Consider the following 144,179-nt stretch of genomic DNA (forward strand, 5'->3'; position numbering starts at 1 on the left):
GCGTACCATATCAGAGAATCCTTTTATTACCGCCATTAATCGTCTCGGCTACTCCGTCTACCGAAAGCCTGTTCCTGCGCTCCCTCCTCCCTTACTGCGTCCGAATTCGCTCCGAGGAGCAGGTGCTCTACCGCGTAATGTCACCGCCACCCTTCCAGTGGTGCAACGGCGTTTTCAGGGGCTGCGGAAACAGTGGGCTACACACTTGAAAGAGCTAGTCATGAGCTTGGGTGGAGCAAAGTTTAGGTGCTTAAAAATAGAACCACTTGCGCAAACAGCTGCACAAATACCTCGTTGTTTACCTTTGCGGCGACTCGTCTCTCTCACTATACCTCCACCGCCGTACCATACATGCCGGGTGTTACAAGGTCACTGCAATCTGCGCCTCTGAATCAACCGAAAGCGCATACTTTCGTGGTTGTGGTGAACGCTAGCGCAATAAAAGTGCGTCAGTTACGCGGCCAGAAGCGCCTGCACTCTTTCGTATCAACTTAAAGCGCACATGTTGCCCTAAAGATATCTGGTCTCTCAGCTCTACCAGCCTTTATAGGTCCTTCTCCATTATCACAATCAAAACCAGATTAATAAAACATTTTCTTCGTGACAGCTGCTTGACGATGACTTGCTGCCGCTTATGTCCTTTATCGCGTTTAGTAGGCGACTCTATATAGATTTACGAACCACTCATATTTACGAATGCGGGCCGTGGTCTCCTTTAGCCTTGGCGGTTCACCTTGCTGTTTACCTAGCAGAAAAACAGGAATCTCAATATCATTTCATGTACTGTATATAGATCAAGCCAGTCAGCGACACCGAGACTCAAAGAAGAAAAAAAGTCACGCAGCATGATAAATACCTGCCTACTTATATTCTGGCTCTCAACAGTCCTGAGGAATTTTCCTCTGCACTTACGCTTACTTTTGATTTCGACTGGGCGTCAGTTTCAGTTGTAAAATATTCTGTGGTGGGCCCAATACCTGTACTTACACTTGCACTGTGTAGTTTATTACAATGACATCTCGTAAGCACTCTCATGCGTCATCTTTACACAATTTAGTCAAAACACCGTTGCGATTCCTATAAAAACTGCGGATGCATGTGAACGAACCTAAAATAGTGGTGCACGCCCAATAGTGTAAGCGCGCGCAATGATTGCCGCTAAATTTCTTTGTCCTTACCTTTGACCCCTTCTTTCATCCTTATAACGTAAAGTAGGAGACCGGATTAGGCTAATACACTTTAATCATTTGTTCACAAATAAATCTCTCTCTCCCACTCTTTAAGAGACCAACTGCAACCATCGGTGCAGCACTGGCTGACCTGCCTGCCTGTCCGTCTTGCTTTACTATCTGTCTCGAGAGCTTTTTATCGCATTCACAGGAAGTTTACACGAGTAACGAATGGGGCATTGATAAATAAACTAACCGCACACCGACGCACGTAAGATAAGAAGGGAACACATTGCTGCGACCAGTTACCCGCATACATACGCCTCCTCATTTGCAGCTTCCTCTCAAAGCTTTATAATAGCTCTGTCCACACGCTCATTGATAACCGGTGACGGTGGCGCTTCCTGCGATAGTGCAAATAAGTTCGTCTCTAGGTCGGTGTACACGCACGTTCGAAAGCGGTCAAAATGATTTGGTTGGTGCATTCTCTCGAGCTTCCTCGTCCGTTAAATATGACTATACGCAGCGCAAGAAAAAAATTGCACTTAGCTGCGCAACCCAGTTGGCCCTGAGAGATCGGTTCTATTTCAGTCTGTGCTTTACGAGGATGAGGCGTCACAGTAGGTGGATGAAGGAAGTTCCAGTACGCGAATGGAGCGGGTTCGTGCAATCAGCCTCATCGACGGCCGCCCGGCTTCCCCCACCCGGCTTCGTGAGAAGTAGAAAGACACGCATCAGATACGCTCCGCTCCGCAATGCCGTGCGGAGCGCCCACCGCTGCTGCCGAGACCCGTCCCCGTGTATCATTGCCCCTGCTCGCTCTCACCCTAAACGCATCGGCACGGCAGCGGTGCAACCCACCGCAGAGGGGGCACGTTTAAAAGTGCGGAAGTGAATGGCATCCACTGGCGCCAACTTGCTGCCGACGCTGCCATACTTGGCTCTGCAGTGCGCGCCCATAAGAGATATGTGGCTCCGGTAGAGTTCAGCTCGAGCTATATACAGTGGTTGTTGAGGGGTGGTCTATCGAGGAAGATTACGAGGACGCCTCTGATAATGGTTGGTGGTTGAGAAACAACCGTATGCTGCATGCGCCGAGAGATTAGTCACACAGCCGCAATATGGCGTGTGTGTGTGTGTGTCTGTGTGTGCGTGTGCGTGTGTGTTCGCCACTTCGGTTCGCTACTTCGGTTCTCCTCTTCCGTCAGCGAGATACAAGTTGGGTCAGTTTCGTTTGTCAACGCTTGCTCCTGTTTGCTATCCCCCGTGGTGGCGTAGTGGCTGCTAAGCTCGACGGCCCGAGATCAAATCCCGGCCACGGCGGCCGCATTTCTATGGGGATTGATATGCAAAAAACACCTTTGTACTGTTCATTGAGCACACGTTAAAGTACCCCAGGTGGCCAAAATTAATCCAGGATCCCTCTACGCAGGCCCATGCAGCGGCCACCAGGTACTCCCTGTCAGTCCCTGCGTGGGAGACACCCACTGTGCGCGGATGTGCGTCCCTGCAGGGCCTTTAATAAAGTTTATCCAATCCGATCCCACTACGGCGTGCTTCATAATCATGTCGTGGGATTGGCACGTAAAACCCCAGAATTTAACTTTCTTTTTCTGCTTGTTATAGTGCCGGAATTACAGCGGATCGGTGCCAGGTCGTTAAGTTAAGCTGCAAACCATTCGCGTCATTAAAAAACCAGTTCATGTCAACGAGCGTCACGTGAAAGCAGTAGCGTCTCTTATCGTTTGCACCGGAGTTATAGGTTTGTCGCTAACGATGTTGGTGCACGGTTGCGCTAGTCCACTGTTCGTGGAAGAGGGCACACGTGTAAGAAAAATGCAAACAACGTTTAAAAACTAGCGGTTACACATACGAGAGGCAATTAATACTGCTGTTTTGACATTGCTCCCTCATGAAAATGATTCGACAAAAAGAACATTATTTTTGTTTGTTGTTGTACATACACTTTGTGTATACCTGTATAAACACGAGTGGGTCGTTCAAAGCAAACCTACTTATATTCTTCGACAAATATAGTACAGTCTTGTCAACAGGTTTCCGTAGACAATCCGTATAGACTTTACAGAGTATAGCATCTTAGACTATCCTCTATGCAATATCGTTTTTCTTTCAGTGCCGTGCGCACATTCAACAATAACAAAGAGAAAGAGCGCTGGAACAGCGTTGTCTGAAACCGCCAAGGCGCTGCGAGAGGTCAGAGTCAGGGGCCACAAGCGCCGCGCGTAATGTCCGCCTTCTGGCAAAGCGTACGGCGCCTCGCGCTAGATGGCCGTTTTGTAATGGCCCGCCTAATTAGACAGCGGCCTCTGCAATTTCGCCGGGAGGAGTTTCCTTTTCTTTCCTTCCTTAGCAAGCTATCCACAGCCACGTTGAAGTTTTCCCAACTTCCTTCCACGTCGTATGGCCTTTGCTTACTTCTGCCCGCGCACGCTCTCTTTCCCATGCCGTCCCTATGCTCAACTTTGCTGAACAAGTTGCGTGCAGTGGCGGTGAACCTCCGTTTTTTGCGAAATGAGTAGCGGCCGCCTCAACATAAACAACAAATTATGCGTATAAATCTTTAAGGGACACCAAACAGAAACACTAAACCAGCTTAGGTAAGTAAAGTGCTCTGTACATATAGAACTGGCTGCACTTATTCGGCGAGGAAAGGCTGGTTACCATAACTCGGTCAAAACCTGAGAATTCAGTACAAGCTCCGCCCACAACACCGCATTGCACCTTGACCTTTGTTCCGCCGCGCTCGAAAACATAGTTCCGGGAAGACGCTGATATTGAGTGACGTTCGCCATGTCAGCGACAAGGTGTGTGACTGCGCTAGTTGGCAATCCATTGTAAAAACAGCGCACCAGCGCACGGAATACTTACAGGAGAGAGGGACACAAGTGCTTATGTCCGTCTCGCCTGCCTATCTACGGTCCGCTTTCGCGCTGTCTTTTACGGAGTTCTGTGACGTCACAGAAATGGGCGGACATAATTGACCGGTGGATCTATACGAACGTTTTTTTTTCTTTAACTGGGCAGCGGTGTATTTGCCACTGTGTTATTTGGCTGCGACCAACTGTACAGAATATTAGGTGCAGCGCCTGTACACATCAGTGCGACGTCACGAATATTAGTGTTATCGCGTATTTCAGCCGTTTCTGTGGAGGAAATGTTCACTAAACTCGTTTGATCTAGTCTTTAGTTCTTTCAGGAAGCAACGCAATCAATGCTTGTTCGCAAGCTGTTAACAGCGAGTGCAAGGACCTCAAGGCGGCCTCGCTGTAGGCATCTCTGGTTTCTGCCTCTTTTCTGTTTTATCGAGTCTCCGCTGAAGACAAGACTGGGCTTTTTGGTATTTCACAAGTGCAATTTTACCGATCAAGTTTTAAACTTTATAATCATCCTCAATGCATATGTAAGTTTAGAGTCGACTTTCTTCGCTGAGTGCATGTTAGCTTTATTAGACACTAGGCCTTCGATGACAGCCCTTACGACACCTATGCAAGCCAGACAGGAGTGTCTTCAATCATATAGAGCTTTCTACAACATTACTAGAGGGAATTATGGCGCTGCCATCGTTCAGATACCACTGAAATTACGGTTAGTAGAGATCAGTTTGTCTAATCTCCGTAGATAAACATGAGACATTCTTGAGGCGTTACTTATTGTGCTTTATCTTTTCCAAAGTTCTAAGAAACCATACTTCTTGTTCTAAACGCATGAATGGCACAAGTTTCAATGCACATGCATGATCATTGTGAATTATTGCATTTATAACGCATGCAATATTTTGTTGAACGTGATCCAATCGTTCGAAATAAAAAGGACAAAATTCAGTCGAGTCGACATACTACCCATTCTCGCCATGCTTGCTGAACCACCATATACTTGCAGCTCTAGTAGACACTATATATGGCGCCGAAGTTCCCCACAAACTTTTTTTTTGTAGGAAACTGCGATTTTAAGCCAGTGAAAGCTGGTCCTGACTGCACTGAACTTTAGCGTAGGCAGACGTTGGAAGCGAGAGAAAGGAAGAGGGAGAGAATGAGAGGAAGAGTGAGACCCGGCGCACTCCTTCGGGTTCTCATGCAAGGAGCGCGTCCTTCGAAGCAACGCGCGCGCGCTGTATATTACGACTCCCCCCCCCCCCCCCCTACCTTCCCCCTTGGGGAGAAAAGGCGGCCCATTAAATTGGCTTCATGGGTTAAGCCAAATGAGAGGACGCGGCGTCGGCAGCACGGGTTCGCGCCGGGCTTCTCCCCCCGCACGAACCCTCGGTCATGAGGGCTCGGCCCTTGCGCAGCAGAGTGTGTCGGCCTCGGCGTGGCTGCTGCATGCGAGCGACGCGGTGTGCGAGCCTGGCTGGGGTCGTAACGCGTCTGAAGCGCTCGACAGCGAAGTTGGGAGCGTTCAAGAGGTCGAGAAGGGCAGCATAGGGAAAAGTAGGGAAGGGAGAGGGGACGGCGACGAGTGGCTCAGAGGAGCGATGTGTGCAAACCTGGACAGTTATTGGCTTTGGAAGGGCCTCGGACGAGCATCGGCCAGCGTACTATACAGTATGTACGTATATACATATATATATATATATATATATATATACGAATAGTTCGTACGGCACGCGTTATGATGGCGGATACTACGCGCAGCACGTCCTCCCTAATGTGCACCGGCCGGCAACTTCGGATAGCTAAGGGGTCGTAACGTTAACGGCTGCAGTGGAGCTGTTTTCTATAACTATCTAACGCTTGAGATGCCAAGTTTTCTGTAGGGGTAGTTGGCGACGCAGGAGAAAAAAAACTTACACTGTGGTGTGCGAGGCTGGCTGAATGGCGATGTTGTACTCTCCTTTTTTTTTCTATTTTCTTCTTCCTACATTATGGCAGCCATAAAAATGATAAAACGGATGTTCGCTCGTTATGCTGAGGGCAGTAGCCCCGGGTGTCAAGAGTTCGCTGTTTTCAACATTTTGTTCTTCTGTTCTCAGGTACCTTTCGAAATATGTTCTTAGATACGTTCACGTTGGTTTCAGGTATGTTGTTGGGTATGTTTGGATCCGCTGCTTTGTTCAATCAGCTTTCCTTTTTCAACATCGACGGGACTTAAAATCGCACCGGAAGGCCGTGCAAGCGCTACTGCACTTCTTGAGATCCATCCGCCTGGGCGAACGCCTGGAATTGGAACGCCTTTTTTGTTATCTGTTCCTATTTTCTTTTTCTTTCTCTTCTTCTCTGTACTCGTCCGCTTTCCAACCCCTATTTTCCCCACTCCAGCGCAGGGTAGAAAACTGAAAACTCGATTCGCATTTGGTTAACCTTGCTGCCTTTACTCTCTCTCTCTCTCTCTGTCTCTCTCCTTTTTCACCAAAAGATTGCCTGCCTCTACCTGGGTTCTTTGATTATGAAGGATTATTTATCAAGATGTGTATGAATGTCTCATTGATAACGAGACAATATCAATTTTCCTCGCATTGGTTTGTGTCTATTCCCGTAAATTTATTTATTATTACTGGAATGCCCCTACCGTCGCTTCATTCCGACCAATAAAATTGTCCCGTTTTCACTTTTGAGACTTCCGCTCTACCTTATGTCATTAACCCAAACAAAATATACTTCTCTCATTGTTCTATGCTTCCGTACTATCATAGTTTAAGTTGCATTCGCAGACCTGCCAGCTTTAGCAGTTGAGAAATACTGCAGTTGAAGCCAAAAAGAAAACACTAAATCTTAGTGAAATGTACCAAGGAAATTGCAGCCTTTGTTATCTGGGACACTGTAAACAGGCAAACTGTTATATTAGTCAAAGGAAGAAAAGTGTGCGCCAAAGACAAGCGGATGAAAAGAAAAAAAAAAGTTCATGATATTTTCACAGAACGGATGCTGAAATTTCAGTTGCCGTTATCCATTTATTCATTTATTTACAGAATACTGCAGACCGGGTCGGTTCAAGCAGGAGAGGGTACATACATTTGTTAGTAAGCACTATGCCGATAGATCGACTACGTCGTGCAGTTCTTGTGGGGCCGTGGTTATACCAACGCGAGGAATGACACTGCGGTTCAAGACATCGCATCTCACGACCTCAACGGAGGCAGAACTAACGGCCCTACGTCGAGCAATGAAATTCATTGATTCTGAAAGACCTAGAAAATGGGCTGTGTTCTGTGATTCAAAACCGGCATTACAGTGCATGCAGTCAGTTCTCCGACACGGATGCCATGACCAATTAACATACGAAATCGCAAAACTTTACCATCACGTCCAACAAAAAGGCCACGAGGTTGTTTTTCAATGGGTACGTGGCCATTGTGGAATCAGTGGCAATGATTCCGCCGATAACGCTGCTCGCACAGCACATCAAGAAGAGCACAGCGTTCCAATTCCGTTTTCGAGGACAGACGCCGCAAGGCAGCTTCGACACCTGGCACGCAGTCTCCCACTGACCGAGTGGACCTCGCCAAACATACGACTTACACGACTGCATCGACTAAACCCCTCCCTGCAACTCCGATCTCCACTAGGACTTCCTCCACGTGAAGCTACGCTTCTCTGTCGCCTTTGGTTAGGAGTTGCCTTCACAAAGGCATATTCTACACTAACTGGAGTGACTGACAGTGCAGCATGCGAGCTCTGTGGCACCGAAGAAAAGATCGACCACCTGCTGTGCCACTGTCCACGATACACCCAGAGAGACAAGAACTTGCCAAAGCTTTCCAAAAACTGGACCAAATCGGCCGCTTTCCGTGCAGATAGTGCTGGAACACCACCCCCATCGCCCGTCGGCCCATAAAGCGGTGAATGCGATTTTGTGCTTCTTAAGGACGACGGGCTTGTGCGACCATCTGTGACTATTAATGCAATATCTGTAAGACCACACACGTCAGCGAACTCACCGCAATTTCCTTCTTTCCTTCCCTCCTCTCTCTCCTTGTTATCTTTGTTCTCCCCCTTTCCCATTCTCCCGGTGTAGGGTAGCCAACCGGACGTTATTCTGGTTAACCTCCCTGCCTTCTACGTATATCTTTCCCTCCTCCTCCTCCACTATGCCTTAGGATCAGCAACAATGGTGAAGTTACAGTTTACATCCATAAAATATAATAACAAAACTAAACAAGGTTACAAAACAAATACACTTTGTGAGAGTACATGCCCCAAACACAGGTACATAGACAAAGAAGCACACTATGCACAGTTAATAAGTAATCATCATTTCTAACCATACATATACATACATATATATACAGGCTCTCAAAAAGTTGAAGAAAGGAGAGGTGAGTCATGAGGGAGGGAATTCCAGTCGGATATTGTTTTCGGGAAAGGTGAATGTTTGAAGAAATTCGTGCGGGCAAATATTGGCTTGATGCTATCTATGTTGATTGTGGTGTGTGAGTCCCATACTATGCTGGCGTATTCAAGAGTAGGTCTAACAAATGATTTGTACGCTTGAAGTCTAAGTACGCTTGAAGAATTGCCTAATTTATGTTTTAAGAAACCTAGCTTTTTCCTTGCAGAGGAGCAGATGTTGGAGATATGGGATGACCATTTAAGACCAGATGTTAAAGTCACGCCCAGGTATCTGTATTCTTCCACTTGACTAATTATGTTGTCCCCAATGCCATACGTAAATTTCCTTTTGTTGATCTTATTCGTAGCACATAAATAAACGGTTTTGTCATAATTAATTGTCATATCCCACTTGTTACACCAGTCTGCAAGGAGCTGCAAGCTCGAATTTAGGGCAAGTTGATCGGATACAGAATGAATGCTTTTGAAGATAATGCAGTCATCGGCGAAGAACCTGGCCGACGTGCTTAGTTCCAGAACACCTAACAGGTAGTTAATATAAATGCTAAATAAAACAGGCCCCGAGACTGAGTCCTGAGGAACACCTGAGTGAACATCTAAGAAGCAGGAGCAGTTGCCATTAATTTCCACATATTGTTTCCTATTTTGTAAATATGACATAACCCAAGCGATGATATAGGAAGGGATACCAATTTCTTTCATTTTGGTTATTAATTTGCAGTGAGGAACCCTATCAAACGCCTTGGAGAAATCCATAAAAATTATATCTACCTGACCGCCACTGTCGAGAGTTTTTGTTAAATTATGTACGGTACCAATTAGTTGATGAGAGAATGTCACTGTTATTGCTACACGTCAGAATAAATTAGCGCATCAGAAAATGAGCCTCTGAAAAGCAGGGGTGCGACTGTATTTGAATTCCTCTAAGATGACCTTTGCCTTAAGCTGGCCGCAAGTGAAAAAAAAAGACCCCCTAAAATTATTGGTGTCAATACGACAATAGTAAACAAGCTCCACAAATGGAGCGTTTTACGACAAAATTAAGTGTACCTTGCACCGGTACACTTGGCCAGGGAATTTTACAGGGAGGGATATGCAACTCTCTTAACGGATATTTCTGTGCGCCCAAGGCTGTCAGAATGATTACACAGTTTTAAACTACGTCTAAGCAGGGGAGTAAATTTTTAACCCGACTGGTACGTAGTGTAAAAAAGAATGTAGAAACAGGAATGCGATACGGGACGAGCGGTTTACTCCCATTTCGCATTCTTTTTCTATACAGTGCATGAAAACTACCTCAGATCAAGCAGAAATTCCTGAAAGTAAGTACTCAAGAGTATAGCGCTTCTTACGTAGGAATACTAAGAATTATAAAAGTTATTGCTAGGTGACGAAAAACTGCCTTTCTATAACTATTTTCCTTCAAAGACTAGAAATGACATTGCGGCTCCTTTTTCTTCTACCTTCTCTTTCGCCGAATGCGTGCTTACAAATGTTTTAGAGATTCACAGAACTGCTGTTCTCCAAGCACAAAACCCGCGAAATTAGTTTTTTTTTTATAATCTTGGCAACCAGTTTTTGCAGTATGAAAAGGACATAAATAATACTTCTTCACGCATGGTCGCAATATATATATATATATATATATATATATATATATATATATATAATGCGAAGGTTACATGAGACTAACAATGACGTGGCTTGTACAACTTTTGTATGGTGACTAAGTATGCAAATCATAATTATATTAATTACCATATTAAAGCATAAAGCTCGAACATATCATGTCAGCTCATAGGCATCTATAAAGCATACGGATCTGTTAACCGAATAGTGAATCACATTCAAGGATCTCTTAAACTTACTTTATTTTCTTTGGTATATTCACTGTGTGTATGCCTCTTCTTGGTCAATCCTCTAGAATAGGCATGTCCTACAAAGATTTCTACACAAAACTTGACCATTTCATGCCTGCTCACAGATACCTCTAAATCGCATCGATTTGTTAATAGAATGGTGAATTACGTATCGTTAATTCTTTCATTTACTTCATTTTGTTTTATTTAGCCATTTGGTATGTGCCCTTGGCAATGTGCCCGTTCTTGGTCACTCCTCCAAAATGAGTATGCCCCACTGTGACACAAGAGTTGCAGAATCTCTGTGTGTTGCTTGATACGGGACGTACCTTTCTGTGCATATACCTGTTATCACCATTTTGCTCCCAACAAGCGTCATACACCACCTTCGTCCGTGTGACAGCACTGCTTGTATACGTCTCACACCGTACATCTGCCTCAATTGGAGTTTTCGTTCCGGCACGACTTGCGAACGATGCAGTGGCCATAAACAAAAGAATTGGATGTCAATAAACTTGTGTAATACCTTTGTGGTGGATAAAGAAAAAAAAACAGTCTAAGGTATCACTCGTTCCATAGGATGATAGTAAATGAAATTGCACGCCTTGTTATTAGCTGTAAATATTTCGTTAACCACTTTAATCTTTGTCTCGCATAGATGCCAAAATGTGCGTTAGATATGCATATCGTTGTTGTTGTTGTTTGCGTCTTTTTTTAGGCTGTCGTTAAAGTATACGTATCAGGTAATGTTTCTTTGTCAGTAGGGCGTTTCAGCAAAGCTTTGTCACTCTCCTTTTATTTACCAGACACGAAAAGCCACATATTCGATGTACACTATGTAAAATATTTGACACCAGGGCTCTAAAGCGCTGTTTTCACCAGGCTCAATTTGAACATATTACACTCCACAGACAACTAATTCACTACTGCACAATCAGGCCTTAATGCACACCGCTGAGAATAGCTAACCTACTCGGGATCGGTGCGGACAAAATACTTTCATGCTTTAGAAAAATTAACCAGGAACGATAATCTATTTGTCTGTAGTACACCATAAGCTAGATGCAGGTAGCTCTGTATGACACGCGTTTAATCATTTCGTTGCCTCCGGTCTTCGCAATGATTGATACGTGTCAGACGTACAGCTGCATCGTCACCGGCGGCAATATATAAATGTGTAGTACATTTCAAATTCCACCAGATGAAGTGGCAATGCAGGATGAAAAGTGAACGTGGAGCCACGGCGTGATGTTAAACAAGTAGGCATGTGTATAGGCAAAAAAAAAGGGGGGGGGGGGGAGGGATGGGGGGGGGGGCTTTTATCTGGACAAACCAGGAAAGTTGACTTTTTTGTCCACATTCATGAAGTTACTGATGTAATCACGTGTCCTGGCATCTGATCAAGTAAGTATTTTTTCAAGGTCGTGAGAGCCACTTGACAATATGAACTGACATTGAAATGTGCTGTGTGGCTAAGGTTTTGTTCAGCCTAAAGAAGTGAAGTTGCATTATCTCTGCAGTTCATAAATGTGCTTGCTGGTAATTGGTTGCTTATTTTAATTTGTCAGATTTGTATTAGTGTTCAATTGGGTATATCTGATGTGATTCATGACTAACGTTTATGATTTCACATATCTTCTGTAGTGAAGCGTTTCACCACATGGCTGCATATGTACATACATTTAGGGCAATAATCTCTAAGTGCCTACATAACAGCATGTCACGTGAAGTTAGTCGTAAAGCTGCTGTCCGTGAGCAAAAAACTGCGACCACCACCGCATCACGTTCCCGAGCTCTCCGACGGATGGAGCCACCTGACCCGCGCTCCTCTCTCTCACTTTTGTTCTCCTTCTCTAACCACCCTCTGCCATCCCTCCATTCGAAACCGCTGGTCACCTCCTCCACTCGTGTTTGCTCAACGCGACTGGTTTCAGCGAGCAAAATTTCAGCGAGCAAAAAACAAGCCTGCGGCGCGGCGTGTGCGTCGCCGGCCCATGTTGTCCGCGTCGTTCATTTAATAGTCCTGCCTCTCGTACCTTGCAGTGTCTGTGCCCCGTTTCGCTCTCGGTTCTCAGTTTTTCTCTTTCGGCATGTTCTTTAGCTCAGAGCAGTTGCTCTTAAGGTGGTTGGGAAACGCGGACAAGCGCTCATCCCACCTAATGCCGATGCTTTACCGAACGTATGCAGCTGCGCAACTCTGCACGGCAGGTCGAACGGATCGTCTCAAGAACCCAGACGCCCTCGGCACCGTAATAGGGAAAGCAGACGTGCATAAGACACAGACCACGCGTGCCCGACAGGAAAACGTAAAAGAAAGAACGAAAGAAAGGAAGAAGCTCCCGGACGAACGAAGGAGTAACAAGAGGTACGAATAGGGTTAGGCAATACGAAACACAAAGCGACCAGCGCGTATTGTGAAACAAGAGTACCACTCAAAAGAGGAGCGCTGCATCGAGAGAGAAAAGAACACGCGCACACCTTAAAAGTAAGAAAACTAGGCAAGAAAAGCAGGAAAGTGGCGGTGGCGACGGCACAGCTGGGGCGGCGATGCGAGGCGAGCACAGACGGTGATGATGAGGCAAGGGAGGGCGAGGGAGGGCAGACAGAGGGGGACACAAGAGAGGAGATAGGAGAGCGAGGAAAGAGGGGGGAGGGAGGAGGCAGAGATAGAGCAAGGAGGGCGATGATTATTAAGTACCGAGGAGATGACAGACCCAAAGGCTCCAAAACAAACGACCGGTGCCGCGCTGCTCCGCCTCGAGGCACGCGGGAGCCCCTCCTCCCCGGCGGCTGCCCAAAGCGGCAACGGACGGGGGCGAGAGAGGGCGACGCCGCGTCTGCATGGCCGACGACGCTAGCGAAGAAGGTGCGCTGCTGCGGCCTTTCCCCTCGTCGGCTTGGCTGGCTTCCCGGCCTCCTGGCCTCTAGCAGCGACGCCGGTGAAGCAGGCGGCGGCCTCTTCGTTCAGCTGGCCCGCCCGCTGGCGGCGGCGGCGGCTGCATGCGGACGCTTTCTGGATGAGGTCGTCTCTTCGTGGGCGTTCGACGTATGACGTGGGTTTTAATTATTTCTGGGTATGTTTGGTTGGCAAACAATACAGCACAAATACAAGCGGCGCTCCTTCGCTCAAAAGGTGACGCGAGCGGTGGCCCCACTATGGGCCGATGGCGCCACCCACCACTGCACACGCAACACAATGACGATAGTTTGTGACAACACTTCTTAACACCGTAGACGTAGGGCACAGGTCATCGGTAAAAAAAAAAAAAAGTTCACTTCGGATCCAACGCAATCGTTGGAGTCCACGTTAAGCAGAGCTTTCTTGAATCGTTTCGATTGACTGCTTTGCAATAAAGACACACGATACGTGCAACTGTGTACTATTTCCAATGTGCGCAATTGTTTTCCCGCTACGACGAGACACCGACACCAAACTCAGAGAAAGACGCAAAAAAACTAGGTCAGCATGCAACACCTGAGCAACTGTAACGCGATAGCGTTATCTTGACTATGCGGGTTACATGGTTTTCAGAATCGTATCGCATTCTTTTAGCCCTTCCCAGGACGCACAACGTGTGATGATGTCAGGATCGGCCCACTAAGTCACAACGAATGGGATAGCCGGCTCTTCGAGAGCCTACTTTTCCTGTCCATTATTTAACAAACAAGAGCCTTTAATTACGCATTAATTCACGGTCAGCCCAGTTTTCATGAATCTGTATCCAGGATCGGCCCAGTTTGCTACTGCACTGTCGCCGGGATTGGTCCATCTATTCGGCGAGGTTCCGAATATCCACGCAAAAACGTGAGGAAGTAGGAAAAAAAAAAAAGAAAGCATCGCTGTAATATGGTAATCTGGGCGAGTTGGTACTTGTTCACATTGCGATGGCGCACGCTAAACATGTGCCACAGGAAACTACAGGGCCAAGCATTTGGTGGATTGGCGACCACACGCTTATATCCTATAGTCGAGGTTAAGGGAGATAAATGTAGTTGGATAAACGTCACGCAATGCGTACAGCAAAGCGCAGTCAAATGCGGAGAGGGATTTAACGGAGGGATCAAAAAAAAAAAAAAAAAATTGCAGTCATACGGAAGCATCAGGCTGACCTAGTACACGGATTAGATAGAGATCGCCGGGAGAGGCCTCCGTCCTGCAGTAGAGATGACATAGGGTTGACGGTGATGATTAGAGACCGGAACTTTAGATAAAATGTCTTTTTTTCTTACGTCCTTATTGTGGCTATTTAACGTATAAGCACGAACTGTATGTCCATAAAACTATTTAGTTGCACTTTCATTGTGCCTATATGTTTATTTCGATGTTGGTGCTTATACATTATATTTTGAGAGCCCAAAAATGTATTTTTCGTTGTTTTGCTTTAGCCTTATTTTCTTTGTAATGTTATAATGCACAGGGAAGTTTGCCTCAAGGCAGCCGAATATTGCCACAAGGGCTTTGCCGGTTTACAGGCTGTTATTAAATGTACAAGCTTTTGTGCTAGTTGGTTTGATACAGTCATCAAAATCATAGCGCTTAGGGGGCGTGAACAAGGAAGAACGACAAGAACGTCTTCGTCGTTCTTCTTTGTCTGCGTCACCTAAACGCTATGGTTCCAATAATTCTTGTTATGAAGATGACAAGCGATTAGAGAAGATGACCGCTTTGAGAAGGCCTCAAACTGCGCTATGCGACGATAGAGTTGAACGTGACTTAGCGTAGTACTTGTGCGATCACTTCACGTTTTTAGCCGACATCGTCGAGAAACTTGAGTACTCGGCCGCAGCTCTGACCCGGAAGGGGGGGGGGGGGGGGGCTCATTCTGGACGTTCAGGAAAGGTTCGCCACCATCCTCAATGGACCTGTTGCAGATAGAGTCAGCTCGAGGCTTCGGTCTGTCTGGGTGAAAAATCCTGGGGTTTTCGTTACCAAAGTAACTGTCGAAGGTTCTGACCGGAAAACATTCTGGATTTTCGGACGGCGTTGGACCATTGAACCTTCCGAATTATCGTATTCTTCCATACTATAGCCCAGGGGCTATAGAATTTTAAAAGTTCAAATTTCGCAGGGCGCGGACTATACATAATCTTATTTCTTCACACCGGAGGCGCGCTTGAATATAGCGAGGCCAGAGGGAACCTGCGTATTTATTTTCCGGGGCTAAATCACACATAGCGAAGTTAGCTCCGAAATGATCGTCGCGGCGCACTAGCAACCCTTCCCAGCTGGTGGCTCGCGACACTTCATGCGGCTGCTTTTAAGTGTTTCGATTCGTGAGCGCATGGACAAAACCTCGTTGCAAGATACTAAGGGTATTTATAAGGGGCTTCACTTAAGCTTAAAACACAAAAGCACTTTTGACGGCACCGAAAAGACGATGAGCCTTGACGGCATTTTTCAAGCTCAGTGAAGTCGAGCGTGTGCAAGAAATGAAGATTCTGAAGGCAATGACGACATTGAGAAAGCGTTCGTTGAATCCAACATGCTTGATTTTTGTGCTGGCCGCCCCGACGAAAGTGATTTGTTTTACCGGTTGCAGACACTCTTAAAAACAGAAATAAGAAAGGAAAAAGAGAATACCTAGTTTCAGTCGAAGTTTTTCCCTGCGGTCTATATATCGGGTGATGACTATTAAGAAAACCGTTTTATTTTGAACCTCAATTAGCCCCTGTTGACTATACATATGGTGTGGAGTATAGTCCAGAAAATGCGGTACAAATATGTGCCCCTATAACTTCGATGAATGTGGAGCGTTCCCTTTCTGCATAGAAACAAACGCAAGCAAAAGAGGTCGTATACAAGAAACCCGAAAGACTTGAACTGGCACTTGTTTGTCACTGCTTTCACAACTTTGTTTTTCATTGTATCTAGTCCCATTATGTTTCAGATAACTCATGTAACCTACCCAACGTGGCCTCATTACATTTTATCTAGAAAATCAAGGTTATTTCACAAAACTGGGGTTCAGTGGGCTGCATTTCTTAAAAAATCGTAATTTATTCTCAGATGCACACACACCGGAAGTTCTTATTATTAAGCCTATACATGCCTAAAGGACAGTGTCTGGCGCATATTTATATCAGCTTTAGGTATAAATGATCGTATTAGCACCTGTTATAGGTGCCTAAAACCGCATTCCTTAGCACCTAAACTCAAGTGATGATAAGGTCTCAGTGATGATAATGCCGTATAACTGCGGCAGACTTAACAATAATAATATAAGTAAAAAGTAAGAAAAACGCTAATAATTCGTAGTTGTAGCTGGCTGCCTCGAAAGTTTAACGACGACATGTTATAACGGAATGTAACGGTCAAAGAATAACAACCGAAACAAATGTGCAGATCCAACAGACAGGTTGGAATATGTGTGAAACGAAGCTTTGGTAAAGAGGGTTAATTAAATGCTTTACGAATAACATCAATGCGTACAATTTTGTTTACTTTCATTCTGTGCAACGAGCAATCTCGTGGAATGTTTCAATTTGTCCATCACAAATGCCACAAGTTTATTGTCATCCAATGTCTATGTTTATGGCCCTGAATCGCTCAGAAGCTACGTCCAAACGCAAACTCCAATTTAGGCGGATACAGGCAGCGATGTCCGATGGACAAAGGCGACGCATGATGCTTGTTGAGGGCAAAATTGTGATGACAGGTGTATGCGTATCACAGGTGACAGGTGTCCCGTATCAAGCAACACACAGAGATTCTCCACCTCTTGTGTCCCAGTGGGGCATACTCCTTCCGTAGGAGTGTCCAAGAACGGACACATTCCCAGGGGCACATAGCCGCATGGCTAAATAAAACAAAATGAAGTAAATCAAAGAATCCACGACACATAATTTACCATTTTGTCGGTGTGCTTCAGAGAGATGTCTGTGAGCCTACATGAAATGTTTAGGTTTTGTGTAGAAATCTTTGTAGGACATACCCATTATAGAGGATTGGCCAAGAAGGGGCATACACACATATTATGTGAATAAACCAAGGAAACTAAAGTAAATCCGAGAATTCGTTGAATATAACTCACCATTCAGTTAACAGATCTGTGTGCTTTCAAGACGCATATGAACCGACATTATATGTTCAAGCTTTATACTTTAATATAATAATAATATAACTATTATCTACATACTTGGTCGTCATACAAGAGTTGTATAAGCCACGTCGCCTGTAATCTCATATAACATCCGCACCTGTATATCGATATCTATACTTACCGAGACAATGCCCGACCCACACAGATGTATCCGCCGAGATAGCGACAGACCCAAAAGCACCGAGCAGTCTGGCAGACACGCGAAACCCGGGAAGGTAGGCAAACAAAACTTAGCTTTAAAAGTGCGACCATGTGCTAAAATGGATTCCTTTGTCTTTCCTGACACTGCAAAAGCATGCCGTTGATGTTATATAAAAAAAAAAACACACACTTTCCAATATGTGGAACTCTCTACATGCCCTTCGGTGGTGCTATAGTATAAGCTTGATGCGAACAGAAGGCCGCCAACGGCACGTACCGCTTCCACTGTGTGGCAGATTCCGACAGCTGTTACAAACCTTCCCGCAATGCAACCTTTCTTAAGACTGCCAAGCTGGTCTTCCCGCAGTACACAAATTGGGTAAAAATATGGCGGCCAGCACGTGATTAAAACGGTAATTACTGGACAACTGGTTGCACTGGTATTGTTTTCGTACGTGGACATAACCGCGAAGAATGCTGGAAAGCAAATACAATGCGGAAGGCGCACAATTTCTCACTGTTGTAGCAACGTATTAACTGCAATACATTGCATTGCGGAAAAAGCAGCTACGCGCTTTCCTTTAAACATCCTTTCTATACTTCCTCACAATAACGCATAGCGCGAACTCCGCCTGAGCGTGAGACAGAAATCCATCTGCTACAATATCAAACGGCTCTTCAGCCAGCCTTCAGCATCATGTGGAACGCTCTTCCCCTCAGACTGACTGACTGATCGCAATTCAATCTAAAAAAGATCACGCAGACACTCCTCTGGAAGTTGTCTAAGTATGCGTAAGCATCTTGACACTTGCTAATTTTCACGCAGCCTGGTGTCATTATAAGTGTTATGAAACTGATCCGGCTAGTAGAAAAGACAATGCTGTGGCGACTCGAACTGCTGTGGATTGCGGCGCAAGGCGCATCGATAACGCAAGCGAAGTCGTGCAGGTGGCGGAGCCAAGTGCGCGGATGACGTTCCGATCATTATAAGCCGTTATCGGTGTTTAGCCCCTTATCCATCTACGTCGAACCATTATTGATTGTTATCATACGTACTCCGGCGGCGGCTGCGTATGGCACAGCCCCGCGGACCGTATCCTGAAAGCGATTTGCGATAGGGACGGAGTGCCGACTGCTGATAGCTCCGCGCGCTGTGTTTCGTGAGCTTGTGAGTGCTGTGCTCTCGCTGCTTCGTTGGCGTCGAAGCGACAGGCAGCACGAAGGTAAAGTCCCTCGTTTCTGCTGGCTCTCTCTGGAAAGTGACCGTCTTACGTGACGGACGGACGGTTTTTCTCGTTGGTTAAGCATAGAAAGGCGTGAGCATTAAAAAAAAAAAAAAAACATTTACCTATTCTTGCAACCACATATATCACATGAGCAAATAACAGGCACTCCCTTCGGAGAAGAACATAAGTCTATGGGAATACGATCAAAGCGGACAAGAACAGTAGTGTGAGGGTGCCTGATACACAAGGAAGCCCCACACAGGCAATTTCTTAAACTTGCTTCATTTTTTCGCTAAAAAGTGTTAAACATCTCATTTGTAAGAGAATACTATAGCGAGGAATTAACATAAGAAGGTTGCCGCCACAAGTCGCACGCTTTGCTGATGTTATGTATGCTGACTAGGAAGATCATATCTGCTGGTTTATGAACCAAGTCCACAATAATCAAAATAGAAAGTAAGCTCTACATTTGTTCATTCAGCAAGTTCCTATAGTGGAATATATGAGCAGAGGCCGATTATATTACACATACATGATTTTGGAACGCAGCATCCGTCCTTATACAAGAAGGCAAGCAAACCAGACGCAAGTTTGAAAGGCCACTTGCTCAAAGACAAAGTGAGGTGCTCAATCCGGTGTTGCAACGAAGTTCTCGAGTGTATCAAAATGTACAGTTTCTAACATATATATATATATATATATATATATTTAGTGCAGTTTAAGAAACCACTTCTTGTCGCGACATATTACTGACACGGAGTAACGAGGTTCACGGGAGGTTACAAGAAAAGTAATTACCCTTCTCGAATGCCGACACCAGTCCCAAATTTACCTTGAGAGAACTCAACAAGCTGGGCTGTACTACCGCCTGTGGCTACGCCACTCAGATCCAGCCACTGCATGGTCACGTAGTCGGAGACCGCCGAGCAATTTCTGACTCGTTTGCGCCGCAATTTGCTTCGGGCGGAGCAAAATCTTTGGGATAGAAAAAAAAGAAAGAAAGGAGGGGGCCCAGAAGACGTCGTTGCCCTAATCAACGTCACGATGAAAGTCACTGATGCGTGCACAGACTCGGAAAACACGCTGGCGTACGCTGGGCAAACATTGGCGTCTTGTAGGAGGCAAGAGGAGGCCGACGATGACAAGGGGCAGGACATTGTAACAAAAGAAAGATTAGTATACTTCTCCGCTTCCCTCCTCGCTATTCAGTTTCTAATTAGCGGGAGGTCGTTAATTAAACGAGGCACGCAAACTCTGAAGTTCAACGCAAACGAAGCACCGGACGAAAAGACAAGCACGCGCGCTAAAGAAAAAGAACACAGAAAATGGGCGAGCACAATTTTTGCTTAGTGTTGGTTCAAGTGAAGCCAGTACAAAGTCGAGCGAAGTCTCTTGGCGAGTCGAGTTTGTAATGATGTGAAGAGCGCTGGAGTGTGCGCGCGCGAGCGTGCGCTTTGATCACTCTTCAGAATCATCGCTCTTAGAATGCCCGACGTAGCCTTGTATAGCCTCAACATTTTTTAGCCTGTTTAGTATTGTATAGTTCCTGCGCAAGTCAACACGCACGTCAAATATTGCGACACTTGCAAGACGCGCCCTTACCTGATTCACAACGCATCAGTGGCTACTTTGTGGGGATTGTGGTCGGGAGGGGAGAAAATGTGCGTGCGTCCTTGGAAGGGGGGCAGGGTGAGGCGTCGGCCAGTTCTCCCACACTTCGGTATGTCTGCTACTGCAGATATTCAATCACGTAGCTCAGCGTCATCGGTGGTCTCTGATCTTGGGAATTCTAATTATGTGTGCTATAGTTGCCTTACGGTCATCAGGAGGAGACGGAACAAGAGGTATGGACAGCGCATTTATCCTGTTCATATACCAGTTGTACCGTCTTCTGCCCTGTTAGCTAACTGGTCTTGGGGCCTGCGAGAAACCAACGTCGAAAGTACCATCGGCCACCACGGGACGGCGCTGCTACTAACGAGCATTCGATGCTATTAAGCGTTGCGCGCAGCATCAGGCCGACACATTTACCATCTGCCACGAAGTTCGCCATCTCCTTAAAATCCGAACGTTCGATATCCTGTCGAAAACCCCGCCGCATCCCATCCGAGGATTTTCTCACTCGCTCTCCTTATTTTTTTTGTCATCCCCAACACACCCTGGATCTCGCCGTCGCTCCATGCATTCCCTCACGCGGGCTCTCTCTCTCTCTCTCTCTCTGGCTCTCGCACTGTACCGGTCTTGTGCACCTGCAGATAATTCGCCCGCGCAGACTCGGAATCCATTAATGGGCTCCATCCATTAGCGCTTCAATTTCACCCTCCGCGCCGAGAGAGGGGCGGCCCGTTAAGCGCGAACACGAGAGCGCGGATCGCGTCACTCCCCTCCCCTTCTCCACCCCGTCGTCGTCCCGCTACACCTTTCCCTTCCCTGCTTGCTCTAAACATTGGGACGCTCGATTGTACTGCGGACCATATAGGCATATTAGAAGAAGCAGCCGCTCTTACAGCACGGAACGGACCCATTCTCAAATGTGCTCACTTGCAATCGACGCCTGGTGCCATATAATAATCGCTTCTGCATTAGCAGGCACAAATTGGGCCTGCCACTAAACAGTATAAGCCGCCTGCAAGGAAGAGACGTACTTTTACATCTGAGTGAATGCATTCGCAGTCACGCTATGGCTATTGCCGCCCTGCACGATGTAGTCGCGTGAGTGCTCTCCAATATGGACGAGCAAACTCGAAACGGGAGCCGGGAGCTTCGTTGTCCAAGGATAACGGGAAATACAGGGAAAAGGATCGTAAGAACAATGACTTTTCGCATCAGCGCGCGTCTATGCGAGCGAGTTTTAGGGAATGGGCCGCGTGGTAATGGAGAACAATGACTTTAACGCGCAACGGCAACGGCTACCCGGAGAGGGTGTAATCCACCATGCTCCCGTAAGTGGATTCCACCGAAGCAGGCATTAGGCAGAGGCGACAGCTTGGGTTGCTTTACGTTTTGTTTCGTGAGAGAGCGCATACGTGGGCACATTCTTTTTTGCCGTCACCTTCTTGAACGAGCATCTGTAGCCATTTCTTTCGCACGCGAACACTTGCTTCCTCTGCAGCTGAAATTTTAAATCCGGAGACGACTTTGTGTATAATAAAATGAACAGATATATGAACCGGAGAAAGAAAGATGACGAACGTCCTATTACGCGTACGATAAAAGAAAGTTCTATGGACATGCAGGAAGCCTTTAAGGGCTCCTGGCCAGGCCCCGTCGCAATGGTTATTTTTTTTACACTGGAATTTGCCAAACGCTGTTTAAGGACCGTTTTACCGAAATAATTTTTCAAATCGATGTCAGTGACTACTTCCCATGCCCTGTAAACAGGGCATGTGATTGAAAAAAATACCGATTGGATTGCGTGAAAACAACATGAATCTGAGCCTCATATGCAAAGGCAATGTTGATAAGTATAAGTAGAGCTCGCACAGACCAGTATATAGCGTCGGTGATACATAAAATAGCAAAACAAGTTAGAAAATGAGGGTTATATATATGTATCAAGAAAGAAAGAAGGACGAACGCTATGGCATTTATTTTTAATGCCATGTCGGCCGTAGGACCGGCCTTCGTCGCCGACGGCATTATATAAAAGAAAGGAACCTGGGCCCGCATACTCAAAAGCGTTCTCACGCAGGAACTGTTCGAGAAGCATATGCTATAATCAATCGCGATGTCGTACATTAATGGTGAAGGCGGCTAGCCACTCACAAAGAGTGCTTAAGTAAAAAGAAAAGGCTTTATGAATTCGGTCACTGGTTTATTAATTGTAACTATGTAGAAAAAAAACGCACAAGTCGGGACATTTCGCCGTCCCGATTGCGTCGTGTCGGGACTCGATACATCTATGCTCAGATGTCGGAGCTGTCTCACTAAATATGGGACGATCAGCAAACCTACAATGGCGTCTGCATGCGCGCGTATTTCGGAGGCAATACACGTGAGACATTGTTGCAGTGGATGAAGACAATTCTACGCAGAGCTCATGAAAAAAAAATGACACTGTTTCCAGCTAGTCATTAGAGCACTTTCATGCTGCAGAAATTAAGTTTCGTGCCGGTGGAATAGTTGTAAGCATGCTGATTTTTCTCCCACGGTCTGGGATAGCCGCGGGCATTTTTGTTTTTCAGCGATGAGAGCGCTTAGGGAGAGTGAGACCCATTGAGAGGATTGATTAGAGCACCTGAAGATGCCCGTGCTTTATGGTGCTTGCCGATTCAGAATCCGTACATTTAGGATAGGTACTCACTTATCCTGCTTTGTTCCTGTTTTCTTACGCACACACCTGCACATACGCACGTAGGCGCACGTCTCTCTCTCTCTCTCACACACACACACACACGCGCGCACACGCACACGCACACACGCACGCACACGCACGCACGCACGCACACAAGCACACACGCGCGCGCGAAGGAAAAGACCGCAATAGGTTAGATGGGCTCACAAAAGGGTATTAACGGTGCGCGGTTGGCAGGCAACCACGAGTTCGTTTTTCTTTGCAAACGTAATAAAAAAAAGTCAGTGCTTTACATTTAAGCCCAGCTTTTTCACCACTAGCCCTGCCGAAGAAGGTTCTGCTACTCGTAGGTGTATATAAATTTCAGGTGTTTCAAACCGGAAGAAAGAATAGGGCAGATGGCGATTCCTATCTTTTCGCACGTTTTCTTCTTTTCTCTTCCAACAAGGTATAACGACGACGAATCACGCCATGCTGAGAATACCCTTTCATTCATGAAATACGACCCATGGTGAGCGGGGATAACCGTTGCACCATCGCGCCCTTGGCTCGGAGGCTGTATAACATCCGCCTTCCGCTTCGACCTTGGCGATCGTCCATTTACCGTTTCGGTCTTCGATGACGGTGTGGGCGCAAGGCATAACGGTCAACAACGAGCCTTCTCCTCTCGCCCTGCGAGCCTGCCATGGCGCCGCCGCTGCGGTGGGTGGTCGAGAGCCGCCAAAGGCGCAGCTATTCGACGCGCGGCCGCCTTAATCCCTCGCGGATTGATTGGCTTCGTGAACGATCACCGCGTTCGGTCGAGAACGCGGGAGAGAGGCCCGCGCGCGCTCTTCGAGCGGAGAGAGTCAACTCGTTCGGCCGTTTCCTGCACCACTCGCGGTTTGCGCGATGGATCACCTTGCGGTCGGAGAGAGCTCGCGGTGTGCCGTATCTACGCAAATTTAAGCGCTCGTCTCGCCAAGCGCATGATGGCGGCGCGCAACTCGCGCTTTATTTCACGCCGCTTCACTCGAGTGGCGCACGAGAGAGAGAGAGAGGGAGCGAAATGGATCCCTCTGCCTTTACGAGACGACCGTGGTGGAGCCTTCTCGTACTGCTCATAAGAGTTTATCTATATATACGCACAAAAGAACCTACTGTTGGCGACCCCCATTCAGGCCCTGTATCCGCAACAAAATTTTCTTTCACTTGAACTGTTCGTAAGAGCAGTTGCTAGCCATTCGTAACGTTGTACACATCGTAAGCAAATTTACAATGATAAACACGTCTTACGGCAAACAAGCTTCGTGAATTTGCAATTGTAGGGCGCGTTCCCTGCCCTGCGTCGTGCGTACGTACAAGTCAGAATGTTTCCTGCTTACCTTTGAAGCCACTCTCCAGCTCGATCTCGAGTGCCAACGTGAGCTTCCGCTGCATGTTCTACACCGAAGTTGTGGTACGAAGACAAGGACCGCGTCACGAAAACCTTCGCACGCTGCGTCACGATAAAGCAGAGCGACGAGAGCGCTTGGCAAATAATGAGTTATACAGGGTCCGACATGAAAGGCGCCGCATGCGGCGAAATCCTCCAGGTCAGTCTACAAATTTTGAAGGTCTTCACCACGCTATTTCGCATGCACCACGCATGAACACTACGCTATTTCGCCCCACGTGAAAGGTGGAGCCACTGCGGCTGCGACTCTTAACAAGAGACATCGTGCTCGGATTCAAGCATGTGTATAATATGTGGGGCCAGTAACGCAGGCCGAGATTCAGGTAGTTGCTGGAGCCGCGGTCCACGCCTGCGCGTTCCGCTATTGATAGAAGGCGTAACAAAGCAGGGATAACTTTAGGCGCTCGTTTACCGCTCGAAATAATGGTGACGAGTGTATGCAACCGACGAATTAGCGGACTGCTTATTCTCTCGTTCGTCTGTATTTGTTTTTCTTCTTGAATGCGCTTCGTTCTAGCATCATCCTTAGGCCGCACAGATTTTGTCCCACGCCATAGTGGTTAAAGTTAGCGTGAACATTAAGCTAAATTTCAAAAGCAACAAACTGGAGATCGCAAGGCCGATAAGAAAAAGGGACAACCACAGCTAGCTGGCTTTATTTTTCGTTCTCATTTCTCCGTTCGTCGTCCTTGCTCACGTTTCGAGCGAATCTAAAAATCCAGACCTCCCGAGAGAAAACATTGCACAGCCAGTGTTGCAAGCGTGGACGTGTTGCAAGCGTTTTCCTCCCAGAGTCACCGTCCGCGCTGCCGGTATACCTCCTTGCGAATCCCCCGCGGGAATCGTCCTGACGCTCGCGTATACACACGTACTCCTTACGTTCGCGTCGATGCGGCAAACGCGTATCCCTGGCTGCTCCCATATATGATGCCTGTTATTTAGCCTCTCGGGGGGCACCTCTGGCGGCCGCGTTTACCAGGGACGCCCGTGCGCACACTTGGCCTTGCGTGGCCACGCCGCCGAGGATCCCGACGCCGCGCCAGTGTGCGCGATTATCTTTGGCCGCATACGCGCCGCTTTCTCCCGCGCACGGAGACCCCACGAGGGAGCCATTATCGCCGAGCGCGAGATGCCCCTTGCCTCGTCCGCTGTGGAGGAAACTTTCTTCCCGGGCATCGGAGGTTGCCCTGCGTGGCACACAACGCGCACGCATCTTACACTCCAGCGCGTGTCAGATAAGGCCATGCAAAATAACCCTCGGCCACTCGCGCTCGCCGCGCCGAGCACTTCCGCGGCGGCGCTGGCCTCCTCTTCCTTTGCCGGCCCAGACGCTGTTCCTTGCGTGTGCTCCCCCCCCCCCCCCGATCTCCCCCCCTTGTGTACTGGGTCTGCCGCGCACACACACGCACTTGCCGGAAGATAAAGCAGCTCGCGCGCTCTATTTTTTTTTATTTGCCTCGCGAGAAGAATTCGAGGGGCCAATGCTGGCGAGTGCGTCATTAGGAGCAATTTTCGGCGTGGCGAACGTTGCGGTATATAAAAGGTCGAGAAACGAGAGTCGGGTAACCGCCAAGCAGCAGGAAAAGAACCGAGTAAAAGAGAAAATGGCGAGAACGCTTGCTCTCTGTGTGCCCCTTCGTATCTGTCTCGCGCGTGCTTCACTTGCGGGCTGCCTATGTCGTATGAAATTGCAGTTTTGAAGCGTAGGAAACGCGATGAAGATTCACTGCTCCGCAGATGCAGATAACAATTTTCGTGTGCAGATCGTTCTGCGATAACTCTCCGAGCAATGTTTGTGAACCTGACAACGGGGAGATAAAAAGGAAAGAAAAGGAGTCGTGATATATCGAGTCATCTATCACAGCTGTTCAGGTTGTTGAACAGTGAGTTGTCCGGATACGATCGCGATATTCTGCCGACTAGCGGGAGATAAAATCCCTGTCAATCAGTGGAGCTGCCACGGCAACTGTCATCCCTTTAATGGCTTTAACTATTCCTTGACCACATGTTCGCGAGTGCTACATGCTCAATTAAGCTACTTAATATGAGGAAAAACAGCAGTTACAGTCGCGCCGTGACAAGCTGGGTGCGTTTTCTGACACGTTGTATAGTTACCTACTGTGTTAGTTAACGAAAATGATTAAAGAGAGAAAGTAAGACGGGAAGGTTAGCCAACTTTGAGATCGCCTGGCTACCTCGTGCTGGGGAACATTGTGGGGAAATGATGTGATGGTTAAACGTAATGCGAGAACTATCAGAGCCGAAACGAGAACGTTTACTTTTCGTCACTTGCAGACACGTAACAAAGGAATGGGATCACCACGATAAAATTCACCGTGCTCCGAAGTGCAGCTGACGATGAACGTAAGAGCGGTGTATTGCTTTTACCAGCATTTGTTTATCTGCATTTTATTCTGCAAACTCCCTCCTCCGAAACTAGGGCTGCTCCACTCCGATAGCCACTCGCGACAAAGGGAGATAAAGTTTTGGTCATTACGTAAACTGCTTGTGCCGTTGGCAAGGAAAAAAAAAGAGAATAAATGAAGAAAAAAATAAGGAGGGGGTAGTGAGAGGGGGGGTACTTATTACCTGCATAGAGACTTCAATCCAGTGAAGTCCCTGACAGCTTGTCAACCATCGCGACATAGTTCCGATGTACGGGGTACACGTTATCCCTTTAGTATGACTCGTCCTTTGTTTCACAGAAGAAAAAAAAAGAAAGAAAGAAAGCTTGAAGTTAGCGGAAGTAAATCAACACCTTCTCCCTCCCCCATGTGCACCTAACAGTTTCTGCTGCGTAAATATGTCTTTTAAACAATTTGAATCATTATTAGCGTCTTCTATATGGTATATAACACTGCTTGATGCGCAAGCGAACAGACTTGTTACAAAGAGGAGCTTGCGAGAAGTACCTAAAACGAGTTATGTGCGGTGTGTGCGATTAACATGAGCTGCCGTTATCGTCTGGACCCGCAGTACACACACGGGGTTAGTTTTACATATTGAATAATTTTCAGATTTATTTAGCCAGACCTTTTAGTCGTGTTGCTGTGGTGAGGTGCAGGTAGAAAACCACGCGGCCATCCGATTTCCCTATATATTATACACCACATTTTAAAGAATTGATCATGGGATACCAATGCTAAATATTAGGCTCCCGGTAGGCAGAGTTCGACCACGATCTAACCGGTGTCCACGTGTGTTGGAAGCACATATAAAGATCGATGGGAAGAGCGCGTTCACTACCAGCAGCTTGCTCCCTACGCATTCGTCCGCCGCACACGTCCGAAAGGTTTGGGGCGAGCCGGGCGTCGTGTGACTCAGCACAAAAACTTGTTTATCTCCCGGAACGCGCCGCGGAAGCCCAGCTCCCGCCTCCATTCCTCCAATTCCTTCGCTCGCACACAAAGCGGCCGACAGCAGCAAAGCAGCAGCGTCCTCGCTTCCATAGCAGCGCTCGCGCTCCCGAGCCCAGCAGTTGGAAACCTTCGTCAGCCCTCCGAGCCGCTGTGCCGCGCTAACGGTACAACGTCAAAGCAATAGCGCCCCGGAGGAGGCCGTTCGGTCCAGCTGCGTAATTCTGTTCCTGCGTCTGGCATCCGGTGCGCGAGTTTCCGGTCCCTGCACCGGGTCCGGCCCCTTCGGAGGCGCGAAGTAACGAAGTGAAGCCCGCTGCTGCTGCTGCTGCTGGCTTTGTTGCGACTCGCTCCTGCCACGCAGGCAAGCAGGCAGGCAGGCGGGCGGGCTGGCGGGACCCCGAACAAGAGCAGGAGGGTGCGAGCACGATTTCGACGCCGCTTCGGCAACAACTGCGTGCCTGCTGCCCGTTGCTCTGAGCGCCCTGGCAATTCGCCTTGCACAGAGCGGCGTGTAATGCAGTTTGTTCGATATCGGGATTTGCACTGCGGGAAAACTCTACCCCCTCCCCACGCGTACCACGGGGCGCTCTCTTTCCGTGTACAGGGGGCGTTTCTGTCTCGTCAAAGTTGCACCAAGTGTAACGCGGAGTGTCCGAGGCACGTCTTGGAAACGCAACAGTTCCCTTTTCTTGGTCGGTCTTAAATCGCACTTTCTTTTTCCTTTTTCTTTTTTTTTACGCTTGAATTCTTGCTCCAGGGTTTTAGCACAGGTATCGTCTTTCTTCTGAGCCTGAGTCTTCTCCTCTTTCAATCCACTTTCCCCCCTTCGCCAGTGCAGGTTAGCCTACCGGACTCAGCCTGGTAGGCTAACCTGCTTAACCCCCTTGTCTTTCCGTTATGAGTTCTCTCCCTCTCTCTCTTGAGCCTCAGTCTTTTGTTACAGGGAAAGTTGGTGAACAGTGGACAGAGCTGTCAGTAGTTGGGAGTTTACTGATTTGTGCTCCAAAAAGTGGCGGCTTGAGCGAAAGAAAACTTTTGTGCGAGATTTTGGACACTTTCAAGTCAGTGGGAGTGAACAGACGTAAATGGAGAACAAACGGGCAGAGACTGGCGCATTTCTGCTTAACAAGGTTCGACTGGGGCCATAGTGTCGATCGGTAAAACTAACGGTGATACTTTTCTATGTTGAGTTTTCTTAGGTACGGAGCGATGCCTAGCTAAAGCGACGGGGCAATTTGACAAAGAGGTCGAAAATTACCAAGAAAAAATAACTCTCCTCTCGTTAAATTTCAATTGTGCTTGTCTGCACGGGCTTACGTATTTTATTCGAAGCTGAATGCACCACAATATTCTGCTGCCTAAACCAAAAAACACGTTCTAAAAGGGGCATGGCCAAAATTGACCGATCCACAATACAGCATCGTTTTATCTTAGCACGGCGTAAAGAAACAGATAAATGCTGTAATGAGAGCTATATAGATGGCTAGCCGTTGCTTGGAGGTGTCAGAGACGGCTATGTAAGCGCTGTCAAGAAAAACGGTTCCTGCAGTCCATTTGTAGAAACGTATCCCCTGTAAAAATTACGCATAACATTCAATTGAATTTTAACAGACATTTTATGCAATGAAACGGAAAGAATGGAAACTGAAAAGAATGGTGTAACTACTTTTGTAAATGTTGGCGCCAGCGACATTCCTTGTTCTACCATTCTTCATATCGTGTGCGTGCTACACTTGTTTTCGAATCTGTACAAGGGGCAGAAGCTTTGTCGAAGGAATTCGTTATTGATGCGAAACCATTATATGCCCCATGGAGCGCAATATCCGGCGTTGGTGTCATGACCAAAATATGGTAGAAAAAGGCTACGAACTCTCGACCTGTGGTGGGAGTCGAACCCACGACCTTTAGTGTTAATTAAGGCTACGAACCCTCGACCTTTGTTCGGGGTTGAACCCACGGCATTTGGTGTTAATGAAGACGAAGTTAATTAAGATATACTTAATTCGGGCACTCAAACCCACGACTGCTGGTGGAAGTCGAGCCCACGCCCTTTGGTATTAATGAAGGCGAAGTTAATTCAGGCGCAGTTAATTAATATATAGTTAATTAAAGTACTCCAACCCATGATTTTTGGTGTTAATTAAGGTACATATAATTAATGTAGAGTTAATTAAGACACACGAATTTACGACCGTTCGTAGGTTGCGGGCACTCGACCTTTGGTGGGAGTCGAACCCACGACCTTGCATCGTGTTGTGCGCACCTTGTGACAAACACTGTTGGTCATGTCGCGACGCTTCTGCTGACATGGGCGCTTGAGTTACGTGACTCCGTCAGCGGCACCACCAGACGTCACCGAGCTTCTGTCGACGTGGCTTCAATACTTTCGCATTCATCCATGTACGGATAACGCAGTGCTCCTTGAGTTTTTGTTTACATTGATTGATTGATTAGTGCATCGATCTATTCTAATCGCTTCAGTGATCGGGTGATTTGCCATCAAAGATCCCGAGGCTTCAGCTGCGAGTGAATTTCCCTTTCCAGGCGAACACAATGAGCATAGCGGTGCGACTGCATTATAACGGGACTCCAAATTAGAATGCGCAGTACTTAGAGTGAGTACCTCCCAGGACTCGCGAGGGCACAGAAGTAAATCTCCAACATTTCCTAATTGCGACAGCGAACGCGCATTATAACGATGAGCACGCTGATTAAAGCGATTAATCAAAGGAGACAATATATCTCTGTTAACTCGTATTTCCTTCGTTTAAGTTTCTCCTTTTAAGTTCTTCATTAAAGCAGTTTCTTTCCAGTTTACTGGAGCCACAGAGGGTGCCGTGCTTCAAATGGGATCTTTCTTTCCATCGATCTATCGTTTATGCTTTGAGCAGTGTCTCGTCTAGCGCTTCACTATGCGGAACAAAGATAATAATGAAATTTGTACAATTTCTGTGCAAAGCAACGCAGAGAAACACCCTTAGGATACCACGAAGCGCGTAAAGTAAGTATGTGAGGAGAGAGACGAAAAATTTATATAGCCTTGTGCAGCGTCATCCTTTGTTCCGTTGCAGCATATCTCCAGTTTCCAAAGGCGTGCGCGAGCATTGTTTTTTTTCCTTAGTACGGTCCTCAAGCTCAGCAGTTGCACACGGCTGAGCGAGATGCAACTTTTAACAATATAACTTGGAGGATGTTGCCTTTAGGAGTGGAGCGCGATAGCACTCAAAGTTCCCTGACTGCTTCTCACGGTTCCCGGAAACTGCAGCATGCAGCATATGTAACCGTAATATTTACCGGGAAACTCTGGTGGCGAACGCTATGGACGAAGGGGGGCTTTCTGGTAGAAACGCGGCCTCTTGCGTGGGCCGATGCTGGAGGTAGGGCACAGCGCATTTTACAATTACATCATATTCAAGATTCTGTTATTGTTTCGCACTTCGAATATTTAAGCCTGAGAAGAGAGTGATAGAGAGAGAGAAATAGAAGATAGGAAAGACAGGGAGGTTAACCAAACGAAGGTCCGTTTTCCCTGCACTGGGGGAAGGGGTATAAGGATTAACAGAGAGAGAGAAAGAGAGAGAGGGAGAGAGCACCAGTTTCGCGAACATTTGAAGGTTCACACAGTCTACACACCGCCGTCAAGATCTGTCGACTTGATGTACTGCAACAGCGCTTCCGTGGCTTTCTGTACCATCGACGCGCAGATTTAACATAAAAAGGCATGTGCTGTCGGTATTTTGTTTCATGACATTTCCTTATAGGCTGTCATTCTCAAAATTCCGAGGAATAGAGAGAGAGAGCAAATGATAAAGGAAAGGTAGGGAGGTTAACCAGGACTGAGCCCGGTTGGCTACCCTACACTGGGGAAAGGGAAAAGGGGACGGAAAGATTAAAAGAAGAAGAGAAAGTCTACTGGGTATATCGTTCGGTCACTCAGTTCGGATCACAAACGCTGACTCAAACCAGTAGCCTTCAAATATCGCAGCAGAGCTTTTGTGGCCTTTTGTAGCTGCGATATGCGAGGCCATGGTCCCAAGATCTTCTTCAAGGTGAACGGTGTTCTATCTAGCTGATTGAGAGCTGTGCAGAGGTCATGTCTTTCGTTTTGAAAACGACGAGGAATAACTTCGTCAACAATGTGCGACAAGGTATGAGCAACTTTTGTGATAGAATGGTGTGGCAACATTGCCTGCATATACCGCATGTCATATAGCAAGGTGTGGCATATACATATACCTAAATGTACGCGGCAATTTTCGCTCACGGACAACTCCGCCGACGCCGGTGCAGACACACGGTGCCCTTAACGGAATCGTGTTAAAAAACGATGTTTTTCTAGCCGAGCTTTTATTGGCCCACAAGTTTCGATGGTGATGTAGTCAAGCAAAAAAAGAAAAACCACTTGCTCCTAGAGCCGAGCCGCTGCTTGAAAGCGCACACAATAGAGCGGTTGCACGCTCAAACGACGCGCGACTAATCAGAGCCGTTTTTCTTCCGCCAAGGAGGGAAAGGGCAGGAAAGGGTCTCGCGTGAGCTGCGCCGGCATAGTTTTCGTCCAGTTTAGCCTCGGGAAACGTATGGGACGGCCACGCGTTGTGCGTTCGCCAGAGAAACGGGCAGCCTTCGACGAGCCACGACGAAAACTCGCCCGCGAAAGGGCTCGCCGTCGCTCCACTGATCCACCCGTTAAGGGCTAAATAGAGTCCGAAGCAGCGTGAGCGCGCGCACTCATTACATCATGTTAACGAGAACAACAGCGTCTATAGTTCGACCGATTCGACACACTGGTGCAGCCAACGTAACCGGACGCGGCCAACGCGCTCCAACGCGCTCCAACGCGCCCGGCGTCGAGAGACGCTCGCACGAGCCCCGATAACGTCGGACTATAAACGCGCCTTTAAGCCGCCCGAGCCGAGGTAATCCGACAGCAACGAGAAGATCTCGAAATCCGGCACCGTTACGTGTGGGTTGCTTAACCGTGACGAAGGTCAGGTGCACACAGGACAAGCTTCGCTTACCCCCATTTACCGGTAGGACAAGGGTTGGTAATTTTTTTTCCACCTGTTATGAAGAGTAATACATAAAGCTATTACCTCGAGTATGATTTTCTTCCAGGGGGCATCAACTCAACTAGGGTGACTCAAGCACCCTAGTTTCGCCTTCTGGAAGAGAACGGTAAATTAACGGTTAACGAAGACAATACAATGAGCAATTTGGTCTGCAGGTATATACCACCTTCGATCTGGCACCAGTTTTGCTACGCAGTCAGAACACTCGAGAAATGAATTGTACTGCTAAATATGCAATAAATAGACGCGTGAGCTCGACGTATGAGGCGCGTTCTTAAGATTCGAACGTGAATCAACAAGTGTAATTTTAGCAAACTATACGCACTCTTTTCTTGGCAAGCCTGGGTGATAAAAATGCGAGTTTTCCGGTATCATCAAGACACAGCCCTTGCAGAACACATGATGTCGACTACGCAAAGGGAAGTTTATTCAAACGATGCTTGCAAACGCTACAGGCGTTTGTGAAATAAATGTTTTGGGGAACTCCTGCTTGATTTCGACCACCAGGGGATCGTTAAAGTGCTCCCAATGCACAAGACGCGGGCGCTTTTGCATTTCGCCCCTACAGAAATGCAGCTGCCGCTGCCGGGATTCGATCCCGCAACCCCACGCTTAGCAGCGGAACACCATAGCCGCTAAGCTTATACTACGACGGGTTGGACGTAAATTCGCCAATGCGAAATGAGAAAATACAAAACCGTCAGACACACCTTCAATACCAATGAAGAGAAGTTTCACACATTGCTGCATGCACGCAATATTACATAGCACGCGCTGTCACTCTGGTTACAGCACGGATTTCATCTAAATTATTCAGGAGCATCAATCCGAGGTCCAGCGCATGAACAATACTGATGAAAAACTATTCTCCAGGAGTGCATCTTTTATTTTTCGTCTGTAATTTTTGGATGGACGGATGGATGGAAAAACCTTATTGACATTCCTAAGATACGCGATTATTGCGCAGCGGGCCGCTCCTACGTTAGGACGGGCTGGCTGAGCCTGGCCGCCGCATCGTGGGTTCTCTCGACGGCCCCGATTTGGTCCCCGTAGTCGGGGCTTCGCAGTCTGTGACTTCGGGAAGCAAAAAAAAAAAACATGCATGAACGATGACTGCATTTACCTGTCGAACGTAGCACCGCTTGCTGCAGCTGCCTAACATACACGGTGAGCAGCCAGGTCAATGGAGGTTTGGCAGTTTCACCCTAAAGGATTGAGCATTTACAGCGATATCAACATTCAGCGTTGCGCTAGAACTCCTCGCACGGTATTCTAAATATAAGCGTTTTCGACATATTCCTTCGACGCAGTACGCAAGGAAACTATACTGTGTTGCAGAAGGAACAGCGCCACGGCAGCTACCGGGCGTCTCACAACACTGGTGCGATTGTAGAACGCTGCCTGTGGCGTTCCAGGCGTCGCGTGTCGACGGTGCACCAGATGATACCGACCGAAAACCGTCGGCTTGAATCGTTACTACTCCGTGGTCAGTACACCAGAGAAAGTTTAGATAACGTTAGCCAGCACGTTCACTGTCCGTTCCGCGCTGACCATGTGGATACACACAACAGCAGCTCAGCAGGAACGCTTTAACATGCCTACGCGCAAAGGTCATGCCAGCAGGGGAAAGCAGAACGATGTCCTTGCTCCGCTATACCGAGGCGATTGGGCTCAGCGTTGACGGTGCGTCCTCTTCGCGTCTTCGTTTTCGTAGCCAACCGTACTCCTCCTCTCTGGAAACCCCTTTAAACCTACGCGCGCGAAGTTCGCGAGCGCCGACAACTAACAACGCGAGCATACACGCCAACGGCGAGATGGCTCCTCGGGTGTCCCTATAATTTGCTATCGCGATAAAACGACGAAGCCAAATATTGATGCACCCTCACGCTTCTCGCAGTCATGCTCTGCAGTGGAGCCATGACACCGGCGTGCCTTTCGCGGCTGTATGTGGCCGTTATGCGCGCGACGCATAGAAATGAATTTGTCTTTGTTATTTGTTATTTCCTTTTTATTTCTTGCATTAACTTTGCGTTAGTTTGTTCTATGCATTGACTAATGGAATCAGACTGTCTATTTACTCTGTTTTACTTGTCCTTTATATTGACCGTATAGTATACTTCCTTTGTATTAACGGTATACAACTTTTCCTTTTCTGCAGAATATGTGATGTCCATTTACCTTGTGTTTACGTACTTGCTCTTTGTATTGACCACAGTATATTAACTTTATATCTACAGCAGTATAAAACCATTCCTTTTCCTAGCGGAAATAGACTAGCTGTTTCCACCGTTCTTACTTTTATTATTGTTGACAAAGACATATTTACTCGGTATTTACTGCAGTATAGAACACTTCTACTTACTCGCAGAAGTAGACAGGTCATTTTCTCTAGTGTTACGTCATATGTTGTATTCTCCTAAGCTCATTAACTAATCTGTTAGAATTAGGAGTGTCAAAAGGGGGGCAAAGTGTATGTGAATTGTGGGAAGCTGGTCACGTGTACGCTTTATATGTAGGGTATTTTTTTCTTAGCTGCAACAATTTTTTTAAGAACTGCCTGTGACAAACAGCAAAATTCTAACCCATGATCTAAAGAACTCGACGAGGCAGGCAATGCTTATACAAGAAATGAGCGTGCTAAATTCAATAATTATCATATTTACACTAATTAGCTTTCTATGAAATTACTTCATGGCACATATTTCAATGTACGCATTGTAGCTAGTGAGTTTGCTAAGACATATCGACTTGGAATGACTTCTCATGGATGATACCGGTTTTACATATGCGCCGGTTTTCAGATAAGTCGCGCTAAATATGCCCTGTTGTGCCGCTTACATTTTTACGAAAACGCAGTTTTATGCATTGAAGCAGAAAAGTAACTGTAATGCCATTGCATTTAGTAGGACACCTTTAAAAAAATATATATTGACACTGGTGCTGCCTTGAGAATTCCTTCCAAGCGGATATGCCGCGAACTCTCCGGCTTCAATTCGTAATTGAAATATGTATGGTAAAGTAATCATTTAAAACCTAGTTAGCCCAATTATGTTAATTATCAATAAAGCATTTTCATTTTTTCATAGAAGTAATGGCCACCTCATTGAGTAATTCAGATATATGCTTAGAATTTTACTAACTGCCGCAAGAATTTTTTAAAAGATTTGGTGCAGTCAAACAAACAAACACCTACTAAAAATGCCCTCGATTACTTCGTGCAATAGTCACCAAAGCTAATCTTTTTTATCAGTGTAGTCAATCGTCAAGAATGTGTAGCTTGTAGAGGCAAGATAGCCCTTGCGTATATTCCCCGTAATCTGTGAGCACTCTTATATTGAAAAAGAAAGCTTTGTCGCTTCATTAAACCACCACGTTGAGCGGTATTCGTAACAAATTAGTCTTAAAGGAATGTATTTGCTAGCCAAGTAATTAACGTTATATGCTTCACAAGACTGCACAGTCAGGCAAGTGTATATAGTGCAGCTGATGGTGGTTTGCTATGGACCACTGTCAGTTGCACTTCGCTCTTCCAAGCGGCAGGACGTGTATCGAGTGAGCTCATGAACAGAACTTGCAATTTGGTGAATGTGGTTTAAGTCGCGCATCCGGGAACTCTAAATGTGCGACGTAATGCTAACAAATTTTTCTCGCATTTACAGCTAAATCACCGCTGAATTTTTTTTTTCTTATTTATTGCTCTACCGGAATTCCTTTCATCCGGGAAATTCAGATTCTCATTTTTTTTTTCGCTTGTTCGTTCTGAAGCCTAATGTGAATCGCTCAGTACCGCCGAACGCCAAGAATTGTATGCGCGAAGGAATTTCTCAGTTAGTGTGCCCGTGTAGCATGATGACGATGTTGTGTACTAAGTACGTGACCGTGAAACCAAACATACGGTTATGAAAGCGCACATTAGTTTCGCAAGGGAGGTACTAGTGAAAACGAAGAGCTAGCTTAAAATGTCCTGGAATAGACCCCGTCACGAACAAATAAGCTGTAAGTACGGCGCACCCATGCCCACCAAAGTGATGTCGCCGCACTCATCTTCCGCCCGGTGATACAAACAATAGAAGACAGATGTGATTGAGAAAGCGACCGCGCTCCTTTCCCATGTGACGTCATCGGGCATTCTTTAAATTCGACCTGCGGCAAGTTGTTTCTTCTTCCACTTTTATTTCCCTTTAGCGTGTTATTTTTGCACTTTAATAAAACAGTCGTCACATAAGTTCCCATACACATTTCTCCAATTCCTTATTCATACCGTACCCTAGCGTAGGGCAGCCAACAAGACGCTCTTCTGGTTAACAACCCTGTTTTCTCCTTTTCCTTCCTCCTCCTCTTCCCATTATCTGTTTGCATCATATGGCTGTAATACACATACGTATTCAAGAAGTTTACGCCTCGGTACCAGGTTTTTTGTCTTTTCCTTCCTTTCTTTCTTTCTCTCTTTCTTGCTTTCTTGTGCGTGGTTTTGTTTTTGTGAGCATCATACAAACGCGTGGAGACACCTCTCGCCCGATGTAAAGCGAGTGTAAATATCTGTGGGCTACACAAAGTTCAGAAAGTCTCCGTCTAAAGTTCAGTGCCCTTCCACTCTATGAAGAAGGATGACCAGCGAAGCTGTGAATGTGGGACCCTCAATGGCGAACAGAACCTCCGCCGCGGGTCGGCCCGGCATTGCACTATCTTCGGGATCAGTCCACGTATAAAAAAAATTTTAGTCTATGTCCACTGAGATGAGATCCACGAGAACCTAGCCATAGACAGCTTCCCGGTAAAATGTCTATGAAACCTTTTGCCTACACGCGCAACGACGTCAACAATATTGAATTTAGCGCCGAAAGCAAGATCACAGAGAAAGGAAGACGTAAAGGCACGACGAGCGTGAAAGGTATTTCTTGACATCTTCCTTCATTCTGTGTCCGCGCTTTTGAGGTGCAGATATTTGTGCACTCTAGCCGCTCGTTTACTTCATTCATATCTCTGAGTTTTTCTGCAAAACCAATTTTGCTCTGTGCTTCTCTGAATTCAAGAAGAGGCCCGACCCATGTCTCCCTGCCCTACCTTATTTTTTATTTTTACCGTGGGCACCCAAGGCCAATTGCCCTACCAACCTTTGGTTAACTTTCGAACCCGACAAGGTGTCTGGTTTTAAGCACAGAATGGCATTTACGAACCCTAACGCTGGCACAATTACTCCTTTCCAGATTCCTATGCTTCATTACTGCTGCATTCCGCTTCCCCTTCGTTCTTAGATTATATTGGTGGATCTTTGAGTATCCGTTTCCTTCTTCAATGTATACACCGAGGTATTTATATTGCTTGACTATAGGTATGACTTCCTGTTGAACTGACACCTCGTAATTACTCGTCTCTTCATTAAAGATCATAATTCTCGACTTCTCTGTGCTAAACTTAAAGCCTAGATTTGTCGCTGCATTGCAAGATATATTCGCAAGTGTCTGCAAATCTTTTGCGTTGTCCGCTAGTAGCACTATGTCGTCCGCATACGTCAGTCCGGTGGCATTCTGTTGCACCATTTGTCCATTACGCTTGTAGGATAAATGAAACCCAAACTAATTATTTTCTAGTCATCTTTCTATGCCCTTAACATAAAGTGCCAACAACAATGGAGACAAAGGACATCTTTGCTTCAATCCTTGGTGAATTTCAACCACTTCATTACCTTTTGGACCTTCCCATACAACTTGTACTTGGTCGTCTCTACATACCTCCCTCAGCAGCTACACGAAATCGTCATCTATGCCCTCGTGCTTGAGAACATCAGCAATTCTCTGTTCATGTTCCATCTCCCTTAATATGTAGAAATGCTATCCACAATGGTCTATTCTGAGCTATTGAAACATCTATGCACTCAGTACAAAAATGTTATCCTCTAAGCGCCTTGCCTGGCCGAAACCCATGTGGTAGTGAGTGAGTGAAGAAACTTTATTGCAGGTCCGGCGAGGACGCGAACTCGTCGCGCTCCCGGCTAGTCTCACGTCGGGACCGGCAGGTATAGCCCACCGGCCCGGTCGCGGAAATGCCGGACAGCCAAGATTTGCTTTTCTAGAGCGCGGCTACGCAGAAGCGAGTCCCACTCCTCCTTGGTGAACTTGGGGTATGTCGACCCGCACTCCCAGAGCATGTGCGCTAGAGTGGAGGTCTGCCTGTAGGACGGGCAGGCGTCGTCGCGATACACGTCGGGGTAAGCCTCGCAGAGAACGGAGAGACACGGATATGTGCTGGTCTGTAGAAGTCTAAGCGAAATGGCTTGAGCCCTATTCAGCTTGGGGTGAGGGGGTGGAAAGACCCTTCTAGACATGTAGAAGAATTTAATAACCTCCTTGTCAGTAGCGGGAACGCCCCTGTGGCCGTAGGGCGGAGGAGAGTCGGCGCTCCTTACAGAGGAAGCGTGGTCGGTGAGGTCACTCGCAGCCTCGTGAGCTGTGAGGTCATTGAGGTTCGAGGGAGCACCCTCGACCGACCCTACGTGAGCGGGAAACCAGTGGATTGAATGATGCGTGAGAGCATGTGGACTCGAGCTGCTAAGACGAGCAGCCTGATTGGCGATGCAACCCTTCTGACAAGCCCTATAACTACCGTTTTCGAATCGCTATAGATCTCGGACCCACGACCATCTAGCAGGGCGAGGGCGAGGGCGATGGCGGCTTGCTCGGCGACTCCGGGGTCTGAAGCGCGAATGGAGGTGCTATTGGAAATCTTGCCGGTGCAGTCGACCACAACGACAGCAAAGGTCTTCCCATCGCTGTACTCCGCGGCGTTGACGAAGCTTGCTCTAATGTCTCGTTGCTTGATCTGTTTGTGGATGGCGCGGCTCAGGCCTTGCGTCTGCCCTCGTTGTGGACGGGATGGACGTTTCGGGGCACAGGGGCCGCTTCGAACTTGTCTCGAATGCACCTGGGGATCGGGGTACTTACCATAGGGAATCCCGCAGGGTGTTAACCCAGCTCTTCGAGGATGCATTTACCTGCCGCTGTGGTGCTCAGGCCAGTGAGCTGCGCGCGTTCTTGGGCTTGGGCAATCTCCTCGGCGGTGTTATGGTATGGGTCCTGATGGGTAGCCCGAGAGCCCTCTTGACTACTTTGCGGATGAGAGCGTTGAGCTTGTGTCGCTCCGTTCTGAGCCAGTTGTGCGTGGAAACCGTGTACGTGAAGTGGCATAGTACGAATGCATTGATCAGCCTGAGGAGATTGTTTTCCTTCATGCCTCGGTGCCGGTTTGCAATTCTGCGAACGAGGTGGAAAGCGTTGTCCGTCTTTGCGTCCGTTCCCGCCGCTGAATTCCACACACGCACACGCACACGCACACGCACACATACACATACGCACACGCACACACACGCACACACACACACGCACACACACACGCACATTTGCAGTAAGCGGAAAAAAACTAAGGCCTAACAAATAGAAAGTCAGAAACTGTTTAATCGGACGTTTTGCAAAGGGCTCTACAGCTTCCTAATTGGAATTCTTTGCCTAACTTCGTTGCATCATAAGTTGGTTAATTTATCTTGACTAATTATACAATTAAGCAGGACACAAAAATAATGCGGCTTACTGATATAACTGTCAGCAGCATGCATTTGGTCGCGTCGTCTTAGAGTGCATCGGCATATTGCGCTTGTCCTTGTCTCCTTTTCAGTGCCCCGTGTCCACTCTTGCGCTAGTCACCAGCATATTTTTAAACTCTGGCTAAAGTTAGGTGGGACACCCTGCGTCATCATCATCATCATCATCATCATCATCATCATAGTTACGCCCACTGCAGGGCAAAGGCCTCTCCCATACTTCTCCAACTACCCCGGTCATGCACTAATTGTGGCCATGTTGTCCCTGCAAACTTAATCTCATCCGCCCACCTAACTTTCTGCCGCCGCCTGCTACGCTTCCCTTCCCTTGAAATCTAGTCCGTAACCCTTAATGATCATCGGTTTGCTTCCCTCCTCATTACATGTCCTGCTCATTCCCATTTCTTTTTCTCGATTTCAACTAAGATGTCATTAAGTCGAGTTTGTTCCCCCATCCAATCTGCTCTTTTCTTATCCCTTAACGTTGCACCCATCATTCTTCTTTCCATAGCTGGTTGCGTCGTCCTCAATTTAAATAGAACCCTTTTCGTAAGCCTCCAGGTTTCTGCTCCGTAGGTGAGTACTGGTAAGACGCAACTGTTATACACTTTTCTTTTCAGGGATAATGGCAACCTGCTGTTCATGATCTGAGAATGCATGATCTGAGATTATATATATATATATATATATATATATATATATATATATATATATATATATATATATATATATGCAACTTTGTTCGACATAGACAGACTGGCGGCTCGTGGTGGGCGGTAGTCGCAGTGCATCGGTCAATCCATGTCGATCAGCCGTCGCAGTTAGATTTATTCTCACTTGAGACGTGATAAGAAAGAAAGAAAGACAAAGAAAGAAAGGAAGAAAACACTGGCCAATCTGCCATTCGACAAAGAAAGCGCATCAGACTGTGCTTGCCGATGAACTGCTATACTTAAATATGCGACGCTCTGCTTCGGTAACATACGTATTGTTACGTTTCGCCTACGACGCGCGGTATAGCCGGCGCGGATGCAACGGACGCCGGGGCTTCGTTCAAAGCGGCGGATATTTTGGCCCGTTCAGCGCCGCCGATACGCCTCCCCGCCAAGCGCGTCCAGGCGTGTTTCAGTGCCACGTGTCTTCGTGTGTGCGTGTGTGTGTGTGTGCCACGCTTGTCAAAGCGCGGCAGCCGGGGAGAGGAGCTCCCCAAGTGTGAAGCGAGGAGGTCTGTCCGGCGCCCGGCCGGCGGTTGAGTCACTACACTCGTCTTAACATGTATCTCAGCTCGTCCGTACCCGCCGTCACGTGGTCTCGTCACGAGGTCTTCCTTCTTGCCCTCAACTGCGAAAGTATAAGAGCAGCTGCCCCCGGACGCCAAGAGAGAGGCTCCGATTTCTTCTGTCGAGTTACGTGCTCTCCCGTCTCTCACTTCGGTCGACCTGACCGCCCGCTCTTTTGCGATGTTAGAATAAACCAGTTGTTCTGTTACCAGTCGACTCATGCTTTGCCGAGACCTTCGGATGCTTCCAGTGCCCCAGGCCGCCAGGCCAACGCTACCCTTGGGGCTTGCGACCCGATTGCAACAACGGGTGTCAGCGCTGAGTTTGCAACAACTCGTGCCAGCGGTGCGATTCCAACAACCGGTGGCAGCGGTGCGATTCTAACAGCTGGTTGCCAGCGGTGAGATCGCGACAACGGAGGCCAGCAGCGAAGAGATGCGGTTGACTGTATGCTGAGCAGCACAACGACCATCCGGGAGCAGTGCAACGAGCCCTGTGTGATGACTGGTTGCCTGCAGCGGAACGACTGCGCTGAATTCTTGGCTGCGAGGTTTGGTGAGTGCGGGACTTTCTTCTTCTGAGTTTTGCCAGGCTTTTGTTAGTGTCAGAAACAGAGCTGGTAATTGTGGTTGTCGTTGCTGCCGGGTTAGTTTGCGGCAAGACAATAGTAGGCAGTAGAGAAAGCAGCATTCAGAGCAGCCATGGATTTGAAGTCGTTGCGCAAACCGAAATTGCTGGAGCTTGCAAGAGAGTTGGGTCTGGATGTCTCAGACAAACTCAGAAAACCAGAACTGCTAAGGGCTATTCTTGAGTTAGAAGCTGAGGATGACGAGCTGTCGGATTGCCTTGAGACCATTGAGGAGCGGGCAAAAAGACAGGAGCGCGAACTTAAAGAACAGAAAGAGAAAGATGAGCGCGAACGAAAAGAACAAAGAAAAAGAAGAGCGTGAACGTAAAGAACAGATAGAGCGAGAGCAACAAGAAAAAGAGCGCGACCGTCAACACGCTTTGGAAATGAAGCGTCTCGAGGTAGAGATGGAACGCGCTCGTAATGGAAGTCAGGCACACGGTGCAGGAGAACGAGTATTGTTCAAAATGACTGACCTGATGCGGCCGTTTAAGCTTGGAGAGGACATTGGTTTGTTCCTGGTTAACTTTGAGCGAACGTGCGAGAAGCAGGGGTTCTCTCGGGAAACGTGGCCACAGCGCTTGCTCACTTTGCTACCCGGCGAGGCGGCCGACGTAGTCGCTCGCTTGAATAGAGAAGAGGCAGAGGATTTCGACAAAGTGAAATCGAGTCTGCTAAAAAAGTACAGGCTGTCAGCGGAGGCGTTCCGTCGGAAGTTTCGGGAAAATGAGAAAGGTAAAAGTGAGTCATATACAGAGTTTGCCTACAGGCTTATGTCAAACATGCAGGAGTGGCTCAAAGAAGAGAAAGCGTTGGGTGATCACGAGAAAGTTCTGCAGTGTTTCGGGCTGGAACAGTTTTATAGTCGGTTACCTGGGAACGTGCGGTACTGGGTCTTGGATAGGCCAGACGTTAGTACGGTGGCTAGAGCCGCTGAGCTAGCCGAGGAGTTTGTGACGCGTCGGGCTCGCGGAGCTAAGGACGGTCAAAAGGGTGAATTTGGCTCCAAGTTTGAGAGGCCAAAGTTCACGCCCATGAGAGCAAAGGGGGACACACGTAGTGCGGATGCGAGTGAAAGCAGTCCGACCGAACGTAAGGAGACGGCGGCAACCGAAGGCGAACGCAGAAAGCGGTTCGAGACGAGGCAAGCGCGCGTTTGTTATACGTGCCAGAAGCCGGGTCACTTTTCGGCGCAGTGTCCAGAAACAAAAACAAAAGTCGTGTTTTTGTCATTATGCAGCACTGACGAGAACATGAAGCTTCTCGAGCCTTACATGCGAGACCTCCTCGTGAACGGGAAAGAGTGCCGAGTGCTTCGCGATTCCGCAGCTACGATGGATGTAGTTCACCCCTCTTACGTAGAACCCGATATGTTCACGGGCGAGTGCGCATGGATCAAGCAAGCCGTGGAAGCTCATAGCGTGTGTCTGCCCGTAGCAAAAGTGCTTATTGAAGGACCTTTCGGAGCGCTTGAGACGGAGGCCGCAGTGTCATCTATGCTGCCCCCCCAGTACCCGTACCTATTTTCGAACAGGTCCGATCACCTCCTGCGCGAGAAGGGGCTTTTGTTTGGTGAGGCTAGCGTTCAGGCCTTAACCAGATCGAAGGTTCGGGAGCTCGCTGCAAAGGCAGTAGTTGCGGGGCCGACGTTGTCGAACAATGAGAAAGAGTCAGAAGCGCAGCAAGCTGGTATTCAGAGCACGCCCGAACTGAATAAAATTGAGCCTGTAGCGTTGAAGGCACCAGATACTGGAGAGGAAATTCCCGATGCGGGAAAGTTAGAAGAGCTATCTGCAGATTTGCTCATCGCGCCTACGTCAGACGGACTTAATAGGTTGCTAAAAGTCAGCCGGTCGGCTTTGATAGCCGAGCAAAAGAAGGATGGCAGCCTAGAAAACATACGCTGCATTGTCAAGGAAGGTGTCGCCAAGAAAAATGCTCGCTTTGTGGAAAGAGGTGGGGTCCTGTACCGAAAGTATCTAGACCGCAGAGGAGTGGAGTTCGATCAGCTGATCGTGCCTCAGTGCTACCGTCAGGATCTGTTGCGCTTGTCGCATGGGGGTTCGTGGTCCGGACACCTAGGAGTTAAGAAAACTAAGGACCGTCTCTTGCAAGAGTACTATTGGCCAGGGTGTTTTCGGGACGCAGACCACTTTGTGAGGACATGTGACACCTGTCAGCGGGTGGGCAAACCAGGGGACAAATCGAGGGCGCCGTTGAAGTTGGTACCTATCATTACGGAGCCTTTTAGACGGCTCGTTATTGATACAGTGGGACCTCTGCCGGTAACAGCCACGGGGTACAGACACATTTTGACTGTGATCTGCCCAGCGACAAAGTTCCCTGAAGCAGTGCCGCTTAAGGAACTCAGCTCAGTTGAGATAGTCAATGCACTACTGTCCATATTTGCGCGAGTTGGTTTTCCTGCGGAAATCCAATCAGATCAGGGCACAGTGTTTACTAGCGCTTTGACGACAGCTTTTCTCGAAAGGTGCGGGGTAAAGCTGTTACACAGCTCAGTGCACCACCCCCAGTCGAATTCCGTTGAGAATCTCCACTCCGTCATGAAGCGCGTGTTGAGAGCATTGTGGTTTCAACATCAAACTGACTGGGAGCTGTGTCTGCCTGGGGTGACGTTGGCATTAAAGACCGCGCCGCATGCAGTTACGGGGTTTTCGCCAGCTGAGCTAGTGTACGGTCGCTCGCTGCGTTCTCCGCTTCGCATGCTTCGAGACGGATCACTGCCCTCTCCAATGGCTGCAGACTATCTCTTCCACAAATGGCCGCCTCCTGCGCTGGAGCCTCGCTTTGCAACAATATTCCTTTGAGGTGCGTTACAAAAAGGGGAGTCTCAACGGTAACGCCGATGGCTTAAGTCGAAGCCCCTAACGTGGGAATCAGCCTCAAAATTGTTTGTTACTGATGTTTTTCTTCCTGAGGCAGGATTTTTAACATATTGCTTTTGTGTAGTGTTTCAAAGTGATGATGTGCTTTCTAGTGCAATTTTCCGATTTGTGGACGCGTTCTGAGTGCTGCTAAACTACTGTAAGGAACTAGGCAGTAGTATAATAGGGGAAAGAGCCTGGCAGGGCTTAGTGAGGGTTGTGCCGTGCTTGCTGACTGAGCGGTTGAGTTTCGGCGTAGTTCTAACGCTTGCCGGGAACGAGAACAAAAATGTCAACTCTCCCTAAGTCACTTTGCAGTGTCCTGTATGAACCTGAACGAGAGAACGAGGCCTTCTCTGTGCGCTGCGCTCAAGAAACGCCGAAGGACGACCGTCTTCGGTTATGAGCATCATCAAGCGACATCCCTCCGGACAGCGGATGCAGTCCCCTGACCATCGGGATCTCCTTCCCCCGGCGGGGCGGTCTGTTACGTTTCGCCTACGACGCGCGGTATAGCCGGCGCGGATGCAACGGACGCCGGGGCTTCGTTCAAAGCGGCGGACATTTTGGCCCGTTCAGCGCCGCCGATACGCCTCCCCGCCAAGCGCGTCCAGGCGTGTTTCAGTGCCACGTGTCTTCGTGTGTGCGTGTGTGTGTGTGTGCCACGCTTGTCAAAGCGCGGTAGCCGGGGAGAGGAGCTCCCCAAGTGTGAAGCGAGGAGGTCTGTCCGGCGCCCGGCCGGCGGTTGAGTCACTACACTCGTCTTAACATGTATCTCAGCTCGTCCGTACCCGCCGTCACGTGGTCTCGTCACGAGGTCTTCCTTCTTGCCCTCAACTGCGAAAGTATAAGAGCAGCTGCCCCCGGACGCCAAGAGAGAGGCTCCGATTTCTTCTGTCGAGTTACGTGCTCTCCCGTCTCTCACTTCGGTCGACCTGACCGCCCGCTCTTTTGCGATGTTAGAATAAACCAGTTGTTCTGTTACCAGTCGACTCATGCTTTGCCGAGACCTTCGGATGCTTCCAGTGCCCCAGGCCGCCAGGCCAACGCTACCCTTGGGGCTTGCGACCCGATTGCAACAACGGGTGTCAGCGCTGAGTTTGCAACAACTCGTGCCAGCGGTGCGATTCCAACAACCGGTGGCAGCGGTGCGATTCTAACAGCTGGTTGCCAGCGGTGAGATCGCGACAACGGAGGCCAGCAGCGAAGAGATGCGGTTGACTGTATGCTGAGCAGCACAACGACCATCCGGGAGCAGTGCAACGAGCCCTGTGTGATGACTGGTTGCCTGCAGCGGAACGACTGCGCTGAATTCTTGGCTGCGAGGTTTGGTGAGTGCGGGACTTTCTTCTTCTGAGTTTTGCCAGGCTTTTGTTAGTGTCAGAAACAGAGCTGGTAATTGTGGTTGTCGTTGCTGCCGGGTTAGTTTGCGGCAAGACAATAGTAGGCAGTAGAGAAAGCAGCATTCAGAGCAGCCATGGATTTGAAGTCGTTGCGCAAACCGAAATTGCTGGAGCTTGCAAGAGAGTTGGGTCTGGATGTCTCAGACAAACTCAGAAAACCAGAACTGCTAAGGGCTATTCTTGAGTTAGAAGCTGAGGATGACGAGCTGTCGGATTGCCTTGAGACCATTGAGGAGCGGGCAAAAAGACAGGAGCGCGAACTTAAAGAACAGAAAGAGAAAGATGAGCGCGAACGAAAAGAACAAAGAAAAAGAAGAGCGTGAACGTAAAGAACAGATAGAGCGAGAGCAACAAGAAAAAGAGCGCGACCGTCAACACGCTTTGGAAATGAAGCGTCTCGAGGTAGAGATGGAACGCGCTCGTAATGGAAGTCAGGCACACGGTGCAGGAGAACGAGTATTGTTCAAAATGACTGACCTGATGCGGCCGTTTAAGCTTGGAGAGGACATTGGTTTGTTCCTGGTTAACTTTGAGCGAACGTGCGAGAAGCAGGGGTTCTCTCGGGAAACGTGGCCACAGCGCTTGCTCACTTTGCTACCCGGCGAGGCGGCCGACGTAGTCGCTCGCTTGAATAGAGAAGAGGCAGAGGATTTCGACAAAGTGAAATCGAGTCTGCTAAAAAAGTACAGGCTGTCAGCGGAGGCGTTCCGTCGGAAGTTTCGGGAAAATGAGAAAGGTAAAAGTGAGTCATATACAGAGTTTGCCTACAGGCTTATGTCAAACATGCAGGAGTGGCTCAAAGAAGAGAAAGCGTTGGGTGATCACGAGAAAGTTCTGCAGTGTTTCGGGCTGGAACAGTTTTATAGTCGGTTACCTGGGAACGTGCGGTACTGGGTCTTGGATAGGCCAGACGTTAGTACGGTGGCTAGAGCCGCTGAGCTAGCCGAGGAGTTTGTGACGCGTCGGGCTCGCGGAGCTAAGGACGGTCAAAAGGGTGAATTTGGCTCCAAGTTTGAGAGGCCAAAGTTCACGCCCATGAGAGCAAAGGGGGACACACGTAGTGCGGATGCGAGTGAAAGCAGTCCGACCGAACGTAAGGAGACGGCGGCAACCGAAGGCGAACGCAGAAAGCGGTTCGAGACGAGGCAAGCGCGCGTTTGTTATACGTGCCAGAAGCCGGGTCACTTTTCGGCGCAGTGTCCAGAAACAAAAACAAAAGTCGTGTTTTTGTCATTATGCAGCACTGACGAGAACATGAAGCTTCTCGAGCCTTACATGCGAGACCTCCTCGTGAACGGGAAAGAGTGCCGAGTGCTTCGCGATTCCGCAGCTACGATGGATGTAGTTCACCCCTCTTACGTAGAACCCGATATGTTCACGGGCGAGTGCGCATGGATCAAGCAAGCCGTGGAAGCTCATAGCGTGTGTCTGCCCGTAGCAAAAGTGCTTATTGAAGGACCTTTCGGAGCGCTTGAGACGGAGGCCGCAGTGTCATCTATGCTGCCCCCCCAGTACCCGTACCTATTTTCGAACAGGTCCGATCACCTCCTGCGCGAGAAGGGGCTTTTGTTTGGTGAGGCTAGCGTTCAGGCCTTAACCAGATCGAAGGTTCGGGAGCTCGCTGCAAAGGCAGTAGTTGCGGGGCCGACGTTGTCGAACAATGAGAAAGAGTCAGAAGCGCAGCAAGCTGGTATTCAGAGCACGCCCGAACTGAATAAAATTGAGCCTGTAGCGTTGAAGGCACCAGATACTGGAGAGGAAATTCCCGATGCGGGAAAGTTAGAAGAGCTATCTGCAGATTTGCTCATCGCGCCTACGTCAGACGGACTTAATAGGTTGCTAAAAGTCAGCCGGTCGGCTTTGATAGCCGAGCAAAAGAAGGATGGCAGCCTAGAAAACATACGCTGCATTGTCAAGGAAGGTGTCGCCAAGAAAAATGCTCGCTTTGTGGAAAGAGGTGGGGTCCTGTACCGAAAGTATCTAGACCGCAGAGGAGTGGAGTTCGATCAGCTGATCGTGCCTCAGTGCTACCGTCAGGATCTGTTGCGCTTGTCGCATGGGGGTTCGTGGTCCGGACACCTAGGAGTTAAGAAAACTAAGGACCGTCTCTTGCAAGAGTACTATTGGCCAGGGTGTTTTCGGGACGCAGACCACTTTGTGAGGACATGTGACACCTGTCAGCGGGTGGGCAAACCAGGGGACAAATCGAGGGCGCCGTTGAAGTTGGTACCTATCATTACGGAGCCTTTTAGACGGCTCGTTATTGATACAGTGGGACCTCTGCCGGTAACAGCCACGGGGTACAGACACATTTTGACTGTGATCTGCCCAGCGACAAAGTTCCCTGAAGCAGTGCCGCTTAAGGAACTCAGCTCAGTTGAGATAGTCAATGCACTACTGTCCATATTTGCGCGAGTTGGTTTTCCTGCGGAAATCCAATCAGATCAGGGCACAGTGTTTACTAGCGCTTTGACGACAGCTTTTCTCGAAAGGTGCGGGGTAAAGCTGTTACACAGCTCAGTGCACCACCCCCAGTCGAATTCCGTTGAGAATCTCCACTCCGTCATGAAGCGCGTGTTGAGAGCATTGTGGTTTCAACATCAAACTGACTGGGAGCTGTGTCTGCCTGGGGTGACGTTGGCATTAAAGACCGCGCCGCATGCAGTTACGGGGTTTTCGCCAGCTGAGCTAGTGTACGGTCGCTCGCTGCGTTCTCCGCTTCGCATGCTTCGAGACGGATCACTGCCCTCTCCAATGGCTGCAGACTATCTCTTCCACAAATGGCCGCCTCCTGCGCTGGAGCCTCGCTTTGCAACAATATTCCTTTGAGGTGCGTTACAAAAAGGGGAGTCTCAACGGTAACGCCGATGGCTTAAGTCGAAGCCCCTAACGTGGGAATCAGCCTCAAAATTGTTTGTTACTGATGTTTTTCTTCCTGAGGCAGGATTTTTAACATATTGCTTTTGTGTAGTGTTTCAAAGTGATGATGTGCTTTCTAGTGCAATTTTCCGATTTGTGGACGCGTTCTGAGTGCTGCTAAACTACTGTAAGGAACTAGGCAGTAGTATAATAGGGGAAAGAGCCTGGCAGGGCTTAGTGAGGGTTGTGCCGTGCTTGCTGACTGAGCGGTTGAGTTTCGGCGTAGTTCTAACGCTTGCCGGGAACGAGAACAAAAATGTCAACTCTCCCTAAGTCACTTTGCAGTGTCCTGTATGAACCTGAACGAGAGAACGAGGCCTTCTCTGTGCGCTGCGCTCAAGAAACGCCGAAGGACGACCGTCTTCGGTTATGAGCATCATCAAGCGACATCCCTCCGGACAGCGGATGCAGTCCCCTGACCATCGGGATCTCCTTCCCCCGGCGGGGCGGTCTGTTACGTTTCGCCTACGACGCGCGGTATAGCCGGCGCGGATGCAACGGACGCCGGGGCTTCGTTCAAAGCGGCGGACATTTTGGCCCGTTCAGCGCCGCCGATACGCCTCCCCGCCAAGCGCGTCCAGGCGTGTTTCAGTGCCACGTGTCTTCGTGTGTGCGTGTGTGTGTGTGTGCCACGCTTGTCAAAGCGCGGTAGCCGGGGAGAGGAGCTCCCCAAGTGTGAAGCGAGGAGGTCTGTCCGGCGCCCGGCCGGCGGTTGAGTCACTACACTCGTCTTAACATGTATCTCAGCTCGTCCGTACCCGCCGTCACGTGGTCTCGTCACGAGGTCTTCCTTCTTGCCCTCAACTGCGAAAGTATAAGAGCAGCTGCCCCCGGACGCCAAGAGAGAGGCTCCGATTTCTTCTGTCGAGTTACGTGCTCTCCCGTCTCTCACTTCGGTCGACCTGACCGCCCGCTCTTTTGCGATGTTAGAATAAACCAGTTGTTCTGTTACCAGTCGACTCATGCTTTGCCGAGACCTTCGGATGCTTCCAGTGCCCCAGGCCGCCAGGCCAACGCTACCCTTGGGGCTTGCGACCCGATTGCAACAACGGGTGTCAGCGCTGAGTTTGCAACAACTCGTGCCAGCGGTGCGATTCCAACAGTATACAGTGAAATGGGTATATAAGTCTTCCTGTAGCCTAAAGATGTGCGATTTACAAGGGCGCACGAACACGAGCACACACTCTATACGAGGACTCAGTGGCCATATGGCGTTCTGCTTCCGAGTACGAGGTAGCTGGTTGCATTCCTTGTTCCGGCAGCTGCGTTCCATTGGGGAGTGAACGAAAAAAAAAAAACGCTGGGGTTCTTAAACTTTGGTGCAATGTAAAGAAATCCGCGTAATATCAGGAGTTCCTCTCTATGGCATCTCATTACCAGTGAATTGCTCTGCGACGTTAGCCAGGTTAAACTGCATAATTTGATTTTGGTATGCCCCCAACTTTCGTGCGGGGCTCTGGCCCGACGGACGAGATGGTGTTGTTCGTAAGTAGTAGTTCACAAAAAGATATATTTCATCCAGGAGACGTGTCCATCCCACGGAGTCAACCTTTTGGGCTCGAGAAGCAGCCGGTCACGTTATGCGCGACGTTCCGTCGACGACGCTTCACTGCAAAGCCGGGAGAGAGACTTCGATGCTGTAACGGGCAGCTCCACTCCAAGCACGTCGAGGTCTGAGCGAGATCGGGGCGACAGCGACGACAACGACGGACTGGTCGTAATTTAATTTGGCCCGCGCGCTCGCACAGTGAAGGGCAATACAGAAAAGAGGGCAGTGTGAGTGGGAAGGGTCCGGAGGGGTGGAGGGGGGACCCGGCCGGACCTATAGGTGTACACTCCCGCCAGGAAGAGGAGACGGGATGCCCCCGGTGACGCGTTCACTCGCGCGCACGCACGTACAGACACACACAAAGCGGACGCCTCGCGCGTTCTCTAATGGATCGCGAGGTGGGCTGCCGCCTCCCCCGCTCTCTGTTCAGGCAGGCAGGGCACGCGTCGCCCATCGATCCGTTGGTTGCACCGGCAGACGCAAACTGCACGGAGTGTCTCGAGAACTGCCCCGCCGTGCGGCGGAGCTGTGCAGTGGAGACGCCTTCACACGGTGTAGGCCGCAATCCGTTTCTACGTGCGTGCGACTCACCGCAGAGCACGCGCAACGTGCCAGGCGCACGGGGGCGAAGGTTACGCACGCGAGGCCAGGTCGGTGGCAAGCTGCATTGATATCAGTGATCCGGGTGTGTCCGCGTACCTCCGTCGTGTGGCGCCCCAGTGCCCTTTTGTGCGCAGCTACACGTAGCTCCACTGGCTCCACTTTCCCGCGCGCAGTCTGGACCAGTGCGTGATGTCTTCGCGCAGGCGTTGTGCGCCTGCGCGAAGACATCGCGAATAATTCCAGTCCTTCAGCCTGTATTATTCGGAAAAGCGGACTTGCACGACAAATTGAAACACACATACAAATTATTAACAAAAATTCACTAAATATCTTCTGAATTAATTGATTTGCGGCACGTATTGCAATTTGCGAATTGTAGCCGGTGAGATCGCATGGCGTAACACCACTGGGAACCAATTTCCAGAATGGCACCAGTTCAGAGATATGCGCGATAATATTGCCGTAACAATCCGCTGTCGTTCCACTTACGTTTTTTACAAAACGTGTGTTTATGCATTGAAGTACAAAAGTAACTGGAATGCCCACGTATCTCGTGAGGCACTTTAGGAAATCATACATATCTTGAGACTGGCGTCATCCTGGAAATACATTTCAAGTGGATACGTCTTGCAAACAAACCGGCTACATTCAGTAAATTAATTAATTAAATTATTTAGTATATTCTCGTGCATTATTTGAACGCGCTTCGATTTGTCGGGCTAATAATGTGCGCTTCTTCAAATAATTCAGCTCAAGAACAAGAATTATGCTATCTGCCACAGGCTATATTTCAAGATTCCATAATGCTCAAAATGATCGCCCCCTGTTTACCTATTTAGTACGTTCGGCTCCATAATTTCTTATTTTTAATATTCTATAGCATTTGCGGATTGCATATCTCTAGAAAACGAAATTCATTGTGTTTGTTCATGTGTCATGTGTTCCTACACATGCGCCTGCACAGATAAAGACTGCAGGGTGGACGAAGGTGACGAGTGGGGCGGGAGATGTGGGGGAAGAAACAGTTATTTGGTCAACACTCCATTGTTTTGTTCAGAAAGGTGTTGTTATGTTCGGTCTGTGCAAATGTAAAGGAAAAAAGTAAAAATAGAAGGTGCTGTACACGTTACGCAACATGACCTTTGCGACAAGCGTCGACACATCACTCGCCTGGCCTTAGTTACTCAAGTTGCTGAGATCTAGACTTTCCAAACAGGAAGTTAACTTAGTCGAAAGTACTATAGCTTGCATATGCTTCGAGCAGTTTGTTGGTGAGCGGCCATGTTTTTCATTCGCGGATTGATAGACATAATGAGCATTTTGCTTTGTTGGTTGTGGGAGCAGCCCGTCTTCTAGTCCAAAGCAGATGACGGCCGATGAGGGTTAAATTCTCGACTCGGGTTACTTCCACCGACAAAATGTCGCTGCAAGCGTTCGTTAGCACTGGCGATGGGAGATCAGCTTCCGCAATGCTTTGCCCTTTGCGAAGAACTCCCGCTAATTCAGGGCAGCAAGTAGGCTGTTTTTGTGGTTGCTGATGCGCATGTTGCCCAGGCATATATACTTAGCACAGCCATGACGAGCGGCGTCATTGCTAGAATAGCCTCTTTCGTTTTTGTTCTTTTTTGTTTCTGCAAGCAAGCATGTACCCCAAACAACTGTGGATCTGAGGGCGCACGGCTTGACGTGCACATTATGTGCTCTATCAAGTCACCAAAGCATGCAGGGAGTCATTAGGGAGGTACGTAGCAATGACGGGGGTCCCTGGGAGGCCTTCTTTCAGAAAGTTGCTATACATCCATGGACCATAAGCCTGCCATAGCCCGTTACCGAATCCACAGACCCACGTTGGACGCCAGATGTAGGGGGTGCCATGGCTCCGTGAGTACGTGCCAGCTGCCTGCCTCTCTACCTGTGACGTCCTTCTACTTATGTTGCCGCAATGCCCCTTGCAATTGTTACTTCAGTAGATTCTAGGCTTACAGCTGACGGTGCCCATTTTCCAAACTATTCGGAAGAAATGAAGGCTACTTAAAAAACTCCGGTGCAAAGGAGCTTGAGGAATCCTAAACGTCTGTGACGTTAGATAAGAAGGACATAGCAATATACAGAAGCGTGAATGTGCACCATATGCATCGTTAAATAAATTTAAAGAAAGACAAATTATATGCCACTTGTGCGTCAGAAGATGCAATGAAATATCTAAAAGTAACTTAGAAAAAATGTAATGGATAGAAAGAGCTATCAAAAACTGAACGCTGAACCCGAAGGCGGAATTTTCAAAACGCCATGGCTTGATGGATCGTTGTTAGGTCGCGTGATGCTAACTTTTGCTCGTCTTAACAATGGAATAAGATTTTAACGCTGCTCCTCCAGGACGAGCAAACAGCATCGGATCCTTAAAGGTAACAAATTTGAACGCCGATGTACTGCTTTGGTCCATTGTGAACAATTTGTGATCCTCTGCTGCGATCGTGTGCGGTGATCGTAAACGGCTATGATCGTGCGCCTTCTTTCTTTCTCTCTTACTCTCTCCTTATTTTACCATATTTCTACTCGCGCTCTCCCGTCCCCCGTTGTATGGTAGTGGAGCAGATTTTCAGTTCTCGTTAGCTATATCTGTCTTTCTCCTTTCCTTTATTTCGTCTCTCTCTCTCTCTCTCTCACTCGAAAGGTAGAGGGAAAAAAAGAACGATGCAGTTCGGCTGAGAGTACGAACTCTGTTTTGAGCAGAGTGGCCGTGACTAAGAACCGAACAAGGCAGTCGTTTACGGGCGCTGCGGGAGAGAACAGCGGCCGCACGCGTTCCCCCACTAAGTGCCCGACCAATGGAGCGAAGCAGCGCACGCACGTGCGACCGGGTCCGTTGTATATTTAACGCGACGCGGCAAGAACGAGGACGTCGTAGCCGGCTGCAGGGGCCGTACACTCTCGGGGCGAGCCTCTTCTCGGCCGGCGCCGATACAGCGGCCGGCGCTGAAAGCCTCCCTCGAGACCGATCAGGGCGCTGCGGCACGAAGCGAGCCAGGTCCTGAAGTAGAGCCGTGCCTTCGAGTTTTTCTATTTTATTTTTGGCTTCGGTATACGTGACTCTATGTTGCGTATAGCCGGGTGATAACGCGAGGCATCGTTTTTCGTGGCATATGTACGTACGTCCGGTGCTAAAGGACTCCGCCATGTGTTATGCCGGTGCACCAACACCTAACTTAACCAACATTCCTACACTTTGTTTCATGCTCGTACGTTGAGTTACGCTTGCATTAAAGTTCAGCTTCCGTCTGTGTTTTCTTTCAGCCGCCATTGCAGTACGAAATCAGTGACTGTTTGGGACTGCCAGCACGACTAGCAGACGGTAGAGCATTGGTTGGTTTAGCAAATAGCCCAGCCAGAGAAAGGAGTTGCCGAAAGGGACTCAGACACTGGAGAGGGCTGTTGAATGTGGGACGAGTTCTGCTGTGCCACTGAAAGCTCGCGGATTTTTCAGAGCTAACGGGGCACAAATACATTGTGTTCGCTTGTCTGTTAATGAAATCAACGCGGAATATCTCAGTTCGCACCGCTCAAAGCGATGTTATTAGGCGTAAATCTAAATGCATGTGCAAAGATAATTGCAGCCAATGCGTTCTTTTTGGCTGGTATAATTACAAAGTAAGTAAGTCGGAGGAGTTTGTTGACATATGTGAACAAACACGAACAAAGAAAACGGGACTATAGTAGCGTTGTCATGTAAGAAAAATTAAAAGCACGGCTGGAGAATAACTTATTGGTAGCGGAAACAGAAATGAATAGATTGTCCAAAAGCCCTGAAGTGCAGGTGAAATTTTCAGCCCATCAAAACAACGGAACAGCCCATACGAAGGTCTCTGCCATGGGAAAGTAAGCATGAAGTCGTCACCTTGTAGTGACAAAACAAAAATTTAATCAAGCTAAATGCATAGCACTCTTGAACTGGAAAGCAAGGAAGAAAGAGAAGAGACACAGAGATGGAGAGTGTGTGGGGATGTCGCCTTTAAATGAGGCTGTCTCACTGCATGACGTTATGGATATCTTACAGCTCCTAATCGGGGTAAGTTAATAGGTGAATGATTGCATTTAGTTAGAAAAGTATAAAAGAAAAGACTCAAGAAGGAATGTTTCCATAAACTTCTCGACATCGAATGACCATCCCCAGAGACACCGAAATGCAGCAAAATTCGCAATGTTACGCTGATGTCGTCATCGCCGCGCTTAAGACCCGAACTTTTACGGATGATACATCCACCCATTCTCGGCTGATAACCAATGTCAAAGTGAAAAACAGAATTTCGAAAAAATACTCCAACATTGTGCAATATAATTTTACGCGACTCTTTATTGTAGTTCATGTGAGTACGCGAATCACGGATGTCGTCGTTCTTTAAGGGCGCGACGGATACCCATTCACGACTTCGGACTTGCTATGCGAGCGCCACCTCCCACCGATGCAAACTATCGCCACGCACTCCGCGCATCGTGATTCTTTTCTCCTTTCTCAGTATTTGCGCGTAGGCCACGCACACGGTTGGCCGCTGATCTCTTCTCGCCACCGTACTCAGGAGCAATTCTGGGTCAAGAAGGAACGCGAAGCGAAGAGGTTTCTTCCTCCGAGCGTGCGTACCGGAAAGCTCTGGAAACGAGCCCAAGCTGCCGCCACTAAGGAGGCGGGGGAGGGACGGGTCCGAGCCGGTGGCAAGACGCCCGCACCTGTCGTCGCTTGCTGATGCAGGTCGCGGCGAAGGACAAGCTCTGCACTGCAGCTGTAGCGTGCATGCCTGCGCCGCAGCCTGAATAAACAGGCGCGTGAGAGAGAGAGAGAGAGCGCGCGTGTGCGTTTTATAGTATGCGGGTACACCTGAACAACCCCGTCGTCTCCAAGGTTGCCAGCGCGGAGAGAGCAGTGCAGTCTGGGGCCGCGCGACAATGAAGGAGAAGAGGGCGAGGAGACAATGAAGGAGGGGAAGGGCGATCTTCTTCTCGGGCACGCCGGCGCACTCGTCGACTAATTAGGCAATAAATCAAGCGTAAAGTGACGCTAATTACAGGACGGTTCCGAGATCGCTAGGCGGCTCCTCTGCCCCTCTTTCGACTCTGTCGCTACTCTCCTCGCCCGTTTTCTTCTCTCTCTCTCTTCCTCAGCTCGTTGCAACCGCCGTCGTCGAGAGCGAGTTACAAGCGTCGTCGATGCCGCGCCGCCGACGTTGCTGACGTCGCGATGACGGGGTGGCCACACAATTTGGACGCACGTGACCGCGAGCTGAGAACACACTGCGTCGTGCTTGGCTATGCTTCTGGTGCACATCGCTGCGGCACGCGTTCAGTCGACGCCTCCGAGATAGCAGGCCTGCGCATTGTGCTTCACGGCGTCATGCTACTTGGACCGCGATTTACACTGCCAAGCCCGGCGTGACGAAAGCGGTGACGTCAAAATCACCGTGGCTTGAAGTGTTCAGTGTCTCCTGTCTCGTCGCATGTCCTAGAGTTCGGGGAATTGATACGCCGCGTCTTAAATAACCATGCTGGTGAACTGGAAGATATTGTCCTTATTCGGTACAGAAGTGAGGCTTCCTCCCGACGATATCTCTTGGTTACGCATGGCATGTGTGGTGGAAACCAAAGTGACCCAAAGGGGGGGGGGGGATTTCGAATGTGAGATTTCTTAACTTGATTACTCTTTGGGCCCTTGACTTTGGGAAGATGATTGAGCGCTGCGTATGCAAGAGCATCAGCTTTTTAGTTGCCAGCAATGTCAATGTAGAAGGGAATTCCCTGAAACTTTACTGTGAAGCCTTTGTTGACGAGTTCTTTCATGAGTGCTAAATTCAAGAATAGGGCTGACAGATGGAATAGCACACTGTGCTCTAAAGGTTATAAACAGGAATAAGGTGCCTCAGAATAACGACCAGCCTTTCTGAGGCACCTTATCCCTGTTTATAACCTTTATGCCACAGTTTTTCATGAGGGATAGTGATTTGTGCGGGAACTTACTAAGCATTTTTAGATTCTGTGGTAGTTGGGCAAGGTAGCATGACGTCATGGATCGAGGCGCACATGCCTTGTGCTGCCTCGGAAACGTTCGTTCGGTTCAGTACCCGCTCCATCGAGACCGCACATGAGAAAGCGCGTACCCACCAGCCCAACCACTCGCCAACGCACTTCCCCCTCTCCCCCCAAACACACACAAAGGGGCAGGCTCCCACAGTTCGAGATAGTCACCTTTGTTCGCGGCGACATATATAGTTGCATGGACATTATCGAGGGTTGCAAAAGACCGAGCAGCCAAGCTTTCTCTAAAAAGCTTTTGCTTGATCCTGTTCGCACGAAGCAGCACCGAAGCCTTCTGTGGGTCGTGGTGCAGCCATTAATACAGGGTGATAATTATGGATCAGTAGGACATATCTACTATACCTGGCGCCGAGCTCTCAGTCCGAAATCGAGGGCCGGCACTGAGCTTCAGACTGCAGTACTACAGAGGCTTCGCGCTAAGAGAGAAAGAGAGAGAAAAAAAAAGGCATTTAGAGCTGCGCGTATATGTACAGGGAGCCTTCACATGTCCTCTGCCATTTTGCTAAAAGGAATGGCGCTATACTCAAGAAAACACAAGCAAGACCAAAAAGAATAGCTCGAACCTAAATGAGAAGTCCACATCCTTGTTGCGAGAAAGAAAACAAAACAACAACATAACGTCGACACGCTGAAATTAAGTTGCCAGAGATCTCGCTTTCAACGGGCGCCAGCCAGACAGCCTACGCATTGAAGACGGAACTTGGCCAGAGAAGAAACGTGCTAGAGCAGTAAGACTCCTTGGAGAGAAGAACGCGCCAAGAAGAGCACTAATCGCTGCCTTCGCCTCCGTCCACGGGAATCCCTTTAAGCAAACGCCATCGAGCTCCGTAATGAGGCCCGCCACGCGGGCCCTATTCATCAGCTGCTGCTATAACGAATGCCAGGCTACAACGAACACTCCCTTTCGAGCCCAAGTAATCGCTAGTCAAGAAGGGCCGTCAGCGTAATCTCTTTCAGACCATGTTTACGACCTCTGCGCACACTGACAGGGAGCGTTTGCTGAGCGCACTTCGAATCGACACGATATTTTCGTAGCTCGCTGATGTCTCCAGACCGACGAATATCCTGTCCAACTGCGCGAGTCCGCAATAACGTTATTCTCCCTGTTGCGCGGGAGCGCTTACGCGTTCCAGATACAGTATACACATTGCTCATTTGCGTGCGTGGATTTTAGCAGCTAGAGACTGATGTCAAACAAATAAACGATTAAAAAGACGGCGGGGATGTTGACAAAGAAATACAATTACAAGTATAGCGCCCCACCAGGGTCAGACTACTTCCGTTCCATATCCCTCCTCCCAGTCTGTCGAAATTTGTGCGCGTGACTTCCTTTTCTTTCTATTCAAAGCAGGAGAAATCCACGGGCAGAAGCACTCGCGATCCCCTCTCCACGCTCCTTATAATGCCGCTGCTCTTTCATAAACGCATACGAACAAGCGCACTCTTACCCCTGTGCACGCGTGCATGTAGGAGAAAAAGCCGGCTGTGTGTATAACTTGTTCGTGCAGTATACAAACAGGGCACGGTCTCCAGGGCTACCCTGGGGTCCACGCAACGTGCAGTAAGTCTCCCGCCGTTTTTCAATGTTCCGCGAGCGCGCGCTCGCATGCACGCACGCACAGCACGTTGCTGCGCAGTCGAAGCGTTCTTGAAGCGCCGTGACCTTTGGTGGGGAGCGTTTACCTTGCTAGCTGTGCTGCTCATTAATTTAGGAGGGGGCGAACGTCTCTGCGGCGCGCGCGATGAAGCCCATTCCTCCCTCCTCTCCACATATCCAGCCTTGCTCGCGTGTGCGCGGTTTGCCAAACTCGCAGCGTGCGGAGCACTGCTGGCATTGGCCTCGCAACCTCCACCCCCCCCCCCCCCGCCCCCTCCCTAAGTCCTTCACTCTGCCCACAGCGCCCTCTTTCGTCTGCGCACTGAACTTGCCTGACCAAAGACCGTCTGGTGCCCTGCATTATATGCTTTCTTTTTTTCTCTTTTTCTTACTCTTCTTGCTCATCGTGCACCTAATTCTTACCCTTCGGTGGTTCCGAAGGGCGCCTGTGTACACTTGCCCGAGCTACTCTCTTTCTTTCTTTTGCGCGTTGATCATTACCCTCTTTTGTTTTAGCACAGTAGTTCACCTCTCCTGGCTCAACGGCGTTCTTGGCTGCTTTGCCTCGGCTCATTAATTTCTCGGCGACTCGTTCTAAATGGCGGCTGAGCGTGGACTGTGGCAAAACGTGGGAGCGCGTCCGCGAACGCGGTTGCCGATTGGTTCTTTTTTTCTTTTTTTTTTCTTGTCTGACTTCAGAGTCTCCGAAAGAAAGAAGACATGCTGTCGATCGCGCAAGAAATCTATTACTTCGGAAGCACGAAGTCTTATGCAATCGGCCGAGCGCCGAAGATACACAGTCGTACGAAGAGGGACCCGGCGAAATAGACATGAGAGAAAATGAGGATAGAGAAATATGGCCGGGAAAGCGAAAGAAAGAGAAAGCAACTGTGGAAAGGAAAGCCTCCACTCGAAATAGAGGAGGCAGCGTTAAAGGACGCGTGCTGTTTGCGGCAAGCCCGGCTCCATGGATACTTAGCGTGTCATCGACACGTAGACGCAGACAACTCAACCAAGCGAACGAGCGCATAGTCGTCTCGTATATAAGCCTGAAAAAAAAAGTCAATAAAGAATAAAAGAGGCACGCGTGCGCTGGACCTATCTTAGATTACGTAACGAATAGCTTAGGCACGTTTACGTGTAAAGGCAAGTCGCGTTTAAATGCAAGATGGCGTTCTTTCTTGGCTTTGATAGATTTGAAAAAGGATAAATAGCCATGGAAGCCAATTATCCTTGCCTATACGCGCGGCCCCTATTCTGTTAACCAACGCGTTGCCTGAGACCCGCACACGAGCATAGGAGAAAAAAAAAAGTTTATACTTGTTTCGAGCGATAGCAATGAACTTCAAACCTGCAAATAAAAGCAAAGACATTCATCGGGCGACCCGAGATGCCTGCAAAGGTGGAACACACGTAACGTATACTTACATACGCTCACCGTTCTGTCAGTTTTGTTAAGCAAAAATGATTTAGCTTTTATGCAGAGACACGTGACAAAACAAGGGTGACATGGCTTGTCAGTATGCAATTTGTTGTTTCGATCGGGCATATGCAAGAACTATCACGGCAATGAAATTTTATGGTAGCCAGCCCTGCGATGCCTTTCTGTCTTGTCCTGTCTTTTCTCCTGGCGCTGTCTTTCTTCAACAGTAGAAGTAGCTAGACGGTTACATTGCGGTCAGAAATAAAATCAGTCGAAAAACGCGTTGCTCAGCTCATTCATTCGTCATGCACTTTACGACATCAGCGCTACGCCACTAAAATTGCAGTCCACCCTTCCAACACTCGATCTGCGTCGGCGGCTCGCTATAGCATCTGTCCTTACCAAATCCTTTACAATGCTACACGCTCCATCATGCATCTTCGACTGCACCCGCATTGAGCGGATTGAGCGCATTGAGGGAGCCATTTTATACCCGACAAGCCTGTTCCAGCAAGCTTCACGTACACGTACTCGAACAACCACATTCTTAGCTTCGTTTTTCTCTCCGCATGGCGGCATACTGAAACGGCCTCCCTCCTACTATTGTTGAGATCACCTGCCCATCCACATTTTTGCACCTGCAACTACGTTGTGCGTGAATTTTTACTTTTTACTCAATCTCATGATATCGAATTTTTTGCACCCTACCCCTTATGTAGTAACCCCGAAATCGGGTGTCCCTAAAAAAGATAAACTGAAGTGAACTCATCCGAACTTCCGGGCTGAATAGTGTGTTGGGTTGGTCGAGCGTTCTTGCAGATTTTGCTGGTCACAGTCATTGTATCTCAAACTGGCCAGCAACGCATATATGTCGCAGCGCACCGACTCAGTGTTCCGGACAGAAGTGTGGACGACTGTACTACCAACTCGAACAAACGGGACCATTAGTCACAACTGTACACCAGGTCAATTTTATAATGCACAATACATTCTCACAAACGTATTGAAAAGAACAAGCGCTTGTACTTTTTGTGGTGTGGGGTTGTACGCTCCGCAAATTCGACGTTTGGCGCGTGCAAGTTAAAGAGGCTCCGATTCGGCACCCGCCAGATTCGTGTTTCCGCTTGCAGCTTTTCTTTCGGCCGTTAGGTGTGCCACTACGCAAAATCGACAAATCTAACGTAGACAGTGTTATATTCTTAAGCCAAATCATAATTCACATCGTTTTTATCGTTCCTTTTATCGTTCCTTTTATCGTTATTATATTTAACAAATATACTATGTTTCTCTGTGCATTTGTGTGTGTGCACGCGTAAATGTAGTGGCGGCTAATCAGTCTTTACTACGGAATATTTTTCAATTCACCCAGCAGCTATTTCTCGTGTCGATTTGTCCATTTTTGTCTTTCCTCTCTAGTGTGTTCTTGTCTTATGTGGCCAATATGCTGACAAATGATTCCCGAACGGGCTCTTCTGGATGTTTCTTTTTTGCGAAGCTGGCAAGAATGTCAGATCACGGAAAACAACAACTTCTAGCCGTGCAATACATCATACCAGATGAAAATGAATAGAGAGAAACCTAAGCAGCATGCAAGCGCCTCTCCGGCAACAAAAAAAAAAAAAAAGAAAAGAACGAAGAAGGTTTCCAATGTTTACGGTGCACAACTCCTTGTTCATTAACTAAACGAATAATTACGCTTTTTTCCAAACAAATTTTCACTTCCTTTCCAGGCTGTGACGTCAGCCTAAAACGGGCACCGCGAGTTGCGGCTAAATGGGGAAACTTCACGCCAGGCCACAGCTTGTGACGTCAATCATTCAACTCGGCTCCAGCGTCACAGCGCGCTTTAAAAAGTGGCGCGCTCGTAAGACGCTTGATAGATGGAGCTTTTGACGAGAAAGTCGGACGAAACGGAGCGCTAACTTTGAGCTTTATGCAAAAAAAAAAGAAAGGAAAAAAAAGTGCGCGCAGAGAGTCGGAAGGAACTGAGGCGCATGAAGCAGGAACGAAGGTGAGTAGGGAAACTGGGGAGCTTTACTGAAGTGCGTGGCAGCGCTCGTAACTCGCACACAATAAAGGCGCCAACTTGAAGGTTGCCTGTACTCGCGAGTAATTCGCAATATCGCTCACGTGCGTACGGCGAAAGCAGCGAGCGCGGTGCTTTAGGTCCTATCAACCGTGTCAACTTGAGCGGGTCAACGTAGTTCTGATTTACGAGCGTTAATTAAGCTCTAAGTCACAGCGCCAGGACAAAGATCTTTGTTGGAAAAAAAATATGAAACTTAAAACAAGTCGTTTCTCAAGGAAGAAAAAGCGTGCGTGGTGACTTGGGTGACTTGCGTGTAATAAATAAGCTTGAGAGACAGCAATTAAGGTGCACGTTTGCGCCTCACAGGCATTGACGGCGAGCAAATAGCAAATGACAAAGTTGGCTTACATAAATACACAAATTCTTTTTATTGTGCGACTTCTTTCTTCTGCGCTAGTTTGTTTCTTTGGTTCCTGGCGTGTTTATAGATCTGGGAAGGAGCAGCTGGCGTCGCATTAAAGCTGCCAACATTTCCTAAATTTCAGCTTTTCTTTTTTTAGGAAACTGGCAACGTTCTGGCAGAATTCCGCCTTTCATGCAGGTTAGAATATTAAAGTGCCAAGTTATCACTAAATAATTTTTCGACCACACTGCCAACGCCAGAAGCGTCAGAGTGGACGCGACGATGCAGTATTCATATTCTTATACAATGTGCAGTTGCTGTTCGCGCTTCGCACGTTGAACAAACAAAATTAGCGAATGCCGTTGTACAAAATTAGTTTATTTCACCTAGCTGTACGACGTTCGTTGGTCGCACTTCAGCAGGACCATAAAATCAAGCAAAAGTTGATTTCAAATGGCTGCTGACCGTTTAGGATATGGTGCATCAAATGCATGAAGGGACAAAATTTTGGTGCGTCTGATTAGTTATGCAGTGACTCGCCCAAGATATTACTCTGACAAACTACATTTCTTCTATACAGTGGGCTCTTTATGCTATAGCGCTATTTCTTATTTCATTGGACTTTCATACTTGGGGCCACAATGCGTCAGAGAAAGGGTAATTTATTTTTTATGCAAACGGCGACAAGCGAGCTGATTCTCTTGTGGCACCGCAGGTTCCTTTATTTTCCCTCTGTACTGCTATAGTTGCTCCGAAGGCCTTGGGACCCATCAGTCCACTGCGTCGTCCTCTGTTCATATATACGTTTTATCTCCATCGTTTCAAAGCACGGAATAGTTTCACCATGCACTCCTCCTGTCTCCTCGTTTCCCCGTGCAACAGAGGTAACATACACTGAAGCTCCAAGTTACCGTAACAGCGCTGGACGAACTGTGATAATTTAAACATCTAGAAAACTGGCGCTGGCGTCTCCTCGCTGAGTAATCTCTGTCTACCATTCCCCTCCTCTTTCGTCCGCCCTTCTGTTGCAACACTGGACCGGCATTGTAAATACACAAGACTATATAGTTGTTTTCGCACTTTCGTCATTGCGTGCTTCGCGATCAGGAATATAAATCCAACTAGGTACTAGCGTCACGTCACGCCTCTGGGCTCTCGTGTCTGTTATACTGTATGTGTGAAGTTGGATCAAAATCACTTGGGACAATAAGGACAGAACAAAGTAAAGAAAAAAAAACCACATACGTTGTCAAAGGTGTTGTGGGAAAGTTATAAAGTCACCACATCTTTCGGAGGAGGAAGAAAGGGAAATAAGCATATTTCTTTTTTTTTGTCAAGCACATGTGCGTGTACACGCTTCACGGCTTACACAAAAGTGTGGGCGCCTTTGACAGCTTCTTTCAGTTATGTTCAGTACAAGCCGATGAGGTTATGTAGCCGTATGACGTAGCTATTCTCTTCGGTCGAAAGTTTCATTTGCTCGCATCCATGCTCGTCCGTATGATCCTCACCCATTGCGTGCTGTCTTCTGTTGTGATATTTTTTTTACTTCACTTTAGCTGTAATATAAACAAACACATAACTTTCGAGACTCCCTGAAATTAAACAACACGTCAGTTGCCCTATTCTGGCCTTGCGTTCAGAGGTGGTTGACCACCTTTGCAGCCTCACTTAAAGAGCCCGTCACGTCCCTGAGCTCCTCCCTCTAACACGACACACAACGATGACATCACGCACAGTATACCTAAGTGTTTCCACGCACGCTCCACGGTGGTCTTCGGCCTTATGCGAGATTTCTTCCATCGCCTTAGCAGCAATCGCCGTCGCCGCCTGCAGCGCGACAAAACGACCCGTGAGAATCTTCGTGCACGCCCAACACAAACTCGCGCGCGCGCGCGAGGAAGTGCATTCCGGGTAACGTGAGAATGAAAAATGCGTTCGCGACCGTCATGGTTGCTGCGCCGTCACGCAGTTCGCTTTAGTATACGTGTACACCTAAATAGGTGGCTTTCGCGGAGCGCCAGCGGAATATTCTTTCCGCTCGCGTACGTGACTGCCGCCGCAGGATAAAGCGAAACGGCGCGAGGTGGTCGCGTAAACGAGAAGGGCGTCACGCGTCTCGCTTGCACCGGCTTCCCTGCACGCCGTGTCGTCCTCGTAGGCCGGCGGATGCTTCTGCGAGGCCAATTCGCTCGTCGTCCGCCACTCCCCCCGCTCATTGCGCTCACCGCGTGGCGTCCAGTCCCCGTGTTGGTGCAGGAGGGCGGGCGGCGACGTGTGTGTGTTCGTGTGTGTGTGTGCGTATCTGTGCGTTGTCGCGCGCGCGATTACAGGGCGCCTCCGACAGCGTCTGAGTCGACGCCGCCCGTCGTATAAAACACACATTCAGAAAGCTATAGCGGGGGGGGGGGGGGGTTAGGGGGGGGGGGGAGGGCTGTTGCGGCACACGCGATCACGGCCCACCAAATTACAAACGACGCCGCCCGGCAGCCGTCATGGACGAGGCACGAGCAACCTCGACGCTTAGATATGTAGTTCAATGCAGCGAAGCAGATGCCCCGTAATAACCAGATCGGATGCAGAGATAAGGTGACACGGTATCGCTCCGCGCTGCTCGTTCAAAAGAATGTAGAGGTCTCTCTCCTGTCTCCTCTGGTGTTCTACAGAAACAATTAGCCTTCACATTTGAGTTGCTGTTTATAGGAAGCATAAGAAGGTAAGGCCAACAATAGGCCTGGCATGTTGCTCGAACTGCTGGCGACGGAAGGGGAAATATCAAAATGACACACATGCCACACACACCGAGCGAATTGAGCTCAGGCATGGTTTGCTTCGGTTCATGCTAAAGTTCAGACGTACGCCGAACAAATTTGCGTTTAACGCTGCTCGAGCATCGACTGTTCTGTTGAAGCCCTACTTTGCTGCCATGCCGTGCTGAACCACCCTGGATGTCCGCGCAGCTATATGTACAACCTATGGCAGTGCTGCGTAGAATTACTCGGAACTCGATATGACGCAGGAGCATCCGCTCGCTGCTTGCATCGTCGTGGGATCAAGCGAATTTTCCCTGCTTTCTGGTGAGCTGCCGAGTGTAGCGACCCATGGCGGACAGCGCAAACAAGGAAGCCAACAAGCGCAACGGTTGCACGTCTGCCCGAGGAAGAATCTACAGTATACACGGGGACCCGGCTCGCCACCCTGTATTTTTGTTGTCTCCAGGACAAAACCGGAATTGCTTGCGTTAACTACATATAGCCGAGCTGCTCTGCTGCTTGACGTAACAGGAGGGACGGACCTCGTTTTGCTGGCGGGCGAGTTTTGCTGTTTTTTGCCGCTTTTTCCATACATGGGCTACTCAGCCACAGCTCATTGGTGCAATAGGTTTGGTGCAATAGTCCGAAGGCGACGTTTTACTGCGGCTGCAGTTAAAACGCTCGAGTTGGATGTGCCCGTCAGTCTGTATTTTCCTTTAGCCTGCAAAGCCTTCGTCGTTGTGCTGCCGTCATCGTCGTCAGGCTACTTCCACATGGTCAGCCTCACTCTCGACGTGGGGCAAAGAAAACAGAGCTTTGCCGACCACCGCCGTTGGGATTCGAATTAGTGTCTCTGAGGCAATGTGCACGCAGCTAAGAACTGTACAAGCAATCAACGACATAGAAGCTGCGCTCCAATGATCGCCGTAGATGGCTAAAGAGACCGCGAAGCGGACAGCGGCCACCTCAAGTCTGGTTTTAATTCCGACGAAGCCCGCAAAAAAATTAACGATAACAAAGAAAAAGAGAAGCACAGCTTTTGCGAAGACAGCGTTGAAGTGAAAAATGGATGTGGGCTACATTTTATGTCCAGTTGAGATAACGGCTAAGCAGAGTGCTTGGAAACTCGACGGTAAGGTCGCCGGAGCATGAAGAAGAAGAAGAAGAAGTTTATTTACCACATAAGTACACTGATATATACAAAGCGGTAGGGATGGCAGGATAAAAGCTGCATAACGGCAGCTTGACTAGAAGGAAGCATGATTGTGCTAGCATTGTCTCGTTTGCGCTCCTAATGTAAGCGACATAGCGTTTTTCAAAGGCTTACCCAAGTTTTCAAACAGAGATATAATATGTGCTTTTCTTAACTATAATGGCGCGAGGTGGTGTGAAGTCGCAGAGACGTCTTCTACATGTGTTCCTTTATACTTTGGCTCGAAACTATCTTCGCAGAAGCCAGCTTAGACTACTTGCAAGGCTGGACAGAATTGTTACACACGCATTTTTTTTTTGTATTTTCCGTTAGTTTTCACCTGTGTGATACACCCGAAACTTTGAAACACTATTTTATAAGCTGAAGAGATGCTATATTATTTTGGGAGGTATACTTGGATGAACTCCTAATATATATATATCAGTGAAGTAGACGCGCGTATGAAGCGGTTTATTGACGTTTCGGCCGGGGTCCGGCCTTCATCAGAATACATTGCATAGTGTCAGTACAGTTAATATACATGTGCATATCAACCAAATGAAGATATGTTTACATGAAAAACGAATAAAATGGGCGAACAATATGCATCTGAATCGTTCAAAGGACAGCTGATACGTGTATAGACCGATGGCGATTGCAAACATATCATCTAAAATACAAAGCATAAAGACGCACCGAAATGAATTGCAAGAACCATATGCGCATATGTTCAAGTGTGCGCCCATTCACTCATTGAAACGTTGGTGTTAGAGTGGGCGTAAGTTTTCGTGCTATAGTTGGGGTAGATGTGTTTATACTATACGCGAAACTTATTGACAGGAAGCGGCGCTATTCCCTTTGTCATTGTTTAACGAGCGGTACTCACTCTTACCGACGTTCCGGAGCTGATGCACTTTTTTTTTTTTAAGGTTAGCTATGCAACGCTGACGGATGAGCAAATTTATGTATCCTTGAGGTGAGCGGTATATCGCTAAGTGCCAGCAACACGTACGGACAGTTGCAGCAGCGGTCCGCGAACTTGGCCACACAGATTCATTCCATTCCTTAACATGCCAGTCACCATTTTTGCAGCCAAATGGTGCACACGTCTTCAATCTACATGATTCAATCCAGCATGATTGAAGCACAGTGCGTTAGCGAAAACTCAGTTGCATTTCCGACAGCTGATCGCACAGAAGCAAAGTGGAAGCGGTAGTGGTTTCGTATCCGCGCGCTGTCACTGAGGCTACGCGCGGCGCGCCGCCGAAAGCGCCATCTCGTTTCGCTTGAACAAGCTGCTGCGCGAAAAGCGTCAACACCATGAGAATGTTTTGTCTGGAACGGTATCGGGTCAGCGAAAGGAGGCCGTACACTCAAGACGTTCACTTGTCGTGGTGTGAGCATAGACCTCTACTCGGCATCATGCCCGAACATATGTCCGGCACCGCGCTAATGAAACTGACGGCCACAGTTGGCGGCCACCATAGCATGCAGCTCCCCCAGTTCTACGACGCGTGTTGCCTTAAAACGCTGCTTGTGCGTAACGCCCAAAATTAAGCACGTATGCTGGTCAATGTGCCCAGCGCGCAAAGTTGAGGACAGGTAAGCGTATGTGCCTGTCTGACCATGAAAACAAGACTGAATCGCGATCAGTCTTGGTGGCGTGCAAAGATCCTGCTTGAGCCGACACGACATCCAGGTACTCGTAGTGATGTACAATTTGTGCGGCATATTTTTTATCCCGCTGTAACGTCATGATGACAAAATTGTGTCATTGACAGTGTGGGCTCTGGTATGATATTTGCTTGTAATCTCAACTTCATGCTACGATCACTCTCCGGCGTAAGTTTTTTTATGCATTTTCTAATGTTCCTTTTTTTATGCTCTGCATTAGAGACCTCTCATTAGAGACCACTTATGCTTCTCTCAGGTCATGCGCTATAGCTCTACGTTATGCATTGCATGTTTACATTTGCAACTTTGTGTCGTGTTCTCAGCATGCAGCGAGGATTTCTTTTTTTTTTTCGGGACCAATAGGTGCAGGTTTGGCTGGCATTGGCGAATTCAGCGTAATTCCACTGTTCCAATGTAGCACGACTAAAACGTAGTCGTACTTTCTACGATTACTTGAAGACCAACACCATACTAAAAGAAAAAAAAAAGCACTACCTCCTATACCACTTCTTCGCGATACAACGTGCTCAGTCACGGACAGTTACCGTCCGGAGCAAATACCTTAATAAATTGTGCGGGCTCATGCCTTCGTAAATTAACTCTAGACATGCAAAGAAATGTTATTTTTAATATCACTAACCTTTCTTTTTTTTCTGTTTGAATTATCAATTGTCCTAAAAAGAAAGAGATTGCAAGAAAGGAAAGCATGACGTGGTGTTATTTACACAGACACACTGACTCTCGCACGATAACAGTGCAACCGGGCAACAAATTTCCACAGTGCCGCTGCTTCCCAGCTCGGGCGTAATCAATTATCGGCGTCCTCTGCGAGCGATCGCCGCATTCCTGCACCCCACCAGAGCCCAGCTGTGAGCGCAATTTCTCCTCCCCTTCCCAGATGGCGGGATAGGCGCCATCGTCCGCCTTCCGATGCCCAAAAGTTATCGTCGGCAATCTGCAACAGGAGGACCCCCTGCTAGGCCTCGCCCAACGCATGAAACGCATGACTGACTGCGCGCACTCGCCCTGCATTTCTCGGCGCTCACTACACGCGCTCTCCTGCCCCTCGTGCAAACAACACAGTTTCCGTCTTTGCAGCGAAACAGCGCCGTCGATGGAAACACGATCACTTACGCGCCGGCAGCGGGGGGCGCAAGCCCAGGCTGGCCTGCTTCAAAAGTAATAATTCCGAACAAAATGACCGACTCACTGAACGGATGGTTGCGGAGCTAATGCTCTACTCTCTCTCTCTCACTTGCAGCTGTATACCAACCATAACGTAACACAAGGAAGAGGGAGAGAGAAAAGAAAATCAACAACGCAAACGAGCGAAATTCCGCGATAGCACAAATGGAGGATAAACGAGCATGATCCACGTATAAGTGCGCTCGGAGATAGCGGATGTCAGGAAGTGGAGGCGTGTTCCCATATACGCGGCGCTTTTGTGACGACGCGGTGATTAGCCGTAATGGCGGCGATCGCCCGCGTGCGCCCCACCGGCCGCGCGCACAGCGTTGGGCGGCGGCAAATGCGTTTCTCCTGCGACTATACGCACGTGCCTGCCTTGTGACGTGCGTCGTGTAGGCGCCACCGCAGGTAAAGATAGCCAGGAGGAGGGTATAGGGGGAGGGGGGGAGGGAAGGGGAGATGGAAGGACGAGGGCGGACGTTGCAACGCAGGCCGCTTGCGTGGGTGTATTGGGCGGCGCCGCGCGCGCGAGTTGGTCGAGTTAGGAGCCGAGCGAAGCATGCAACACACGCGTGCGCGCGACGTATACGGCTCAGTCTAGCCGAGTGTGGAAACACCCACCGAATTGTGGTCTCGCCGCCCCCGTGCTTAGGCTTCGCAGACAGGCGGCAAACGAGCCGTACATGCGAGAGTGCATGCAAGACCAAAGGGCAGAGGGGGCAGGGAGGGGGGGGGGGGGGGGGAGGAAGAGCGCTTAGTGATGACAGAATTCTTAGCGCAAGGCGCGCCCCCTGACCGGGAACGACTTAACGACACTGCGAGTCCATTCCTGCATCCATGTGTGTCTGAGACAGAGTATGAGAGAGGGAGAGAGTTATATCCTGCTCTGAATACGTATGGATCCTAAAACAAAATGGCGTCTGTGCAAAATTACTATGCAGCTCCAACGCACGTCTCAGAATCTCTGTGAAGTCCAGCTTTAATGAAGTGGTTAATATACGAAAATATGCAACGCGTAATCTCATGCGGTGTCCAAGTTTATGCACAACACTGCTCACAAGCGATGCCGATATGCAAACACCAGTTTAGGTGGATGCTCAGTATGTGACGTCACGTCGTCGCAGCGATGTTCGCGACGGCGATGCGTCATGCTTGTCGAGAAAAGAACGCTGAGGAGTGGTGTGCGCATGGAGAAGTACGGCACACGTCTAAATACATTTAAGGATTCTATATCCCTTCTTTCACAATGGCTGTTGTGTAGTGAAATGGCCCAACCCACTCTGAGGAAACGGTCGTGATTCGGGCCGAGGTACGAACAGGAAGTTTATCTTTAATAATTTGTTAATTGTGTGGGTCACTCGCTGGATCTCACCCCACGACTTTTCTTGCTTGCCACTGAAAAAAAGTTCACCTCCGACCAAGCCCGAGGAAACCATTGGCAAAAAGCTGCGGCATACCAATTCGTGGTAAGATCAATGATGGCAGAAACAGTGGTCAGAAACCACCACTTGCGTTGTAGCTGATCTTCAGCTCCATCAGCCGCCTGAACTCTAAGGCATGTGTCATAATGCTACCGCGAATTGTGGAGCAGTCTTGTCGGCCTTGCCATTCGACTGGGGAGGCTTCCTTCCTCGTGTCATCTTTTATTCTCCTCACTCCTCCCCTCTGCAGTGGCGTTGAGGTGTCCTCACAGCGAGAGACAGTTATGGAGCTGCACTTTTCTGTTCAATTTGCTTCCTTTAAAAGTCACAAACTTCTACTACATTGTGGAGCAGCTTACAACCATTCGAACAAACCGCATTCTAGAACCATTACACGGAGGCTCTTTCGACGGTACGTTTTTATAGAAAAGACGATTGCGTCTGTTGTGTTATACGGGTCACAGTGTATACCTGTACGATGGGTCTCACAGCCCTATCACGAGCCGGCGGCATACACTACACAGTGCACCGTATAATATAACCAGAATCGCTATTTCTGAATCCGGCAACTGTTCACGGCAATGTGTTCCACATTCTTTTGCACATTGCACCTATAGTATCCGCGCTGCTGGTAAAGATGGTTCAGAGTCATAAGCAAGCACAACACTAACTGGGACTAAAAACGGCCAGACCACCCGAACGCTTCCGGTCTCCTCTCGTAACATCCTTTTTCCTCTTTTTAAATGTTGCGCCTCGTGTGCCATAATTTCACGCCTACATGCGCAACCGGATGCGTTGTGACATCAAACATTACGTTTCTTCAAGTTAGTTGGGCCTTATCCCATACACATGTTTAAGCGTCTACGTAGCCGTTCTCCAGATCTCGCGTTTCAGGCAGGTTTTTTGTAGTAAGCTCACCCATACTGCTAACTTTTGATAGCGTCGTTGGCTCTCTCTTAATGTTCCTTCTTGCGTTTAATATGAAAAATAAGTGCATGACAGAAGTTAAGGACGCAGGTCTCTAACGACGTCTTGCCTCGTATGCCTACTGCAAATGCCGAAAGATTAGAATGTTGGTCTCTTTAGAGTCGGCTATCTCAAAATACCAAGTGCACTACTGATCAAATAGTACCAGATATACAAGTAAGCGCAACGGGCAGACTATAGTGCACGTACTACACATGTCTAAATTTATTTTGATTATGTTTTGTTTACGCGGGTTGCTGTGAAGACATTTGGGCATAGAGTACCCCCACTACTCCACTCTCTGTTGTGCAGCAAGAAAACAAAGAAATAATGGTGAAATAAATAAATTAAGATATATGTGAAAATTGTAGTCCACCCGACAGTAGCACAAAGGTAGAAAGGGAACCCCTACGGGTTTCTCAGAAAGAAAGCGCTGCAGTTGAGGAAATATTCCTCCTGCTCCTGGCCCGACTGTAGCTTCATGATTCAATGGAGTGGATGACAGTTTTTACTTCTCGTGGACTTTCCTCCACCGTGAAGTTCTCGGCGGAACAGATTTATTAAATGAAAAGACGACAATGGAACTAATAACGATAACGCCACAATGAAGAGCTCACTAGACGTCTCTACATGCCGTTAACCGAATTATATATATCATTCGTATAGTCATCACCCATTGGTGCGGAGTCCTCCGCTTTCTAAATCTACGGTAGGCCCAAACGCAGCTCAGTCCAGGTACTGTCCACAGTAAAGACCACAAGTGCGTCACTTGCTACATAACCGTAAAGTAATGCATAACACAAACGCTGATATAACTATGTCTTCACTAAAAAGTCTTAAGAAAATTTATGTTCCTCTTTTTGTCTCTAGCCGTTGCTTGATTTTCACACACCTCATTATACCGAAGTCTTGATAAGAAATATGTCGCGTTTTTATCTTGAACCTGACCTCACTTTTACTACATTTACACATTTAAGCTAAGCTTTTACATTATGTATCGCCAGTGTATTATTACTTTGGGCTGTTCTATTTGGTTATCGCCGCTGCTCTCTCAAATATTGCTTGCTGGGTCGGTCAGACATGCGTGAAGGGAAGGGAAAAAAACTGCAAAAATGACCAGTGAGCTGCAGTATGTCACATTCACAAAGCTTTTAGTACGTAATATATGTTTGCCATTGACCTGACGCCTTCGCTAATACTTGCCAACATCACGATTGTGTTTTGGATCTGCCATTACGAACAGTTTTGGCGTAAGAAATTTTTTTGTTAATACAGGCTAGCTTCCTATCGATGTTTCCCCCTCACTAGGTAACACATTGCTGAACACTCCACATGTTCGAATTCCGCTTTAGAAATCTGCAGCTACCCGCCGTGGTTGCTCAGTGGCTATCGTGTTGGGCTGCTGAGCACGAGGTCGCGGGATCACATCCCGGCCACGGCAGCCGCATTTCGATGGGGACGAAATGCGAAAACACCCGTGTACTTAGATTTATGTGCACGTTAAGGAACCACAGGTGGTCGAAATCTCCGGAGTCCTCCACTACGGCGTGCCTCATAATCAGAAAGTGGTTTTGGCACGTAAAACCCCATATTTCTTTAAAATCTGCAGCTAATGCAGGCGGCCTCCTCCACAAAGGGAATCTCCGCAGAATAATTCGTCATCGTCATCGTCTTCGTTGTCGTCATCGTCATCATCGCAATAACCAGCCTACTTTTATGTCTACTGCAGGACGAAGGCCTTCCCCATGTCTTGCGCTAGTTGATTCGAACTTGCACCTGCAAATTTCCTAATTTCATCACCCCCACCTAATTTTCTGCCGTCATCAGCTGCGCTTCTCTTCCCTTGGCACCAAATATGTAATTGTAATGGTCCACTGGTTATCGGCCCTATGCATTGCATGGCCTATCCAGCTCCATTTTTTTCTCTTAATGTTAGCTAGAATATCGGCTATCCCCGTTTGCTCTCTGATCGACACCGCTCTCTTCCTCTTTCTTTACGTTACGCCTAACATTTTTCGTTCTATCGCTGTTTGCGCGGTTGTTAACTTGTCCTCGAGCTTGTATTCTAACTGCCAAGTTTCTGCCCCATATGTTATCACAGGTAGAGCGCAGTGATTGTGCACATTTATTTTCAACGACTGTGGTAAGCTCCAAGTCAGGATTTCGTAATGTCTGCCGTGTGCACTCCAACCCATTTTTATTCCTCTGTAGATTTCCTTCTTATAATCAGGGTACCCTGTGAGTAATTGACCTAGATAAACGTACTTCTTTACAGACTTTAGAGCTTGAGTGGCGATCATTAATTCTTTTTTCCTTGCCAGGCTATTGAACATTACCTTTGTCTTCTGCATATTAATCTTTGACCCCACTCTTACACTTTCTCTGTTAAGGACCTCAATCATTTGATGCAATTCGCCCCCAGCGTTGCTGGACAGGACAATGTCATTTGAAAACCTAAGGTTGTTGAGGTATTTACCGTTGATTCTCATTCCTAAACCTTCCCATTCTGATAGCCTGAACTTCTTCCAAGAATGCAGTGAATAGAATTGGACGGATTGTGGCTATTTGCTTGACCCCTTTCTTCATAGGTATTTTTCTACTTTTCTTGTGGAGAAGCAAGACGGCTGTGGAATATTTGTAGATATTTCCCAAGATGCTCACGTATGCGTCCTGTACTCCTCCTTGATTACGCAATGCCTCCATGGCTGTATGCTGGTATCGCTGCAGAATCAAATGCCTTTTCATAACCTATGAAAGCCGTATAGATAGATTGGTTGTAATCCGCAGATTTCTTAATTACCTGATCGATTACGTGGACGTGATCCATCGTAGAATATTCCTTCATGAAGCCAGTCTGTTCTCTTGGGCGATTGCAGTAAAGTGTTGCTCTGATTCTATTAGAAATTATCTTGGTGAACATTTCACTCAATACTGAAAGCAGGCTAATGTGCCTATAACTTTTCAATTGTTTAACGTCTCCCTTTTCATGGATTAGTATAATGTTAGCATTCTTCTAACTGTCCGGTATTCTTGAAGTATTCAGGCAATGCATATAGAGAGAGGGTCACAAGCTTTTCAAGTATAATATCCCCTTGATTATTGAATAAATCTACTGTTATTTCATCTTCTCATGCTGCTCTCCCCTAGACATGTCTTGTAGAACTTGTATTTAGTCATAAACTGACAGTGATAACGGCGCAAGCTGGTAGCTTCTGTAACTAATATGACGCCCTCGGTCGCCCCACGTTTTCTTTTCTTTTCTTTTTTTTCATTTCTGTAGGCGTGATGGCTGAAAAAGGACCTAATTCACAAGGTGTTTCATTCATAAGTGCATTTTTGGCCCGTCGTCTTGTGTTCGCAAGAACAGACGCCAGTGAATTGTGATATTGGAAACATTCCAAGCGAAGGTGGTAGACCAATAGCAATTAGCCCTTGCGAAAGGGGAGTTTTGTGAATTCGGTCTCCCATAGTCACAAGAAGTTTCTGCGTTAGCATTGTTCGTAACAAATAAAATGCCAGACGTTCACGATGTTCGACATATTACTGGTTAAGGTGGCCGGCCAATGAGAACGAACACATATACGACAGAAAAGCTTCGCGAATTCGACCCCCCTCCCCCCCCCCCCCCCCCCCCCCCCCCCTATGTCAGATATTCACGATATTTGTTGTGCCACCAAGTGGCGAAGGCACTTGCGAAAGAAAAGCAGCGTGAAATTCGGCCCCAGATTGCAGGGGAGATGGAGATGCAGGGCTAGCCCAAAGTTTGTTCTGCAGCGGCGCGGGCATATAAGATCGGATCGGATGCTCTTTGTCTCTCGCATCACGTAGTCATCCCCCGCATTACCCGAACAACCGGATCCATCGGGAGGAGAACGCCGAGCGCTATAGAGCAGCAGCAAACACGAATCAATGCGCGACGAAGGGCGTACGCTGTATGAACCATACCATACGTACGGCAGCATTACCTGACGGAGAAGCCGGAAATGAGAACAAAGCGGCCGCTCGCCCGGCTCTATATATATGTTGTGTGTAGTCGATCCGCTCGGCGATCGTGCGGCCGTGTGCGGTATACAGTATACGTGCTTTGTGGCCGGTCAACCTCCGGCCGTTGAGCGATGGTTCGGGCCAAACGGCCGGACCCCGCACCCCTCCGCTGCGGCTGTGACGTGCAGCTCCGTCTGCGCGACTTTCTAATACGAGTCTAACGCGGTCAGCAGCGAACGGATGCCCGTGCAAGTTGCGCGCGCGAGACTGCACGCATCGACGCGAGGACAGGAATGCGGGCAAGGAATGGTGCTGGTGTGCGCGTTGCCGACTGTAGTCTGAAGAGAACGTTCGTGCAGCGCATGACCTATAGGAAAGAATCGCGGCGAATGAATCATTCCGGCCAGTTACTTGATATCATAGCAGTGTACTAACTTAGAGTGGCTACTAACCCAACGTGAATTCACAAAATAATTGCATCTGGCTCCCTTTTATCCTTGAATACACCAATACCGTTATCCATATTGCAATCATTCATTGCATGCTACAGCATACGCTGTGTGCCGCCCTAGCGTACGCCAATGTTCACGTCGTTCGAGCAAACACATTGCATCGCTTAAGAGAGAGTGCGTTTAAGATATTTGCAGGAAAGCGGTGCTCCCTGCCACTTACATATTGTAAATGGATACCTTTCTCCTTACGTGTTGATATTAATGTATTTCTTTTTTCATTTTTTTTTTCTATTGAGAAGGTCGGTCACTTGAGGAGAGATGGAGCCAGACCTCAAAAATAGTCTGTACAGGATTGACGATTTTGCTCGCTCTTTAAACCTCATTACCTTTGCGAAATTTATCATGCAGCGCGCGAACGACGCTTTGGTGCACTGGATGACTGTCTTGTGTGCATTGGTGAAAACCTTCCGTGGGATTGTGCCTCGGTGCATTGTGGGAACGCTGTTATGCGTGCACGACTGTCCATGATAAAGTGGTGTGCATTGTGTCAACAAGTTCTGTGTGGCTGTCCTCAATAAAGTGAACAGAGAAGATTGCTCGCGACTGCGTTCGCTCGCGTTGATGACAGAGCGTTGCTATAGAACAGGTCATTTTGGAGAACCCACTTCGCAATCTGTCGCAGCAGAAGGTGACGAATGCGTTCCCGCAATCCTTAAGGACGGTAGACATGTGTAAACGGCTTTTAGCGATAATCCATAGTAATTTTGATCATCTGCTGTGATAGTGTGCGGTGCCCGTGAAAGCATACGATCGTGTGCCCGTGCTCCCTCAATCGCTCTTCCTCTCTATTTACTTATCTTTCAACCTCTCCTGCCCTACTGTCCAAGGTAGGGTAGCAAACCGGATTTTCCGTTTCGGTTGGCGACCTTGCCTCTCTGCTTGCTCTTGTCTTTGGCAATCTCTCTCACTCTCTTAGTGCATTGATTTCAACCAGTGGCGAAGCGTCGGTATCGTCGCAGCTATTGCCTGTCTTTTTGCACACTCTGGCACGCACGTACGAGGCGGAATTCGCCAGATTTGGATGCGAAACGCGAACCGGTCCCGTTGACGCCTAACAACATTATAAAAGGAAGCATGGAGAAAAAGAAGACATGGATGAAAGAGAAGGATTGAGTGAATCACAAAAACAATAATAAAGGAGAATAATTAATCAGGTGCCGTCGTCATCCACTTGCTATTCGTCGACTTCTTTTTTTTTTTTTTTTTGCCCACCGTAGCACTGTTCTGTTCTTCTTGGATGTCGGTTGCGTTCATTTCGTCGTATTAGGCCATGAGAAAGAAGCAGTTATTTTTTTCGCGAGCGGTTCTTGATAGCGACCGATGTAACAATTTACGGGGCGCGCTGTCGCGACCGCGTTATATCACGCAGAAATGGTCACTGTTTGCTCATTGTAGCATGCCTCTAGCTGGCCTAGTGGTCGAGAAAATGACTCGAAACTGCGATGAGTGCGGTCGCGAATCTCTCACTCTGCCCCGTGTTCTTTTTGTCTCGGTACATTTAATTAATTTTCCCCTTCCTTTTAGAGCTCCATCTGAAGAGCAGTGGGAGGACCTGCTGACCAGTGCTGACCCGGAGGACCAGCGATGACTGGTGGACCGAGCAAGGCGGACCGCTGAGAGCCATGGCATCCGGAACTAAGGAAGCCACACGCCTGAGGGCGACATACACAAGGTCACCGTCGTATCTTTTAATAAAGTTTGTTTCAACGTCTCTTTTGTCCCAACTCCTCTTATAGGCAGCCGTTCCGGCCATTTTCACTGTTACTACGGTAATTTTTATCTAGAAGTCAAATGAAAACAAATATATTATATGTGCTGCACTAGGGCAATTCGCGGAGAGGACGACAGAGAAGGGAACATATACATCCACACAAATTAGCCTCGCTTCGTATGTATGCATGAAATGAGCGCACTGCTGTGAATTGGAAATAAAACGAAAAGAAAATGTACGCCATTGGCACATCCTCAGTGTCAGGAAAGCTGACTGGTAGATCCGCGCAACACGACGTCACAGCGGCGGCGGCGGCGGCGACACGTGCAGAAATATCGGACGCGTCCCTCCCCCACCATCGCCTGCGCCTACTGCGCATTAAAACTTCGCCGAAAGAACCGAGTATAAGAGAACCGGAGAGCAGTCTGAGGAAGGAATGAAACGCACACTTCCCTCCCGTCTCACGGCCTGATCGAGCTTTCATGAACTGCTGGCGCCCGCGATTCGGGCGCGATATGGTCCAGAACGCACGCACAGACTCCCACGCGAAGGCGAAGGCGGCGGTCGGTTTCGGAAGCGCAGACTTTGACAAGTGCGCTCCGAATCGGTTAATTAAGAGGAGTCCGCCGAGCGAGACGGCACCATATTGGCCCGGCAGCTGCCGCCATCCGGACTGGATGGGGGCTATGTGCGAGCGAACAAAAGCGCTCGCCAGGCTTCGGTTCGGCCGCGCCCGCCAGCCAGACTCAATGCCGGACGTTCGCTATTTAGCCGCGCTCGATAGTTACGCAGACGACGTCGGGCAAACTGCGCGCGGCGTCGTCGTCTGGCGCTCGCGCCGAAGAAGAGGCCACGCCGTTTTGTGCCTTGCCTCGCGGGGTCCCGAACAAAGCGTCGTGTAGGCTGTAGGCCATTGTAGATGCGAGCGTCAGGTTGCGCGGCGATCAACGCGAGCTCGTGGCACGCCCGGCGCGCTCTCTTCGCGGAACGCCTTTTGTCGGCTCGGTTCTAAAGAGGTTTCGCCTGTGTTTTTCTTGTTGCTGTTTCGCTTTCTCGTGCTTCTCGGCCGCGTTGCTGAGGCTTTGTTCGGGCCCCCCGACTGGAATGTATAGCTCGTGGTGCGCGCGATAAGCCTAAACGAGCGCTTCGTAATGAGCCGGAGGCGCTGCTACGCCGCGCACGCACTTCGCTTCCGGAAAGAACAACATTGAACCGCATCAATTTCGCGGTGAATGACAGAGGCGGGGAGCATATATGGTCCTCGCGTGTAGTATAGCCGTAACCGCCGGCATGCGCGGGTATGGTGAGCGTCTAATGTAGTTAGCCTTAGCACGTTAATTGCTATAGCTGTAATAACGACGTCGCGGCCTGCGCTGAGTCGTACAAATTAATGCGAGAGTTACGAACTTGCTTAGCTGCGCTGTCGTGTAGTGTATACACGTAACGGCGTAAGCTAACGGGGGCTCATTGTATAGATAAGGCTTTTTATACCTACGCCAACTGGCTCTCGGCTGATTTATGTTGCGTTTACAACGCAACAAATGCGTCTGTGCTGAGTGCGAGTTTATCACCCTTACTTAGTTTACATGCGGAAAAGTTTGACCATCCAGTTCTATAGTCCGAACATCTGCAAGGCCTAGCTTCTTGTCTCTTAATTATAAGGTGGCAGCCACTGTGCGAGGCGATGTCGAAGCTGTTCCTCTGCAATAAAAACACATTCACGGCAATTTTCTATTAAAAAAGGTCGCGGGATAACTTTCAAGAAAAGTGACGGCTGTGCGAAAACCGAAGTTTTTCTCGAATAGCATGGGTATATTCAAAAAGTGCAAACCTGTGGAATACACAATAAAATGCGACTATCGTCTGCTTTTAAAAATTAAGCAAAAGGAGCGCGATGAATGAAAACTTAATGACTTCTTTTTAAAAACTTCAGTACTCGCAAAGCTGTTTACACGACTGTTCTACAGGACAGCGTGTAATGCAGAATAAAGGGCGGTCACACTTCGGGGGGTTGACGATTATGACAGTAGTATAGAAAGGAACTGCACGCTGAACGTTACGATGGTTATACTGGCACGTGATGCAAGATAGCAAGCGGAAGTGCGCGCTAATTCGAGGAGCATTTTTTAACAAGTGTTCCACTCTGGCAGGTTGGGCGCTCGAGGAAGAGAGAGAAAAGTTTATTGACTGGAAAGGTGGACACATCGACCAGAGGAAATACGTTTCTTGTCAGCTACTCGACAACTAGGATAAAAGGGTGGGCAGAGACGATGAAAGGAAGAGGGGAATACGAGGGGACGATGGAATACTACAGTGACTGTTATTGATTCGTCCAGTGCCCGGTGTTATAAAGGAGAAAGGAAAGGCAGGGGTGTTTAACGGAAGAGGTACAGCGTGTTCGCCATCTTGTACACTGGGGGAGCGATACGGGAAGACGGAAAGATGGAAGGAAAATAATTAAAGGTTCCCCGAAACAAATAGTTCTTGTTTAGTTCGCTGCAGCCTGCTATGGGAACGAGCTGATGGCTCTTCGAGCTCGCTGATCAGCTAATGTCTTGCTTGGAAACATCAACCGCCCCAATGATATCACGGAGTACTCCTTGCTGAATATTGGTTTCGGCTCCCATGTATGTTCGGTTCCTACATGCAGCAACTTTATTAGTTCTACATTTCAGGAGACCATGACGATTAATTTCTCCTTTGCTTTCTCTGGATTCATCGTTGTCTGCTCCTTCGTACTGTTATCATTAACGAAGTGTCGAGCCTCTCGGATCCCGTTACTCCTCTCACACACGGCCTACCAAGCAGGTACTTGAAGCAGCCACTCTAGAAAGCTATACCGAATGCGCGGCCCTTCCCCCCTCCCCCCCCCCCCCCGCACAAAAAAAGGTACGCTTCAATATTCGCAGTGGCACCAGATGTCCGCAGTCACAACAAAACTATATTCGGAGAAATGAAGCGTCTAATTCAGGAGATCGTTTCTTCGGTTCCAAACAGTAGTATACTACAGTTATAGTTCTCGAAATAAAAAAACGTTCATATAGCATCAATAAAAAGGACATGGCACTATAACCGTATTCTTATTCCGCCGAGAACATGCTAATATTTGCAGCGACGACACGTCCACTTGTGCTTCGTGAACGATCTTTTGATTGCCATACAGACACCTTGAAGGTCACACTACACTTGCAGCAGTGCTCGAGCTTGGAGCTGCGGGACATTCTTGGACAGTGGAGAAGCACCGCCCGCGCAATGCGCACTACAAAAGCATTGCTGGTGTTTCTAAAGTCTACAGACCTTAACAAAAGCTTCATGAATAGTTTTCTTGTGTACGTGCGTGCGTGTGCGTCATTGTGCTCTTTAGGTGTTTGTGTGGGCGATCACCGTAAGTTTAACCCAGATCCCCACGAGATCAACATGTGAAGCATGCCAGGTCGTCACCCCGGCTAACGTCTCCAGCTCCTTATTAATGTCAGCGTCTCTCTCACTCGCTCGTCTGTCCGTCTAAAAGGAACCTGTGCAAATATTTCAATTCATTTTAGCCATCGCACATAGAACAACGTCGAAACAATGTAACCACCGGAAAGTAACGAATGACTGCATGGACTCGAAGACGGTAACACGAGATCCGCATTCATCTGCGATGAAAGCTATGTTCGCGCAATTCTTGCGCCCGCAGCCACTCGGGAGATATTTTATTCCGAGAAGGAGAGAGAAAGAAGTCTACAGCAAATGAGGAAGACGCGTATTGGATGGCGCACTTTCCGCTAATGGACCCGGCTCTCTCTCGTCGAAGAGCGTACAGGCACTGACACTCAACAAGTTCCGAGACAAAACGTGAACGCCTAATGAAAACGAGAAATAAGCGGTGGCAACAGCAGCACCAGCTACAACGCCAGCTTGAAGTTGCGGCAGCTGTTCTGCGGAGCTGCATCACCACGGTGGTGGCGACTCCATCCATCAGCAGAAATAAACAGGCGCTCGGCTGTGGAGAGAAACTTTACTCGACTCCGCCTCGCGCGCGCTGGAGACATGACGCGCTGGGGCGCGCTTGCTAAAGGCCTTCATTAATTTCCCATCATGCATCCCACACACTCTGTTGTCCCCCGTGGCGCCGCAGTTGTCGAATACGAAAAAGAAAAAAAGCCGCTTGTTTGCTCCTCGGTTCTGCCCTTGCATGCGCAATCGAGGACCACCTTGAAATTGCCCTTCTTTTTCTTGCCGGCTGCCGGGTAACACACACCGGCAAGCTACGGCTGCATTTTGCTTTAAGCCCATCGTCGCTAAATTACACGGCCCTGCCGGCAACCTACGCCACCTTTTATATCCCCCCCCCCCCCCCCCCCTTGGCTCAGTCCGTGGGCGAGGGATCGCGTGCGCGGGCGACACAAGAGGGCGCGCGAGTCAGGGACGGACCAAGAGGTTACGCCGACGTTACGGCGTCAGCAGCGGTGACAACGCCCATATGCATATGAGACGAGCGACAGTCGCCAGATGGCGTTCTCGCGAACGCGCGCGTGCGCACAACGCCGCCCAAGTACGCCGTCGTAGTGACGCGCTGACACCGAGCGAATGGAGTTCACGGGCTTGTCTCTCGCCGTGAAAGGAACGCAGTATTGTCCTACGCAGCGAGAGGGGGCGTCAGTCGCGCACTCGTTGCAGTACGAGCCACGTACTGGCGTGCGCCGCAAGCGCCAAAAATAACGTGGAATGCGACGACTGTCGCGTCGCGTTGGGCGACAGGTTAAGGAGACGACTGTCTTTGGGATGGAAAAGAATGGAGAAAAGGGGCCGAAAATTAGTGAACGTGCTGGAAGGGGGGGGGGGGGGGGGAGAGGGGTAGTTGTCGGAGAAAAGTCTTCCGCCGGAGTCAGACGCCTCGGCCAATCAGATGCCGACAGCCGGCATCCTCGGCGGCCGCTGAGAAATTGGCCAATGGCGAGAGAGGGAGGAACAATTATTACCGCCGGTCTCGGCTGGACGGCGCTAATAAGAAACTCGAGGGGAGAGAAAAAAAAAGCGGGAAAATGAAGGAGAGGGTTGAAGAGGCGGAGGAGGGCAATAAGCGGGCGAGGTATGCATATTGTATTATGCGACGTGTGCGATCGGCAACGCCCAGACAGTTTAACACCCTTTCCACACTTCTCCAGCATATTGTTCTTGCTAATTTCATTTTATTTGTTGCGCGTCCGGCGAATCATTTACACTTCTCGTTCTTCGTTTATCGCGTTGCTCCTATAACTGGTTTGTTCCTATCTCGTCCTGCTCATCGGCAGGGAGGAGGAGCCGACACTCCTTTCATAGTCCACACCGGGGCCGCATTAATGAGCTGAGAGAATTAATAGCGACTCAATTAACAATCACGTCCCGGAGTTAATTAATATTCCTAGACGTCACGTCGTAATTAAGAAGAGCGCGGGAAGGTCAGATGGCATATTGGAAAAACCCTTCGTTACGCCATTCCGCGCGCGCCGAGTAAACAATGGAAGATGAGAAGATAGGGCGGGGGGGGGGGTTAAAAAGGGGGGAAAGAAAGAAGAGCTAGAGGGATGAGAAAGGGAGGAGGGCAGAAAATAGAACCATTAAGGGGCATCAACTATGGCTTCGAAGACGGCAGCGATTCCCTCTGTAGAGACTCGGCACCATTTTTAAAATTGTTTGCTTTGTCGCGTGTAATAAGACAGTGATTAGAATGTATCAGAGGATCTCCCTCGAGTGTCTCTGTCCCTGGTCTTTGTTTGCGAATCATGTGAACCGGAAATGAAGGTTCGCTTGATTCCCTTCGGCATTTGTTCCATAATGGTAATTCTTTTCCCCCCTTTCGTATATGCAGTGCCAAGTCGCTACGCTCTGTTATTTGCGTCTCCTGCTACTAGCAGAAGTCGTTTCATTATATGGAGGGGGCGAGGGGGGCGTAGCGTCGAAAGAGCGCTTGGTGTAACCGCGATGATTATTAGTCTTGGAAATGAATTACGTCTGCATGTACTCGAACTCAGAAGACATATGGTTGCAGTATCTGCAAGAGGCAACAAGGCCAGTGTATACGGTGTATAAAGCCAGTGAAGCACTCGTACCATCACAACGTGCGTTAAAACAGGCGCAATAAACTGCATGCAGATATAATACGTTTCGTTCTGCTGCTGAATATTGTGTGTTTATAATGTGTAAAGCCTCGTATCTTTTGGTTAACTTCAACAAGATGAATATTATTTCCGCAAAAGATGATGGCTATAAGGATACGGAAATGTGTACAATGTATGCGGGAGATAATAGGTTGCATGAAAGAAATTCTGGGCAATAAGTGACCAACTAAAATTGAGGGTTAGAAGGGGCGTGATTTCGGCTTAAAGACTTATAGTCAGGACTTCTGGCCCGCTGATGAGGACGATCACACCCATATACTTATACCCTTTTGCGGACGACCACGTTGTGGTGTGGCCTATATCGAATAGTTTGACAAGTAACGAACTTATTTTAAGTCTATCCGCTTGCACGTCAAAAATCATCAGTTACCCCTAAAACGACCACAGCCGCAGCCTAAATTTCACGGAGCAAGTCGTCGGCGAAGAATTCTCATTTTCTAACTGCCTCTGTGCATACACAGCCCGCCATCCTTGTATATCGGGCGCTTGCGCATGTAAATGCATGTGCTCTCTCTCTGTTTCGGCCTGTTCACTTACACCCTTTTCCCAAAATTTTGGCCAAGGGCATGGATATACGTTGAACCCAAGGCTTAAAAAAGAAACCTGCTGCCAAATTCGAAGTATCCAAGTATTTTTCTTTTTTGAAGCTGTCGGCTATCGTTGGAAACGGCGACAAAAGTGTCCCTCAGCTGAGTCTCATAATGCGCGTACCTTTGGCAAGCGGCATTTCTCAGGGTGTACTAGTTTAGAAGCCGAGTTCGATATATCTCGCGAAAGGCGTTCCTCGGGGCGCCACAATCAATCGCACAGTTTATGATACACAGGAGACAAATGCCCGTTTCTCTCTCGTCGGAGCCATTAATTCCGATTGAGCGGCGGCGCTCTCTATATATCGGCAAATTGATTCGTTCGCTCGGGAGAGCGCGTGGGCACACGGGCAGACGCACGCGCACACACATCGATAACTGCGGCCAGCCAGCCGTACCCGTAAGCTGAATGCCGATGATCCGCCCTCGGATTACGCGAGGTATTCGGCAGTGACCAAACGCGCCCGGGGGTTTATCCCTTCTCTTGCGCCTTCTCATTGCGCGAGCCCCACGGGCCGTGTTATTGCTTCCGATGCATCGCCGGCACGCCAACAGGCGGATTAAGACTCGCGGCGGACCATCGACGAGATTGCTGTGGGGCGAGTGATAAGCCGCACGGTCCGGAGCCAATTGCCAAACAGGGCCCGCGGGGGCTCGCGGCGGGCGGGTTTATAAGGCTGTACAGGGTGTCTGCTACCAAGTATGGGATAAACCACCCACTGTGGGCGCGCCACTCGCCTTCCTCTTCGTTGGCTGTTTTGTCTTTTCCCCCCGCAAGTATGCACGCGAGTGGCCAAAGCTCAGCGACAACTGTCACTGCGTTTATCTAATCGCAAAGCTACTATTTAGGGAGATACACGGTAAAATCGGTTCTACCGAGATCCGCGAGGTGGCGAAAGTTTCAAGAAAGGGAGAAGTTGTCATCCACGAGAGAGAGATAAATGATATGCGAAAGGCGGGAAGGTTAACCGGAGGATAGATATGCAGTTTACTACCCTGCCCTGGGGAAGGGGAGTAATCGACGAGAGAGGGGCATAAAGCTGCGACGGAAAACCTCCCGGCTTCCTCAGAAAAAAAGGCTTCGCAGTTGAAGAAGAATTCGGCCTGGTCTGGTCGAGCCCCGCACGAGCGCCTTTGAGGAGATGTAGCTCCATCTGAGCTAACGAGGAGGCAAGCAGGCCACCAGATCGAGACCGAATTATTCGGAAACTCGAAGCAGAGGGACACTGACCATGCCAAATGAGGTCTGCAATAAGATAAGAATTCTACTTCAATGCTTTCCTTTTTTTGTTTAATTTTGACTACATGCATAGGTTATTTTTTTTTTCAACTTGCACCCAATGCACGGTACGCGAGCATTTCTTAATTCCAGCCCCATCGAAATGAGGCTGCGTCTCATTCATTAAAACGTGTAAGAAGGAGATGTGGCATCCGAGGCGATGCCATCCACAGCTCTTTAACAATTCGCTTTACCAGGGGGCGGTCACACTGCGGCTCTCCTTGAGGATGTATTCCGGCTCAAGGCCAGCCTGTTTGGTCAGACAGTCACTGTCCTTGTATAAATATACATCATACTGTACATAGCTGTTTGCGTACTACTAATAGTTTTCACGAAATAATGCAGCTGTCGTTTTTGAAAACGAGATCAACGTTTCTTTAGCAGAAATGGCAAGTACTTGAAAAGCAGTATTTAATTTTAAGATTTGAGGATCTGTGTTCTACTGCGTCTCCAGAACAATATAAACCAATATAATCAATATAATCAATATAATAAATATAATATAATCAATTGGGCTCTAAGCCTCATGGTTGTATAGGACACAAGCCTTGCTCTAGCGATGATGTATTATAGTGAGTGTAACCTGAGGTCACGCTTGTGCAGTGGTCGTTATACCTAGCGGCTGTTTCTCGTAATTATGACGTCCCGTCTCAATTCGGCGTCATGATGTTGGACGACGCAGGAGGAGTCCCTATTTTACGCCGCGCAAATGCCACGCCGTCGTCATGACCGAATGCGTATATACCACGTGGTGCTCTTCAAGTTTACGGAATAGAGAAAGATGCACTCCTGGATTCAGGCACAGTGAGGACGTGGCGTCAAAAATAACTTCACATCCACAATTAAAAGGAACAAGAGAGAAAGATAATGATAAAGCTTTTGGCACATCGCAGATATTACTCTGAAGGTGTCATTATTTTGTGAATCCGTCTGCTGGAAAACGTTTTGCAGGGCTCAGAACAACAAGAACACCGATGTTTCACGTCGTATTACAGATCACAGCGCGCAACTGCACAGGAACGAGGACCAGGGACGAAGCCCAGCCCTGAAAATCGCGCTGGTTAATCGCACCTACTGCAAAGGACACGTTAGTTTCGTAGGACCTGCTTACCGTTAGTTAGCCTTCTATAGCTCTTTCACACGAAGAATTATATAGTTTTTGAGATGCGTGGGAAGGGATATACATGTAGCCAACGCCTCTTCGATAGCAGGCCTCTGCACTCTACTCTGTGACGTCGTGCTACTTGGACCGAAATTTCCACTGACAAGCCCGGCATAACGAAAGCGATGGCGCCAAGATAACCGCGACTTACTCGGGAACATCTCCATTAGATTTTTTGGCAGTCGGGCTAGGCAGCAAGACGTCATGGATTAAAGCGCACATGCCTTGTGCTATCTAGAATGCGTTGGCGTAGCTCAGTTCTTGATAACAGGGTGCTGCTACATTTTCTTCGTGGTTTTGAATGATGTGCCAGCCTTAGTCCCGTCTCATCCCTTGTCCATGTTTGCGCTCTGATTTGTAACTTTGTGATACCATGGAACGCTAACAGCCCGGTCCCATACCTTGTTCGACGTAAACTGCACAAGCTAGCGTAGTAAATTTGTCCGGTTTACAAATGTTCTATATACATCACTTGCTGTGCAGCGAACTCGCGGTATCTGTTCACGCGCGTTCCTTCTTATAACCATTGCAATCGTAGTGCTTCAACGACCTTGACAGAACGTGGGTCTGCAGTCAACCTCGGTCTGCAGGAAGTGAACCGCATTGCCCACGCCTAATTGTGCGCGTAACTCCTGTTTTGTGACGCGAAACCGGAAAAGAGCTATATAGCCGACCCCGCAGAGGACAACGCGACATCGCCACCGCGACATCGTCATACATCTTCTGCGCGGGTCCTTTCGAAAGCCGCCGCATAATAACGGTTGCGTCCTCTCGGACACCATAACCTGCTTCCGTCCCCGCGGGAACGTGTTTCCGTCAGACTCGAAAGGGTCGCCGAATGAGAGCTTGGGACAACCAGGGGCGGGGTGAGGGAGGAAGCGACGGCGGCGAATTCTACTGTGAGGCCTTTTTCCGTGGGCAGCCACGCAGTGCATGCACACGGCATCAGCTGCTGCGTCCCATTTCGCGTACGCGGGACACTGTGCCACGTGGGAGGCACAGAACAAAACGCGACAAAACACGTTCGTCGCTGGGACCATTACAACCGAGTTGTTGCTCTGTCCGCCTGATGGTCGGGCGCGAGCAGCCGGGCAGCTGGACATGGGAAAGGGGGAAAGCGCTTTGTGCTTTGAGCGTGAGAAGAGAGGCGGCGAGAAGGAGAGAGGCACCGATCCCGGTTGCATCGAGGGCGCCAGCTGAGTGCGACACAAACAGCAAATGTAAGGGACACTGCCGGATGTATCGACGTATACAGACTATAGCTTCCAATTCGGAGAACACGACGTTGTAGCAGTTACCAGTAAATGCACAGCGTGCGTTGTAAGACGAAAGCATATACAAGTAAGCGGAACCGGAAAATGTTCCCGTAGATTGTGTTTAAATAAATTTATCTTTCTGTCCACAAGACGCTATTGAGGAATATCTACTGTTTATAATCAGCATACCTTTTTTTTTTCGACTGTTTGGAGTGTTTGTACCAAATTAGGTGATGTTTTAGGCCACTCCGTCTGGAGGACGGTCCTAGGTAGTGCGAGCTGGCGCCAAAGTAAAGGTATTGGTTTATCTGCATAAGACATGGCGACCTATGTTCACGCACGCTTAAGCAGTCAATGCTAAACGTGTCAGTAAAAACCTGCGTGAAACGAGCGGTGTATTTAAAAACACATTGGCCCTCAAAGGAAACGTAAAGTGGAATTGCACGAGTGCATCTAAAGGCAGAAGAGTACTTATGGTGGATGTAAGAAGCAAGTGTTTACGATCTATTCTGATTCGTGCTACTCACCCAAAAAATAAAACAGAGAATTGGGGAAGGAGAGGCGAATACACTGCGTTATTTATAACTACACCTCAATGAAATTTGCCTGCGCAACTGTTTCAGCTGCGACGTTCTCTTTCTTTTCTTTTCTTTTGAATAGGCAAAGAAGGTAAGGCATTTTGATCTCCTGAGCTCGCGGTCGCTAAAGGCTTCGAGATTAGTTTAACAATATTGAAGGGAAGATATGGAAAAGCGCCATTCAGTCACTTCGTGTACATATTTTTTTTTTTCGAATTTGGTTCATCTATATGGAGACAGTGAAGTAAAAAAAAAAAAAACAGTAGAACGACGAGGCGTGCACGCAATAGGAATGTCCAGAGCTTAGTTACATCAGAGGTGCGAGTATGGCCTCTTAGTAAATGCAGCTGCGTGCATTCGACCTGGCTCGCGTCAGCGATGACACGCGGCGTCGTTCGTGACAAAAGCCACAGGGCGAGCACGCGCGTTACAGGCGGTGAAACGTGGCATTTATAGCGGCAGCGCTCGCAACGCCGAAGACGCGTGGTTAGCGGCGCGAGGACAAAACATAAGAGAAAGTGTGGGGCGAGAGGAAAGAAAGCAAAAGAAAAGGGGACTTCTAGGGGACAGCGGAGGGGAAAGAGGGAAGGGCCGCGTCCTGGGGACAAGCCCAATCCATTGTGACAAATGGGCAGCGAGTGGCACCCGAGAGACGCGTGCACCAAATGGACCGAGGATGACAAATCGCGAGTGGACACCTTTCTTGCTGGCTGCCAGCGCTCGGTCGTCCGCGCGTGGGAGGTCGAGGAAGAGGGGAAGGAAGCAGGCCTCCCTAGGAGAGGGACCGCCGCCATATTACCCCCGCTCCTCTCCTCCCGAACTCGCTTCCTTTCTCGGCCTTGTTTCTCGCTCCGATTGCCTCTCACGACGCGGGCTGCTGCTGCCGCGCTTCGTCCACGGGCAAGCTTTGACCCCCTCCGGAATCCAAGCTCACGCGCCAAGCAACTAAAACGATGCATCACTGCGGAAAGCTACCAGAAACTCCGACGGTGGTCAATAGCACTGATACGAAAATGGTACCGTGCTTTTACTGCTTTTGCACTGCACATTAGCTGATACTTAAACGACATGCTCGCCCAAGCAGATGTTAGTGGGACTAGGTCACGTCTCGAAGATTGTCGACTGATGTTCACCGAGGGCAAACGGTGCGACGCCGCGAATGTGTTAGCTGCGGAGGAATACAGCGCACCTCGGCGCACGCTGGTTCATCGAATTGGCCGACCTGACACCTATAGCTCTCGCTGTGCTGTACGGTTTTAATAAGACAACTTGTAGGTACAGCCAGATCCGTCCCTTCCCGAACCATATTCGCTTTTTCAGCCAGGTTACCTCTTCCTTCTTTCCCGTATCCCCCTCCCTCTATTCTCCCCGCCGACACCTCGCAACACATCCCTAAAGAGAAATTACGTCGCGTCGTTTTTGGTTACGTCGGCCGCCTCCAAGCCAGGTTCATTTCGGTGTGCTTGCCTCCATTGGCACGACTTCTCCTGCAAACCCCCCTCCCCCCCCCCCCCCCCCCCCGCTCTCCTGCCTTCTCAGTTTATGGTTATTTCTTGCTCACTCTGTCGGTCGGGATTCACGTGGCCATTGCATCATCGTCCAGTAAGTGCGACGGCCGGGCTATAGGTGCCCGAGCTTGGGTGTGCGCAACGTGTGTCTGTACGTATGTATATATATGTGGCGACACTTTTGATCTCGATGCACGACGTGGGCCTCATTCGTCGTCGACACGGGCGGGCGACCGACTGGCCGGCCGGCCGGTTTTCGATTAGTCCGCGCCACCATTTTATTGCGTGCTGCCGCTGCGGACCCATCTCCTCGTCTTTCGTGGCGAACGCCTGACCGCTGCAGGAGCCGGGGTTATGGCGGCGGACGTGATTGATTGATGTATTAATCAGACCACATCCCCCCACCGTGCGAAAGATCCCCGGCCATCTTGCGTCAACCCCGAGTGACCACCGAAGGGTCACGCCATCGCGCTCCGATGCGTCCCGCCCTGGCCGGCCTATAGCTCATGACGATTCGGGCGCGCGACCTGGAGAGATTGCACCGTCATTCGGCGCGCGTTATATGTAACTGATCGATCAATGCTTGGAGTCAGTGACGCGCGTGTCTTGGGATTACCGTTTAGGAAGAAGACAGCTCCAGGTTCGCGCCCATCGAGAGGGCGCGTAGCTGCAATAAGCAAAACAGGCTCATATGTTCGGCGAGGTGTTACACCCTGCTAGAGCGTCGCAGGTTGCGTCCCCAGGAATGAGCGTATTGGCGGGGACTTGCATAGGTTGTTAACGAACGGGAACTTCTGGACCCGTATTCATCAAAACTTCTTACTGTAGAATTGTTCGTGAGCGAAATTTCCAGCCGATCCTTATATGCTGGAGATGTCGTTAGCGAATGCGGCTGGCCAATTGCAAAAAGCGATTACGAAATAAAAGCTTTGCGAATTAAGCCCATGAAGATGGGCGACTACGGTGATTCGGAAGTAACCATCATCATCATCACCACCATGGTCGTCGTCATCATAATCATCATGCTTATGCGCACAGCAGGCCGAACTATACTCTCTCAGCGAATTCCAATAACCCCTGTCTTGGCCTGCTGACCCAATCTTATACCCGAAAATTTCCTCATTACTTTATTATCCCACCACCACGTTCACTGCTGTGCTCGAGTGCCCTTCTGTTGGCACTTATTCTGTAAGTCTAACAGACCATCGTGCGCATCACATGCGTGACCTTCAAACTCAATTTCTTCCTGTGATGTCAACTAGACTAGCGGCTACCACTGCTTGCTCTGTTTGCTCTGCCCACCGCTGTTTTCTCGTCACTCAACGTTAAGCCTATCATGGTGGCCAGTGAAAGTGCTTGCGGTCCCGAGTGGGGGAAGGAAGAAGAGGACGACGCTCAGTTGATCAACCAGCTGGCCGCTCTTGCGCTCACCTTCGCGACCTAAAGTAAACGGTCCCCTTCATCCCTAAGGGTTATAAACGGTCTCCTTCGCGCGTAACAAAATGGTGGAGGTGCAGGGTACCGCTCACAACAACAGAACCGTCACTGCCGCAGCTTCGTCGAAGCCGTCGACTTGCCGGCCTCCCGCCATCAGCCGTGACCGTATTCGAGATGCCAGAAGTAGTAGCCGCTCCGAGGGCAGCGCTTAGCAGTCCACTGCCATACTACCGAGTTCCACCACCTTCGGAGGCAAAGCGGGGGAAGATGCCGACGAGAGGCTCGTCCACTACAAACGAGTGAGCAAGTCCGACGGGTGGGATGCAACCGCTCAGCTCACCAATGTGGTATTCTCCTTGACCGATACCGCCCTCGTGTAGTACGAGAACCACGAGGACGCGCGTACGACGAGGGACCATCTTATTGACGAGTTAAAGGCGTGTTTTGGGGACTCAGTCGCCAAAAAGAAGCGTGCGGAGCAGACACTGTGGCAACGGGCGCAGGTACCAGGTGAGACATGCACAACATATATCGAAGAAGTGTTAAAGCTGTGCAAGGTGGTCAGTGTTCGCATGTCGGAAGAAGATAAAGTTGGAGATTTGCTGAAAGGAGTGGCTGAGGATGTGTACAATTTTCTAATTGGAAAGGAGAGCCTCAGTTCTGTGTCCGACGTCATCCGGCACTGCAGAACTTTTGAAACGCTCAAGATGCGCCGGATTACGCCATAGTTTGGTCGGCTGGCAAACGTTACGACGGTTGCCAGTGTGGACACGAGTCCTTGCCTCGACCTTCATTCGACGATCCGACAGATTGTCCGCGAGAAACTTTCCCGCCACGAAGAGTTGTTGCATTCAACTGCTGACCACCATGGTGTGTACGCGCCACTTGAGGCTATCACGGCGCCGCATTCGGCCCCTTGGCAACCGATGGTTACCGCAGTTGCCGTAGAGTACAGCGCAGCCCCACAGTCGAGGATGACAACACGCCCTCCGACTCCACGCTATGACCAACGCGCTCAGCGCACGCCTTCTCGACGCCCGATGTATCGTCGTGACACACGCCACAAATCAACCCACTACACGCGGGAAAATGATAATATCCGCTTCATTGACGAACAACCAAGGTTTCGACCTCTCCCGGTGCGTTATTCCTGTGGTGTCCCGGGTCATATATCGCGGTTTTGTAACCAGCGTATACGACCACGTGGTATGGCCAGCCCTCAGAGTTTTCTCGGCCCTCCGAACGGCCACACGGTGCCCCGTGGCCAGCACACGTATCATCTGGCGACGAGTATTGGCCGAGAAGCTCCCAGAATCGCTCCCCAGCATCTGACAGGAGTTTGACACCCCCACCGCAACGTCGTGCTCCCAGTTCTCCCTCACCACTGCGTCGCACCACGTCCCCTTCGTCACCGGAAAACTAGCTAGCGCGGCCGATGGAGGTGAGGTCGCTGGAGACGTGCTACTGACAGAAATACCTCCTGTGTTGTTGCTGAAAAACAAAGTGCGCGTTCTTGTAGATAATGTCCCTGCGATGGCTCTGGTGGACACAGGCGAAACAATTTCGGTCATGAGTGTCTCTTTTAATCACATGTTAGGATGAAAGGTTTTGTTTAAATGGCACGAATATTCAAAGTTCTGTGGAGTGAGTGGCGAGCCGTTGCGACCTATTGGTGTGTGTAGTGGTGGCGTGTTTTTGAGAGGCCATGTTATTACAATAGAGTTTGTAATTATTCCTCGGTCGACCCATGATGTTATTCTCGGCATGGACGTCTTGCGGGAGTGTGGTACTACTGTCACTGCCGCACAGGGAAGGTATCTATAAGTGGTAGAATTCTATCAGGACTCCTGGAGAACCCTGTAGATCGCGAAGCTACACTGTGTTTGTGGTGATACGGTCATACCTGCATCATCTACCGTTTGCGTTCCCGTTGTCTGTTGCGGCGCCGATTCAGACAGCTTCGAAGCTACCGTAGAACCGATACACTTTAACTGTGTGAAGAAGAATGTGTTGGTGCCACATTGTGTGGTGTCGATCAAAGCCGGACGCACTGGCTTATGGACCGTAAACTGTTCTAAGGAGCCTGTTATACTACCAGACGGCATGAAATTAGCCTTCGCCAGGGAACACGCATCCTTATCAGTGGCTGAACTTACAGATGTGCCGGAAGAACCTGATGGCCACAGTTCGGAAACGGCCCTTTTGTCGATGGTAAACAAATAGCTCAGACGAGTGAACGCCGAACGTTAGTGGGTGTGCTTTCGAAGCAAACTTCGGTTTTCGACTTTGTGCAGAAGGACAACATACCTGCAATCCCTGCGTCTCGAACGCGCCATACCATCAACACGGGTTCGGCAAATCCGATTAGACAAAAGCCATATCGTGTTTCACCATCAGAGCGCCAGATTATCAACGAACAAGTGCACGAAATGATGAAAAAGGGAGTCGTACAAGAGTCAGCGAGTCCGTGGGCAGCTCCAGTGATTCTTGTTAAAAAAAAAAGATAGATCTTGGAGATTTTGCGTCGACTATCGCCGTTTGAATGCTGTAACAAAAAAGGGCGTGTACCCACTCCTACGTATTGATGACGCAATAGACTACCTTCATTCCGCCTCTTACTTTTCCTCAGTAGATTTACGATCCGGCTATTGGCAAATTCCGATGCCTCCTGACGACAAGGAGAAGACTGCCTTTGTAACCCCTGACGGGCTCTTCGAATTTAATGTGATGCCATTTGGATTGTGCGACGCTCCGACAACTTTCGAGAGATTTATGGACACTGTTTTGCGTGGCTTGAAGTAGAACATCTGCATGTGCTACCTCGACGACGTCGTCATCTTTGGCCTCACCTTCAGCGAACACAACTCGCGTCTGGATATTGTCCTGAACTGCATCAGAAACTCTGGTCTAGTTTTAAGCTCTAAGAAATACCACTTCGGAGGCCGCCAAACCCTTGTGCTTGGGCACCTCGTCGACAAGGATGGCATCCGCCCTGATCCCCAGAAAACAGCAGCCGTTGAAGCGTTCAGTGCACCGCGCTCTGTCAAGGAGCTCCGTAGTTTTCCGGGGCTTTGTTCCTATTTCCGCCGATTTATTCCCAAATTCGCCGACGTCGCGTATCCTCTGACATGCCTGCTACGAAAGGACACCCCCTTTGAGTGGACTCCGGAGTGCGACTCTTCTTTTCGTCAGTTGAAGTTCCTGCTGACGTCACGACCGGTTCTTTAACACTTCAGTCCTTCAGCTCCGACGGAACTCCATACGGATGCCAGTGGCATAGATATTGGTGCCGTCCTAGTTCAACGCTACGGTGACCGCGAACACGTAATCGCATATGCAAGCCGCTCATTAAGTAGGTCTGAGCAGAATTACACTGTCACGGAACAAGAATGCCTCGCGGTAATATTTGCGGTTCAGCGGTTTCGTTCTTACCTGTATGGACGCCCCTTTACAGTGACGCTGATGCGGACTGCCTCTCGCGTATGCCACTTAGCACTACGGACTGTGACGCCGACGACTTCGATCACCTCGTGGCTTCTGTGTCGCCGCGTTTTCCAGACTTCGACTGCTTCAAAGCCGAACAGCGAAAAGACGATAAACTAACACCGCTCTTCACCGCTACTACCGCCTCGACGACAGCAAACCATTCCTGTGTACGTGATGGACTCTTGTATAAGAAGAACTTTTCCGGCACTGGCGCACGTTTTCTCCTAGTGGTACCGGAGAGCCTTCGCACAGCGATTCTGAGTGCTATGCACGACGACCCTACGTCTGACCATTTAGGTACGGCGAGGACGCTCTACCGGATTCAGGAACGCTTTTATTGGCCTGGAATGCGACAGTCTGTTGAGACGTATGTGGCCAGCTGCATGCAGTGTCAGCGCCACAAACGGCCATCTATTGCTCCAGCTGGTCTCCTGCATCCGATCCCGCCTCCAAGCACGCCTTTCCAACAAGTGGGCATTGACTTCGTAGGCCCATTTCCAAAATCAGCCAAGGGAAACCGTTGGATAGTTGTTTGCGTCTACTACCTCACACGCTACTGTGAGACGGCGGCCGTGCCCTCCGCAACTGCCACTGACGTTTCAACATTCCTGCTGCAATATGTGATCCTGCACATGGTCCGCCTCGCGTGATCATCAGCGACCGTGGACGACAATTCACAGCGGACGTTGTAGAGGAGCTGCTTCGTTTGTGCGAATCCAACTTGCGTCACTCGACACCATACCATCCACAAGCGAATGGGCTTACGGATCGCACCAACCGAACAATTGTAAGTATGCTATCTATGTATGTTTCATCCGACCACAAGAACTGGGATGACGTACTGCCTTTTATCACGTGCGCGTTCAACACCGCCAAGCACGAGACTACCGGCTATAGCCCTTTCTTCCTGCTGTACGCACGGCCCCCCCGGTACACAATCGACACTGTTTTCCCCTTCTGTAGTCACGAAAATTCCACTGTCGCCGAGACTCTCTGCCTCGCCGAAGAAGCTCGTCGTATTGCTCGTTTGCGCACTTTGGCATCGCAGGCCAGATCAAAAGCACGCTACGACATTCGCCACCGCCCGGTAACCTATCGCCCTGGTGATTTAGTCTGGCTGTGGACTCCAGCACGGAAACGCGGGTTATGCCAAAAGCTTTTGGCCACCTACGATGGACCGTTTATTATTAACAGACTCACGGAAGTCACGTATAACATAGCTCCCCTCACGGCGAGTGGTAGAAGAGCTGCCAAGACACAAGTGGTCCATGTCGCCCGCTTGAAATTGTTCACGTCAAGACAAATGGATTGACTCGCCCGGCGGGTTTCGTCTGCGACGAGAGGAATGTTACGCATGAAGAAAACGAAGACCAGTGCTTGCGGACATACATCACACCAACAACACTAAGCAGGATCAATCCTGACCTTCCTACTGAATACCCACACTGGGGCCACGAATACAACTTCGAACACGGGCTCTGGCTGTGCCCTGCCAACGCGAGCACGGACTTCCCCGACCAGTCTTCCTGGGACTCAGCGCTCAGAAGCACAGAGCTCATGGCTCAGCTCAAGGCTGTCCAGAGGGCCCGGGCAGTCGCCGAAGGACTCTGTCGACCGGCCCCGACCTGGGTGGAGCCACCGGATTGATTTCCCCTCAGGACCTAAATAAAGTTCTAACTGCCTCACTCACTGCGGTCCCGATTGGGGGAAGGAAGAAGAGGACGACGCTCAGTTGATCAACCAGCTGGCCACTCTTGCGCTCACCTTCGCGACCTAACGTAAACGGTCCCCTTCATCCGTAAGGGTTATAAACGGTCTCCTTCGCGCGTAACAATATATATATATATATATATATATATATATATATATATATATATATATATATATATATATATACACTGTTTGCAGAATTTGTATACAAGTACTAACTATTACTGTTGAAGAGGTAAATTTGTGCAAAACAAAAGAGAACTCACATGCGAAGAAACGACAAAGCACGTACGTTGCCATTTTTTGCGCGCATTTTCCTCGTGAGCCTCCTAATTAATTCTTCTAAAGCACTAATAATATTGTAACCCTTAACGACGAAAGGTGGCTGAACGGTCCTCAGTTTTGAATAATTTATGCTGCAAATAAACAGTGACTTTAATAATTAACCAATATAAAAATCAGCACAAATTTAAAATTTCAGCATAAATTTAATAATTTGAAATAAACTGTGAATAAACAGTGAATTACTGAGAACAGCTTCCGTATTCACTCCTGTTAGTACAACGTTTACTGTAGCCCGTATGTCGTACGGGTACAATTGGTGTTTTTCTTTTTTGTATAAGAGGGCTTCCGGTGTATAAGCTGTCTAAATCTCAATAATGTTACCCCTTGTTGCAGGAAACCAAAGAAATCTAATAATTAAACTATGCTTCAGCTTTAGTATCCTGACACACCATCGTTAAGTAATATCTTTACTTACAATACCTCTTGAACATTCAAGTAAGGTACTCCTGTCTTAAGAGGAAGCTTTAGCTCGGGCCCAACTCTGACGCGGTCTATTGAAATAGATGTAAAACGCAAAAACGTTTGAGATAAATTTGTTGCATTTCAGGAAAACATTCATTTGGGCTAGATGGTGCACACTTGAATTAGGAAGGAACTGCGCCAACTAAGACGATCACGAGAGGGAGAACGACACAGGGCAAGCGACAACTTCATCTATCTTTATTCACCGAAAAAATCTGCAAATATACGGAAAATCACAGACATGCGCGCAATGGCCATAATGCACCATCTGCCAAACCGTTCCAGATAGGACATTTCGCTTTTGAAGAGGGTCGCGGAAGTATCACTAACACAGTTTTTTCCTCTTTTCTTTGTATGGAATGCTTTCAAAACCTCACGTCCTTTTGTTTCCCTGCTTCTGCCAAGAATCTTTATCTATCCGAACCGTGGTTCACACTTCTTGCAGTACTGGCATTGTTTTCGTGGCGAATGTTCTGCCACTCGGTCACACGCAGTGCAAGTTGCACAATGTTGTGAAAGATGCGCACCTCCTTCTTAAAGGTATATGAAATACCTTTGACCTGCGGGAAAACCTATGTGGGCCAAATGGGTAGATGCGTGAATGACCGTGCAGCTGAACATGTGCGGTCGAAATGTCCTATCTAGAACGGTTTGGCAGATGATGCATTATGGTCATTGCGCGCATGTCTGTGATTTTCCGTATATTTGCTGATTTTTCGGTGAATAAAGATAGATGAAGCTGGTGCTTGTCCTGTGTCATTTTCCCTCTCGTGATCGTCTTAGTTGGCGCTGTTCCTTCCTAATTGTTGCATTTGACAGAGAAAGTCATATGCTAGTGACTGTTGAAAGCGAAATTTCGATTTAGGGCCCGAATTGTGTTAAAAAAGATTTTCAAAAATTCGAAAGTTTGAAAAATATAGAAGCACAAACTTTATAAATTAATGGCTCCGCATCAAGAACAAATATCGCGGTTCTGTAAAGGGCCTCCACTAGATCATTGAAAGCGGACAAATTCGATGCGTCATTTTATATTTTACGTGAATTTGTTATGTTATGTACAAGGGTTCCGCAAAATCTATATTTCTATATTACTAAACTTTTTGAACTTCGTGTGTAACATATCAATTTTGTCCGCTTTACATGTACTATTCGACGCAATTCACAGAATTGTGATATATCATTTGGCATTGCTGTGTTATCGGGTTGTAAACTTGATATTCTCGTTTTCTGAAAATTTTGGATTTTGCCAATTTTGATTAAAATGTTGATGACCGAAATAAATATTCGATACCAACAGCATCTAGATTTTAAGTTTTTCTTTTAAATGCAACAAACCTTGTCAAGTTTGGTGCAGTGGTTGCCCAGAAGAACGAATCACCCCTGTTGCCTTGCTGCAACAGGGGTGATTCGATTTTCAGCGACAGCCACGAATCAATTACATTACTTCTGATTCTGTTACGTAGCAAACCATTACCAATCTACAAGTGATTTTGTATGCTCTACCCCTTTATACAAAAGTTTGCAGTGTAAAATACATATTTGCGCTGCATAATAACGAACTTAGTGAGTGAATTTGCTCCATAAAGGTGCTCCTAACTTAATTGGTCCTGTTCATACGTGCTGAAGTTTGCAAAGCAGGAAGAATACCTAATAAAATATAAAACAGGAAATCGCCTAACCCTTAAGCGCATCTTGGAAATGAAAAAAAGAAGACTACATATAAACAAAGAGTGCCCTCAAGCATCGCCGTCATGCGTAGCACCAAAATCAATCAACAACGCCTATCTCATTTGTCATTGCATTCAATGATTTTGAACATAAAAGTAAGAGAAAACAAAATCAAACAAACATTTGCGACTCCGACGGCGACCCTATACTAATAAATATCAATTCAAGCGTGCTATGCCCGGCAGTAAGACCGCAGCTCTGTTTCTAACCATTAGAAACGCGAGCAGTCGCGCAGTATTTCAGAGTCCACTGACACGACAGAGAAAATTGCTCCACTACTTAAGCGTTTCATCGCGACCAGGAAAAAAGGCGCACACATATGCAAAAAAATAAAACGGCCGTGATTACGTTCCGACGAGAAAAAGCCCTCGAGCCCTAGCTCCTTTGCCTTCGAAACTAAAGTCAATAAACGCCTACGTTTCAGCCTGTCAAAATCGCCATGCTCGGAAAGCTGCGCAGTGAAGTCTATCGTTCGGTGTTTGTGCACCACTAAAACGTAAAGAGTATACGTAAGTAAAGGGAGCAAGATAAGTAGTCAGAAATAAAACGGCTGGGTTAAAGGGGACTTCGTTATGTACACAGCCGCCTAACGTGATAAAAAAAAAAAAAGAGGCTAAGCCAGTTTATCGCGAAGCGAAGAGAACCACGCGAATTAAAACAAGAAAAGAAAAAGGCGTATACGCCGTCCTGCCCCAGCTCGGACCAGGCGTTTGGCGAAAATTATGATAGATGGCCGATCAGCGCGCCGAGGATCCCTGGGAGGGAATCGCGCGAACGACGTCGAGTAACCGGTAAAACGTCGACCGACCCGTTCGTTCACCTTTCGCCGCCGCCTTGGCGCTTTAAACAAATCCAGCTGCGTAGAAAAGTAGGGCTTAAACAGAAAAAAAGAAAAACGGCGCTGATGAAAGTTCTCGCCCGAAGCGTTGGCCCACGAGTAGCGATCTCACGACACTTTGCGAGTTAGCAAGAGTCTCGGCAACGCAAGTACGCGTGCTCGAAAACAAAGAAAGGTGAGGCGAACTGTGCTCCACGCGAGGTGTGAATAGTAAATAAAGCACGAAAGACGATCTCGTTTAAGGCGGAGCAAGTTTTACAGGCGGTGTGAGGAGGGTATGCAGAGTGCGAAAGTTTTAGAGTTACCGCATATAAAGAAAGAAACAGCGCATTTTAAAAGAAAGGTAAAAGAATAGAAGTTGAATAGACGATACAGAGGGAGGACGGGGATGGGGAGGGCACGAGGGGGAGGCAAAGAAAGCTTGTTCAAAAGGTCATGAAACGCAAAGGTGCCCCATGAAACGAAAAAAAAAAGGGGGGGGGGGGGGCGAGAACGCCACTAGGTGTTCCCGTGACCTACAAACATCTGTAACACAGTGTATTCTCGAGCCTGTAACGAGTTAGGGAAATGCTATAGAACGTCGCCGAGATGTGCTGAACTTGTAGCACGGAGGCCACGTAGAATTGTATGGAAACCAGAAAACAAACAAGCACAGTAAAAAAAAGAAGAAACGGTATATACACTATGAAGAAAGCGGTTGCCAAAATTCCGAGCGAATTGAAAATGTGGCTTCGATGTTGTTTATAAAGCCGGCTGTACAGTTCGCAAACGCGACCCGGGCTTCAGCTCCTTGCTGGTAGCTTCCTGTGGGTGCATCGGTGCATTTGCGGAAAGGTAAATTTATCCAGTTCAAAACAACTACTCTCGTTCTGCTCATTTATGTACCTCATCGATCGGATCTGAAGTGAAATGCGCCAGCTTTCGCGTAAATTCTTTCGAAGGTTCCTGGAGCGAAGCTAAATGCAAATATATATGAAAGACGGCGATGCGTGGCACGTGAATGTAAAAAAGAAAATGATATCGCAGCAGAGGCGATTGCGCGCGCAGGCATCGTCTTTCTTTCTTGCGAACAGATTTATCCTCGCCAAGTTATGCAAATGAGCGGAACGCGCAACGCTTTTCGTTGGAACCGACAAACGTTGAAAAGGGAGCGCATCCCACAGGCTCGCAGAATGCAGTTCCAGTGTTTAATGAATGCTGAGAGAGTTGCGAGGACAACGTCTTTTCATAGCATCATTTATGCCACTGCACGTATGAATGTGTGCCGGAGAAAACAAAGAAAAAAGGCAACCTGGCATACAAGGTGAACATGAATAAATAAACAAAGCAAATACTGAAGGGTCGGTGCCCGTGGCACGGAGTGGAGGAGTATATTGATGCGTGCCGTGCAAATTTCGTAGGCAAAAGTTATAAATATGGGAAGATACGTGATGCAGACGTGAAACGCAGTTCGTGCGCAATGCTTGTATTCTGCGTTCAACTGAAATGTCAAGAAAGGTCCGGCGGCAGTCACAGAGGAAAGCTATTAACAAGCTTGTTCATAGTCCAGTGCTGATGGAGAAAAAAAAAACAACAACACAGACTTCACTTTGTCGCTGAAGAAGACGTGGCTGATCTGCAGAGTAGATAGAAAATACACAGCGCTGACCCCCCCCCCCCCTCCCCCGCGCCCTCCCCTAATGCCTCTCAGAAAAAGTAGAAGACATAATAACCAGAAGAAAGTTAAGTAAACGTCACAAAAACAAGCAAAAGATCATTAGCTCTGTTGCAATCACCTATTACAATTGCAGTGCGTTTTAGTCATTACATTACTTTTTCATTTTTTTGCAAGAGTAGTTCATTGAAGCACTCGTATATCCTAAAAACAAAGGGTAAAAAAGAAAAAGGCCTCACACCGTGGGCCTCGTACCGTGTATACCGTCAACCTAAATTGAAACGCGGCAAGAAGTAGAAAAGGAAAGAAAATAAGAAATAATAAAAGAAAGGCCCCAAATGGGACGCTTATATGAGTGTGCTTAACGCGATTGCAACGTGCAATTGTTCCACAACCGCATTCTAGACGTAGTACAGCCGACTTACTCCCTTATCGGAAATGAATGTGGAAACGCGATCCCGCGTGCTGTTGGAATTCGGCTTGTTCCCGTTTTAATATATGGATACGTGCAGCTGGAAAATTGAGTACCACAATGGTAATTACCAGCACAACCTTCTAATGTGTGACAATGAGACACGGGGCACAGACTTGATCATATACAGGAAGAGAATTGTCGACGGCAGGATACTTTCGAACCAAAAGTTATCGCGAAATTATCCCCTACCGTCTCTTGCGTCGTCAACTTTGATGATGGCGCGTATACGGCAATACAGGAGACTGTCGCCGTGTGGTAAGTGCCCCGAGGGGACCCGTGAAGTGTATACCTACGCCTTATTTATGTATTAAGGCAAAAAACAGGCATATATGAAAGAAGAGGGACGAACACAAGCGCGTTCGCTTGCGTTCGCTATGCCTTTGCTGTAACAAATAGGACATGTGCTTTAGGGCCAATTTAAACGCAGTACAGAAGAACAACAACGTTATTTGTGAGCCACGAACGTTGCCTTGATTAAAGCTATACAAGAATTCGTTGAACCACCCTTCTGACCCGGGGCGTCATCTGAACCGCCACTTTGTGTTTAGAGGCCAGCTGCGCGATTATTCTTTTTCTATCTATTCGTTTTTATCGTTTGGTGTTTCTTTGCTTGTATTCAGCTAGGATAAACTCTTCAGCTATAAACTCTTCAGTAGCCTGAGTTTCCACACTGTCGCAGTTATTAAACAAATACGGTTGCAGGACACCCGCAAGAGACCGATCTGTCAAGAAATATACTTATCTTGTGGCCGGGCCTCCTCGCAGAGGTCCAATTTGAGCCGTCTATTCCAAGCTTGCTGCAAATAAGCCAATACTACGCACAACATGAAAAATGAAAAAAAAAAAAAAACAAGAACGGGCGAGAGAGTGAAAATTGAAGACAAATTTCCACTTACAACAACACGGCATACATTAGCGCACGCCACGTATTGCAAGCACACAAGCAGGGTCTTAACACCAGGGGGCACCAGTACTGAAAGCATGATTTAGGCCAGTATTATGTAACCATTCTATTCCAATGCTATAGCTTTTCGCGCCTCGCCAATGGTCCGAGTGGCTCATCCGCCCGCGCTATAACCGGGATCAGGCAGGCGCGAGATAAGAAAGAAATAGAATCGAGTGAAACGAGTCCTTGCATTATCCCTTCCCTAGTTCCTGAAAAGCAGCCACGTAAGTGGGAGTGATGCTAGGCGTGTTATTGACAAAACCTTTGTAGCTGCTCTAGAACTGGTATTTAGTTGATCTATAGCTAACCTATACATATCTACAAGCTTAGTAGATATGCCTATACGCCTTACCTATAATAGGCTTTAACTTCACATCCTTAAATGCTTACTCACAATATGTTTAGGTGTAAGCCGGTCTTGAAGCTGCAGCGTTGTCCTGTTCATCTGTAAGGCCGAACTCACAAGGCCTTTCTTTCGTAAGTGCGTCTTACCATTGACCGAACGTTTTCGCTAATAATGTGCCCAGCACCAAGATTGGCTAAAATTTGCCCTTACGAATTATTCTATCGTATAAGAACATCTTGTGAATACAGGCACTGAAAGGCGCCTTTTAAAGTACTTTCATTTCTTCCCACGGGGCTCAGTTCAAGTCGTTCGAGTAACCAGGGAGAAAGTAGGCACGCCCGGCATGTCACCTTGTAGAGAGTCCAATAACATTACGGGCGGATGTGATCAAAGTGAAGAGCGAGCAAATCCCCCCCCCCCCCCCCCCCCCCGCCCTCCCTTAACGTCCAAACATGTAAACTTTTCGATCGCGCTGCGACAAATGGTGCGAATATGCAGTCATATTGGCGCGAAGTTCGCGAGAATAAACTTCGCTTCTTCGGCTCGCCTTGCACACGCCGCCCGGATAGGCGTGAGAGGCCCGCATTTTTCACACGAGCGCATATACATACGGACGTGGGTGTGCGCGGCTCCTTCACTTGATTTTAATAAACGGATCGACTGCTGCATTTCATTTCCCAAGGGTACCTTCTCGGTCGTGCAAACAGAGAAAGGCTAGTCAGCGACTTTCTATTTTTTTTTTCTTGAACGCGACGGAGCCATTAGCCAACACGGGCGACAGCCGCGTGGTCCAAGCATCCAAGAAAGATAAGAAGAAGAAGAACGTTAAGAAAAAAAAAAAAAGAGGCGACACATCTTCATTTGTCGTGATGATAGCGCGGACCTGCTCCTCCAACAACAAACCGAGCTCGGATGAAACCAAAACGAAAGTATACAAAACTACGTAGCAACGAAGGCGCGAGATGCGTCCACGACCAGAGCAAACCTTATACGCAAAGAGAAACGCTGTTCCTTCTCGTTCTTTTCATTTTCTTTTCTCTCTAGGGTCGCCGCATTCATCTTCATATCCCCGTGAGCGCGCAAGCCGCCTCGCCGATGTCAGCCGCACATTAGGAGGCCTGGCTTTCGGGAAAGAACAAAGACGGGATCCTTAGGTTCGCGAATGCGAAACGCAGTCGGCCCAATGAGGCATGCGGAAGCCGCTCGGCAAGCTCGGAGAAAGAGACGCCGATCGGAGCGCCCGCCGCACATCGGGACGCGCATAACGCGGCGGTGTCGAAATGCCGCTCTCGGTAGCCGCGTATAAATATAGAGAGAGAACGAGCGCGGGGCGCGGTCCCCTTTCCTGAAGAAAACGGGCGCGGCGGCGTCGAGCGCGAGACGTCGGACGGAGCGATACCGGGCCACTGCACGAAGTGATATTAATCTTAACGTCTGACAGTCAAACGTACGGCCCAAATGGGAAAGCGCACTGTACGGAAGGGAGGAAGGTTCGAATTCAATAGTATAGCGCGCGACTGCTAAGTTTCGGATGATAAATTACGGCTGCAGCGTGGGCCAGCTGGAGAGGAAATGAAGGTAGTAAACAAAAGTAAGATCTCGAGAATGGACAAAAAGAAAGCTTGCCGATCTGCTTTGGAAATCTTGATAACAGGATCACGCACGCACAGCACGCTGCGTTATCTAGCGTACTGCGCGCAGAGCTAGAGAAGTTATGGTTTCTCCGCCGTGCTGCTTAGAATACCGTCGTTAATTTAAGTGCGCCGTCAACATCTCCGTGCAGAAGAAGTCACAATGAAAGCTATTCCCGAGGAAGCGCGCTATGGCGCAACGCTTGTTATTCCACGGAGGCGGTGCGAACTCCCTTAAATTTCATGAGCCAAAGAACGGGCTCAATTGCGACGCACGGAATTTTATGATTTATTCGTTTAAACACGATGTTCTTGGACAGTATTGCTTCGAGGCATTATTGCTGTTGAGCTCAAAGGAGCAGAACTACTGTGATGTCATCACGATCGCCAAGTTTTGAACTGCTGGTCAAACAGTCTCTCAATCTGGAAACGTACAGGGAGTAAACCAATGCTGTAGGGCGCCATCCCGTCAACGTATCACGCATCCGGCTCGCGACGTCGTCACATGCGCACCGCTGGAGCGCGACAATACAAGGAAGGAGCCAATACAATACAATACAATACAATACAATACAATACAATACAATACAATACAATACAATACAAGGAAGATGCCCGCGCGCCTCCGGGGCGGTTGTTGTGTCGGCATTCGGCGAGTCTGATTAAAAAATGTGTTATATCAAACGTGCGCACGATCACTCCACTCCGTCTTCACGCTACAAACGGGAAACTGTACCCACATCCTGGGCCCCACATTTGGCAGATCAACATGAACTATAAGTTATTCATTGTTGATTTTAGTATGTACAGCTATCGCGAAATGCAATGTTCTTGCACGCAATTCCTTGCATTAAAGGCATTTCATGCAAAATGTTAATTTTGATTGTGTTCGCAGCTACAAGATGTACGAGCCTAATTATGTACCTATGAACAGTGTTACCACTAGGGCGCCTTGACCTCAGTCAAGAAACTATGTTCAAGAATGTCCTTCAGCGGAAGAAAAGATTCGTACCACCTAAATTTTCCTTTATATTTCTGCTGAGACGTTCCTCACGTAATTGTCGTAGTACCTGCTATCCAGACAATCAGACAAATCTAGCATGCATAAGACAAAATATGCTGCTAGGTTAACGCGTCGCCCACAGAAAAAAAATACGCCGTGCTGGGTAGATGGATGCTATGAGCGTCCCCTTTGAAACGGGGTGTTGGGTTACTCCACCAAGCTCTTGTTCTTATTATGCCTAATGTCCTACCTATATCTTTGAAAAAAAAAATGCACACAAAGAATTCCCAGCATCAAACTTTTTGAACCATTACTGAGAACTCTGTTTTTGTACGCTTCCATTGTTTGTTATCTCCCTACTTTTCCGCCACCAAACCTCCAATCGCCTCCCAAGCAACTGTATAAGCGCCTCATATGATCGTCCAAATGAACGAGGTAGTGAAGACCCCGAACCCATTTCGGCGCAATAGAGGTACCTCTAAACGTGTATGAGGACTGTGTTGCAGGACCGTGTGCGAGATTAAAAAGGAGAAACAGTGGAAACAGTTGCGTCAGGTAACGCGTGTGCAAGTCGAGGCGAAGTAAAAAGACGCGCTTCGTAAGATAGACGCAAAAGATAAGAGCGGTATCGGCGGCTACAACACAAATCGCGAATGAATAAAACAGGAGCGTGTGTACAGAGCACTTACTCGGCTACAAGAAAGGTTCACTCGCCGCACGTGGCTGCCCCGGAGCAATTAGGAATCGAGAAATGGCCACCGTCGAAACAGGTCGAGCATTTGTCACGGGACTCTCCTTTCATGCGACCGTGGTCGTCGTGTGCGCCAAGTGCGCTTCTCCTTACTGCACGTTCCCCGCGGCAGGCACAATTATGCCGTCCCAATCTCGTATTTCCGGTTGCGTAAGCCCCGTCCCCCCCCTCACCTCTTTTTAATAAGTACTGCTGTCGTGAAGAAATGCTAACCGGACGTTCTTTGATTTCTGGCTCCTCTTGGAAGTCGTTCCCACCGACGCAGCCAAACCACCGTACATGTTTCAAGAATGATATGAGCATAAATATAACACATGGAGACTGATTATAGGGACAAAAGAAAATTTTTCCGAGGTCATTTTCCTGACTCCTGTCGCAATTCTGCCTCAGAGTGTGGGACAGACCTCCCGGGAAAGTCTAGTAAGTGTTACTCTACTACAGTGCATTGTCATTTTCAGCAACGAATAGTTTTCCTTTCATAGTTTTCTTTTCATCATAGTGACGTCCACTGACGCAGGTAGTGTTGTTGTTGTATGAAATCACAACTATATTCATTAGACCACCATTACCGAAGGTGTTCCGTGGGGTCGCTTTATTTGTCTTTAGTTCTATAGTTTCCAACGTCTAGCCGACTCTTATTGTACGAAGTCTTTGATATGAGCGATATCACTGTATTGACACCTCCCCCTCCCCTTGTTCTCGTACCGTCTCATTTCGCACTCTCGATGCAACACGCACACAGACACACATGCATATACACATGCGCACACGCACGCACACAGGGACAGTTGCGTGGACATTGTCGAGGGATATACCAGAGCCCTCGACACACAGTTTCTCGAAACAAATTTGGTGTCTATCCTTTTAAGGACCGCTAATGAAATAATAATCTCATTTTGTGCTAAGAATACGATGCAAGGGGAAATCTAGGCTCCCGACTTGAAAAAAGCATTTCACAACCCTCCATCCGTTCGCGTATAGTCCCCCAACTCCCATGCGTATTCCGGTCAGATCGAAGCGAGGTAACACCGAGCACGTCGCCCGTGCACCCATCAAAAAGCTGCATGCGCGGGCCGCCTAGTTCGGACGCCTCGATGGCTGCGCGATTCGCACGAAAGCTTCTCGAAACCTGCTGTGGGCCGCGGCCCACACGAATCCCGGTCATTAATATGCAGGGCGTATCCCCTAATTAACCTCATGGGCCAGCCTGGCTGATTCAATCGCTGCACGAGACAATACCGGCTATACTATATAGCTTCTACTACTCGGGTTTCTTGCTTTCTTTTCTTTTTTTTTTGTTCTTCTCTGGTCATGTTCCTTCTGCTTCCGCTTGCCCGCCTCAGACAAACCTTCGCCACCCCTCACCGCCCTTCCCCGCTCCTTAATCCCTGAGCAGCACAAGTTCCCACCTCGTCAGCCAATTACGGACGACCCCATCAATAAAAGAAGCGAAAGAACCGGGCGACGGCGGATAAAATAATAAAGCTCGATGAGCACGGCACAGGAGAGCAAGTGCCCATCGAGTCAGCGTAATAACTCGGGTGGGAAGACGAACAATAGCGGCTAAGGCGCGCCGCCGGAGAATGTGGCATGCTGTTCGGCGGTTGTGCCTGGGGCGGTCGAGAAGCAAACCTCAAATCCGGCCAAATGGCGTTCGCCTTTTTCTGCCAGTTCTGCTCGGGGCTCGCCGTCGGGGCCATAATCGCCTCGGCAAACCGTTTCAAAAGCTAGAAAAGCCCCGCAGCGCTTCCCAATAGACCTTAACGAAGGGCCCGTTTTCGTTTTCGTCTCCGAACAGCTTTCCTGTGCATGCGTGTGTGTGTATTAATTTTTTTCTTCTTCTTACTGGGGTGCGCGCGCGAAACCCCCACAGGGATAACCAGTTATGCCCGCGGCACGACGTGCAAGGTCTAGCACTGCAAAAGAAGAGGGGAGAGTAACCAGACTTTGGCCTTTATGAATGCAGTACTTAGCCGCTGCGACGTTTACTCGGTGGATAGCTCGTGAGAGCTGACATGCCGGAAACAGTGCATTGCAGGCGTGAAACATTGAGACACTGACTGCGATTGTGCGAACGACAGATGACTGGTTAGGAATGACCGAAATACTGGCGGTATTGGTACGTGATCTACGGTGTTTATAGCTCAGCGTGAACCCAGCGAGAAAATAAGGACGAAAAACAACGCAAGGCGTGCAGCTAACGTCGATAGGGTACACACGGACATCTAACAGACGAGAAACTCGCGTTTCTCAGGAGGAGATGTCACGTGGTATGCCACGTGTGCGTGTAACAGGGCCGTGCAGCGCACGTATAAATGTGTGCTTCCGGCTACAGAACCGATGTTGGTATACGGACAAGGATATAAGAGCTTGTGAGAGGAGCACAGCGGGAAAAACGGGGACATAAAAAAAATATACACACGGCGCCCTGCGTGTTGCTTATGTGTCCTCTGTGTCCACACACACACACACACATACACGCACACACACACGCACAGGCGCACGCACGCACACACACACACACACACACACACACACACACACACACACACACACACACACACACACACACACACACACACACACGCACACACACGCACACACGCACACACGCACATCTTCATTTCAGCAGCTCACAACTTATAACACATATCGTGCCCGCATAAGCGCAAGTCGCTTGTGGGCGGGTCACGGCAGACATGAGGTGCTAGCTCGCTGCTAGCAAAAGAAGTACGACGTATATGCTACATATCGCAACAGCTTGAAGAGAACACTGAAAATGAATATTTTACTGTGTTAGTAGCGTGAGAAAAAAAAAAACAATTTGAAGAAAATCAAATTTCCCGCTATTTCTTTGGGAAAAGGTAAAGAAATATATATATTGAAAAGATCACAATCTCTTTGTTTACTAGACAATACCGGAATGGAGACTTGCGAAAATAAACCAATTATTAAAAAAGCCAAGTGCTGGTTAAGTCTTCGATAACATTAGGCCAATATCTCTTGCATCTAACCTAGGAAAACTCCTCGAAAGAGTCTTACACAACCGCATAGATAATTGGCTGATAGTGAACATGACTTTGAGCCCATGCTAAATTGGCTTCAGACGTGGTTGCTCGATTTGGCATCCGGTGTCGACCTAGAAAGTCGAATTCAACTAACTCGATGTCAGAAAAAAGATGCTGCCTTAGTCACCTTGAATATCACTAAAACGTGTGATAGTGCAGAGCATGTAAGACTAAGAAACGTGCTTCAGAATGCAGGTCTGCCAAATTATTTTGTCCCGTTGGTTTATGAATTTTTAAGCAACAGGGAATTTTACTGCATCAATGCAGATTGTCTTTATCAGCGTAAAGACGGTCAATAGGTCTACCTCAAGGATCAGTCCTATCCCCATTGCTGTTTAATGTTTTACTTAGTACTGTACTCTTGCAACAGGATGTGCGTGTGTACGTATACGCCAATGACATCGCATTTTTTTAACGCGATGGCGTTATGGGCTTCGTGTCGCAGAAAAGCCAGTGTCAGCGTCGGCGTGCGTTGTCGGCGGCGTTGTCCGCCAGAAAAAAAAAAAAAAAAAAATCATCCCAAACCCCAACCATGCAGGCCCACCGCGTGACACAGTGGCATTACTGAACTGATTGAATTCCTCAAAGTAAAATGCGTCAGAAAATTCGTACAGTCCAACTTACACAACAAACTACAGACATGATAGCGTCGGATTCTAAGTTGAAAATAGGAGAAAACATAATTTTGTTACCAGGAAACTCAAACGCAAATCTATTTTTCCTTGCTTAAGGGGGTATGAGTCACTGCTCTGGCCTGCGCAGCCGCCGGAATCGGCCCACCATTGTTTTCTATCGGGCCCTGTGTCGCATAATATCCGCTGTCAGCGTCGGCGTCAACTGGCCTTATAGCGCTATCACGTTTCACTCTTAAAGGCGAAGCTTAGCCGTCCTCCAAGTACTCTTTTTTCGCTGCATCGGTAGATATACATGCACCGTACCAAATGCTACAGTCTTTTATCAGTATTCTTGAATTGTGGCTTGGTGGTACTAATCTCTCTTAATATCAGAAAAAGCGCCATTCTAATTTTCCTTCAAAGCGTTCTCACGCAAATTTCGATTTTTTTTTTTATCGAAGAGAGAATAACCTGCAGGGGAATTCACTTCAATATTTGGGTGTCACGTTGACCGAAAAGCTTAATTGCAGTCCACATATAGAGAACATTACATCAAAGGGAGCACGCGCAGTAAGAATGCTTCGTAGGCTTAGCAGCAATCGATGAGGATTGTGTCGGCATGCCCACATTATGATATATTGCATGCATGTTCGTTCGATAAGAGTTCGGCTGCGTTTTGTTTCCAGGCGGACCTCTACGTAAATCGGCCTCTGGTTCTATTAGAACGAGAGACATTACGTTTATGTCCTCGACTTCCTAAATTTGTAGCTAATGATATCTTATACCAAGAAGCACACCTTCCTTCTCTTCTCGTGTGATTTCATACTCTAACAGCACAAACTTTCCTAAAGATACGTGCAACTTCACAGGGGGGCGAAATGTGAACACCTGTGCAGTTAGATTTAGGACCACGTTAAGGGACCCCAGGTGGTCCAACTTATTCAGGAGTACCTCGCTATGGCATACCTCATTATCAGATCATGGTTTTGGCTTGTAAAACTTCGTAATTAAATTTTTTTTTCGCAGAGGAGGTCACAATATATTTCCATTATTGAACAGGCCTCATTTTTTAACTATCAATGCTATCGCTCACGTTGCCTTCAAGTTGTTTTCGTACAAAACCTATTGGAGCCATTAAATGTTCACCTATTCGAGGTAGTCTTAATGAATTACTCTGTTCCACTCCCTAAAATTTAATTTGATGATATTTTTCCAAACGATGCTAAACATTTGCCCTATCAATATCTGCATGGCATATTGGAAGACCACCTTACACACCTGGATACAAGAACCGTGATAGCGACTGATGCTTCCATCTGGGAAGAGAGGGCATAGTACCACCAGTTATAAATTGGTTTTACATTCGACTACCTGATTTCACGCCTATTTTTCAGGCGGAATTATTGGCAATTGTGTTAGCTTCGCGCAAATTAGCATAATCTTTGTCATCAGCCATAATATTAACCGATTGTCTCTCAGTCTATCTATTTTTCACTGACCACGTCCAAATTGTCAAGTTCATTAGAAACCGTCTGCACTTTCGTCCCAAGACATTTACGTCTTGTTCAATTAGTGTAGTTGCCAGGCCACAAAGGTCTAGCTTTAAATTAATATGCAGATGAACTCACAGTAGAATCCCACAATGGTCCTGTAATCCTCATTTTACGTACGTCAACTTTCATCACTACGGCGCGATTCAGAAAATAGACTAGTGCAAATTTAACTTCGCCAAATCATCGTTGTCAACATCTGATGTTCCGCGTCTCAATTTTCCTTGGAGCAACAAGTGGTGCTCCACAACAAAAATCGAACTAACGATTACGATATTACGGTGCCGAGTCTTTCTCACTGAACTTTTACCTCCAAAGGTGTGGTCTGGCTGCATTACCTTTGTGTCCTTTATGCAACGAAAGTGAATCTCTGTAACACTTCTTTTTGACATGTCGCCGGTTCATTTTTCAAATGAAAATATTTTTAGAAGAACCCTTTCATAACTTTCGTTTGAATTTGACTCTTCCGGTAATTCTTTCCTTTGGGGCTAGCGTTCTGGACTACAGCCACAGGAACGTTTGTGAAGCCCTCTGCAACTTCGTACGCGCGACAAAAACAATTGCATACTAAAATTGATTTTTTTGTCTTTTACTTCACATGGTCACATACTGTTCACTGTAATATTAGATATTTGATCATTCATATCCGTAACAGTACACATTTTAATTAACATTTACAATATATTTATGCCATGTCAGCTTATTTTCCTGAAGAAACAGTTGATAATAACAGTTTTTTCACCGCCCGATTCATGGCCGATCCCCCAAAGTGGGTTGCGCCACTTCACTAAGGAAAAAGAATAAGAACAAGAGCTGTGTGCGGCTGGGGAGATTGAGCGTGCAAGGTCTCGGACGGGCAGCTCGCTGACCGGTGGTTCGAGTCGCGGCCTTCTACGGCCGGGCGTCTTGCTGTCATACGGACCTGGAGAGGCCGATGTCCCGCTCCGGCCTGGTGCTCACCCGGCAATCAACGAGCGAGTATCTGGCTAGCCACTGGCCAGTACAGCAGCGGCGTGGTGTTCTGTCGGCCTGCTGTACGCCTCTCCTGCTGCCGCGCCATGGTCCGGCGGGGTGCGACAATGGACGCCTACGCCCAAGCCACCCAAGAAGTGCTGGACGTCGGACTACCCATCGGAGCGCCCACGACGACAACCTTCACGGCAGCCAGGACGACACACCGACAAGTAGCAGAGTACACGTGTGCGTGGGCGCGTCGGAATTCTAGACATTCTAGACTATTGCTATTATCTTGTTGTTCAGTTATTTGTCGAGTGTAAATTACCGCGTCTGTGTAATACAGTCTGTGTTGTCTGTACAAAGCACCTGACTGCCGTTTCAGTTACTATAGGACCCTGGATCCACATCATCTATCTCATCACAGCGTCATTAAGGTAGTCCATTATTCTATCCCTTATTTATTGTCAGTCAGTGCCAGCTGATACTAGTAATAACGTGAGCGCGCCCGCACCACTGACGAACGGCTATAAGGAAGAGGACTCTGATGAAATTGTTACGTTGTCTAGTACCCAGGACTCATATTCACCGTTTTAGTTAAATCAAGCTTCGTTTCAGGCGAAGAGCAGAATACAGTAAAAATATTACTGTTGTTGCGAAAGCGCTGTTGATCTCATTGAAGTGACCAAGCAGGAGTAATAGCCGTTTTATGTAGCATCCTTGATGACATGATAGTTATAGAAAAAAAAATTGCCTGCACTATGGCATATACGAGAGCGATATATGCAAGCTATGCAAGCCTGCTAGAGCCACCCTTCAACACATGTTGTGGGGATGTAAAATATATCAAAATAAAAGGGCAGTTTTACTAGAAAATCTACGGGCGTGGTGGTCGGCCGTGCTGCTCAGCTCAGAACTCGAAGACCAACTTTGGGCCGTCCAGCGAGCCGTAGAGGCCGTACGGGAGCAGCAGCTCCCAGTGGCCATCTAGGAGGCCCCAGGTCCCGGCCCCCCAATCGCCGTCTGCCAAATAAAGTTGTCTCGCTCGCTCGTACTATTCTTTGCGCGGAAGTTTCGTGATCACAGAACAGCGTCGTGGGTGCGACAACTAGCAATGGAGGCATACGGACTAGGGCCTGCATTCCCGAAAACCTCTTAGGTTAGAATTGTTAATAAGATCAGATTTCAACGAATCCTAATACCGGACATATAATTAACGAAGGCGGCCGGCCAATGGCAAAGAGCACTTAGGAGCGAAAAGCTTTCGAACACAGTCTCTCTCTCTCTCAAGATGTATTTTTTTGCTCACATGGCGCATTGTTAATGTATCCGAACACTCTACTTGCGTAGTTAAACGCGCTACTACTGACAATCACATTAGAGTGGAACATTTTTGGAGTTATACTGATAATGAATCGGCAGGTAAACGACTTCGTCAACCTCCATGCTCTTCACAAATGGTACCACGAGAGCAATATACAAATATGCTATGGTATAAACGACGTGCGAATGGAATTATCTTTTCGTACACAGTTATCACCTATTTCATATCAGCGCAGATACTACGCCTTTTTTTACGATTGTCGTTCATTAGAGTGAAGAAAGATTTCTGGTATTACTATCTTACCAATATGACTTCCTAGGTCCGTATTCACAAATATATTAATTCGTAAGTGCTCTTTACCCAGCGTAGCGATTACTATGGGGTATTACGGTGTATGGTGCAACAAACTAGGCCAGCAACAAATGGCGATACGTTAGCATATTTCCTCCAATGAACAAACATAGCGAGTAAGAGCTCTTTGGTACTACGGGAGCGCGTTACTCCAAGAACTTTCTCGTGTATAAACAATTAAACAACCAAAGTCACATTCATTCTTGCGCTAATCGACCATTTCTATCATCCCATGTTTCGTTTACAAAACAAAGACTTCATGGTAGCCAGAAACAGGACAGTTTCTGCAATTTATTACGGCTTATGATCGTATAAACTTGGCATGAAAAAAATAATAACTAAACACTTAAAAAACAAGAACAAAAGACAGGTAACGACGACGCGGTGTTTAAAGACCATGCAGATCGCTCATTTCCCAGGTCCGCCTTCTTGCACATCAGCTTCTCTGATTCGCTTTTTCTGACTGCCACGCCTACAAAAAAACATTAAACAGAGAACCTGTTGCGGTTTCTTTTACTTTAATAGGTATTCAATTTTAATATTCCTCTGTTTTTTACAACGTGGTTTTTACCTATATCGGTACATATAACGCAATGAGAAATAAATAACTTGTTTTTCTCACACAATAACATCCTCAATACTAAAGACTAAGCTTAACACTAGCTCTCAGTGTAATGCTTCAGCTAAGACTAAGTTGCACTTGAGTGATGAAAGCACAGAAATAACATCGTGCGGAGCCTAAATCATAGTTTAATATCTTCCTCGTATCGGTCATATTTATTCAATCTTCAAGGAAACAAGAAATAACAAAAAATTTCTGTATTCTACCCATGAAGATAGACGTAAAAGTTTTCGTAAAAAAAAAGAACAACATTAATGTTACAGTACTTTAGACACGCAGTTATATAGACACGCTTTACACACGCAATGTTATAGTACTCTAGCCACGCAGGCTATAGCGTTCAAAACTGAAAGGAAAAAAAAAACAGAACAAAAGCCAAACGGGCATTTTTAAAGTTGAACGGCGTCATGTATTAAAGACATTCCTAAATTGATCGAAAAGAAAAGAGGCAGAAGAGAAAGCGTTGGGGTAATCTTTGTATACTCCCATAGATTTGACTTTCAAAACTCGCTCATGGTGGCGATCACGAAAAAAAAGAAGAAAATAATAAAGCCATACAACCATGGTAACGGCTTGGGGTCGTAAAGAGTAGAATCGCGAATAATAGTAGTCCTCCCGCTCTGAGCGATTTGTCTTCTTTTTTTATCTTTCGTGACTACCGAGACCAAAGAAAGGTATTTGCTTGCCTTGATGCTTGCATTTACCGCGAAGAAAAAAGGAAATCCGCGCGAAAAGCTAACAGTGTAACACATTCATTTGAGCAGCAAAAGATTCAAACTTGCTCAAACGACTTCGCAAAGTGCTGGAGATGCAAAAAGTTTTCAAGTACAAGATAACAATAATAATTTGTGGTAAGTTGCTGAACTTTGCTGGGATTCCAAAGCATCTGGACAAGTAAAAAGAAATAAAGAAAATGCAAAGCAACTCTAACCCAAACGAGGCGAGAAAAAAAATGCGCTGAATCACAATACCTGTTCTCCTCCGTTTTTCATGGCACCTTGCAAGTTGTAAGCGTTAGAATAGGTGCTTCAAATGAGCCGTGAGCACTGGTACCCATGCGCATGTGTTTGTACAGCGTTATATTTGAGTCATCTGGCGAGAGTACGTTGGCCACTGACTGCACGCAGTCCCGTATTACGTGATATTTTCCGCATACAAATCTTTCCTGGTATGTATGCATTCGTATGTACACACTTTCTTGCTGTTAAAGAAAGTGAGCGCCTGTATGAAAAATCCGAGGACACCTAAGCACTTCTTATGAGTTATGAATGCGAAAGCAATAATGTCCAATTGAACACCGCTGGGCGGTCCTTCGAGTTATGAACTACTCGCACGCATGCGAGCGCGTTGAGACACTTGGCTGACGTCATGCTGCCTTGCCCGACTGCCACAGAAACTAATGGGGACGCTCCGGAATAAGCCGCGGTGATTCTGACGTCACCGCTTTCGTCACGCCGGGCTCGGCAATGGAAATTTAGGTCCAAGTAGCATGATGCCAAAAAGCAGAGTACACAGGCCTGCTGCCTAGGAGGCGTTGGTTTAGCCCAGTGGGGAAGACACTCAGCCTATGAGCCTGGCGTCATAGGTTCGAAACTCAGTGCCACCAACGCCTTTCCTTTCAAAGTTATTCAGTTTTATTGCGACAGCAATTATATGGACAGTCCAGGCGCATTTCTGCCGTCACCGTCGCCGTGAGGTTCCGTATGAGTGAAAGCGTGTGAGGGTGAGCCGGCGAACGGGATTCAATCTCGCGTGCGCGAGCGAGAAACGCGGCCCGGATGCGTGCCCTCTCCTGTGGCGCGCGAGGCAGGAGGATCAGGCAAGAGAGGAGGGGTGTTATTCTCCGGCGGCTACTACGGTGCCTCATTAGAGACTTTTAGCTCAGCGGGTTTACGTTTCGCTCCGCTCGCGGTCGCCACCGTTGCGCCAGCGTAGCGGCTCGCGAAAAAAGAATTTTAGCCCGGCGGATCACTCACCCGCTCGAGCGGGGTAAAGAGCGGGGCGCTCTGCTGCCCCAGCTAGTGGTCCGAATAGGAGTTACTGAGAAATGAATTTGAATTACGCTTGCTTTTATTATGCAAGAAATGTTCAATAAAGATATATTACATGTTCTCAGTACATTATTTGTTAATAATGTACTGAGTACTAATGTACGGGTCAGCGCCGCAGTCGCCGTCGTCGATGCAGAACTGCCGGCGTTCATGTTCGCGGCTGCCATCTTGCATTTCCCATACACGCTCGCGCGCGCTTACGTACGCTCGCGCGCTGCGTATACCCTCCGCTGGGGAGTGCTTTCCAGCGGGCGTAAACGCTGCTCCGTAAAACCGCTGGCCGCCTCAGCGTGGTGCGCATGCGCAGTCGCGTCTCCGCTCGCCCGCTCCGCTCCGCTGGCCGTAAACCCGCTGGGCTAAAACTCTCTATTGTCCTCCTCGCTCACCGCTCCGTACAGATTGGAGACAACCGCGGCGTCGCTGAGACGCGTTGCCGGCGCTCGTGTGTCTTGAAAGCGACCTGCGATGTGGCCAAAGTGCGCGCCCGCGCGGGCCTCATCTTCAAAGCGATCTGCGATGTTTGCAGAGTGCGGGCAGTGTCGGTAGCTTCGTATGTTCTGTGCTTTCGGCGCTTCGTTCGCGCTGAAGCGAGACATGCATGAAGGTCAATTCGCTTGCTGCTGCCGCGATCCCTCACTCCAGAATTTTCACAGCTAGTTTCCGCGCTCGATGACAGCGGAAGCTGTCTGTGAAAACGCTGGAGTTAGGAATCGCGGCAACAGCCGCGAATGGTTTCAACATACGCGCCATCACTGGCGGAGCAAAGCTGATGGCCGGTATAAACAATGTAATGATTCATGCCAGCCACTCGTGATGTTGAGCATACTGTTAAGAACGGCCAGCTGCAGTGCAAGTTTGCCACCCAGTTGCTACTGTGGAAGCAACATCTCGGGAGCATCGCCGCCAACCTCTAGCCACAGCGTGACTAAATCGACTTTGTGTCGGCGAACAAGACGCGCATCCCCCACTTTCCGTCGCTTCAGCTAGGATGCGTTCGGTGAAGCAGGCTTTGTGCTGAAACCGCCGCCAACCTCTAGCCTCATCGCCGTTGTGACGGAATGAGTTCGGTGGGCCAACTATTGTTCCCAAACTCCCCAACGCGGACCTGATCTGCTACGGGTGCGCGAGTTGCCGCGGGAACGCCGTTTGGCGCTGCTTCCCATGCACCGACCAAGACGCAAGACAACGCGCTACCCGGAACGGCTCCGAGTTCTACGGGGCCCCTCTGACGTCGGTTCCGGACCTTCGCACGTGTGTGCATTTGTGTGTGTAGACCGTCCTGCGGGGAGGCAGGTAGTTTGCGATGACGAAACGAACGTTCGCATCACCTCGTATCGGGAGAGGACCGAGTGTTTAAAAACCGCTATTGTGCGGCTGCTCAGGACATTCTCTCTCAAGCAGTCATGTTAGACTGATGTACTTTCCCAAACAGTCATATTAGACTGATGTACTTTCTCAAACAGTCATGTTAGACTGATGTACTTTCTCAAACAGTCATGTTAGACTGATGTACTTTCTCAAAGAGTTATGTTAGACTGATATATATACTGTAAATAAACCCATATTCCTCGTTCTCGATGAGAAGCAGTCCTTCCCTTCATCAACGTCCTCAGCGTGGATAAGTTGGACGTCGGCATGGGCCAGCTACCTTCTCATTCATGCCCGACTCCAATCTTGACAACGGATCACGAGCGATGGGATTGAGCCCCCAATCCTGACAATACTAGGAAATATTACGAGCTTCACTTGGGAACAAGATGCTTTGTTAATTCGGCATTTTCTTGGCTCCTGTAGAGCATGCTTCTTCCTAGTAAAAGAGGGCTTTAGGTGAAGCAAACTCAAGAAAATCGGGGAAAGAAAGGAAGCGAGAAAAGGAAGATAGCGTTAAAAAGCTTTTGTCGTGCCGGTCATTCCTCAATTTATTAATTAAATTTATACCAATTTCTTCCCATGGCGTTGAACCTGGATGTCTGACCACATGGTAAGTTCCTCGACGTACCCTCAAAGCTGGTGATCAAGCTTTTGGGCATCCAGGCTTACCATGTTATTCGCGTTATTGACAAATTAATATTTGCTGTTACAAGTCAGATTCTCTGATCGACATCGACATGCAGATTTTTATAAAATGAGATAGAAAATACATGTAAATTCGCTCGTTTCTTAAAAAAGAGCGGCATTCCCCGAATCGCAAGCGATAAAATGAGATTGCGTATGGCAGTTCTTTAAGCTGCACGGTATCTTCTTTTTTTTTTTTTTTTTTTGCCTATACGCTTGTTTCTTTCCACGTGACTTATTCATCTCCTTCTCAGTGGCTACGAATAAGCGCCGTGAGTCATCGATTTCTTTTATTTTGTGCGTAATTGCTCATCAAATTATGATCATACCTTTGATAAATCAACTTCGTTTAGAGGAATCGCATGGAGTTCATGGCTCACTACGATTATCAGCGAATGAAAAAAATTCGGCAATCTTGCTTTCGTTTCTTTTTATTGTTTACCTATGTATGTTACAGTTGCATTTCGTAAAAGAAAGTATACTTCGAGTATATTTTCTTGATCTCAACAACTGCTCTATATATAAGCGCTTTGTGCCGTGATAATTGCGCTTTCCTCTACACGAGTTTGAGCGAGTTGTGTGCTGCAGAAAGCCTATGTTCGTGCTGAATTGCTCTGAAATCGCATGCAGACAGGATAATAATTTGGTTCACTCGCTCAAAAATACATTATCCAGTAGTTCGAATAAAGGTTGATGGCCCGGGGGTATTCCGTGATGTCGACACCACAACTCCCTCGCTGAAAGCACACATTTCTTTTCTTTTTTGAATAGGGTTCAGCGTCTCAAAATAACACGTGAGTTTCGAAGGACGCCACAGGGAATAAGCTCTGGAGTAGTTTCGACCACCTCGGTTTTTTTAAGGCGCACCTCTATCTGAGTTGTCGAGCGTTTTTTGCATTCCGTCCCCATGAAGTGCGGCCTCCACGGCCAGGAGTCGAACTCGCGACCTCAAGCTCAGTAGCAAAAAGCCATATATCATCTGAGCCCTCAGAGTGGTTTAGACAAACACCTTAAAAATCTTGGGTCGGGAAAATGTAACTTACAGGTGGTGCCTCAAACAAACCCCAATGCCATCTCTCTCCGAGCCGCAGAAACCAATTTTGAAAGCCATGCTCTTACTAACTACATGTGCCAAAAGCGATTGTGGAACCGGTAGCACGTAAAAAAAAAAAAACGCCATGTTTTATACGTCACCTGTTGTTTTGCGATGTCATTCCTCTTGGCGCTTCGTCGGTGGTGCGAGCGGCGACCCGCCCACGGTATCACCGGGATCAGCCGGCCGTGGACGGTTGATAATAAAAAAGGAACAGAATCGAGTGATAGGAATCCTTATAATATACCGGCAAAGTAACACAAGAAAAACCTTTGGAATCCGTGGTTATAAACCTGCATACTCGGCAGAGCGATTCCGGCTTTTAGTTTCCTTGCGTGTCGCCGTTAACTCAGCTTAACCACGGGAACTTTATTACCAGGAGTGAGTGCTTCACCTTTCTCCTGCGCTGCGAGCAGAGGTACCAAACTAGCGCGAAAAATGAGTAACTCGCGTCATTTGTAATCATTGGTGACGGCTCGCATTAGCGAGAAAACAGCAGAGCCAAATGCGAACAGGGTGCTTACGCAGTGCTGTTGGCACTGAGCGTGCCTTAATTTGAGCGCGCCGAGCGTACAAAGCTCGTTTCGCCTTCGGTATCGCGCCAAGAGGCTCGCCGTGTACACTTTCAACGCTGCACCCGGAGCGAGAGCCGAGCGACGCGTCGGTGACACAAATGAAGACGAACAGCGCTAATGCCGCGCACTCGTATGCCCTAAAAGCACCGAGACGCCCGGGGAACGCGCAAGAACACGCCGTTGTAAATAATATCACCGCGACGCCCGGAAGACAAGAAGCCCGCCAGGCACTTCCGCGTCGAGCAAACATCAACGCGCGGCTTCCATTATGACGGTGGAAGTGAAACTATGCCCGCGTGTGCACTACGGGACAGGGGAATTGAGGTGCGAGCATCCAAGCAGCCTGAAAAAAAAAAGCGTGACCCGGAAGAAACTGCGGTAGCGACGTCGTAGGCAGGAGCATCTGAACACGAGGAGACGCCGAGGCAAGAAAAGTGGGAAAGTCAATTCCGTGTTTTGCTATACAAAGCGCGTCATCGTCGAGGTATGGTATAAGGGTGGCTATAAGCCCTTGTCTCTAAGTCCGGTAACGAGGCGCATTATCTTAGTGTTTCCGGAACAACTGAATGCTCATGTGAATGAAGGTCGGGAACAGGAATGCTATTGATGTTCACACAATGGAATCGTTTAGGCCTTATTTCTTAAATTTGTTATAAATTCCACCATGGTAGCTGAATAGGATGGACTTGCAGATAAAGAATGAGACGTGTGAAAAGGTTACGTGAGGCTGATAGACCAGTATCGTTAAGGGCACCGTGTCGCAGAAAACCGGGCGTCTGTGTGAGAGCCGGCGGCGATGTCCGTACGAGAAAAATAATACCGAACCACGCATACCGACACACGCAGGCCCACCGCGTGGCACATAGCCGCTACTGAACAAAGTGAACTTCTCAAAGTAACATGCGTCAGAAAATTCGTAAAGTACGACTTACACACAACCTACAGACATGACAGCGTCGGACTGTAATATTAGTTTCCGTGTAACAGAACTATGTTTTCTCGTACATTCAAACACAAATCCCTTTTCCAGCTGCCGTTTGAGGTCTGCTTTATAAGAGCGGTGTGCCCCGCTCTGTTCCTTGCAACACCACCCAGGTGGCGCTAGCCTCCGCGCATCCGCGGCAGCAGCAGCGCCCGCCGGGGGCAGGGGGACCAAAAATAAAAAGAACCAGAAAGCTTGCCTTCGTGCATAGCGTTCGCCGTCAGTGTTTTCAGGAAAACATTTCGGTTACACAGGCTGCAGTTAACGGGAAGCGTGAGAAGCAGTCAGGGATCTTTAAATGCTATTGCGTTCCACTCTTAAAGGCGAAGGTTAAGCGTCCTCCAAGTTTTCATATTTTATCCGGACGTGTGCTGAGCACCTTTTCCCTAAGCCAATTTCCCCTCAGCGTGACTAAATACCGTAAGTCGTCATTTAAAAATTTGTACAACCAAGTGTACTGGTCGATTCAAAGATGAAAAGATCGCTTCGTCGTCTTTCCGATGGCTGTAGAAACTCCAGAGTAGGTATACCCGTGAGAAAAAGTACACGGACCAGGGATTGCACGATAAAACTCATTTTCTGCTTTGTCTGTGAACGCAACCTGAAATTAAAGACTGCAGTTCAAACTTGGGATTGCGAATCTTCTAGTGCGCTTGTCAGTTTCCGTTTATACGTGTGAATTACGAAGAAATTCAGTTTTTTCGGCAACCCCGTGGTCCGTATACTTTTGCTCACGGGTGTACATATATAGATTCCTACTTGGCGAGGAGCAAATTGGAATGGTTAGACAAGCTTTACAAGACACGTGATGAGTGCGTCTAACAGGCGGTAATGCGAGCGATGGACTTTTCAATGCGATAAGGGAATTCGTTCACGAAACACGTTGGCTTTCCAAGTGATACAAACACTTGTAGCCATAACATGACCACTGCACAATCTCTTCCCGCGCCTGGTACACTCGTAGATTTAGTTTACGCTGCTACAGATATTACTTAGTACAACTACTCTCAATAGGCAGAAAGGCAGGTTATGAGACATTCATTTCTAATAAATGTTTCTTTGATTTCACTTTGATGCTCTGATTTAAAGCTATTATACGTCATTTATTTCACTGTTTTCCTTTACCGACAATGTCAGTGTGTTTTTGTTCTATTGACGACTACGGCTTCATACACTGTCCAAATATTATCAGTTCTTTAGCTGCACTATGCGTTCCTCTGAACACACTCTGACATCGAGAGCTATTTTAAGCTCTAAATGTCCTTCTTCATTTCGCCGTGTCACACAGGAAAGCCGAGTTAGGTTGATCCCTCTCAGCCAATGTAATAACCTCGGCAGTTTACTGCATTTTTTCCCCACTGCTGACTGCTTCCTAATAAAATAAGAAAAAGCTATGTGAATTCAAAAAAAGAACAAAAACAGGAGTATGAGCCGCGGAAATGAATAGAACTGAGAGCCGGCTAATTAGCTTGTCCCACTTTGACAGGCGCCGTGCTCAATACCAACTTTATTACAGACAATTATGAGACCCGGGAAGGGAAGCACAGACGTCGCATTGCACCGCAAAGCAGGAACTTTTGCGGCGAAAGAGAGAAAACGTGTTAATTAGGAGCCTTTTCTTGTTGTTGTTCATTGGCCTTTCTTCTTTTTCTTCCCAGTTCTGCCGTGACGTCATTTTGTATTCTTATTTTTTTTTTAGCTCTGGTTTGCGAATTCAGCACTTCGTGCGCGAAACTCATTGTTCGACGAGAGAAAGTAACTTTTTTTCACCAACTGTGGCGTAATTCTCGAGGATTACATTTCCTGCATACTTTACTCGTCGCTCTAAGTGAAAACTTTTTTGTTGGGATTCTTTTATTTTCTTTATCTTTTTTTTTCAGTCAGCTCGTGGTGTGTCTAGGATCAAAAAAGGAGAGAATCTTGTATTTCTTTGTGTAAGATACGTTTGCAGATCCGACCAAGAGCTAGATACGTGGACGTATGTTATATCTGCGCGTTGCGCAAGGTATGGCCGCATATCATAGGTTCATATTAAATTGTGGTGCCCTTTAATGTGACCTCAGTCTAAGCTTGTTATGTTGTCAAGTAATTATGTCATGTTATTATGTATGTACAATCACGTTTGGTGCACTCGTTTGCGAAACGGTGCTTGTGTATGTGTTCTCAGATAACTGAAGAGAGAGAGAGAGAGAGAGGGGAGGGGGTATTTATCATGAGAGAAAAGCTGAGGTGCCAGCCCGAATCAATATTCTGACCTGCTACTCGGCGTTGGGGGAAGGGGAAAGGGCGTAGAAAAAAAGAATGGAGATGACGTTGATTCTGAGGATGAAGATGGTGGTAAAAATCTTGCACGCTCCAAGACCCTTCAAAGTCTCTTGTACAGTCCGCTGTCAAGCAAAAATATGTTAGGAGCCTTCAGACTATCAGGCTGATGACGAGGATCATGCGACGGTCCCAATAGAACTTATTTCAGTTAATGGTCCAACGACAAAGTTTGACGAAATATCTGTCGGCGATTTTCTCTGTTCATCAAATCGCGGGCACACGCACAAGAGGTGTCAACGCAAGCATTTCGCCCTTGACGGTAAATACTATTAGCAAGCAAAACGGGAGCTGAAGGCGAAGGTACCACGCAATGCCCACCCTTTGCCCAAGGGGCTACCTCGGGACGCGCAAGTCCTGATGCACAAAGCCAGGACGGGCTACAGCACTCGCCGAAGACGTCCTGGCTATAAGTGACACGCCGCTGCAAGGAAGACGCGAGGCCACCAAAGCATGGACAACGGGAAGACGAAAAAACGGAGCCGAACTTGATGTCGCCACCAGTGCAGTGCAGTGCGTGCGACATCGGTGCTCGTCCGACAGTCAGTCACCTATTGCGGGACTGTCCCGAACTCGCGACAGTGCGAGACATACACAAAGGATGCGGCATTACCTCACTGGAGGCATGGACCACGCCACCCCGTCAGTTCGACGACCGGCAAACTATCAACTCTATATGGGAGTTTGTGCGCGAGGCCGGCTTAGCCGGCAGGTTATTTACATGTAGTGTTTTGTTTGTTTCTTGTCTTTTTCTTTTGTTTTCATTTGCTTTTTTTATTCATTTGTTTGTTTTATGATCCTCACCATTGAACCGCACCCGTGCTTAGGCCACTATATAAGCCATCCTTTTGATTGAAGTTCATTCTCTCTCTTTCTCTCACGATTAGTACAACCAGATAAAAAGAATCAATAAACTTCAATGATTCCTCCGGCCCTGAATTCACTCACTAGGACAGCTGGAGGATCTCCCATCTTCTCATGAACAGGAGCCGAGTTCACAAAGCTCTCTCTTCGTAAGTGTTCTTCCTGGCTGCCTTCGCTAACAATGTTGAGCATTTCGATTGACTGGAATTTGATCTTACGAACAATTCTAGCGTGAGAAGTTTTTGTGAACACGGGTCTAGCTGTAGGGCTGGCAATCACGAAAAAAGTTTTTGCGCCATCTCTGTTCACAAGAGAAGATGCCAACCGATCGCGTTGTCGGACACATTATTAGCGAGAGCGGCCAGTCAATGGCAAACATTTACGATGAGAAGGCTTTGCCAATTCGCCGCAAGCTTCGTTGTGGCGCTCGCAGCGTCTTGACCGTCATCCGTTGGCGGTATTGATTGCGCTGACCTCCGAAATTCGTACGCGAAAATCCACCAGGCCCGGAGTCCATGTGACGCACTCAGAGCCGTGCGAGAGCATGGCGGTTGGCAATTTCGGCTCCTAATTGCGCTGGCATTAGGCGCGTCAGTTCGGTTCCCAGTGGCGTTGGTGGGCAACGTTTCTTCTGTCTGCGTTAAATGGCGGTGGCAAAACTGAGGTGGTAGCCTGACGACAGCTTTTCAATTCATTCTTGTTGACAAATATCAAACTACGCAGTCGCGGTAACGTACAGGGGGTGGTCCTGAAGTTAAAATTAAGGGGTTTTACATGCCAAAACCACCTTCTGATCATGAGGCATGCCGTAGTGGGGGACTCCGGAAATTTGGACCACCTCGGTTTCTTTAACGTGCACCTAAATTTAAGTACACACGGTGTTTTCGCGTTTCGCCCCCATCGAGATGCGGTCGCCGTGGCCGGGATTCGATCCCGTAACCTCGTGCTTAGCAGCCCAACACCGTTGCCATTAAGCAAACCATGGCGTGTGGGGAGGTCCCGAAGTAAGAACTGCAAGCGTTACCTCCTGCGAACTCTTACTTAATAGGTATAAAATAATTCGAGCCCGACAGTTTCTATAAACAATAGAAAAATTAATGAGCTAGAAATGTGAGCACTTAGATATAGAATATATCAAGCAAGAATATATCAGGCAAGAATCACTTAGAATATATCAGGCAAGGATCAATTAAAGGCAAATGGAAGGAAGAAAAGTTTAAAAGAAATGTCTGCATGAAAAGCTTGGCAGTCAATTGATGCAACCACACTGCAATAATTGTATTTTTTTTTTCTAAAAGGCACTAAGATATACAGAGAACAGAAAAAAATAGTACGCGACCCTAATCTTTGACTTAGATGTCTCTTGGTGGCACACGCACCTCGGCGTTGGTGTTCGTTGGTTTAACTAGGCGAACGCAACGCAGGAACCAAACTCCGAGGCTTAGCCGGTTAAATATCATGTAACCTTCTTGTGTGTGATGTCATTACTGACGTCATTACTTCCGCTTCCTACTTCTGGGTTCCCAGCAATTTCGCCGAAGTCGTGCTCCACGTGGCGGGTCTGTAAAGTCTACGATTCTGTGCATTGGTGTGCGGTAATCAGTGATTTCCAATTATTTCTAACTATTACAGACACTGGAGTAGCTGAACTTGTAATTAAACTTATGCTCTGGTATTATATATATAATAAAACCCATGAATTTTGTACTGTATTATGTTTTTTTTATTATTTTTTTCTGATTTGTTATGAATTTCGCTCCCTGTTGTCAGTGACTTCTGATTAATTCTAATTATTCCAGACACTCTAGTAACTCAACTTGTAAATAAACTTATGCTCTTATATGTCTGTAACGAAACCCATAAATTTTGTACTGCACTATGTTTTTTCTTTTATTTTTTCCCGAGTTATTTTGAATTTCCTCCCCAGTCGTCTCCGGAGGTGAACCGGAAGTGCTGCGCAAGAAACAAGAGTGTCACTCGTTACTCTTGGAACCGAAAAATGTGTGCAAGCCCCGAAATATATAGAACCCGAAACGTGGCACTATATAGTTGGTTAGTTATGTTAGTCGTTAATTCAATAAAGTTAATACCATGCTAACTTGGGCTGCTTGGTACACGTCTGGAGAAAACGAGTAACAGCGCTGGACAACGGGACATGACTGAGACAGACCAAGCGCTGACTTTCAACATCCTAAGCGTAATCCCTTAGTGAGACCTTCAACGGCGGGTGATAACGGTGGGCGAATGTAAAAGACGAACGGACACGACAGACACTACTTGAAGCATTGAAATTGGCGCATATTAACAAAAAAAAAAAAAAAAGCTCCTACCCTAGAATGCTTCGTAAGGGCAAATTTCACCAATCCTGATGCCGGATATATTATTAGCGAAGAAGGCAGGCCACTGGCAAATAGAACTTAAGAACAAAAAGCTTCGTAAATTATGCCGTAAATTTTATGAAAATAAAGAAAAAAGAAAACCTGTTACGCTTGAATTGTTCGTAAGAGCAGATTTTACTCAATACGGATTCTGTATGTGATATTAGCGAATCCGACCAGTCAATGGCAAATGTCGCTTATTAAAAAAACTGTGTATTTGGCTCCAGAATTTTATTGCATACCTTAAGGCGGAAGCAGAGCACCAGAGAACGATAGCAAACGAAAGACACAAAGTGAAGCTTGAAATCTTTGAAACCGTATATTTGGCGTCTTTGCTAAGAGGTCATACGTAGCATTTTGTTTGATATTTCTAAGCGAGTAGAGAGCTCAACTGATTGCTATAGTATTGGAGAAGCATCAGGATCGCCGACGCAAACAGCCTATGTTAGTTCGCTCGTATTAATACCGCTAGAAGCATATTACGCAGTGCCGCAGTCAGCGAGACACTGCTTCGCGAGTACGTAGACCAAATTTACTTATGCGTTTCTAATCCATCTGGGGATTCTAGGTTATGTCTATGTGCGTGTACGACGATAGTAAGTGCCGTGCACAATGCCTGCTGGAATGAAGCCTAAGCACCGTAGGCAACCAAAAAGAAGAGAAGCGCACAAACATACAGCTATCAGAGGTATCAAGACACTATCTGCCGAAGGAACCACGCAACACGGCGCGCGTGGCAGACATCCCTGATGGAGCAGCGGGGTTGAGCGCCTTCGATTGCGAGCGCAGCCACCACCAACGAACCGAGGCGAACCCGCTCTTGCTCTATACTTATGTACGTGCCTCCCCACCATCCACTTCTTGGAGAAGCAGAGCAAGGCCAACTCGGCATAGCCGTCCCTCCTGGCCTTCACCGTGGCCCCCGTGCAGCATCCCTCTGCCGACGCCACCCAAGCGCCTTCTTCACCGTCGCCGGCGCTAGAGCTGCTGCGCCGTATCGCCCCAGGGGCCACCGCCCAAGCACCCCGAAATGAAGTGAGAGGCACCCGCCGATGACTTACGGCTGCCGGCGATTCGACTCCGCGGACGAATATTCGGCCCGTGGGACTCATAAGCGCCGTCTCGCCTCTTCCTCATCCTCCTCCACTTATATCCGGCCCCTTTGGACGACCCTGGACGTTTCCTCCTCTCCACCACCCTATTTCTTGCGCGTGGGCGCGCGGCGCTGCTCCCCAGAGTCGCGTCGTCGTCCTGATCAGAGTCCACCGAGCTCGTTTGTGCAGCTCGCCGCGTGGCCGTTGGCTTTTGTTCTCACACCGCGCACATTTTCTCCTTTCGTTCATTCAATCACTCCGTATTAATATTTTTTTTTCTTTTTTTTAACCCGAGATACGCACAGAACACCCCAACCCGGCATGCTACTTCTAATATATATATATATATATATATATATATTACCTCTCCGGTGGAGGCGCTTCATTCCGGCGTCCCCAGCGGGACCGACAGTGCGGAGCGCGCACCCCGAAACATCATCCGTTCCCGTCATCGTCTTCGCCGCCGCCGCTCTGATAAGACAAAGCATCGTTCATCGTCGATGCAACGCCCTGCCCCTTGCGCCTTTCCCCCACCTTTGTAGAGAAGTTTCGACACTCACCGTTCGTTTTGCTTTTGCCAGTTTTCCCTCGGAAGACGGCAAGAGGCACCGCACGGGCTTGGTAGCACGAGTGGTGCATGGGAAAGCAGGACGGCAGAGAGGGCCACGTACTTTACCCGTACCTACTTAAATTTGATCAAGTGTCTTCTGTAAGACAGGCCTATGGCAGCCAGCCTTCCCCACAGTAACGTAAAAACTAGCCTTGTAACTCCGGCATTGGACGCAAACGGCGCAACTGAGGCCCATTCTTCATTGTCTCATTGCTGTGTCCCCATAACAGTTACTTGTGTATTTCATCACCCGTCAATAAAAACGACGCTGGCACTTTTGAGGTCAACAAGCTCGCGTGGACGCAAACGCCAGATTGGTCTGTTTGTGTACGCGTGTTTGTGCACGTGCGTGCGCGTATGTGCGTGATTTTACTATAGACGGCCAGTCAGTAGTCAGGGGCCGAATTAGCAAATCTTTTCGCTCGTAAGAGCTGTTTGCCATTTGCCGGCAGCCTTCGCGAATAATATTTTCAACATCGCGATTGGCCGCTGCCTTCTCTTACGAAAACGTCTAGAGCTGTTTGTGATCCAGATATTTCATGCTATATCAGCTAATAAACAATGGCAGCCGCCATAGCAACAGCCATCACGCCTGCGCGTACAAAGTGCAATATACTCTCCCCCCCCCCCCCCCCTATGCCATTCGACATATTGTTCTTAGTTTCCTTCGCACCCATAAGGGTGCCCACATGGCTCATACTTTTCATGAGCATGATGTCGTGGGCTCGATTCCCGTCCGGGACCTACAGCACCATTCCGATGGGGCAGAATGAAAAAAAAAAAAACAAGCTAGTGTGTTTATACTTATGTGTATGTTACAAAAGATGCATTGGTCAAACCTAATCTGGACCTCTCCACTACGGCGTCCCTCGGAACCCAATGTGCAGATTCGAGGTGCTGAATCCTCTAATTAATGTTCCCGTTCGCACACCAGGTCCAAACAAGTCAGGGTATGACAGGCAGGTAGGTCTATCCCACTGCTTTCATTTATCCTTAGTACACGTACACCTCGCTACACCTGCGTCGCTTTCTTTGTGCTTTGATTCCTCGCCGTTCTCCGTGTCCACGTGAGAGCAACCAGCCAAAACATATTGCTTAATACCTTATGTATGTTTTCTGTCCGCACCCAATGCGTTCGCGCGGTGATACCGCAGAGGATTACATAAACAGTGAAGGTAGAAATAAGTTTGTCGAAGCACAAATGAGAACAAATGGTTCATTCAACGAGAGCAACAAAAGATGTGAGAAATACGAACACAAAGGTGGCTCATAAGCTGCCTGATGACCTCTTGTGCACAAGATGCTGCAGTAAGCGACGAAACACCAGCGTGGCTTGACGCTCTGCACCTACCCCCTCCCCCCCTTAGGGGTTCCTAAATTGACACATCCGAATGACTTTTTTCTACGGTACCGAGAAAAAAAAAACGGAAAGAATAAACAAAACAGAAACGAAATTACAGAAAGAGCGGTCTTTATGACCCAACATTAGCAGCAGCGAAATCCACTGTCGCGCTAACAATGTGCGCACTTTAGTGACGGCGAATTCAAGAGCAATAAATGAACAAAACTGAAGTGCGCGGTTTGCTTTTCACAGTGCCTTTGAAAAAAAAGTTATGAAGGAAAGAAGAAAGTTAATCCTCCTTTAAGGAGCTTTTCTCAACTAATCCACTTGCAGCTGAGACAGCTCCAGACGGGAAAAAAGAAGGCGCCCTTCTTCCTGAGGAGCTCGTAACAAACAAAGGCACCGCGAGGAAAAAGAAAGAAAGAGAGAAGCCGCACCGTTTCATCGCATTTCGCTTTACTACGCGTCGAAATCTTTCTGCAAGAATGCCTTCGTTGTTTGTCGATCCTAAAACAGCTGCGGGGCACGCACAAAACAAGACAACTATACACTGTCGTATATACTTCATCATGAAATTTCAACTCATTCCTTGCAGTATCAAAAAAAAATGTTTCTGTGTGTACTTATCGCTGCATGTCCGACCCGAAGCATTCAAACGACTCCGGGGGATTCCAATACTGAGCCCATCGACCTCCGGGAACACGACGTTTCAAACGCAAAGCCGCGTCGTCGTACACAGTCGCTTTAAGCCGGATACACTGCGACACACAACAAAGCGATCGGGGAAGCGGGTTTGTAAAGGAGAAGGACGTTACGAAATTTTGAGCACTTGAGGAAAGAAAAAACGCTTTTCGCATGCTCGGATGTATGGCATAAACAGAGCCAAGGAAAGTTCAATCCAAATCGTAGCGTGTGTGTGTTCGCGGGGGGGCATTAAACGATTTTGAACCGCGCTCGAGACCACTTCTCAAAGAGGTCGAATGGGAAAACTTTCCTTTTGTTATAGTGTCGTTGTCTCTGTCTTTTTTCTTTTTATCTCTCTTTATTCGCGAGCGCCATTTCTCCGGATATCGTTTATGTCCGGACGCCGCGCAATAATGCCGCCACGTTCTCCTTTTGTGCATGTCCCTGGGACCAAGGAGACCGGGAAGAAATAAATATCAAGTTATGTCCCCCCCCCCCCCCCCCTTGATTTTTGTTTGCGTTGTGGCCCTGCGCTCGATTCCGTCGCCGGCACTGTTTTCTAAGGCGTAAAACATTCCTAGCCTGTTTTAAGAAAAGAGGAGGTGAAGTAAGCCTGATCTACGCCCTAAAAGAAAAAAGAAATTAAGGCTGAAACCATCCTCGATGATTACCTGTGGCATGCGAAGCATTTCTGAAAGGTGTAGACAACGAAAAAGCCTAAATGCATGCAAGGAGTGGCGACAACGCTGTGACGAAGACTATGCAGAACGACTACGGTATGTCGACGTTGGAGTGACGACGTTGTCATGGCGACGATGGTGTGGTGGCGACTAGATGACGATCACGAGAAGACAGCTCTGGAATGACGATGACGGCATGACGACAACGTGAGGCTGATGCTGGAGTAATGCTGTTGGGATGATGGCGCTAAAAATGATGAGAATGATGTCCCGACGACGGTATGATGATAATGGTACGACGACGGCTGTATGGCGACGACGGCGTGTCGGCGATGGCATGACGACAAATGGATGACGAAGGCAGAATCACGACGACGGCTTGAGAACAAAAGTACGACGACAATGGGTTGAAATTGCAATCGCTACGACAAGATGACGACTATGTAACGACGACGGTGGCGTGACGGTGACATTCTGAGGACGGCGCGATGTCCACAATGGCATGACGACGACGGAACGACAACGACGGAATGACAGCGACGATGTCGCAACGCAGTGACAGCAACAGAGTAAAAATGGCGGAAATATGACGATGACATGACAACGAAAGATTGGTCACAACGTCATCATAGCGACGAAATGACGACGGCAGCATGACAGCGATGGCATGTTGGTGCTATAACACACACACATACACACACACACACACACACACACACACACACACACGCACACGCACACGCACACGCACACACACATATATATATATATATATATGCTATTAATAACATAATAACATAATAACTTTTAATAACAGTTGCAGTTGAAGAAACTTCGTGTGACCTCGAAGAGTTCACTGAAGTGGTGACGGCCTTATATAAATATGTAGGAAACCTCATAGTAGGAGACAGTTCAATTTCACAGCTTGAGTATCCTCGCACAGCTAAGAATCTGGCCCCTCTGGGTGGTGTAATCTTCCTGCGTGAAATTTTCGTATACTTCGCTATCACTAATACTGCTTCGCCTTTCCGGAGAAACTGTAGCCTTTCTCTCTTTCTCTTTTTTGCTTTTGCTGTGAATTTGCGTATAGGCGCTGCTGCGCATGACTGCTGCTGATTGTGATTTCGAATGAATCCGGCTTGGCCTCATTTCGGTTACTGAGTGTATTATACAGAGAGTCTCGACTATCATGTACCAAGAGGTAAAAAAAAGAGCAATTGCGTTAATCGGAAATAAAGAACCCTTGGTATTTGCGACCGACAAATCAGTTGCTCTCAATCAGCTTATTTGAGGGCGCTTCTTTATGAGCATATGCTGGTGGGAGAGCAGTCATGTGGAATTTTTCATATTTCGCGAGATTTATTTATCAGTCGGGAAAAGTTAGCGTAGAATTAGTACATCGCTGAAAATACCGAAATTAGACGTTCCTTGGCTGTGCCTACATATGGTTCATTGCCACTTTGAAAATTAGGAGAGTACGTCTTTAGTTAGATACTTAATTACAATTACCAAATTAGGTCTCAGTAATGAAAAAGAAATTACCGGCAGCTACTCTACTAACCGGAAACAATATGCACTGGGTTTTCTTCGAGTAACGCAATTGCTCTTTTTTTTTTTTTAATCTCGGTGCATGATAGCTAATTGAGACACCCTTTATATATTTATGACCTCTGCGTGCAAGTGACGGTGTTTGCATCCCTAATAAATGTTGTAAATTATTAGAAGAGTTCTTTGTTTTCATGAGTCTAGCATTGCTTACTGGAAAGAGAAGCAATACTGAGACACACATAATTAACTTGAATTTCACCTGCCGTTGATAAAGGACTCTGTCGAAGGGGTTACTGAAGTGTGCATGCTTTCTTCAGGTTCAAAAAAGCACGCAAAGCAATTTGAAGCAAGGTGAACATACAGCAACACATTCAGATTCTAGGCATACGCTATCCATACCTTTATAAATAATTTTTAATTGGCTACCTTCTTCAATTTCAAAAATATAATAAACTTTGTCCTCTTTGTACATTTAAATATATTGTGTATGTGCATGGTGTTTAGAGCGGAAATTTTAAACTATAAATATGTAAATACGAATGAGGCAGTGCCGCTAGTGCTTCTAATGCAACTTGTCCTCCTATTATAGGATTTGCAGAAATAAAGCGAAAGTATGAATTAAAAGCCGTGCACGTCCGCGCCATCAATGATGCAGCAAGCTGTTAACCACAATAAAATTTTAAGTGAAAAAGCCGAGGCAAGTGAAAAGAAACCTCAAATGATGTGGGTGACAAAACTCTCGTAATGCCATTTTAGGTTTGTGTGCGGAACGGGGGGGGGGCGAGTTTTCGGCATCGCCGGGTGGAAGGGGGGCTCTGCCCCCTTCGGACAATTCCAGAGGGTGCTCGTGCCCCGGAGCCTCCCCGCGTAGTCGGCGCCTATGCCTAGGCCATTTTCGCGTAGGAAAGCTTATAGAAATTTCTAGGCTAAGCAGTTTGTTCCTTTAGAATACGATGTAGCCTTTACTTACCGATGTAACAAAGAAAAAAAAATTGACTCGACCAGGCACTGTCAAAATCTACGATGCCACGTACACCTGTAGCGGAAACTTCACCGTGGTGTCGCCACCCGTCTTCAGCTGTAGCATATTACCGTTTTCAAGCCTCCCGTCCCGGAGAGAGTAACCCTATGCTGCAACTGCAGTTAAAAGCTCTCAACTGTTTCCTGAGACCGATAAATTTATCAACTGGTTGTTCTTTACGCCACGCCGCCGCCTTATCGCGTTGTCGTACCGTGTCATCGGGCACACCGCCGGCATGGGGGATCGAACTTATGTCCGTGCGGCAAAGCACAGCTGAAAGCGGGGCGCACAAACTGAAACACCAGTGCACCACTTTGATATTTGATTTGCGGGGGATTTTGTGCATCTTGCACGCTGCCTCTGAAACTGATGGCGTCCGTGCATCGACAGTGCTTAGCGATTGAAGTGCGATACTCGAATTGCATGGCAGCCGGAGCTTTTTTTTTTTTTGTGTGTGTGTGTGTGTGTGCCTCCGGAGCATCCTGGATTATTGCTGGGGAACCAAATGCAGTCACAATGCGTCCCGAAAGGCTCTCGCTTTCATTGTATACCGCAATATACAATGCGGTATACAATGCCGCTGTAGTATTGCCGCGACAGGCAATACTACAGCGGACTGACACAATATTTTGTGCGTCGCTATGAGAAGTTATTCTTGAAGAGAAGACAATGTCTGCAGTGACAGCCTGCTGATGTCGCAACGAATGAGTTCAGAGGGTGAATTCACGTAGCTCCTCGTTCGTAAGTGCTCTTTTCCATTGGCTGGCCGCCTTTACTGGTGATATGCTGATTCTCGTAAGAACATGTCTGGCGTACGAGCTTTTTCATGAGTGCGGACATACATCCAGCGGAAACGCTGAAACCCGCAGTTTTTCTGTTTGTTTGTTTTGATGAGCGTAATTTGCTAATACAACTTGATATTTCTGTAACACGTTTTCCTTCAATGTGCACTGAGTACTTCGCAGTATTTCAGACTCGATCACAGCCCAAGAGCGATCGTTAATTTCGTAATAATAAAGTGAACACAACATTTCAAACTTGTGTTGCGTGGGAACGATTTCCGGTGTTGAACCGTTATAAAAGTGGTTATTTTGTAAGGTCAGTAATAACTATAGTGCAATCGTGTAGGCTGTCAGTGAACATTCCAGAACCAACAATGCCGCGATCGAGTTTATACATAACAAAAACGAGCTTACTTCCATCACTGCATCATTTTCTTTTTACAGAAATGCCTATCATGGGCAATGCTACGCACATGGTCAATGCGTACACGGCTTCTTAATAAAAACACATTGATCAATTTCCCAAGGTGATGTAGATTCGGTTTTGTTAAGTTCGAAGAAGGCTACCCGCCGTGGTTCCTTAGTGTCTATAGGGTTGGGCTGCTAAGCTCGAGGTTGCGGGATCGAATCCAGGCCACGGCGGCCGCATTTCGATGGGGGCGAAGTGCGAAAACACCCGTGTACTTAGATTTAGGTGCACGTTAAAAAACTCCAGGTGGTCAAAATTTCCGTAGTTCCCCACTACGGTGTGTCTCATAATCAGAAAGTGGTTTTGGCACGCAAAACCCCATAATTTATTATTTTCGAAGAAGGCTCTACGTTTCGTTCTAAGCGACAGGTATTACGTAGCGAAATCAGTTCAGAGGCGTTGTTTACTGCATTTCATCAGACCTTGCACAATGCGCAAGAACGAATCGCAGCTAGAAGTCGAAGATTGGGCGTCATCCACATCTGAATACCCTCGTCCGCTTTTCAGGCAAACGTAAGAACATAAATAAAAAAAAAGCAAGTACGTCGCTGAGGTCTCGTGAATGCTTCATGAAGACGTCGGCAATTCGCAACGTGGCGTGCGCATTCGGAGCGAGCAAAGCGAAGTGCCCGCGCGGATGAGAAATGAATTGAAAAATAACCACGTGACTGACCGCACGCGCGCGCCTGCAGCCGCAAGCATCGCGCATTCGGCCGCTGAGCCGGGCTGTGGCTGGCCATCTGTCCAAACGCGGCAGGCCAGCTTGTGACGAGGGTCTCACCCGCACCGTGCGTGAGTCCTCCTTATATGCCAAGAGTAATGGCCCTCGGTCACGCGCGCGGGCTTCCATCGGCTTCTCCGACCACCCGGCGTCGTGTATGGAATAGTTGAAGGCTCGCGATCTCTCTTTGCGTCAGGTGGTTCTTTTTTCCAGCGTGTGCGTGTTTGCTCTCAACGTCTTAGATCGCGCGGCAGCGTTTTGAGCGAATTGAGCGACCGTGAGCAGATTCGATCGGACAACGCGCTTTTCTTTGCCGATAAATTAAGATCGGTAGATATTTAAAATGTGCGGGTAGGCAAATGGATAGCACAGTTATTAATTATTTATTCAGGAATGCCCATAAAGGTCTTAGGATGAGTCTATTAAGTGGGAAGGGGGGCGGCGGCATTGATACAACTTGTCACACATAGGTGTAGAATTATACAACTTGTATAGCATTGGATCGCATACGTACAATAGCTTAAATAGAAGGCATTTATTAGAAAATAATTACACGATCTCAGGAGCAATACGCAATATGAACAACATACAATGTGGTTAGACTTCGATATACATTTCCGCAGAGAGAGATGGTTATTCCATTGTGTGTGAGAAAATACTGACTGAGAGAAAAAAAGCTTCAAAAAATAGTACTGGTGAATAAAAAGGCCCTGATTATCATCAATTGTGACATGGCCAACTTCGAAACAAAACATGTCCTATAACAGAATAGACCCAACACCTCAGCAATTAATTGTATCTATTGAAGTCGAACCCGACGCCTAAAATTTCGCATTGCCTTTCCTATGGGCAGTAATATTTGTGAATTGTGTGCTGTTTGTCAAATAATTATACATTATAGTCTCTCTTTTTTTGTAATCAATAGCTACTGTGTCAAGCTCTGTCAGGCTTCTTATCTGCGTCCTTGAGTACGCATGCCCTGTGACTATGCGCGTGTGTGCATCGGCCTAGCATGTTTGTCTTTGCATTCGTGTGGGAAAGGTAAAGATCGCAGATTTATTGGGTTTACTTATGATGAGATCGGAAACGCTGGCAATAAATATGTCTCGTGCACAATGTATGAAAGGATGATGCGAGATGAAATAAGTCCTTAAAGCAATCGTACATTTCGCTATCACCCGTGAACCAGTTGTTTGCATCAAATAAAAAAAAAAAGGGAGGAGAGAACAGAAATACGGAAACATGATCCAGGCGATGGTACAGCCGATGATCACACTGCTGCAACTTGTTGCAGGTCTCAGTGGCTTAGGCTTCATTCGACGATTACTGGGTCGACAAGAAGCTATTAACGCAAAAGGTAATGAGACAGGAATATTGCGGCAGCGTACCTCAAAGTGAGAATTTTTCTTTCTTTTTTTCTTGCGGGATTCACTCGCATTCATTTCTCAACAGTTCCGGCGCTCGTTAGAAGGCAGTCATTAGCTACTTGGCACGTGACGTGACCACACTTAGCAGGAGCTTCGGGGGCAACGGCAACGACTGTACTGCAGGCCTAGCGAGGACTAAGCAGGTTCACGTCCGGCTGAACCGGGACCGCTTGCGCCACCGGAAAGCGGTCCCTGCCGACCGCTGCAGAAAACGAAAGCCTAAGCTCGTTAGTAAGTACAAACACACGAGCTGACTTGGGTCTGCTCCATCCTCGAACCCCCGGCTCTCAAGCTCGCAGAAAAGAGAAGCGCTCAGTATGCGGAAAGACCACGCCGCTGAAAGACGATGTTGCGAAAACTGCACAGCGCACCGCGGGTCAAATGTTTGCGCCTCTCATTGTCCAATCAGCGCACGCTGCCTCTTTCACGGAGCCTCCGGGAGAGGGCCCCGTCTGCTTAACAAACTCAGCCAACGGCTGTGTGTTGCCCTTCGGCTTCCCAGAAGTCTGTTATCGCATTTTGCCTTTCTCTTTACTCTTTTGATTGTTCTTTCTTTTTTTTTCAGCGAGCAGCTCTTAGCGACAGCCTACGCTGACTGACTAGATTCGATGCTTTCGGCAAACTTCGTCTGGCTAGCGCTATCGTGTTAACGCACTCAATAGTCTGACATGACAAAGCTCGATGGCTGCCAAGCTGTGTGGGCTGGGGATGTTGTAAGCCGCGAGGCAGGCCTATAAGCTTGAATAGCTGTAGGCTGGTAGATTATTCCTGTTGATTGGGATTCGGTGAAGTTACAGAAAAAAAAAGTAAGTTTCTGAAACAGGACCAGCAACTACGCAGGCCATTTGCTGCCTTCCTTCGCACAGCAACTTCTGGTCGTCGAAACTGTCAAATTCTCGTCCGGCAGCTCATTTGCTGCTGCATTTCGGGAATAAATAAAACGGTTAAATGGCGACGCCGGGCAGCGCAGACGTGCGCGGGGGGCCTGGCGTTGCGTGTATATTGTTTTACAGTCGCAAATTTGTCAACCTACTCAAACACGTTTCGTTGCTTCCCCTGTCTCGCCGCGTTACCGATGAGCGTTATGCAGCGACTTCACGTGCCGACTGGACAGGTACACGATGCGATTTCTTTGCATACTGGTGCCGGTCTAAACGTAGCGACTCCACTCGCTCATTATATTTCCTTTTTATCCTCATGACCTACCTATCCTGGTGTTAAATGACCATGGTGGTAAACCTCACCCACCATCGCTGCCACCTCTGACGCCGCAAGCTGACAAAGAACAATGTCTTGAGTTGAACTAGCCAGTCCCACATATCGAAAACGCTTGACGGTGCTAGAAGCGAAGACGAGCCACGTACAACAACACGGGCGACCGTGTTGTTAAACACGTTTTGTTTGCGTCTGTAGCGCATTCAAGTGTCTTCAAAAAACATGTCAGAGTCATCGTCACTGCTTTCTTTTAATGCATTCGGGCCCCGAGAGTGTGGAAATAAAAATAAAGAAATAAACGTAGGTCAAATTCCGCTCTGACCACTGACGAAGAGCGAAAGGCAAATGAATTTAAATAGAATTGTTATAATACCCGGGTGAGGAGATTTCTTCTGTTACACAGTTTAGCTTCTGAGTTTCATTTCTGCCAACGTTACATCAGTGAATAAAGCATGTCCCGAAGTTACTCAAACAATGCTACGAAGATGCTGAGAACACATTTGGAATGTTACTTTCCACTAAGTTTTTTTTTCTTGATCTAATTATGAAAGCAAAACTTATGATCACAGCTAAAGAACTATTGCTGTCGAACAAGCGCTACGCACTGCAAAAAAATCAAATTTGGGGAGAGAAGTCGACCATTCTAGCATTTCTAGTTCTAACAGCATCGTGCAATGCCGGCAGCACTAGCCCGTTCTCGAGGAGGCTGCAACTTGCCGTCGGCGGGGACAGGGGGAAAAGACGGAATAGCTGTACGAGGGGCGTAACGCCTAGGTGTACAGGAGTGGCCGAAAACACGAGACCAAATGATGGCGACTACACACTGACCGGTCGGCCATTCGGGAAGGCTGCGTGCCGTCGACCGCGGGCAGTACAGAGAAGCATCCCGGCTCATCGCCCTCACCCACCATTCGTGGTTCCGTAAAGTACCTAGAGCAAAAAACAAGAAAGAAAGCCAAACACACACGAGACAATGAGCCTCTGCGCCGGGGAGTCGCCACGCAGAACGAACTACGTTAAGTTCCCACCGAGCGGAGAGGCTTGGGACCAACAAATGAAAGTCCCCTCCCCTCTTTTTATTTCCTTTCCTCCCGCGCTATCCGCGACGTCATCCATCGTTTTCTCTTGCTTTTTTTCCCTTTCACCCGTCTATACACGTTGTCTCGCGCCGCATCCTCCTTTCCGTCCGTGCCTTTCCCGTACTACGACGCTATACACTCGGTCGATGCGTTTTCCTAACCTTTACACCGCTTTCTACGACTGTATCCGCGGCGCACACATTGCTACATACACACTGTCCGGCGTGATTCAGAGGCTGGCTAGGGGAACGCACTCACACAGTGCGCGGTTGTAACTGCCGGCCCGCGGAACCCCCCGAAGCCGGAGAGCAACAACGAGGAATGCGCCTCTCGCAGGAATGGGGAGGCCGGGAAACCCAGGGGAGAAAAGATGCAGGGAAAGGAGCGAACGGACGGACAAGCAAGCAAAAGCGAGGCAAAAAGTGGGGGGGGGAAGGAAAAGGAAGGTGGCCGCCTTCCCAAAGACCTGGGGCGGCCGAGCGAGCTAAAATAAAAGGGAAAGAAGAACTGACTGATTCGATTAAAGGTTGAGGTACCCCGCTTGCAGCCCGCGGTTCGCGTACGGGAGCGTGAGTGGGAGGGTGTAGGTGCCCCACCGTGCATGCAGACCGGTGAGGATGCGTGGGGGGGTCCTACTAGACGTGGACGAGCTCGCGTCGGCGGCGAGCCGTCAGCGCCGCTGGCCTCCGCGTCAACCCGAACCCTCGTTCCCCTGTCTTCCACCCTGCCCACACGGGTGCGCGTGCATACGCAGCTATAACGCCAGGCGCCTCTGTCTTCCCTTTTGCGAGTTGGCTTAGTTTGGCACAATCCAGTTGGCAACGGTGGTCAACCCCCACCCTGAGCAGACAGAACAGACGGGTTGGGGCGCCCTTGGGGTTGGGGGGTGAAGGGATGGGAAAGGATGCACCGGGAGAGTGCGCGGTAGGGAAGAAGAACGAGGCAGTATGTATGCAATGCGGCATGAAGGAACAGAGGCGCAGCTGCGAGAGCAGCGGTTCGGGGAACAGGTGCAGCGATCATATTTTGCTTGCCGCAGTGTTGCTGCGTTATGTTGTGGTTTGGGTTGTGTTGTAATTTTCTGTGCCATGAGCGTATGTGTAAATGTAATATCTTTCCCTGATCGAGTGCGTATTACGGTTGCGCATAACCTTTGTAGGCGCCGCATGTAAGCAATGTGCATGTTGTAAAGGATCCTAAGACAAAAAAAAGTACCATAACAATTGATGAACTTAGATATGGAAACTGACTCACTATAGCGTCCTGTTGATGGGGTAGCGAGAACGTTGGAGGACAAAGACATGTCGCTACTGAGCATTATATATTCATCCGATTGAAGTGTACGATAAATCCATGTAATCTATATAATTGATGCTTTTATCAACTGTTAAGACCTTGATTTCCGTGAAGTAAAAATTTTTCATAAAAACAAGTAGCTCAAACAGAAACTTCACCTTATGAAAACAAAGATTGCTAACGCCTCACTCTTCATTTTTGTGCTGACAAAAGCGGAGCATGTCTTGGTAGACCGTTATGAGCTATCAACTAAAACTATTCTCAGACGGCTCGCAGCCATTCGTCATTACACTCATCGCTTTATGCTCCATGGCAAACATGACTTGTGAGAAATACTTAATTCAAATGGTATTTCCGTAACTATTCTAACCTTGTGTACATCGGAACGGAGAGTTGTTGATGCACATGTTGATTTTCTGCAAACTACTCAAACAACAGAGAAACAATTGCCCACGCTATGATTTACTTGCCCTTGTGCCGTTCTTTCGCTTACCGTGTCCATGGATCTTTGACCTGTGTTCGACAAGTACACATTGCATTCAGCTAAATACTGAACACGTGAATATATTCTCCAGGTTCTCCAAACACTGCCCTTTGAGTAACAGCTGCAGTGCTCCCAAATCCGCCACGCTACGTTGTGGAGAGTAAAGCCCTAAGCCAAGCTCCTCAACTACCACAAATGTATCGATGAAACTACGGTCAATGTGCACTCCGCCCTCAGCTACACTGTGTACTGAGAATTTCTCAGACGTTTTTATATCGCAGACAATGTGACGAACACAAAGACGGTCACTCCCTTCGACGCACCTCTGAGCGGATGGCCAGCCTGAAGTAAGAAGAAAATGAAACAACTGTGATGCGAGATCGAGCGAGCAACAAGGCGGTGAGAAAGAGGCGGTTTCAAATTAGGTTTATTTCCAAGATGGGACGGGAAAGCGAGGGAGAGAAAGGAACGGGAAGGAAGCGGGAAAGCTGGAAAGGAGGCATGCAAGCCGGTAGATTGCGCACGCGGCGCCCTGCGAGGGCCTAACAATGGAGCTCCTGTAAACAATAGGGAACCGTGCTAGAGTGGTGACAACGGCGCCTGGGAAACGCGGCGCACATTTTGGCAACGCAGGAAATGTGCCGAGTCGAGAGAAAAAGGGAACGCGCGACGGACAGCCGCTCGGGCTCGATTCGGTCGCGGAATGGAGGAGCGAGGCTCGGGAGGTTCTCCGGAAAGGGAAATAAAGTAGGCGTGCGAGGGGGAATGCCTCGCAGCGTTAAGTGCGTACGCCCCGCTGTATTGCAGTTAATTACGTTGAGTGCTTACGCTCCTCTAAGCTCCCG

Source organism: Dermacentor andersoni, chromosome 3 (assembly GCF_023375885.2).
Source record: "Dermacentor andersoni chromosome 3, qqDerAnde1_hic_scaffold, whole genome shotgun sequence".
NCBI classification, from domain to species: domain Eukaryota; kingdom Metazoa; phylum Arthropoda; class Arachnida; order Ixodida; family Ixodidae; genus Dermacentor; species Dermacentor andersoni.